This window comes from Chiloscyllium punctatum, chromosome 45, assembly GCF_047496795.1.
Source record: "Chiloscyllium punctatum isolate Juve2018m chromosome 45, sChiPun1.3, whole genome shotgun sequence".
Taxonomy (NCBI): Eukaryota; Metazoa; Chordata; class Chondrichthyes; order Orectolobiformes; family Hemiscylliidae; genus Chiloscyllium; species Chiloscyllium punctatum.
In genome coordinates, this window is record NC_092783.1 from 14,590,299 (window position 1) to 14,699,428 (window position 109,130).

At 40.4% G+C, this 109,130-nt stretch overlaps 2 protein-coding genes across 6 annotated transcripts; both read left to right on the forward strand.

The window, feature by feature from the left end:
• Positions 1-6,208: 6,208 nt before the first annotated feature.
• Positions 6,209-56,632, forward strand: LOC140467176 (bcl-2 homologous antagonist/killer-like). Of its 3 annotated transcripts, none has more exons than XM_072563339.1 (6): positions 6,209-6,475; positions 18,969-19,097; positions 38,316-38,448; positions 38,840-38,983; positions 47,506-47,686; positions 51,616-56,632. In XM_072563339.1, the coding sequence occupies exons 2-6, from the start codon at positions 19,004-19,006 to the stop codon at positions 51,718-51,720; spliced, it is 657 nt and encodes a 218-aa protein (XP_072419440.1). In that variant the 5' UTR covers positions 6,209-6,475; positions 18,969-19,003; the 3' UTR covers positions 51,721-56,632. The 3 variants fall into 3 exon arrangements, with proteins under 3 accessions (XP_072419440.1, XP_072419438.1, XP_072419439.1); XM_072563337.1 differs by having other exon boundaries at positions 6,209-6,456; XM_072563338.1 differs by having other exon boundaries at positions 6,209-6,437.
• LOC140467178 (translocator protein-like) lies at positions 19,033-104,708 on the forward strand. Of its 3 annotated transcripts, none has more exons than XM_072563342.1 (4): positions 19,033-19,097; positions 102,820-103,041; positions 103,528-103,666; positions 104,290-104,708. In XM_072563342.1, exons 2-4 carry the CDS (start codon positions 102,860-102,862, stop codon positions 104,464-104,466), a joined length of 498 nt encoding a protein of 165 aa, XP_072419443.1. In that variant the 5' UTR covers positions 19,033-19,097; positions 102,820-102,859; the 3' UTR covers positions 104,467-104,708. The 3 variants fall into 3 exon arrangements, with proteins under 3 accessions (XP_072419443.1, XP_072419442.1, XP_072419441.1); XM_072563341.1 differs by lacking the exon at positions 19,033-19,097 and adding an exon at positions 99,187-99,320; XM_072563340.1 differs by lacking the exon at positions 19,033-19,097 and adding an exon at positions 99,327-99,474.
• The last annotated feature ends 4,422 nt before the right edge of the window (positions 104,709-109,130 follow it).

The window sequence follows — 109,130 nt, forward strand, 5'->3', positions numbered from 1 at the left end:
AAGAGTGATAAAAAAGAAAATTTTAAAATTACTCAGTTGTATTAGTTAATTTTCAGACAGTAGTGGTTGGTAGTAAATAAAATGTGGAGACAGTAGGTCTGCAAATGCTGGAGACCAGAATTGAGAGTGTGGTGCTAGAAAAGCACAGCAGGTCAGGCAGCATCTGAGGAACAGGAAAATCAACTTTCCGGCCCTCTGGTCTTTTCCAGCAACACACACTCAACAAAAGTAAATAAAAGTACTGAAAAGAAATTCTGAAATGTCCATCGCATATTTGGGAGCGAAAACTTTAATACTGTTTTCAATCAAAAAAGTGGCAATTTCAATGTCAAATCTGGTACTTGAAAGAGAAATAAACAGAGCAAAAAAGTGGGGGAAAAATATTGTCAAGTCTGACAGCATCTTTAGAGAGTGAAAGAGTTAATATTACAAGTTTGTTGGTTTTCAGAGCAAAATAAAGATTGGCCTGAGAGAGGGACAAAATGGATTTTTAAACAAATCTCCAATGATAAATCCATAAGTAATGGGACTTCGCTTGTTAAAGTTTTTCAGTTTCTGGTCAAGAGTAGTTGCTCAGAAGTCATTAATAATGAACATGGTTTCACAAAGATATTTGTGTTAAAAATTGCTGAAATGAACTCTGGTGAATTTAGTGGAATGAAAATGATGGGGAGGTTAATTTAAGAGTGAGATGTCTTTTTCAGGAAGCCATTGGCAGAACAGCTGAAATCAAACAGTAGCTTGTGGCAATTCCTAATTAATGAGCTGTCACTTCCAGGCAACAAATTCCTGACCAATTCACATGTTAATAACAACACATGGAATTCTGAGCCAAAGTTATGATGTTTTCACTGTATGATCATTTTTTCTGAAATCTTAATTTCTGCTATAATTGTCTTTGTCAGTATTAGCACCCCTCTTTCCCTCTTTCTTTGTCATTTCTAAAAATTCTAGGGCCTGGAATATTTAGCTCATGGTCTTACCTGGTTTTATCCTAATTTCTTTCATTTGTAACCTGCAAGCTGAATAGGTCTAACTCTTGATTTTGTTTTATTTCTAATGTTGCATACATTTGACTCCAGAGCTCTTGTTTAGCCAGCTGTACTTTATGGTTGGGTTATACCTCAACAGGACAGAAACCAATGTCTTTATGGGAAAATTAACCAGAGCTATTGGCGGGTTTAAGCAAATTCAATGAGTGGAAGTGCATCCGAATGAATCATCGGAAAAAAGGATAATCAAAGACATAACATATATAAAGGTCTGGGAGAGATGAATAACATTAGAATGGAAAAAGTACTTCTAAGTTAATAGACAGCAAACATGGAAATAATATAAGACTTATTAAGATGAGTTTTGAAGTACATGTATGTAAAACTGGTGAGCTGTTGGTACAAGTTACCACATGGGCTTATGACTTGGATCTTTGATGGTCAAACACATAGTTTTACTTTGTACTGAGGTTCTACCTAACCCCAGGTACCAGGTAGTTGGACCATAGCGTATCACCTGTCCATTGTGGAAAAGTTTGAACAGGAAAGCAATTTCTACCACATCTGTTGTTGCAGTGGTACAAAATGTCATTGAAGCCCTGAAGGAATATGGGAAGATCAATCCTTTCTAAAAATCCCCAAGAGCTGTTGGGAGCAAGGGCACTAGCCAACAGACCTGTATGAATGCCTACACTATCTGCTCTATCATATATTGCCCTCTAAATGCCTAGGGTCATGAAGAGGCTGTCACACACCCATTTCTGGAATGTGCCTTTTACAGAGCAGATTTGGGAAGAGATGCATGGATTCTTGTTGAGATTGATTCTGGGACTATTCCTGAGACAGACATCAAGACAAATATCAACTACACATGGAGGACCATCAGCTTGGTGAAAGGTGGTATCTGATCTGCCCAGAACCTCTGGATCATCTCATGCAAAGAGTTGTCCTCAAATGAGTGCCGCAGATTGACACATTTCAAAGTCCAGGACTACATGCGATGGGACACAGTAAAGTTTGGGACACTTTGCACAGTGTGGAAAAGCAATTGTCTGAGCTCTTTCTGCTGTGATATCCTCAGAGTCTGTTAACTTAATAAACGCTTTGTAGCTTGTCACGTTTAGTCAATGTTCCAATTTTGCATTTCGATGGAGGCAGCTAAGAGTGTAATGCTTTCGAGTAACCTGATATTTTTATTGTATTTTCTGGAATGTCTCTTGAACTATTTTGTAATGCACTTATAGGTAACATCTGAATAAAGTATATTTTTGCAAAAGAAAAGCAAAACAGAGACTGCTAAAAGAAAGGGGAAAATGGAAACGGATAGTCCTGAATGCAATGCCAAGCCAGTGTAACAAAAAAAGGGATGCTGCCAATATCACTAAAAAAGGTAGTAGACAAATTAAATTTGAGAAAGAAGGAAGTACCTAAAAGGGTGACTAGTAGAAAATTCACTGTCTGGGTTGATGTAACCTAACTGGCACAATGGGCCAAATGGCCAGCTTTTGTGCTGTAAGATTCCGAGTTGCCCCATGCCGCCCATATGTACTAAGGATGATTTTGTTATCACTTTTTGAATACAACACTCTGTTAGTGAGTCTCTGTATTTTAATATATGGGGCTTTTTCTTTAAAATTGGTTTTACTGTCAGTACTTCCTGGAACCTTTTCTGGTCCTGGGTATTTGTCACAGTAAAATTGCAATGAGTCAAATAGCTGGGGCCCCGCCCAAAACTTTGCGGTAAGCAGATCTATGAGATAGATGAAGAAGCAGCTATATAACACAATTTGCCTACCTGCACTTTAAATTATGCCAGTCAATATTTTACGTATTCTTAAGTAAATAAACAATGCAAGGTTTGTAGCTCAGGTTGAGGTTTAGGGTGTAGGTTTGCTCGCTGAGCTGTAGTTTGATATCTAGATGTTTCATTACCTGGCTAGGTAACATCAGTGGCGACCTCCAAGTGAAGCGAAGCTGTTGTCTCCTGCTTTCTATTTATATGTTTGTCATGGATGGGGTTCCTGGGGTTTGTGGTGATGTCATTTCCTGCTCGTTTTTTGAGGGGGTTGATAGATCTAGGTGCCATCTATGTGTTTGAAAAGAAAGCCCTAGAAAATCTCAAAAAAGACAAAAACATCGTTATATTACCTGCAGACAAAGGTCGGCTCACAGTCATCCTGAAGAGAAGGGACTACATAGAGAAAGCCAATGCACTACTCGCAGACACCAACACCTACCAACAGGTGGCGCTAGATCCAACCCCACAACTAGGAAACAAAATTAAATATCTCCTAAGAAAATGACACAATTCCGGACAATTAAACAAGATGGAATTCCAGAAAATGAAACCCGACGGCCCCAACACCCCACGATTCTACAGACTACCAAAACTCCATAAACCAGGAGACCCCCCCCCCCCAGACCTATAGTCACTACCCGGAACACCAACTTACAGGCCAAAGAACTACACGCAAGACTGAAATACCTAGTAGAAGAGTCACAGCACTCCATCTACTTCACCCAGGAATTCCTAAAAATTATCAAAAACACCAAAATAGAGGAAGACGAAGCAATGATCTCATTCGACGTAACAGCACTGTTCACCTCCATCAACATCGACCTGGCAAAGGAAACACTTACCACACTTTTAGAGGAGACCATCACACACACACCAACCACCATCAATCACATTACCAATGAAAATATCATGAAGCTAGTGGACCTGTGCCTCACCACCCACTTCACTTTCAACAACATAGTCTACAAACAAAACAACGGCACACCCATGGGATCTCCGCTATCAGGATTCATAGCAGAAGCAGTAATGTGAAGACTAGAACAAACAGCCCTACCAACCATCAAACCAAAAATTTGGGTCCACTACCTAGATGACAGCTTTGTCATCACAAAATGAAACAAGATAGAAGAGACATTTAACATCATCAACAACACACTCACAGGCATAAAGTTCACCAAGGAGGAAGAAACCGACAACAGGCTAGCATTCCTGGACGTCACAGTCGAAAGAGAGGACAACGGAGAACTACAAACCTGCGTATATAGAAAACCGACAAACACTGACCAAATACTTAACTACACCAGCAACCATCCCAACACACACAAAGCTGTATCAGAACACTATTCCAATGAGCATCCACACACTGCAGCACAGATGAACTTCGGAAAACAGAGGAGAACCACCTATACAACGTATTCAAGAACGGATACTCAAAAAAAAATAGTGCGCAGATTCCTCAAGAACAAACCAGGACAAGCAGACCAAACACAGCCAGAAAGCCTAACCACCTTACCAAAAATCAAAGAAGTTTCAGAAATGACAGCCAGACTACTAACACCCCTCGGAATCCTAGTAGCACACAAACCCAACACTTTCAAACAGAAACTAACAAACTTAAAAGACCCAGTACAACCCATGGACAAAACCAATGTCATCTACGAAATTCCATGCAAGGACTGCCACAAACTCTACGTAGGACAAACAGGAAGAAAGTTAGTCACCAGGATACATGAACACCAGCTAGCCACAAAAAGACACTACCCTCTCTCCCTTGTAGCCATACACATTGATGAAAAAAAACACCATTTCGACTGGGACAACACATCTATCCTTGGACAGGCTAAGCAAAGACATGCCAGCGAATTCCTAGAGGCCTGGCACTCCAACCACAACGCCATAAACAAATACATAGATCTAGATGCCATCTATCAACCTCTTAAAAAACGAACAGGCAATGACATCACCACAAACCCAGGAACCCCATCCAGGAGAAAGATATAAATAAAAAGCAGGAGACAACTTCGTCCTTCACTTGGAGGTCGCCACTGATGATGTTACCTAGCCAAGTAATGAAATGTCTGGATATCAAACTTACAGCTCAGAGAGCAAATCTACACCCTAAATAAACGATTTAATCTCTGTGACAATGTAATAGTCCCTCTCTAATAGACGCAGGCGTCAATCTGTGTTGAGATAATAGCGCAATTTCTGTCAACATAACTATACAGACATTAGGTTCTGGGTTAGTGGTGCTGGAAGAGCATGGCTTTTGCCCGAAACGTCGATTTCGAAGCTACTTGGATGCTGCCTGAACTGCTGTACTCTTCCAGCACCACTAATCCAGAATCTGGTTTCCAGCATCTGCAGTCATTGTTTTTACCTATACAGACATTAGGCTCCATTCTAAAAAAAAACCTACGTCACAACTTGTGTTTCCATCCACTTTAGTGTCACAAGCCTTTTGGGGGAAATAATCGTAGATTTCTACGGTCCTTTGTGTGAAAGTGCTTCCTAGTTTCACTCCTGATTGTGCACTTTTCCTTTGATTGGAAAATTCAAAACAAATAGTTTTTTTTATCTACTTTGAAACATTTCAAACACCTCGATCACTGTTAACCTTTGAACTCCATAGAGCACAATCCATTTCTATTTAACCTGACTTCACAATTTAACTATTCAATCTTGATTACAATTAAGATACTTAATCATTAAAATTTGAATTGTTCGTATTTCTAGTCCAGAATAATTCTCAAGCCTAATTACGAGCAAAGGAAATGTTTACTATTTTCAAAAGCATTTTCTTTAAAGATTTTTGTGGCGCAGTAATGTCCCTAGCGCTGGGTTAGAAGATTCGTATTAAACTCACATCTGCCCGATGTCTGAACACCCAAATTCTTAAAAAAATACTTTATCTTATAATGTTCTAGATTTGGAGAGTCGATCAAATATTATAGCGGATAAATGCAGAAATATTTACAGGGACTTTAACGAGGTGCTGAACGGCCAGTCCGTTTAATGCATCTTTTAATTGCCAAATAGTTTTGCCGTATGAAATAAGATACTAAGGAAACGACTGCAGTGCAATTGTTGGTATCGAATGTGACCAGTGTGGTTTATATGTAATATATTCATGTCATATTTGTGTTCAAGGAACATTAAATAGATGAACATTTTGGGATTTTAATAATTTTACATTGTTTTCCGATGACTATTGGTTTGTTATTGTGATTTGTGTTGCATCATGAACTGCTTTATTCATTGCTGGCTTGAAGCAGGAAGAATCTTTCCTGGTACACCAGGCTCACCCAGCCCCTGGATTCTGTGTCTGTTCTGGCGGTAGCCAATGAGGACTCCCCTGTAGTCTGGTGACCAATCACAGGTGGTCAGCAGCTGCGTGCCTGGCCTCTGGCCAATCGGCACACTTGATAGTGTTAGGTTGCGGCGAGGAGACTAGAGCGTTGGAGGTGGGGGGAAGGCCCGGTGGTGGTGGTCGTCCCGTGTCTGCCTCGGTATTGCTGTCAACTCACCATCCCGCCTCTCCATTACACGTCATTGGGCGAAAGACTCGGCTCCGAGGCGGGTGAAACCGAGCGGCAGGGGAGTTGCTCGGTCTTGGCTGACCGGCCGGTTGGCCGGTAAACGAGGAGGTAAACCAGACTTGGACAGGTACAGTCGGGTTTTTCAGGTGAATGTTCCCCCCCCGTAATGTTTAGTGATTGAACCTTCATTTCCTGTATCGCGTTGCGCAAACCGCTTTGGTCGCACTATGGTGAGGAGCAGTCTCTGAATAGTCAGTCCCCGCACCATGCAAGCCGGTTTATCTTAAAAGAGTGGCTTTGTTATTTAGGAAATCTGATCAAGCTTTATATCTGAAGGAATTGGATTGTGTTTGCACTGGCAGTGGTCACATTTTTACTCTGTCGTTGGACTTTTAATCTGATTGGTATTAATTTTTAAATGAGTTTTCGGTACGATTGTAATCCATAGACAAATTGAATACAGTTTTTCAGGGCAATCCAAATTTTATACGTCTTACTAGGGTTTTGTGTGCAGCCCGAATCAAAGAGGGGTGATAAATTAATTTCCTCGAAAGAAAGTAGTACAATGGATTTATAATACAACTGAACAGCCTTTTTTAATAGATATTTTTATTAGAAATTTAACATTTTTACAAGTTTACAAAAATAAACAAAACTCTCAAGTACAAATATTGATATACAATTAAATCTTAAATATATAATAACCAAAATTTAACAAAAGAAAAATATCGAGAAAAATAAACAAAACTCAACTAACTACTAATCTAACCTACAACTAACCAGAGTGTATATTTAAGTCTTTTACATTATTCAAATAAGAGAAAGAAAACAAAACAGCGGATAACATAGAAATTGGGTTGTGAAATACATGCTTAGAATGTGTTAACATCAAATGTAACAAAACCCATATTCGTGCAGGATTCCTCTCCCAAGGGGCCCTGGACCAGCCAGGTTCATAATCTCAATTAAATAAAAGCCCTTGTTAGGATAGCTTAAATATCTGTATTCATATAATTCAAGAAGGGCTGCCATATTTTATAAAATAATTCGGTCTTTCGGTGCACCATATTTGTAAGGAAGTCAAGGGGAATACATTCCATAATTAATCTGTGCCAATTTGAAAGTCCAGGGGGGCCCTCAGCCACCCAGTTTACCAAAATATTTTTCCTTGCCCAGAAAGAGAGAATAGAAAATAGTCTCTTCCCGTACATGTCCAGGGAGGATAAGTTCGAAAAGCCCAAAAGGAGAGATACGGGGTCCACTTTAATTTCCGTTCCTAAAATATCTGTCAGGGCACTTCCTACTTTAGTTCAGTATCTACGGATCTAATGACAGGTCCATAGACAATGTACAAGAGTGCCACCTCTATTTTACATTTGGGACACATTGGAGATGCCCCTGCCTTAAATTTTGCCAATCGATCCGGTGCTATATGGGCCCTATGAAGTATCTTCAGCTGGATAGTCTGAATTCTGTTACAGATGGTGATTCTTCTGGCATTTTCCCAAACGTCATTCCAAGTTTCTAAAGAGATTTCTCGTCCCAATTCCTGATCCCATGCTTTAAGCAGATTGTCCATGTCTCCCGATACTTCATCATGTAGTAAATGATAAATGGTACTGATGGAGGATACCCCCTTTGGTCGTAGGACTCTACATTCTCTATCTGATTTATAAAGACTATCTAATAACGTAGTCTTCTTCTATATATAGTCTCGAATTTGGAAGTATCGATAGAGGTCTCCATTAGGTAATCCGAATTTCTGATGCAGCTGTTCAAAAGACATCAAGACCCCATCCTTAAATAGGTCCCCTAGACATGAGATACCCCTGGATCTCCAGAGTTTAAAAGTGGCGTCTGTAAACCCCGGTTGGAATCCCCATGCTCCCACTATCGGCGCATAGGGGGATGTTTTATGTGAGTTGCCCTCATTTTGCCGCATTATATTCCAAGCTTTAATTGTATTTAGTATTATAGGGTTTTTACAGTAATCCATAATGATTTTCCTCTTGTCTGAAAATAAAAGGTTAATAAGTGGGCATTTTACTTGAGAAGCCTCGATGCCCAGCCAGCTTGATTGTGGGTCAGACTAGACCCAACCTGCTATGTAACTTAATAGGGAACTTAACTGATATTTCCTAAAATCTGGGAAGTCCAATCCTCCCCTTGCCTGTGGAAGTTGTAGCTTCTTCAGCTTAATGAGGGGCCGTCTATGATTCCAGATAAAGGAACCCAACCAGCCATATAATTTATGTAGTGCCAGCCTTGGCAGCATCACCGGAAGCATTCTCATAGGGTATAGAAGACGGGGCAGGACATTCATTTTAATTAGTGCTATTCTACCCAGCCAGGAAATTGGAAGGTCTCCCCATTGCTGGAAGTCCTGCCTTATCCTTTCCAGTAAATGCACAAAGTTAGCCTTGTATAACTGACCAAATACTGGGGTAATAAAAATGCCTAAATATAAGAAACCCTCCAGGGACTGCCGAAAGGGAAAATGCGATCCATCCACTAAGTGGGGTATCATAGCAAGGCCACCCATTGGCATAGCCTCCGATTTTGAGAAATTAATTTTATAGCCTGAGAATGCGCTAAATGTAATAATAACTTGGATTAAGCGAGGTACGGACATCAGAGGATTACTGAGGAATAGAAGAACATCATCTGCATACAGGGTAAGAACAGCCTTTTTAAGCCATTTTGTAGTGCTGGGCCATAAACTACAAGGTATATTGAGATCCATTCTGTAATTTGTCAAGATGCAATTTAAATTTCATGATACTGCCATCATTTCATCACACTAACATCTTCCACTTTGTAGAATCCCTACATTGTGGAAACAGGCCCTTTGGTCCAACAAGTCCATGCAGACCCCCAAAGAGGTCCACGCAGACCATGATGGCTCACTGGTTAGTATTGCTGCTTCACAGTGTCAGGGACCAGGATTCGATTCCTGCCTCCGGCAACTGTCTGTGTGGAGTTTGCACATTCTCCCCACGTCTGTGTGAGTTTTCTCCAGGTGCTCCAGTTTCCTCCCATAATCCAAAAGTGTGCAGGTTATGTGAATTGGCTGTGCTAAATTGCACATTGTGTTCAGGGATGTGTAAGTTAGGTGCATTAGTCAGGAGTAAATATAGAGGGGGGGAGGGAGGGATGGGTCTGGGTGGGTTACTCTTTGGAGGGTCGGTGTGGACTTGTTGGGCCGAACGGCTTGTTTCCATATTGTAGGAATTCTATGATACCCTAATACTCCACATTTCCCCTGACTAATGCATCGAACTTACACATCCCTGAACACTATGGGGAATTTAGCTTGGCCAATTCACCTAACCAGCACATTTTTGGACTGTAGCAGGGAAGCACAGCATCTGGAGGAAACCCACTCAGACACAGGGAGAATGTTCAACCTCCACATACAGTCGCTGTCCTGAGGCTGGAATTGAATATGGGTCCCTGGTGCTGTGAGGCAGCAGTGCTAACCACTGAGCCCCCGTGATGCCCTCTTCTGTAAATTTCAGCTCCCCTGAATCCATAGCTCTTGTCTGTTGCCACAGTAACCAACGTGGATTCCAGTTACATGTTCAATTTTTGTCTTTAGTGTTATTCCCCTCTTCATCAGCAACATGCCTTTAAAATTTGCTTTTGTCTACAATACGAGCTCTTCCTTACTTGTCATAAATTATGGCTTTCAGTTGTCTCAACCACCCTCTCTAAGTCACTTTCTCTCTCTGATTTTTTTTATACATCTTAAAAGTCCTTTTTGAAATTTTTTTATTCTACCTAGACTTCTATGACTATTCCAACCTCTCTTACCATAGGCTAGTCCCTAAAAGTTGTTTATCTGGCCAAGGTAAGTGGGACAGTTTATGCCTTTAAAATTAATACACATTGGTGTACATATAGACTCAAATTAAATCCTTGCTTTCCACTTCCATGCAGACACTGCATTATCACAAACATACTGCTTCAGCAGGGTTAATGAGTGCTGATTGAAATGAGTATTTGTCGTTTCTTTTTGTTACTATGGCTGTGGAAGCATTTGCAGTGTGATGCACACTATCCATCCATGCAGTAGCTTCAGCTTATGCACTGGTTATGATGTCACCAGGAATATACCTCACCAGGCAAAAGGTTACTATGTTAGTAGTAGTCTGCAGATATTAAAGGTCTCAACTTGAGCTGTTTGTGGTGTTCCACTTAGGTGAGTGGTCACTTGTTCCTTGCTTGGCCTAGCCTCAAGTGGCTAAAGATTGAATCTGCACAATCTGAAGGTTGAATTGTGGATCTTAACCACTGTGGTCATTGTTGCAGTTGGTAGTTCCTGCAGTCAGCCAGGATGTGGTTCATTGCAAGATTAGTTTTGGTTTTCCAGGTGTGGAGTGTGCTCTGTTGGTAATTATAGGATATTTGACAGATACGTGGATTTTCTTTGAAATCCTTTACCAATAGTTCAGCTTTGCTAGTTATCATCTAGTGTTTTTGAGGAAGATACCTACAGGGAAGACATCAGAAGTTTTAATGTTTGCTCGTACTGTAAGCCAATTAAACTTTTGGTTTTGAAGTTTAAGACAATTATCTCGCTCTTCTTAGAGATGGATATCAACTTTTTTAATGGCACATCCTCAGTCAGGTTAAGTCAACTTGGGGCAGTGAAGCAGTGCATAGTGATGACTGTGCTGCTCAAGGTGGTACCTGCCAATTTCTGAGTTTAACCCTCAGTCATAGAGCATGGAAACAGACCCTTTGGTGCAACTCCTCCATGCCAACCTAATCTAGTCCCATTTGCCAGCACTTGGCCCATATCCCTCCAAACCTTTCTTATTCATCTACCCATCCAGATGCCTTTTAAATGTTGCAGTTGTACCAGCCTGTTGCATTTCCTCTGACAGGTCATTCCACACATGTACCACCCTCTGCGTGAAAAAGTTGGCCCTGAGGTCCCTTTTATATCTTTACCCCTCACCTAAATCTATGTCCTCTACTTTTAGACTCCCCACCCCAGGGAAAATACTTTGTTTATCCTATCAATGCCCTTCATGAATTTATAAACCTCTGAGGTCACTCCTCAGCCTTCGATGTACCAGGGCAAACAGCACCAATCTCTTCAGCCTCTCCCTGTAGCTCAAATCCTCCAACCCTGGCAGACTCCTTGTAAATCTTTTCTGAACTCTTTCAAGTTTTACAACATCTTTCCGATAGGAAGGAGAACGGCACACAGTATTCTAACAGTGGCCTAACCAATGTCCTGTACAGCTGCAACATGACCTCCCAACTCCTATACTCAGTAGTCTGACCAATAAAGGAAAACCTACCAAACGCCGCCTTCATTATCCTATCTACCTGCGACTCTACTTTCAAGGAAATATGAACCTGCACTCCAAGGTCTCTTTGTTCAGCAACACTCCTGAGGACCTTACCATTAAGTATATAAGTCCTGCTAAGATTTGCTTTCCTAAAATGCAGCGCCTCTCATTTATCTAAATTAAACTCCATCTGCCACTCCTCAGCCCATTGGCCCAACTGATCAAGATCCCATTGTAATCCGAGGTAACCCTCTTCGCTGTCCACTATACCTCCAGTTTTGGTGTCAACTGCAAACTTACTCTTATGTTCATATCCAAATCCTTTATATAAATGATGAAAAGTAGTGGACCCAGCACCAACCTTGACTCCAGTGTTGCGGAAGTAATGCATACAGGGCAATATACCATTGAGAATTTTAGAAATGGATCATGGAATAGTGGTTGGCCACAAAAGTAGAGTTGTTCAGGTGGAAGTTTGAAACAACAATCTGGGCAGAATTTGGTTGAAGGTTTCATATTCCTAAGCAGGCTTCCAGTGAATTTAGGTCTTCAGTGAATGTTTTCTCCATTATCCTGAAATTTCCTAGCTTGAAAGACGAGGACCAAGTCTGCACATGTGAAGAACTGTAACTTTGTGGGAGGAAAGATGGCCACTGGAAGGATTAATAATGTCACCTGTACTTTTATAACTGCTTTGATCCAGGTCTTCGGTCCTTACTGTCGTACTGATTTTGGTCCCTGTCATAATGATTGAAGGGCACCTGATCCATATTTACATATTTGAGACAGCACAGTAACTGGTACTGCTATCTCAGCACCAGGGATCTGAGTTCAATTCCAGCCTTGAGTGACTTATTGTATGCAGTTTGCATATTCTGTGTTTGCAGCTTACTCTGAGTGCTGCAGTTTTCTTCCACTGTACAAGTTAGATAAATTGGCCATTCTAAATTGTCAATCATGTCCAGGGATGTGCAGGCAGGTGTAGAGGCATAGGATAGGGATCTGGGTTTGGGCCAGATTCAGAGTATCGATGCAGAATTATTAGAGTCATAGTCATACAGCATGGAAACAGATCCTTTGGTCCTCTCAGTCCATGACAACCGGCTTCCCAAAATAAACAAGTCCCATTTGCTGGCATATTCCTCCAAACCTTTGCTACTCATGTACTTATCAAAATGTCTTTTAAATGTTGTATCTGTACCTACAACCACCACTATATCTGATAGTTCATTCCACACACGAATCAGTCTGTGCGTAAAAGAAAAAAGTTGCCTGCCATGTCTTCCTTAAAACATTCTCCTTTCACTTTAAAAATATGTCCCCTTATCTTGAAATCCCCTAACCTAGGGAAAAGATACTTGCCACCTTGCCTATGCCCCTCATGATTTATAAACCTCTATCAGGTGCCCCGTCAACCACCTATGCACTGGTGGAAAAAGATCCAGCTTATTTTTATATCTCCAACCTCTGTACCCGTCGACAACCTAGTGAATATTTTCTGAACCCTCTTCAGTTTAATAAAATCCTCCTGATAGGAGAGTGATCAGAACTCTACACAGTACTGCAAAAGAAACCTCGCCAACATCCTGTACAACTTCAGCATGACATCCCAACTCCGAGAATTAAGGTCTAAACAATGAGTGCAGGTGTGCTATACACCTTTTTAACCACCCTGTATACCTGTGATGCAAATTTCAAAGAATTATGTACCTGAGCCCCTCGATCTTTCTGTTCTACAATGATATGTTGGCCCTGCCATGAATCTGTTAAGTCCTGCCTTTATTTATTTTACCAATATGCAATACATGTACTTTACATTTATCCAAATTAAACTTCATTTGCCACTCCTGTCTACTGACTCAATTGATCAAGATCTCTCAGTAGACAGTAAAGAAGGTTATTACAATACCACTAATTTTGCTGTCATCTGGAAACTTACTAACTGTATAAAAGCGATTTGGATGAGAATATAGGAGATAAACTACAAACAAAAGCGGACCGATCCCCATGGAACACTGCTGGTCACGGGCCTCCGGTTTGAAAAACAACCTTCCTCCTCCACCCTGGTGGGCCAAGTAGCCTCTTTCTGCACAATCTGGATTCTGTGACTCTATATCAATCCTTATGTATGCAAGTAACAACTTCTCAAGATTCAAGGTTAACAGTTGATTTCATTTTCATTGCATTGTTGATAAAAGCTTGCATACTGTCGTTAAAGATTTATGGAAAAGGAGTGCAAGGAAGTAATAATTGATCCTCCAAATAACTTGTAACAAAAATGTTATTTTGAGGCAGTAAAGCAAGATATAGGGGCTAAGACAGAGATAAATTGCTGCATTTGTGAATGTAAAATGGGAATAGGAGCTGGATGCTGGCTGTTTATGCATTATATTACTGTAATAGTTGCTTTAAGCATTGCAAGGCTGCAGCATTGTCTTAATTGAATAAGATGACTTGTATGCCAATCTTGATGATCAGTGCTTGATTGTCTTCAAATTTCTTAATCTCTACAGTTTTTAATATACTATCATCTTTTTACTAGCTTACAAATGCCACAATATACTTTAATAAGAGTTGTCCTCAAGATGCTTGAATTTGTAAAATATAGAAGTTAAGAATTAATATAAAAATTCTTTTAAGTCTATGCTTCTCTTCATTTTGAGTATATACTGCATTTTTTAAAACCAATGTACAGTTTCATTCCAGTGGTTACAGGAGTGTATTGTTTATATGGCTGACTATTCTAAACACTTGGAGTTGGAAGAACTGAATATTCAGTTTTGCGTGTCAAACTGTTTAAAGAAGCAATGGAGCTAGTTGCATTTAAAAGTCTTTAAAAATACACTGACCTTGTGGCAGGTAGATTAAGATGTTGAGTTAATAGATGGCAGTTCATTGGTCTGATAGTGTTCTGGATGTTGAATTATTGAATATGTTTAAGTCTGGGACAAACAAATTTTTGTTGGATATGAAGTGATTTGACAAGTGGAGTTAAGCCCAGGAACATCCATGATTCTTTGTGAACTAAGAGCTCATGTGTAGGGAGGTAACATTGGCGTTGATAGAAAATTGGCTCGCTAGCAGGAAGCAGAGAGTAGGTATAAAGTTTTTTTTTCCTAGGCTGTCATAGTCTCATGTGTGCTGCGGGTTGGTACTAGGCATCAACTCTTTACAGTTCATAGAAAGGGTTTGGATGAAGAAATCAAAGGTATGGTAATTTGATGACAAAAAATGGGCAGCAAAGTGATTTGTGAAGATGGTATAAGCAGCATACAAAGGAATATAGATTGTTTTTGGGCAAAGATCTGGAAAATGGAGTGCAGTATGGGAAAGTGTAAAATTGTCCATTTTGACAGAGTAATAAATAAGCATATTATCTTAATGGTGAGACGTTGCAGACATCTGAGATGCCGAGAGATCTAGGCATTCTCACGTATGAATCACCAAAGTGTGCAAGAATAGCAGGTAATCAGGAAAGCTAATAAAATGTTTTCCATTTCAAGGAAAATTGAATGCCACAGTAGGGCGATTATGCTTCGGTTATACAGAACATTGGTGAGACTGCATCTGTGGTATTATGTACAGTACTGGTCACTCTACTTGGGGAAGGATGTTAATGCTTTGGAAACAGTTCAGACAAGGTTTCAAAACTAATAGCTGGAATGAGTGGATTGCTTTGAGAAAAGGTTAGAAAGGTCAGGTTTGTATCCTTTTGGAGTTTAGAACAGTCAGAAGTTATTTAATTGAGACTTAGGATCCTGAAGGGAGTTAACTAGCTGCATTTTGAAAAGATGTTTTCTTTTGTGGGAATGTCATGAACGAAGGCCACAGTTTTAAAATAAGCCCATTTGAAACAGATGAGGAAATATTTTTTTGATGGTTGTGCTTATTTGAAATTCCATCCTTCAAAAGTCATAATGTGGAGGGACTGGGGTGGACAAAGTTAAAATCACATGACACCAGGTTCTAGTCTAACAGGTTTATTTGGAAGCACTAGCCTTCAGAGCACTGCTCCTTTGTCAGGCACAACCACCTGATGAAGGAACAGTGCTCTGAAAGCTAGTGCTTCCAAATAAACCTGTTGGGCAATAGATAAAAACAAGGACTGCAGATGCTGGAAACCAGAGTCAAGATTAGAGTGATGCTGGAAAAGCACAGCAGGTCAGGCAGCATCCGAGGAGCAGGAAAATCAACATTTCGGGCAAAAGCCCTTTATCAGGAATAGAGCTTTTCAGGACATGGTTGAACAGCTTCAGGGCAGAGGAAATGACCTGGGGGTTGCAGTGAGAGAGAGACTCCCTGAGATACTTGTAGAGAGAGGAGGAAAACTTCTTCAAGGCAGGCATCCTTACAAGAGGATTCGCAGTAGGGTTAAAATCAACTAAGTAAAAACAATGACTGCAGATGCTGGAAACCAGAGTCTAGATTAGAATGGTGCTGGAAAAGCAGAGCAGGTCAGGCAGCATCGGAGGAGCAGGAAAATCGACGTTTCGGGCAAAAGCCCTTCATCAGGAATATTCCTCTATTCTTGATGAAGGGCTTTTGCCCGAAACGTCAATTTTTCATACTACTTGGATGCTGTCTGACCTGCTGTGCTTTTCCAGCACCACTCTCTAATCTAGACTGTTGGACAATAACCTCATTGTGATTTTTAACTTTCTCCTTCAAAGGGCAATGGATGCAGAGTCTTTAAATATTCTTAAGGGATAATTGATTACAAGGGGATAAAAGATTATTGGGGATCCAAAGGAATGTACAGCTGAGGTTAAATGAAGGTCATTTATGATTTCACTAAATGCTGGAGCAAACTTGATTGATTGGGTGGCATAATTTTCCTTTTCATGTATTTGTATTGACAGAGCAGGTTCAACTGGCCTATTTCTTGTGTTGAATTTTGTCAGTTACCACAGCCTGTTGTCATGTCCTGTTAGAGTGGAGTCACTGGTTGTTGGATTTGCTCATGGTGATCATTAAATTAGATGGAACACCAGCACAGTATAATTTAGAAGTACTACACGTTATAATAATGAAGTAACTTTGCATTAGTTCTGACCATTGTTTGGATGGAAGTGGAGGAAATTAAAAATGTAAGCAGAATTGGCAACTTTTAATTTTAAGGACATAATTAAAGCCTTGGTTTGCAAAGTTGGCTTATTTAAAGAAAATGTGTGAAAAATCTGCTCAAGTGCAGATGTAGAAATGGGAAGCTCATACAGTTCTTGACCTGACTCTACCAGTTATGCAGATTAGATGTGGCCCTGCATCTTTGCTCTGCTCTCCTTTCCCACCTGATTACCTGGGATCCAAAATGTGCTTTGAATTTGAGCTGAAAAACTGTGGGACTAATTATCCTCGCTTGCTTTTTACATTTTCGGTTTGGGCAGGGAACCATTCACCACTGTGCTAACTTTCTTCGAGGGCAAACTTTCTGTTGTTCTGGAACCACATATGTGGATGTGTGTAAATAGGGGAGGTGACTGGCATTCTGGACAGCAGCATCATCCATGTTTGGTCCAACCTTTGATATGACTGCAGTTGGAAATTATCATGTGGAAGAATAGCCAACCCGTGTTCTACCTTTATCAAGACTGGAACAGCACTATCTATTTTATTCATTAGTTCTAATGTGAACATGCATTCTCTCCACCACCTCCATTGCTACCAATTCTGTTACTTATCTCCAATAGGTGGTTGTGAAATACTTTAAACCAATAGTGCAGTCAGTGGCATTCTAGGCACCCAGGTATTGCTATGGCTCAAATCCCACCATTAGCTGGTGAAATTTGAATCAATGAAAATCTGGTATTGCAGATAAGGGGGAGAAAGTGAGGATTGCAGATTCTGGAGATCAGAGCTGAAAATGTGTTGCTGGAAAAGCGCAGCAGGTCAGGCAGCATTCAAGGAGCAGGAGAATCGATGTTTCGGGCATAAGCCCTTCTTCCCAAAACATCGATTCTCCTGTTCCTTGGATGCTGCCTGACCTGCTGCGCTTTTCCAGCAACACATTATTCAGCTTAGTGTAATGTCAGTCTTGTAACCATGGTTGATTATTGTAAAAACCCATTTGCTTTGCTACCCTTTAGGGAAGGAAATCTGTCATCCTTACCTGCTTTGGACTGCATGTGACTCCAGACACTTGACAATGTGATTGCCTCTTACTACCTCTGCGAAAAGGCCTTTGCAACCCAGTCAGTTTAAATGGCTGATAGGATTGATTAGTAAATGCTGGCCCAGCTAGTGACACACACATTCTATGAACAATTTTTTTTTTAAAGAAGTTCACACACAGTGGTTATTAGGGAAGGGTTTTGAGGTCTTGCAGTAATGACAATCAAAGTGATGTGTAACTTGGGATAATTTGCTGATCAAGGTGAATGATGTTACAGTTTTTATATACTGCAGTGCAATTCCAAGATGCTGCTGCCAACTAAACTATAAAAGAATCTTGCTGTGCATTTGCATCTAAATTTGGCTGTCGTTCTGATTCATTACGTATTCAACATTGGAGTGACTTCTTTGAGTCATTATACTGCGATGTTCAGTTTTGTGACAGGTTGGACAACCAGAACAACCCATCTTCGCCATAATCTTTTCTCCTATTCTTAACACAATTTTCTAAGGTTGAGTGATACATTTCAGTCAAGACACATTTTTCAAGATCTGTCAAGAGCCCAGTGATACAGAATAATTGTTGATGGGAGTCACTTCATTGATTCAAATTAACGTGTTCTGACGTGTTAAGGCACACCTCTCGTGCAAATGGAATTTGATCCAGACTTTGACTCAGTAGTAAGGGACACGACCACTGAGCCTCAAGAGTCATTATATCGTTGTATAGGATTCCAATGGATGAAAAAAAAGTTTACTGTTAAGATTAAAGAGATGAGATAATCTGCTGTTAAATATGTTTACCATACTAAATTAACTCTTCTTTTTAATGCCTTTGGTAGCAGCTAATGTTTGAAAGGTCAGGATATCATGCCTGCAAAGATGCTCAAAGCATTAGACAACAGTTTATATAGCTTGTGGGATATTTTTGAGTTGTAAATAGCTAGACTTTTTTTAAAAAGGGTCAATCTTTCTAAAATACTCTTGATTTGAAATAACCTATCATCCCTGATACTGCCTGTGTGTGTGTGTGTGTGTGTGTGTGTGTGTGTGTGTGTGTGTGTGTGTGTGTGTGTGAATTTTATATCTATAATATCTCATGTGAAGATGATTTTAACTTTGTATTTTTGCTCGTAAGACCTCTTCCTTAGAGAATGGGGTAAGGGTTTTGGTGGGAGATTAACTCTTGCTCATGTTGAATGTTGATTTATAATCTTTGTGCTTGTAGATTGACTGACTGATTGCAGTCATTTGGGTTGTACCATGGCTTCAGGTGGCGGTGATGAAAACCCTTTCAAAACAAACCCAGCTAACCTGCATAAGAACCGTTGTAGGCGCCCGTCAAGACCAGTAACAGGTGAGTGCTAGTCTTTTGGTAATTAAAACAATTGTGAATCCTAAAAAATACTTCTGTTGGAAGGAAAAAGTCTGAATACCTTAATTGAAGTAAAGGAGACATGAAAAATGACATGCTTCACAAAAGTCCATGTAGTAAGCAGTTAGAACCAAATGTTCTAAATTATACTACATCTATTCTGGTCTTATGATTTTAAATATGCATGAAAAATAATGTTTTATGATATATTCTGTGTTCTGTGGGGTTTGAGATCTAACTGTTGAAGTGGCAGGTTTGTGCACTGTTCATATGTCATCCCACAGACCATTTCTGATTTGCAGAAAGTATCTGAGCATTTAGTTCCCATGTGTTCACAACAGTTTGTCTGCCTTTCTTCACCTGATAATATGCTGTTTGTTGGCTAGACTGATGCATGAAAGGTGGTAACTGCAAAGTAACAGTCGCCATTATTATCCACCCAGACAGTAAAACAGACCGTTGCATTTATAAAGGGGAGAGAAGAAACTTGCATTCTCCTGCATACCTTGTTTTCTCTCTCCCTTCTGCTCATACAAGGTCCATCCCTATTTAGCAAACAATAGTTATGAATAGTTTGGATTTACTAATTGCTTGGCCTTCCTAAGTGTATATACTCTAATCTAGAGTTTCGAACTGAGATGATATTGTTTTAAGATTCCTAGTATGGATGCACATTCTAGACAAACTGTATTAAGTGTACTTATTAAAAAAAAGTTAGGTTCATTAAAACTCATACCTTTTCTCATAGCATAGCATTAAAATTCATAAACACAACCATCTGATGAAGGAGCAGTGCTCCAAAAGCTAGTGCTTCCAAATAAACCCCTCAGGTTATAACCTGGTATTGTGTGATTTTTTTTAACTTTGTATACCCCTGTCCAACACCAGCATCTCCAAATCATAACCTCAAAGGAAGTCAAAAGAAAACTTATGCACAGATGGCTGTGGTTTTTGTCACCATCTCGTCTTAAATGGACAAGGGGATGTACAATCCGTTCAATTATCCCTTCAATGCAGCTTTAACTTTAGCTAATCTAGTTAACATTGGCCTGCTGAACCTTTGAACGTCCTTTTGACATCCATAAACATCTCAATGCTGATTTGTTATTTCATTGACTATGTACTGTGGCAAACACCTTACAACATGCTTCTGCACATGGAGATCCTTTTGGAAGACTTTATAAAAATGTCTCCAAGGGACATGTGTTACGACACAGGGTAAACCTCTCTGCAAAATTTTAAATCAGTTACACAGAAAAGATTTATCCCATGCAGTAATCTGTAAAGATTTGAGTGGCCAAGAACTAGTTAAAGTATAACAGAGAATAATTAACTAACCACTATTTACAATTTCTTGCTCTAACTATCTTTTACCTTCCCTTGTATAATACTCGTCTGATAAAATTCCCAATTAAGATTTACAAAAGAACACTTCTTATCTCAAAATCAGGCAGCTTTCGTTCTTCTATTCGGATCTTCCAGTGTTGTCTTTTCTTCTTAGGAATTTATGTGTCACAGGTTACTGATCGAAAAGTTACTTTTAGGACAGCTATTTTCAGGCAGTCTGCTTACATGCTGGGCTTGTCAGTTCTCCTGTCAACTGTTCAATTTTTCCTAGTCTTACACCATCAAGCACAGGATTGGCTTTTACGATTGTTAATATACTAAATTCAAACTAGATTGGAGTTTGATGTTTTTTTGGGGTATAATTTAAACTGGCTGAAATCAAATTTGTTTCCAGACAATGAGCTAATCGAGTTGTTTGAGCAAGTGTTACATTGTTGCCTCAGTGGGAACACTTGGTGCTGTGTCCGGTAATTCTGCTGCCTTTAACTTCTTATAGTACACCCACATCTTCATAATACATGTTAAAAGTGTCCCCTAATTTGTGTTTTGTCACGCTTCTGTAATATTTGTAGAACACCAATAACGTGTCTGCTACAATTTCTGTTGCCTTTAAGCGCACAAGATATTTAGGATATCCATGGTGACATATGCCAATAGTTTTCCTTGTTCATTCAATATGATCTATTTCTGCCTTTTTCTGGTTTGGCAAAATAGAAAGTTTGAATGTGTTTAGAAACTGTTTGTCCTTTAGCAAATGGTGTAGTGTAAGGAAAAAGCCATTTTCTTCACACTTGTTTCTATTTATGCTCATTTGGCAAATGAGTCAAAAAAAAATACCAGTACCAAGTCATTAAAGTCCCTGTGTAGTGACAAGCCTGCAGCGTCATGTACATATAATATACTATGCAGGATTAATTTCGCAACCTTTGGTCCAGTGCAATGTATGTTGCTCACCTTTTCTTGTTCTGGTTTGTGTCTCGTATTCATGAGTGGGCTTCAGCATTGAACACTCGTGAGCTTTCAACTTCAGTTTTTAAAACCAATGAGCCTAAGCCTATTTTTCACCTAATATCAGAATGACCAGGATAAACCAGGAAATTAAATGTTTTTATATCGGTGCATTTGTAGTTGGAAAGGTATTGGCTAATCTGAGATATTCTGCATTTTGAGTTATAAAAGGTAGATTCTGCCTGACTTATTAACTTGAACATTTTTTTCAAAATGTTAGTGTGCAAATAAAAAGTTTTGTGGATTGTTTGTGAATTTTCAGAAGGTGTTTGATAAGTTGCAGCATATTGAAAGTTAAGACATTGATATTAGAAACAATGTAATTCAATAAGTAGCTGGAGAACAGAAAGCCAAAATGATGTTTTGGATTGGCTTTATACGGCTGCCTTCTGAGATCTGTTTTGAGCTTTTTAGATTTATGTGCTGGCACTCGGAGGAAGCTTGGTAACAATTTGAGAGTTAACTAAAATGGGAAAGTGCTGAAAAATCCAGAAATATAGTTCTCAAAATGAACATTGAGAAAGAAATATGAAATAGTAAATTTGGAAAAGAGAATAGTGAAAAGAATTTGGTGTGGAATGATAAGAACCTTTAGATATTTTGGTATGCACTTGCAAATTCCTGGAAAGTTGGAAATTTTTTTGTGACTATATGCAATGGAAGTGATCCACTTGTACAAATTCATCATTAGTATTTTCTAAGATACTGGGAACCTCCTGTGCTGAAAACTCACTTACTTTGAGTGTCTAGCAGTTTACATAAAATAATTGAATGACATTCAAGCACTGGTGAGCAGAGGACGAAACAATTTCTTTTCTGACTTGAGGGTTGCTTGAGATTTTCTAATGGATTGCTTTATGGTTTACAGAGACTATAGTTCAATCTCAGTGACTCATTCAGACATTTGTCCTTCATGGAAGGAAATCTGCCATCCTTCTTCAGTCTGGTCGACGTATGACTCCAGGCCCACAGCAGTGTGCTTCTTGAATCTTAACTGCTCTCTGACATGGTTTAGCAAGCTTGTCTGTTAAAGCACAGTTAGGATGGGTAGCATATGCTGACCTTGGCAGCAATACTCAGATCCCATGAAAATAAATAAAAAGCTAATTTATTTAGGTGATGCAGTCAGATAATGGCAATGTCTTCTGTATTAGTATTGACTGGGAAAAGTTAGACACTCTCAGGCACAGGGTTAGAAGGTTTCATCAAAAAAGTCAGTACTATACAACTCATCATTAAATGTAACTCCACAGCACTAATTTCTTCGTCATGTAGTTTTTATTTCTAGAAAAATCTACATAAAATGCATGGAAATTAGTCCATGCTTTTCCAAAATGTTTACTAATTAGAAATTTAGTGTTAGGTTATTAAGGGTAGGTCCTGTATGACTAATTGAATTAAATTATTTTCAGGAAATTATTGTGTAGGGAATGTTTAGAACCGGAGAAGTATGTAATTTAGTCAATCACAGAATTAGGGTGTCGCTGGCTAGCTAGCATTTGTTGCCCATCCTTAATTGTCCTGAGGGCAGTTCAGAGCCAACCACATTGTTGTCAGTCTGGAGTCACATGTAGGCCAGACCAGAAGGATGGCAGTTTCCTTCTCTAAAGGGCATTTGTGACCCAGATGGGCTTTTTCCAACAATTGGCAATGGGCTCATGGTCATCATCAGATTGTTAGTATTGAAATCAAATTCCACCATCTGCCATGGTGGGATTTGAAGCTGGGTCCCCAGAACATTATCTGGGTCTCTGGATTAAGAGTCCAGCGATACTGCCACTAGGCCATTGCCTCCCTCTTAAATTGGTGAAAGACAACCGGGATAAGTCGTGACAAAACTTTTTTCAAAATAACTAACATACAAATCTTCTTAAAACTCGGTAACTAACATAAAGTCTCCTGAACTACCTTAAACACCATTACAGATTGGAGAGGCCATAACTAATAGGTTTCCACGCATATTAAGAAATCTGGAACACCTTAACCAGACAGTTGTTACCTTGTCATCTGGACTTAACGTTACCTTGCTCTCTCTCCATGGATGCTGTCTTACTGGCTATGGTCTCCAGTATTTGTTGTTTTCAGTACAGGTTCCAGCATCTGCTGTAAATTTTTTGTTTTGGATTTTAAATCTCAGATTTAAAATTTGCATTGCTCATTATGTAGGATCCACAAAATAATTTTGGCAAGTACAACAGCTCCTCAATATATGCTGTCTTAATCTAGATAATACACATTGCTTTGCATGAATTTCATTACCTTATTACCTCTCCAATCCCAGTTAGCCCATTTGTTAACCAGATTAAAGCCATTCTCTTTCTCCCTTGCCATCTCCCTGTACACCCACAGCTATCTTTCAGTCGCTGGTTAGCACCCTACTGTCACATACTTTCTTAACAGCTGCTCTATTCATGTTTATTGCTGCTGGGCTCACGTCAGCAGCAAGCACATGCTGAATAGCTCTGCACCAATTCTTTTCCATTTTATCGGGGAAATGTTTCTTGGGTTTTTCCTAGTTTTGTCATTTGGGGATGGTTTTGCTACCACCCTTCTGTTTTCTATTTTGATTTGTTTTGTGTTTCTCCTCCTTTACTACATCTTGAGTCTGACTGAAGCATGCCACCCACCCAAATGCAGCCACCAGCAAAACAAAAGCTAAGTCTACACAAACTTGATACATAAACAAATATAACCTCTTACTAATGTTAATGGATTGGTTATTCTGTGAGCAATCAAGTGAACCCAGTGGGGGAGTTGACTCCATTACATTTTTAGATTGCAATATTTTTCTATACCTTTTATGCTAGATGGACACAAAATATTTAGGTACTTTGAATCAGCATTCTTCATGTTGGAATTGAATCCCCTTTGAATGATTTAGTTTCAGACATTGCCACGCTACGTATCAAATGTTGAGGAAATCCAAATATCCACTTAAATCAGTATGAACTTGGGTACAACTGCAAAACTGAGCATTCTAGTCAAAATAGCTGATATTTACTGATCCATTTTTAATAATTGTGGCTTAATAGTGGTTTGTGCAAATGTGTCATTTTTACTATTTGCAATGAATTGTATTTGAGGATGTGCTGCATTGTGTTCAAATGGTCTATTTAGTTTTTTCTCCTCTCCATTCATTTCAACCTTGATGAAATATAATTTCCTTGGTGCTTACTAATTTCCTTTTGACAGAAATATCTGTAATTTTGAATCATCATTCATGTTGCCTAAAGGTTGTGCATGCACACAACCTCAAACATAATTGAGATTCTGCTTTTCCAAGCATATCTTGGTTGTTTGAGTGAAGTGGCAGTTTAGCTAACCATCTGCTGACCTTTGGCTCTTTAGAAAATGTGAAGGGTAGATGATATGAAAGACTTCCTTATGCAGTATTCTGTGAAAGCCCTAAGTGAAATGATACTGTTCAATTGTATTCCTTATTGATTGATGTTTTGTGGCCGAGTTGTTAGACTTCAGTGTAGGTAATGAAAAAGATTGCACTGATGTAAAGTAGAATAGTATTGGTGTGGATTTGGTGTGTTTTCTGTTTTGAAACCAAGTAGAGCTGTTCTATACCACATCTAATCATCTTGCAGTTGCCACCAAGTTTAGAAAGTAGATACTCATCAGCGTGGACTTCCTTTAGTATTATTGTGGTGGTAAGATGATTGTCAGTGAAATTCCTTTTGTGCTAATCTCTCGTGCCTTCTGATTAAGACTTGAATTGTCCATTGCATCTTAATACTGTGTACTTGACAATAACTAACCAAAGAATTGATGTTTACAGTATGTAAATGCTGTATTAGACTTTGACTTTTATGCTATTTTTTGCTATACCATCATACTTGGAGCAAATGACCGTTTTGAGAACGTCTAAACCAGAGTGGATAAGAGGGGAGCCAGTAGATGTTGTGTTTGCACTTCCAGAAAGGTTTTGACAAGGTACTTTACAAAAAGTTGTCATAGATAAGAGCCTTCGGTATTAGAGTTAGTACATTGGCATGGAAAGAGAATTGGCTAATGGGCAGGAAACAGTGAGGCTCTTTTTCACGTTGGTGACCTGAGACCATTGGGGTTCCGCGGAGATCACTGGGAACTGTTTACAATATATATCTTATGCATCTTTCCTGCAAGTCATATGTACTCTTGTCAGATTTTCAGGCAGCGCAAAAATAAGTGGAAAGGCAGGTTGCAAGAGGGGTGCAAACAGAGGTACTGATAGGTTAAATAAGTGGGCAGAATGTTAGCAAATGGAGTCTAATGTGGGGGAATAAGAAGTTAATTTTGGAAGAGAGAACAAAAGAGCAGTATCATTTAAATGGAGAAAAGCTGCAGGGACTTTGATACTTGTGCATGAAACACAAAGCTAGCACACAAGTTCAGCTAATCAGGAAGGTTAATGGAATGTTAGCTCTTATTTCAAGGAGGTCAGATTATAAAAGTAGGGAAGTCTAACTGCAACTTCACAAGGTGCTGGTGACACCACATCTGGAGTGCAGTGAGCAATAATGCTCCTGTTCTTTAAAATATAATTGAAAGCAGTTCAGACAATGTTCACTAACATGATAATTGATATGGAGGATTTGTCTTAGGAGCAAAGATTAAACAGATTGAGACTCTACTCATCAGAATTCCAGGATATAGATGCTAAAAAAATGGGGGGGGGGGGGGGCGGTGTCGTGGGAAGAGAGAGAAGTGAAGTGGCCTTTTTGATTAGGGATAACATTGCAGTTGTACTTGGATGTATTCCGAGGAATATCCTCTAATGAAATTGTTTGGATGGAACTGAGAAATCAGAAAGGGATGGTCACCATTATTGGGATTGTATTATAGGCTCCCCAGTAGTCAGTGGGAAATTGAGAAGCAAATTTCTAAGGAGATCTCAGATATCCATAAGTAAATTGGGTTGCAATGGTTGAGGACTTTAACTGTCCAAACATAGACTGGAACTGCTAAATTGTTAAAGGCTTGGATGGAGAGGAATTTAAGTGTGTATAAGAAAATTTTCTTCAGTATGTGGATGAACCTACTAGAGAAGGAGCAAAATTTGACCTTTTCTTGAAAAATAAGGAAGTGCAAGTTATTGAGGTGTCAGTGGGCGAGCACTTTGGGGCCAGTGATCATGATTCTATTAGTTTTAAAGTAGTGATGGAAAAAGATAGACTGGATCTAAAAGTTGAAGTTCTGAATTGGAGGAAAGCCAATCTTGACAGTGTTAGGCAAGAAAAGCTAATTGGGAGAGACTATGGAGGCCAAGTGGCTCAGAGATTAGCACTGCTGCCCCACTGCGCCAGAGACCCGGGTTCAATTCCAGCCTTGGGTGACTGTCTGTCTATGTGGAGTTTGCACGTTCTTTGTGTCTGTGTGGGCTTCCTCCAGATGCTCCGGTTTCTTCCCATAGTCGAAAGATGTGCAGGTTAGGCGAGTTGGCCATGCTAAATTGCCCATTATGTTCAAGGATGTGTAGTTCAAGGATGTGTAGGTTAGGTGCATTAGTCAGGGGAAATATAGAGTAATAAGGTGAGGGAATGGGTCTGGATGGGTTACTCTTTGGAGGGTTGGTGTGGACCTGATGGGTCAAATGGCCTGTTTCCACACTGTAGGGCTTCTAGATGGTTTATGATTTATGGATAAATGGGTGTTTGGAAAGCGGGAGGTCTCCAAAAATGAGATAACAAGAGTCCAGATGCAGTATGTTCCTCTTAGTGTGAAGGGCAAAGCTGGTACATGTGGGAAAGGCTGGATGATTAAAGAAATTGAAGCTCTGGTCAAGACAGGAGGAGGCATATGGCAAGTATAGACAGCTGGATTCGAGTGAATCTCTTGGAGTATATAGGCAAAATCAGGAGAGGAAAAAGGGGATGTGAGATAATTTAGTAAAATAGGGATAAGGAGAATCTAAAGAGATTCAGGGCAAAAGAGTAACTGAAATGTTTGGAACTGCAGGAGATGGGTCATATACTAAGCGAGTATTTTATGTCTGTCTTTACTATGGAAGAGGATACGGAAACTAGAGAACTTGGAGAAATAAATAGTGATAGCTTAGTGTCCATACTACAGAGGAGGTGATGCTGGATGCCTTAAAAGCATAAGGTGGTTAGTACCCCAGGACCTGATCAAGTGTATCCCAGAGCTTTGTGGGAATCTGGATTAAGATTTCTGAGATAGTTGTATCATTGATAGCCACGGATGAAGTGCTAGAAGACTGGGGAGTGATTAATGTGCCATTATTTAAGAAAGGTTGTATGGAAAAGCTAGGGAACAATAGACCGATCAGCCTGACATCAGTGGTGAGTACGTTGTTGGAGGGGATTCTGAGGTACAGAATCTACGTGTGTTTTGAAAGGCAAGGACTAATTAGGGATAGTCAACATGGCTTTGTACATGGCAATTTATGCTTCACTTGATCTTTTTGAAGTAAGGAAGAGGATTGATGAAGACAGAGTGGTGGATGTTGTCCATATGGACTTAAAGGTGTTGGACAAGGTTCCACATGGTTGACTAATTAGCAAGGTGAGATCCCATGGAATATAGGGAGAACTAACCATTTGGATACAAAATTGGTTTCAAAGGAGATGTTGGAGGGTTGTTTTCTGGACTGGAGCTCTGTGACTAGCAATGTGCTGCGAGGCTTGCTGCTGGGTCCATTGTTTTTTGTCATTTATACAAATGATTTGGATGTGAATATAGGAGGAATGGCTAGTAGGTTTGCAGATGACACCAAAGTTGGAGCTGTAGGAGGAAGTTAAGAAGGTTACTTCAGAGTATATCTCCCTTGATCAGATTGGCCAAAGGGGCAAGGATTTTTGTTGGAGTTAAATCCAGATAAATGTGTGAGGTGTTGCATTTTGGTAAGGCAAATCAGGGCAGGCTTCTACACTCATTGGTAGGGTCTGGGAAGTGTTGCTGAACAGAGACTTTGGGGTGCTAGTTCATGGTTCCTTGAAGGTGAAGTCGTGGGTAGATAGGGTAGTGAAGAATGCATTTGGAACGTTTTGCCTTTATTGATCAGTGCATTGAGTGTAGGAGTTGGGATATCATGTTGTGGCTGTACAGAGCATTGGTTAGGCCACGTTTGGAACACTGCATTCAATTCTGGTCTCCCTGCTGTGGGAAAGAGGTTATTAAACTTTGAAAGGGTTCAGCAAAGTTTAACTCTGATGTTGCAGGTACTGGAGGGTTTAAGCTTTAAGGAGAGGCTGAATAGACTGGAGTGTCAGAGATTCAGGAGTGACCTTTACAGAGATTTTATAAAATCATGAGGGTATGGGTAGGGTGCATAGCAAAGCTCTTTTCCCCAGGGTAGCGGAGTCCAAAACTAGAGGGGCATAGGTTTAAGGTAAGGGGAAAGATATAAAAGGGAACTAAGGGTCACATTTTTCATGCAGAGGGTGGTGCGTGTATAGAATGAGCTGCCACAAGAAGTGATGGAGGCTGGTACAATTACAACATTTAAAAAGCATCTGAATGGCTAGATGAATAGGAAGAGTTTAGAGGGATATGGACCAAATGCTGGCAAATGGGACTAGATTAATTTAGGATATCTCATTGGCATGAATGAGAGGTGACCTTACTGAAACATAGGATTCTTGAGGGGCTTGGCAGGGTAAATGCTGACAGGATGTTTCCCCACCTGAGAGTTTAGGACGAGAGAGATTGTCTCCGAATGAAGGGGTGCCAATTTAAGACTGAGATGAAGAACTTCTTCTGAGGGTTGTGTCTCCTTGGAACGTCTTGCCACACAAATGTGGGGGCAGAGTTCTTGCATTTAATGCTGAGAGATTTTTGATTATTGTTATGGTTATGGTTAAAGGTTATGGGCAAGGGCAGAAAGTGGACATGAGAAATGTCAGATCAGCTGTGATTGAATTGAATGGCGGAGGTTTTCAGGGTGGGTTAGGGTGTTTGGCGAATGGCCTACTCCTGTTCCCCTATTTCTTAGTCGTAAGTATTCTGATTTGCCGGCATCTTGAGAGAAAAATGTAGAGTTGATATTTCATGGATTAAGGTTCTGATTGTTAGTGCATTAAACATAATGACCTTTCACCTCCTGTGAGACTTCCAACACTTATAAATTTTATATGCCAAATCTGCATACCATGGATTATGGGATTCTCCTATTCTTTGGCCTAAGCAGTTTTTTGGTACCACATTTCCCTTAGAATTTTCTTCATATGGTGTGTTCAGGTATAATGTGCATTTGTCAACACAAATTGGCTATAACGTGATTGCCAAATTGTGGACAGTTTCTACTGAACGGGTATCGCGATTTTCTATAGAACAGGGTTACAGAAAAATGTTACTGCCACATTATAGCAGAACAACCTATAGTCCAAAATCTTGTTGCTGTTCACATTAAGTGGTTGGCGATAAACTTGGGTATTTTAGGAAGTGGTTATGGTTTAGTTGACAGTATGCTATTTGATTTACGCCCTTGGGGAAATTATGACCCAGATTTTGCTGAAAAAAAGGTTTTTTGTGAAAGGCAAATCTTGCTCTTTGTTATTTCTAAAATCTTTTTGATTTTTGATTTTTGATGTGATTTACTTGATCCCAAAAGCCCTGTTGCTCTTGCTGTGCACCAGCTTGATCGTCTAGTGACTTTGTAGCCAAATATTTTTAAATTCTGAGCTCTCAAAAAATCCAATTAAGATCTGGCTCCATGTCATTTATCTAAATATTGTCTAACAATTTGAGAGTCAACTGTTAGCTCACCCGCAAATTATCAGTCAATACTTTACCATCTGCTTATGCTGCTTATAGAAGAAGATTATGAAATAGTCAAGTCTATGCCACATCTCTCTGTAGAAAAATCCAATCAGTTTCATCCCTGTAGCGTAACAATTTATTTTGTTTGTGACTATTCAGTTTCCCTTTGAACTGTTGCTTCCACTTCCAACAACTACTTCGGCAGCAGGTTCCAGGTCAATATCACCCTGCATAATAAATATAAAAGCTGTTTCTTAATTCCTATTGCATCTCTTATATCCATGTCACTTAGTCCTTGTAATCATCAACGAATGAGATTAGCTTTTGTGAGTACCTTTATTCAAATATGTCATAATCTTATACCTCCGTTTTAAATGCTCCAAAGATGATAACCCAGTCTTCTCCAATCTAATCATCATGCTAAATTCCCTGAAACCATTCTAAAATATTCTAGATCCCACTCCATGTATTTTCTCTCTTCACTGTACTGATATTACCATGTTTTGCTTTTTTGGGCGTTGCAAGAGTTCGAGCTATCTAATATCACTGCAGAAGAAAATGTATATTATAACATCTTGAATTGGTCCTTCACTGTCCAGAATGTCTACTCTCTTGAGCACAATCATCAAATGCTATGAAAGTAAAGCGGGTCAATGTGTTCAAGATTGTGTAGAGAGATAAAAGCAATGGATCTCTCGATACCTTTTTCTTTACAATTTGAAATCTGATTTATTTGCTTGGTCATTAAGTTCGCAACAGAAACAGCTTGTAAGTTGCTCATTTATTTTTGTATGTACTACCCTTTCAATTATTAAATTTATGATAAATCCTCTTGTTTGATGAATATACTGAATTGCATATGCAACTTGACTAGCCAGAATACTATTCTCCTGTTGCAGATATACTTAATTTCTGAATTAATTTGTCTCAGCAGTGAAAGAATGCTAATTGCTACTTGTGCTGGACTTGAAGCATAGTGACCACAGTTTGCTGCAGAAAAGCTTGGAGGTTTTTTAGTTTTGTACAGTAATATTTTTCAGTAAATTAAACTTTTGGTTCACTACAATTTGGAAGTGGATTTTAAATGTTGGCTATGTCTTTGGCCATTCATCAAACAAGCGAAGTTTAAAAAAAAATACAGCTTGCTTTGAATAACTTTTTTTTGAAGTATAGTTGTATTGGCCCTTCAGGTATGGATGAATATATTTACACAATGCTTTCAGTTTCTCTCGGGTGTCTGCTGAACATCATGATTTGATATGCATATCTTCTTATTTGCATCGATAAGGTATCTCAAAATTGATAACTTCTAGTTAATTAAATAACTTATTCCCTTAACAAATCAGTACTGGCTTTTGTTAGTATGTCCCAAGTGGTTATTGATACCTCCTTTCTAATATGGTTACTCAAAAATTGGCATTTAAAACCTCTACTTTTTTTAAAACAAGTTCTGTTTTTACATGGGTTGATGTAGAAAATTTGGGGGAAAAATGAATGAGTTAGTAAATACAGTGCATGAGAAGTAATAATTTCAGTGACATGACCATTAACCTGAATTGCTTTGCAATCATTTGACTTTATTTTCCTACATCCCTATTCAGATTAGTACAATCTACATTGAGTTAATACGGTTTGATTTTATCTGAAAAATGGCACATTCCAAAATCCAGCACAGCCTTCGGCTCAAGGCGGCCAGATTTGAGAATGAGCTGTATTAATTTTGTCCTGAATATAATTTTTAGTGGTTTTTCTGCCTCCAGTATTAAAATGACTGGTCTGTCATTGCTGGGCTTTTCATTTTGTTGAATGAAGGTGTAACATTTGCAATTCCCAATCCTCTGGCATAACTTCAGTCTGAGGAAGCTCCTTTGCAATTTGAGCACTTAAGATCTCTCCAAATTCTTGGATGTATCTTATCAGGTCTTGGTGTCTTATCAATTTTGAATTGACAACTTATCCAGTGCCACAACTACTTCATTGTTAAATCGTGCAAGTGTATTGATCACCTCCTTTTACTATGATTTGTGTAGCATCATCTTTGATAAAGAATGGTGAAATGTATCATTCATATTCCTGCTACACCCTCTGCTTCCATGCATAAATTCTTTTTTATTGGTAACAAAACAGAACTTGCTGAGCGTGGTCCAGAGGGTGACATTGAGAGTCCAGAGAGAAAAGCAGTTGGGCAAACCAAAGATAAGGTAAAGGTGAGCCTGGGAATATCAATAGCTGCTAATGGGAGCTGTTAGTGGCTGGCAAAGGCTGCTACCAGGAACAACCCAATATGATGGCAGGGCCTTGTTTTGAGGTAAGGACATGGAGGAGATGCTCATGCCCTAAAAAGACCAAACTTGATATTGAATCCTGAAGGCTGTGGTGTCCCCCAAGTGCAAAAGAGGTGCTTGAACGCTGCAGCAAGCCTGAGATGGAGATCTTGGTCAGAGATCACTGTGTTGAAGTGGCAAGCAACAGGAAGCTCAGTCACTTTCATGGGCGGAACGTAGATGTTCACAAAGTGGTGCTCAATCTCCATTTTGTCTCACCAATGTAGAGTGGTCTACGTTGTAGGTACTGAATGCAGGAGACTAGATTGAATGAAATACAAGTAAATTAATGCTTCGCCTAGAAGGTGTGTTTGGGACCTTGGAGAGAGAGGAGGGAGGAAGTAAATGGGTTAGGTGTTGCATGTTCTGTGATTGCATGGGAAGGTGCTGTGGGGAGGTGTTGGGTGAAGAGGAGGGGGGGAAACCAAAGTATCCTGAAGGGAGCAGTCTCTGTGGAAGGCTGACCAAGGAAGGGAGATGAATGTATCTGGTGATTGCATCCTGCTGGAGGCAGCAGAAATGGCAGCTAAATGGTCCTTTCGATGTGGTAGCAAGCATGGTGGTAAATGAGGACCCAGAGGAACCCTATCACGGCTGTGGGAGGGAAGAGAGGCCAAAGTGTAGAAGGTAGGTCAGACATGACTGAGGGCTCTGTGACTATAATGGTCGGGAATCCTCAATTTGAGAAAGGAGTTGGACTTATTGGAGGCTTCCTTTGTTGAATTTGGCATCATCAGAACATGCGATGTAGACTGAGGAAATGGGAGAATGGAATAGAGTCTTTACATGAATCAGGGTGTGAGGGTGTGAAGTCAAAGCAGCTGTAGTTGTTGGTGAGTTTATACTAGATATAATAGACCAGCCTATCTCCAGAAATGTCAAGGAAGGCGAGAGAGAGATGGGTCAGGTAAAGGTGAGGGCAAGGCGGAAATTGGAAGCAAAATGGATAAAATTTTCCAATTCCGGAGAGAAGTGTCACTGATGATCTCATTGTGCCAGAGACAGAGTTTTTTTTCTTGATCTTTATTCATTTGTGGGATGTGGGCATCGCAAGCTGACCATTTATTACCTGTCCCTAGTTGCCCTTGAGAAGGTGTTAGTGAGCTGATGCCTTGAACCACTGCATTCCAACTGCTGAGAGTTGACCCATCACACCATTAGGGAGGGAATTCCAGGCTTTTTGCCCAGCAATTGTGAAGTAGCAACAATATATTTCCAAGTCAGGGTGGTGAGTGATTTGGAGAGGAACCTGCAGGTGGTGATGGTGTTCCTTTGTATCTGCTGCCCTTGACCTTCTGGCTGGAAGTGGTCATGGGTTTAGAAGGTGCTGTCTGAAGATCATTGGTGCATTTCTGCAGTGCACCTTGTAGATGAGACACACAACTGTTACTGAGTGTCAGTGGTGGAGGAAGTGGATGCTTGAGGAAGTAGTGCTAGTCAAGCATGTTGCTTTGTTCTGGGTAGCGTTTAGCTGCTGGTGGTGTTGGAGCTGTACCCATCCAGACAGGCCATCTTATTGTTGACTGTGCCTTATAAATGGTGGGCAGGCTTTGGAGAACCAGGAGGTAGGTTACTTGCTACAGATTCTATGCTTCTGATTTGCGCTTGTAGCCATTCTGTTGATGTTTCAAGTCCACTTGAGTTTCTGGGCAATGGTCTACCCCTCCACTACCCCCGGATGTTGATAGTGGGAGATTCTGTGATGGTAACACCATTGAATGTCAAGGGGCGGTGGTTAGATTGTCTCTTATTGGTGATGATCATAGCCTGGCATTTGTGTGACATGAATGTTACTTGCCACTTGTCAGCCCAAGCCTGAATATTGTCTAGATTTTGTTGCATTTGAACATGGATTGCAATAGTATCTGAGTCGTCGTGAATGGTACTGAATATTGTGCAGTAATCAGTGAACATCCCCACTTCTGGCCTTATGGAGGGAAAGTCATTGATAAAGCAGCTGAAGATAGTTGGGCCTAGGACACTACCCTGAGAAATTGTTGCAGAGATGTCTTGGAGCTGAGATGACTGACCTTCAACAACCATGACAATCTTTCCTGTATGTCAAGTATGACTCCAGCCAGCAGAGAGTTTGCTCCCTGGTTCCCATTGTTTCCAGTTTTGCTGGGGCTCCTTGATGCCACATCCATTTGAATGCAGGCTTGATGTCCACGGTTATCACACTCACCTCACCTTTGGAATTCAGCTGTTTTATCCATGTTTGAGCCAAGGCTGTAATGAGGTCAGGTGTTGAGTGATCCTGGCAGAACTCAAACTGGGCAACACTGAGTAAGTTATTGCTGAGCAGGTGCTGCTTGATAGCAGTGATGACATCTTCCATCACTTTACTAATGTTCAAGAGTAGAGTGAAGGGTTGGAAATTGGTTGAGTTGGATTTGTCCAGCTGTATTTGTACAGGAAATAGCTTGGCAATTTTCCATATTGTCAGGTATTTGCTAGTGCAGTAACGGTGTACTAGAACTGCTTGATTGGAGGAGTAACAAATTGTAGAGCACAAGTCTTCTGTACTATTGCCAGAATGTTGTCGGGGCCCATAGCCTTTGCAATATCCAGCACTTCCAGTTATTTTGTGATGTCGTGTGGAGTGAATCAATGTGGCTGAAGACTGATATCTGTGATGCTGAGGACTACAGGAGAAGCTCAGATGGATCATCCACTCAGCTCTTCTGCTGAAGATTGCTGCAAATGTTGACCTCTTCCATCATTGAGGGTGGGGCTCTATGTGGAGCATCCTCTTCCGGTGAGTTGCTTAATTGTCCCCCACCAGTCATGATTGGATGTGGCAGGACTGCAGAGGTTAGATCTGATCCATTGGTTGGGGGAAATCGCTTAGCTCTGTCAATCACTTGCTGCTTATGCTGTTGACATGTAGGTAGCCCTGTTCAGTAGCTTCACCAGGTTGACACCTCACATTTTAGTTATGCCCGGTGCATACGTCCTCCTGTACTTTCTATTGAACCAGGATTGATCCCCTGGCTTGATGGTAATGGTTGAGTGGGGGTGTATGCTGGGCCTTGTGTTTGCAGTTTGTGCTGGAGTACAGTTCTGCTGTTGATAGTCCACAGTGCCTCAATGATGTCCAGTCTTGTTGCTCGATCTGTTTAAGGCTTGACCCATATGGCAAGGTGATAATACTCTCCAACATAATGAAGGTTACTCATGATGTAAGGCGAGAGTTCATCTCCACAAATACTCTGCGATTGTCGCTTTTATCGATACTATCATGGACAGATCCATCGACAGTAGCCAGATTGAAAAGGATGAGATGAAGTATATTTTTCCCTCCAGTTGGTTCTCTCACCACCTGCAGACCCAGTATTCAGCTATGTTTTTTTGGACCGGACCAGTTCGATTTAGTAGTACTGTTGCTGCGGCAGTCTTGGTGCAGCCATTTAAATCTCCCACCTAGGGTATGTTTTGTGCCCTTGCATTCCTCAGTGCTTCCTCCAAGTGCTGTTCAACATGAAGGAGGATTGACTGATCAGCAAAGGAAGGGCGATATATGATAATTAGGAGGTTTCCTTGTCCATGTTTATCCTGAAACCATGAAATTTCAAGTGGTCCGGAATCAATTTTGAGGACTTCCAGGGCAACTCCCTCCTGACTGTATACCCCTATGTCGCCACTTCTGGGCCTGCCCTGCTAGTGGGACAGGACATGTCCAGGGATAGTAATGATGTCTGGGATGTTGTCTGTAAGTTTTTTGATTCCATGAGTCTGACTGCTGGCTGTTGTTGACCAGTCTATGAACTAGCTTTTCCAGTTTTGGCACTAATTCCTAGATGTTAGTAAGGAGGACTTTGCAGAGTCAGTAGGGTAGCTTCTGCTGTTGTCTTTCTGGTGCCTAGGTCTCTGCCAGGTGATATGTCTGGTTTCATTTATTTGATAAAACTGAAGCGATTGATAGAGCTGAATGGCTTGTTAGGACATTGAGGGTAATTGAGAGTCAACCACATTCCTGTGGGTCTGGAGACACACATAGGCCAGACCAAGTAAGGATGACAGATTTCCTTCCCTGAAGGACATTAGTGACCCAGATGTGTTTTTCCGTCAATCAACAATGTGTAATGATCATCTGTTGATTCTTAATTCCAGATTTTTAAAAATTAATTCAAATTCCACCATTTACTGTGGCTGGATTCAAACCTGGATCCCCAAAGCATTAGCTGGGATCCTAGATTAATAGAAGAGAGTGAGGACTGCAGATGCTGGAGATCAGAGCTGAAAATGTGTTGCTGGAAAAGCGCAGCAGACCAGGCAGCATCCAAGGAGCAGGAGAATCGACGTTTCGGGCATGAGCCCTTCTTCAGGAAGGCTTATGCCCGAAACGTCGATTCTCCTGCTCCTTGGATGCTGCCTGGTCTGCTGCGCTTTTCCAGCAACACATTTTCAGCTCATCCTAGATTAATAATCTAGCAATAATACCACTAGGCCATCGCCTCCCTGTGTGGGTGGGGGGGCCTGAGTAGGACTGAAACAAGCAATGTTCCACATATCCCACAAAGAGACTGGTGTAACTGAGGCCACACCTTTCCCCTGAAAGAAGCGGGAGGAGTTAAGAGAAGTTGTTTAAAGTGAGGATGTGCTCTGCCAGGCAGAGGAGGATGGGAATGGTTAAAATCTTCTTTTCCAGGAAGAAATGGAGAGCCCTGAGACCATCCTAATGTGGCATAGACATGTAAAGGAATTGCATGTCGATGGTAAGAAGAAGGCAGCTAGAGCCCATGAGTTGAAAATTCTGAAACTGACATAAAGTGTTAGGTTACAGGACCCTTAGTAGCTTCTCCTGTACTTCAGCCCTCACTCTGTCTCTTCCCTAACACAGCAATAGGGTTTCCCTGGGTCCTCACTTATCACCACACCAGTATCCACATCCAAAGGATCATTAGCTGCCATTTCCACTACCTCCCTCCAGTGAGATGCTGTCATTAGACACACATTCCTCTCCCCTTTCTTGTTAGTCTTCTGCAAAGACTGTTTTCCTCCCCCAAGCCGTTTTAGTCCACTCCTCCTCCACTCCCAACACCTCCCCGCACCCCCATGGGCACCTTTCCATACAATCAAAGAAGATACAACATCTGCCTGTTCACTTCCTCCTTGCTCTCTCACGCCGCAGACCCCTCTTCCAGGCGAATCAGTGATTTTCTTGCACTTTGTTTAATCTAGTCTACTTATTTGCTACTCAGAATAAGGTCTGCTCTATATTAGGGAGATGAAAAGTAGACTCAGCGACCACTTCGCAGCACACCTATGTTCTGTTCACAAAAATGACTGAGCTTCCTATTGCCTGCCACTTCAACGCACTACCCTATTTCCTGGCCAGTATCACTGTTTCAGGCCTGCTGCCATGCTCCAGTAAACCTCAGTGCAAGCTGGAAGAACAGCATCTCATTTTCTGGTTGGGGACTCTGCAGCTTTCAGGATTTAATATTGAGTTCAATAATTTTAAGGCTAGAGCACCTTCTCCCATATCCTGACCCAACAAACATGGGCAGCTACCACGCGCATCCCATTGTCAGCCACTAATGGTCCTCATTAGCAGTGTTGATTCTCCCAGGCTGATCTTTACCCGTTCATTTGTATCCCCAACTGTTTTTCTTTCTCTCTGAACTCCACCTCCCTTTATTGTTTCCACATGCCACCCTTACCACCACCACTTGAAGAGCCTACAGATGTAGAAAAAGAGAGAATGGTTACAGTAAACTAGTCCCACCAGTTTAGCTGAGTATCAATTTTTTAAAAAAAATTACATGTTCTTTTAAATGCTGAAGACAAATTTTCCTTTGCATCGTAGAGGAAGGTGTTGTGCAGGAAACTGAGGACGTTTTCAGGAGTTATGTCTTCTTCCGGTACCAATCGGAGAGAGAAGAAGGAGCAAATGTCCCAGAGGATCCGGAGATAATTGAGATGCAGCAGCCTCCTGAAAAGTAGGATATTTGTCTCCTATAATATCAATTTAAAAGTAGTGTTTAAGCAGGCACATGACTAAAATTTGTTCTAAGTTTTTTAGGTGAGGGCTTTTTGTGAGAAGAGAGTAAAAGTCATTATAGATGAATATCTTGTTCTGTCTTCACTCATACAGTCTTTTGTGTACAAATGCTTCTGGGGATCTTTGCATGAAATATCCTAAAAGCTTCAGAATAGCTTACTTAAAAAAAAATGAGAAGAAGTATGGAGTTTTGCATCACCAAGCATGTCACTTTCCCCATTCATTAAATTTATTTCCATCTTGGCTATTTTACCTCAGTATCTCTGTTTTGTGACTTTCTAAGTAGTTGTGATCTTCCTTTTTTTTGTTTCTGTCTTCCTTCCCTCAAGTACTCCAACTCTTGTGGGCCGGCAGCTTGCTCTTATCGGAGATGACATCAATCGTAGATATGATTTAGAGTTCCACAATCTGCTATCAACCTTGCCGCTCAATGCAGGAAATGCTTATGACTACTTCCGGAAAATAGCTGATGGGTAAGGAGCAAGTTGATAAACTGAATTGTGAAAACAAACTATTTCTAAAGATTCCTGGGTTGTACAGAAGACAGTTTTCAAGAGTGTTTCATGTGGAGGCAGTTGGTTTTAAATAAAACTTAATGCTTTTAATTTGATTAATCTAGAAGGATGTTATTGAGCTAATTGGGTTTCAACTAGCCAGTTAAGATGGGTAACTGAAATATGATGAAACCATTTGGGCTGGGGGCAAGAAGGGAAAAGAGAATGTTGGAAAGAATGACACAAAAAACTTCAGGAATTGTAATTGAGTTGTGGCAAAATATAACAGTACCATCAAGATTTGTAAATACTCTTGTACTAAAGTCACTTCACTAATGCTGTAGTGCTTGAGTAGATAGTGGAATTTAGATGTTTAATGATGACCCATGAAATCATTGTCATTTGTCAGAAACACACATCAGGTTCAATAATGTCCTGTAGGAAGGGTAACTGCCATCCTTGATCTAGCCTCCATCTCACTCCAGACTGTTAGAAAATGGTTGAGTCTCAACTGCCCTTGGGCACTTAGGGATGGGCAATAAGCATTGGTCTAACCAGTGACACTAACATCATTTGAATTAATATTTTCAAAACAAAAACAAGTGGTCTATTTAATATGTACTAGATGTCACTGTCTCAATGCGTATGCATGGATCTTTCAGTTTATAATTTAACATTCTTTTTCAGTTTTGGCAAATTCATTCCCAAACTGTGTTTTTATCCCCAACATTGTTTTGGCTTCCGTTTATGAGTAGGGCATGAAACGCTATAAGTACCGAAATGTTCGAGAAGCAATTGTCTAAGATGAACTAAATTTTAAGCTCCTCTGTTCAAAAATGTACAAGTGTTAATGTTGTGTTGAAGTCTCTTATTTCTACATTGCCAACTGACTTGCATTTTGCATACTCTGCTTAGCTCCATAAATTATTGCTACTGTAGCTTCTGCTTCCTAGTCTACAATATATATTTTGTTTTGTTTTCATGCATTTTCATGCAAAGGGTGGTATATATTTATATGGAACAAGCTGCCAAAGGAAGTGGTGGAGGCTGGTACAATTACATTTAAAAGGCCTCTGGATGGGTGTATGAATAGGAAGGATTTAGAGGTATGTGGGCCAAATGCTGGCAAATGCGATTAGGTCACACTGGGATGTCTGGTCAACTCTGATTTTGAACAAAGGATCTATTCCCAGGCTGTGAGACACTAACTGTCTTCCTGTAGATTAATTTTTATTTGGTTGGTCTTTGTAATGTACCTTGAATATTAGCATAAAATGTTAGATGCACCTGCTTTTTCTTGTTAATTTCTCATTTGGGCATGGTGTAGATATTTAAACAAATTCAGTAGTTTGAAAAAGTCACAAATTGAGAATTACCAAAAGATGCCCACTGCAGTTAACTATTCCAGTTAAAATAATTGCTAAACGATTTGTATTGGTCATTGACATTTAATCAATTTTTGGAGTAGTATACATTGATTTCTATAATCTCTGCTATAGCCAACGAGCACTGCCTGCTTATGATTTCCAAATTAGACCTGCTGAAAGGACACTAGAAGTTGAAACTTTGTCATGCACTCTTTAGAGTAAGATGTAATAAACAAACTTGAAAGTAGAGAAACCCAAATAGATGGTGTCGTTCTGGGAACCCATTTAGGTCCAGTTTTTGCTGGCATCCTTGCTGCTTATCATTTAGAAGTGTATCTCTAGAGATATTATTAACCTTCCACCCCTGGATCACACCTGATTGTGCTGATGACCTGTTTGTTTGGATTAGGTTAGGGATTCCCTACAGTGTGGAAACAAGCCATTTTACCCAACAAGTCCACACCGACCCTCCGAAGAGTAACCCACCCAGACCCAATTATCTTTTGCCCCTGACGAATGCACCTAACACTGGGCAACTTAGCAGGCCGATCCACCTGACCTGCATGTCTTTGGATTGTGGGAGGAAACTGGAGCATCCAGAGGAAACCCATGCAGACACTGGAAGAATGTATGGATCTTTCCGTTTATAGTTTAACATTCTTTTTCATTCCCAAATTGTACTTTTATTGCCGACATTGTTTTGGCTTCCGTTTATGAGTAGGGTATGAAATGCTATAAGTACTGACCTGTTCGAGAAGCAATTGTCTAACTCCACACAGGCAGGAATCAAACCCAGGTCTCTGCCGCTGTGAGGCAGCAATGCCAACCACCGAGCCACCTTGCCACGATCTTGTGCAAACCCGTATTATAAAAAAACATGCTTTAGAACAGTACTTAGTGTTGGCAATATAATTGCATTACAGCCAAAATGTTTAAAAAGTTTGTGCTTTAGAAACAGTGTCCCCAGTTTATCAGTTACGTTGTAGCGAATTTGCACTAACCAAGCATGTTACAGCAGAACGATTTGTACATAAAATAGGGTGTCAATTACTTAAGTAGGCAAAAGAAAATATTGTAGTTTTTTCAAAAAATGGCTAGAGGCAACAAAACTCTGCATTCCCATGGAAATGCTTTGACGACTCCTCATCTACCTATCTGTTCTGAGGATGCAAATTGACAGTGAAATGTTTGTGCTGCATTTCCAAGCAGTTATGACCCAATCAGGATCCTCTTCTCATGCAGTATAAAATTGTCTCTTTCTCCAAGAATCTCTCTTGCAGCCTTGTTCTGTTGGGTACAAGATTATAACTTTCAACTACTTGTCTCCTTTTAACCATGTTTAAGTTCTGTACTACCATGTGCTTATTTCAAATTATCTACTTAATGACATTGATTTTCTTTCATGTTAAAGTCATACTTGAATTTCAAACCAGTTTAAAATGTGTCAGTGAAATGAAATACTTTCTCTATAATTGTCAAAAAATGGTTGTAAACATTTTAGAGGCTCACCCCAGGTGTGAACCAGTTTTCTAAAAATCATTAAAGCCATATGTTTTGAATTGTTTCTTGGGTTAGCTAATATCAATGAGAATGGTAGAGGTGTTGCAAATTGACTGCTTGCACAACAATAACCTGGAGTGAGGTGGGGTATTGAAGATGTTTGTTAACCATTACCCATGTTTGTATTCGGGGAAATGAAGCAAAGGTTGTATGCACCAGAGTTCAGTGATCCATCTGAATGGTAGGACAGTGACGAAATGGGCTACTGCTAAACTTGGTTTCTAAACACTAAGAAAAGCAGTTAATTTTCTTCAAAAATTGTTGATACTGATGCTTACTGTTCATATCTTGTCTGATTGACTTTCCTGTCCTTTATTTCTGCTTTCCTTTGGATGCTGGACTATAGAGTCTTAACTATAGCTTGATTATTACTGCTTTTCAACAGCAAAAGGGCAGGTAAACACATTTTCATTTTGCTTAGTAATCATTTTCCAAACTTTCTTTTATCATTTAAGATTACTTAAAACAAATAAACCTCTATCATAGTTAAATTAAGTTGTCAACGTGCAACGTTTTTAAAAAAATCCTGGAAAGAATTCAGACAAATCTATTCACTAAAATGATGTCATGGCAAGTGATTCAGAAATGCACACTGTATCGCACTTCCTTCCAAGCTGATAAGTGGTTTCTGTTTGGTTGTATTTGATATTAGCCTGACTAACTGCAGTAGATGATTGCCATTGCTTTGTCTAAAATGCTAGTAACAAATGTGACTGTAAAATATGTTTAACCTTTAGTACTTGAAGTTCAAGAGCATTTGAGAGTTCTTCTTAAATGGTAGTAATTCTCTTTGCGTCGGAATTGTTGTGGCAGTATACACTTTTAGATATTGTAATTTGGAGGTATGGATAGTGATAGTAGTGGCTCCAACTTTCAGATCAGCCAGTGATGGAAAAGAACTCCTGCATTTATTGCCTACCATTGGCATGTGTTTGTATGCAACATGTTTTCCTGTACTATGAATGCACCTTCTTTGTTCATCAAGTCCTGTAATGGGACTAGAGTCAAGAGCTCTGCCACAAGAGGTAAAGGAACTGAAAAAAAAATTGGCAACTCTATCTTGTGTTAAGTTTGGAAGTGAATTTCACTCAAAATATCGGGAATGTTTATTTTAAATCAACATCTCAAAGATTAGATGTTAACTGCTGCAATTTCTCAAATTACTGGATTTGCCTTCATGCTATAATATTGTTAAACTTAAAGAAAGTGCTTATTCAAGCACGACTTTAAAACAGGGAAGATATTGAGTGATGATTGATTGACTTGAAACACTGAAATTTGTTGCAAAACAGATTTTACAGATGGCTTGGGACATATTAACCCATCTGATGTCTTCTAACCAAAGGACTGTCTAATCCTACAGTCCAAACTTGAACAAAAGTCTTATCGATGACTACATTTCAAGTGCATATCCAATACTTTTAAGATTGTTTCTGCCCACTGTCCACGGGATAAAAATTTCTTTGCATCTTCCCATGTAATTCTTTCTATCACTTTAATTTGATGTTCCATGGTTACTGACCTCTTTGCTCAGGGAAATTGGTTCTTCATATTCAGTTTACAATTTATTCAAAATTTTCCATACCTCCAAGTAAATCTCTGTTCTTCTTCCAGAGAAAACTACCTAATCTATACCATTGTATATTTCATCATTGCTAAAATTCTACATTCCTGGCAAGATCCTCCTGAATCTCCTCTATGCCATGCCTAATGTGAACACATCGTTTCTGTAGTGCAATGAGCAGAACCATACATTGTATTATAGCTTAACTAGTGTTTCATGCAATTCTTGTAAAATCTCCTTGCTCTTGTACTAGATATTTGAACAAATTTCTGAAGTGATAATTTATATTTTACCTCCATTTTTTTCCAATCATTTACCCACAACAGCAGTTAGGCTGACTAGCTTACAACTATTATCATTTCCTCCTTTTTTGAACAGTAATACATTAGCAGTCCTCCACTATACGCACATACCTAGTGAGCACTAAATTTAAGTGATGGTCAGAGACTGTTATTCGCTGGTTTCATATAGCAATCTGGGATAGGTTTTTGTCTCTGAATAGTGTTGTATCCACTAGCGAAGATGTCAAACCCTTCTAATATTTCCTTTTCCCCCTCTCTTTATCCCATCCAGTGTTTCAAATCATTAACTCCAGTGTTGTCTTTGCCCTTTTTATGAAGACAAACACATTATTCATGGAGAACAATGCTTATGTTTTCTATGTTAACATGTTAATTTTTTATCTCTAATTGACCTTTCTCTTGTTCCTTAGTTATTCTCCTGCCCTTTTAGGTATCTGTAAAATCTGTGTTTCCAATCATTGTACCTGTCCCTATTTCTTCATGCCTTCTCTTTGTTTGCCTAATTTCAGTTTTAATTTTGCTCCACGCTTTCTATTTTCAAAACATTTTGCTTCATTGAGCTCTAGTATCTGAAATTAATGTTCCTTTTATTTGCTTTATCTTATTCTGTTTGACATCGAAGAAGTTTGGATCATTTTTATTTAAGTGGAGCCCTCCCCTCCTCCAGGAATGTCACTGGCCAATAAGCCAGAAACTCCGGATGATGTTCTGAGGTCATGGTTTGGGCCCTGCCATAGAAGTTGGTTAAATTTGAATTTGATTTAAAAACCTGGAATTGAAAACGCTATTCCAATGATTACCATGTAACCATTGTTCATTATTGAACCAGATAAGTTTTTAAACAAAATGTCTTTTTAGTGAAGGAAATCAGCCATCCTTACCTTGTCTGGCCTACATGTAACTCCTTACCCACAGAAATGTGGACAAACGCTCCAGGGGAAATAGCCCTCACTTATTCAACCTCTCCCAATAGCTCAAATCCTCCAACCCTGGCAACATCTTCATAAATCTTTTCTGAACCCTTTCAAATTTCACAAATCCTTCCAATACGAAGGAGACCAGAATTGCACGTGATATTCCAAAAGTTGCCTAATCAATGTCCTGTACAGCCGCCACATGACCTCCCAACTCCTGTACCCAATACTCTGACCAATGAAGGAAAGCATACCAAACACCGCCTTCACTATCCTATCTACCTGCGACTTCACTTTCAAGGAGTTATGTACCTGCACTCCAAGGTTTCTTTGTTCAGCAACAGTCTGTAGGACCTTACCATTAAGTGTAGAAGTCCTAAGATTTGCTTTCCCAAAACGCAGCACCTTGCGTTTATCTAAATTAAACTCCATGTGCTTCTCAGTCCATTGGCTCTTCTGATCAAGATCCCGTTGTAATCTGAGATAACCTTCTTCACTGTCCACTACACCTCCAATTTTGGTGCCATTTGCAAACTTACTAATGATACCTCTTCTGCTCACATCCAAATCATTCACGTAAATGACAAAAAGTAGTGGACTCAGCACCGATCCTTGAGGCACTCCACTGGTCACAGGCCTCCAATCTGAAAAATAACCCTCCAACACCATCACCCTCTGTCTTCTACCTTTTGAGCCAGTTCTGTATCCAAATGGCTAGTTCTCCCTGTATTCCATGCGATCTAACCTTGCTAATCAGTGTCGCATTGGGAACCTTGTTGAACACCTTAGTGAAGTCCATACAGATCACGTATACTGCTCTGCTCACAACAATCCTCTTTGTTACTTCAAACAAAACTCAATTAAGTTTGTGAGACATGATTTCCCATGGACAAAGAAATGTTGACTATCCCTAATCAATCCTAGTCTTTCAAAATAGATTAGATTTTTTTTAGATTAGATTATATTACTTAGTGTGGAAACAGGCCCTTCGGCCCAACAAGTCCATACCGACCCGCCGAAGCGCAACCCACCCATTCCCCTACATTTACCCTTTTACCTAATACTACGGGCAATTTAGCATGGCCAATTCACCTGACCTGCACATCTTCGGACTGTGGGAGGAAACCGGAGCACCCGGAGGAAACCCACGCAGACACGGGGAGAATGTGCAAACTCCACACAGGCAGTCGCCTGAGGTGGGAATTGAACCCGGGTCTCTGGCGCTGTGAGGCAGCAGTGCTAACCACTGTGCCACCATGCCGCCCTATACATGTGCATCCTGTCCCTCAGGATTCCACCGACGGCAGGCTCACTGGTCGATAGTCTCTGGCTTGTCCTTACCACCTTTCTGAAATAGTGGCACCACATTAGCCAGCATCCAGTCTTCTGGCACCTTACCTGTGACTATCGATGATACAAATATATCAGCAGGAGGCCCAGCAATCATTCCCTCGCTTCCCACAAGAGTTCTAGGGTACACCTGATCAGGTCCTGGGGATTTATCCACTTTTATGCGTTTCAAGACATCCAGCACTTCCTCCTCTATTTTGGGCATTTTTCAAGGTGTCAATATCTATTTCCTTACATTCTAATCTTCCATGTCCTTTTCCATAGTAAACACTGATGCAAAATACTCATTTAGTATCTGCCTCATCTGCTGCTTCACACAAAGGCCACCTTGCTGATCTTTGAGGGACCCTCTTCTCTCCCTAGTTACCCTTTTGTCATTAATATATTTGTAAAAACCCTTTGGATTCTCCTTAATTCTACTTGCCAAAGCTATCTCATGTCTCCTTTTTGCCCTCTTGGTTTCCCTCTTAAGTATACTCCTACTGCCTTTATACTCTTCTAAGGATTCACTTGATGTATCCTGTCTATACCTGACATATGCTTCCTTCTTTTTCTTAACCAAACACTCAATTTCTTTAATCCTCCGGCATTCTCTATAGCTACCAGCCTTCCCTTTCACCCTAACAGGAATATACTTTCCCTGGACTCTCGTTATCTCATTTCTGAAGACTTCCCATTTGTCAGCCTCCATTTACTTGTGAACATCTGCCCATTATCAGCTTTTGAAAGCTCTTGCCTAATACCATCAAAATTGGCCTTTCTCCAATTTGGTTTTTCCATCACTACTTTAAAACTAATAGAGTTATGGTCACTGGCCCCACTGACACCTCAGTCACCTGCCCTGCCTTATTTCCCAAGAGTAGGTCAAGTTTTGCACCTTCTCTAATAAGTATGTCCACATACTGAATCAGATAATTTTCTTCTACGTGCTTAACAAATTCTTCTCCATCTAAACCCTTAACACTGTGGCAGTCCCAGTCTATGTTTGGAAAGTTAAAATCCCCTACCATAAGTGGAAAGTTTGTGATTTTGATAAAGGATAGCATTACAGTTGTACTGAGGGAGGATATTCCCAGAAAAACATCCAGGCAAGTTATCTGGATGGAACTGAGAAATAAGAAAGGGATGATCACCGTATTGGGATTGTATTATAGACCCCCTAATAGTCATAGGGAAACTGAGAAACAAACTTGTATGGAGATTTCAGCTACCTGTAAGAATAATAGGGTGGTTATGGGAGGCGATTTTAACTTTCCAAACATAGACTGGGACTGCCATATGCAATCTGTTGACATAAGTAATAACAGATGCTATAAAAGTGTAAATATTAGACCACTATCATGTTTTCAAATAAGGTCAACATGAATTTCCATTGTATATTAAAAATGTTTTCTTATTAATCCATATTTGAAAATATTTCTAAAATTGTTCTTTCTCTTTATAGGCTTTTTGAAAGTGGCATAAATTGGGGCCGTGTGATAGCTCTTTTAGGATTTGGCTATCGAATGGCCATTTATGTCTTCCAGAAGGGTATGAAGGGATTCCTCAGTCAAATCGCAAAATTCATTGCAGAGTTTGTTTTAAAAAATAGAATTGCACGATGGATTGCAGCACAAGGAGGCTGGGTAAGTGCACAGCAGTAGGTTGCTGGTTTTCTGATTTCAGTTTTTAGTTAGATGAGGCATTAAGTGCACTGAGCTTTTTTTTTTGTCTGTAGTGTGGTTCTTTTCATGTTCTTGATGCACTTCAGTCAGTGCCTTTTCCCAAATAATCATTCTTCATGCATGACCCTTGACAGTTGTGTCAAAAGGTACTTCATATCCTAGTTTACTCCAGTTTTCCTAATAGCGACGCAAACAGCCCTTCCCCACCCTTTGACCCACAAATTCTGAGGCCTATTTTAAGAATCTTTGTTAGTTAAGCAATATTGATCTTAAGAACTTGGGTATCTGTACATATCAATTACTCATTTAAAAAGCTGTCAGCTCTTGAGAAAATAAATTTTTCTGTTTTTAAAGAGGAAATTTTTTTTTTTGGACACCTAAAACTTTTCAATTTGGTTAGAAACTGACTGCTTAAGATTAAAGGGTAAAGAATTTTCCAGATTCATTCCTTTTTTAAGTCTGCGTGGATGTCTATTTATGCACTTCTAAGTTTTTAAAGAAAACTGAGAACTCTAGACATATCATGTTAAATGCATGATATAAATGCAAATTGTAATTTGTGGGTTTGACTGTTATACCTGAAATATAAAGGTGATAGTGTTTTGAGAGACCAATTCTCCTTCTTTTTCTTGAAGTCTCCTTAGTGAAATTGAAACTGAAAAGCTAGGTTTCTGGGTGGAATTTCTTAATTGGAGTTGCCAAGTGTGTCATACACCTTCTGAAGTGCATCTCTCATAGGATTCAGGGAAATTAGAAATTGTGGTCAAGACAGGAATATAATGTGGCTGTAATACCAGCTTCATAGACTGAAGCCTAATAAAATTTGAGCCATCCTGACATGCAGAAGAGCTGGCTGTGGTTTCTTTTAAACAGCAGTCAACTTCGGCCTGTACCACGTTATCACTGAGTAGTTAACTGAACTGAACTCTGGGAAAGCAATGCCATTTGGACAGTTGTACAATGAGTATGGAGAGTTCTACTGAAGTATGCCTTGTTAGTTCTGTCATTTAGAACTCTGGAGTAAAGCTGCTGTCAAAGGCTGCTAATGATTAAATTACATGAGGGAAGGACTAATTAAACTTTTAGGAGAGAACAGAGAAGGACTTTGACTGTATGTGGTACCACTTGTATGTTAAGAGGGCTGGCTGAAAAACCCAAGATTTACCTTTGTGTTGGGTATTAAAGTTTGGTTTTGGTTTATTTTGCTAAATACAATTGCCCTAATAATTTAGCCACAAGTTGCAATGGTTTTGAACGAACAAAATTTACTATACAGAGGTAGAATAGCAAAACAATTACATCTTTTCAACTTGTACCCTGACCTCCAGAATTAACAAAAGGTAAAAATGGGTAACAGAAACTATTGTTAAATACCCTACGAAGTACGTTATATAGCAAATGTAGTCAACATAGATCCCTTGGATTTCTCAGCACACTGGGCCATCGTCTCATTAACAGATTACGTGGGATTACAGTCCTGCACTTTTTTGATTTGGAATTCCCTCGAGCTGCTCTGTCGTGGACCGCTTCATCATTTGGTGGTTCTTGTCTTTTCCTGTGATGTCACTCCCTGCTCTGGAAACTGCTGTCCAGTGCCTACTCACTGGCACAATTACAGGTTGTCAGCAGACGGCTAACTTCACTAAGCTAGTACTGTCCTCTAGGTTTCCCCTCGCTTTCATTATTATTTGCCATGCCAACTAAATACCACTTGTGACTTTCCTCCTCTGTCACCTCTACTAAGCTATTCATGGCAAGGTGACCGATTCAGTTGGCTTCACAGACATGCTGCTGTTCCGACCACAGATATCTTCCAAGTTCCCATGGCTTTTTCTAACCTCCATGTTCACCTGCACCTTTTAGCTCGAGGGACTTCTGATTCCAGCTGCTCAAAGCCTGCAACAGCTGCACATTTTTCAGAATGGAACCCCTTCTCGCTTCAGTTGACCATCAAACTCTGCTCTTTCTCCTATGTCATTACTACAGGGAAGGTATCAAAAGGCTTCTTGGAGTTCTTCCTGAATTCCAACCATTCAGAGCTACTGTCCTTCAGCCTCTATCTCAGCAGCATTTCTTCTGAGTCATTAACCTATCAGGGGACTCCTCTTTTATGGTTGTCCCATGTCCATGACTAGCCTTTTGCATTTTTTCCAGTCCTGTGGTCGGGTTTTTGCATGCTCCACAACCCTGTAAGAAAACACTCGATGACCTAGATGGATAAGTCCTTTCATTGGTTAAAAGAAACACTGAGCAGAATACAGATGGATTTTCCTGCTTTGCATAAGCATGCCCAGGGTCTGAAATCCGGTGAATTCATGACATGTCTTTTGGTGATTTTCGTTTGTTGCAATGAAAGTTGTTTCTTGTTCATTTCTTCCATTGGGATCATTTGGGAAGTTTGTTTTTTTTGTTATTGGTCTCCATGACTTTCTAGAATAAGTCAAAACTTAAATATTAGTTAAGTTGTTCATCTGTTAGTTGTCCTGCACATTCCATTAATGCTATGTTCCTATGCATGTTTCAAGTGCTGTGCTTACATAGAGAATGGGTGAATGGAATAAGCTATCAAACATCCTTTGGATGAGAAGTTAACATGTTTAATTTTTTGTCAGGTTCTGATGGCCTTTTTGCAATAGTATATTTTTGTTCAGTGCAGTTCACTTTTCTTAAGTTTTATTGACCCATGTTTTCTGATAACATAATTTTTGAAGTGTTGGTGGAAGTTGTGCGTCGTCACCCTACAGAATCCACACTGTAACTGACTTGGAAATTGGCTGGAAAATTAAATATGGCAATGGGTAATCCCTCTGAGCTTTGAGCCAACCAAACTTATTCATTTAAATCTGAGAATTTGAAAGGCTCCACTGCTGTTAAAGAAACAATTACTCTGGAAAAGTTAAACTACTTAAATATCTAGTCTAAATCCTGAGTAATTATTCAATGTCTCCAGCACTGTCTCCACTACCCTGGGAACTAACTCCTTCTCCGTTCTCTATACCTGGCAACCTTTTCCATTATTCTGCTGTTCAATCTGGTGTCCCCCAAACTACTCCCCGACTGGACCTGATATTTCCTACCAGCTCTGATTTGTTCTATACACTCCATTGTTTACCTGGCACCCGGGCTGCCATGTGCCTTGCCTTGTGTACTTAAACAATTAGGAGAAAGTGAGGACTGCAGATGCTGGAGATCAGAGTCAAAGGGTGTGTTGCTCGAAAAACACAGCTGGTCAGGCAGCATCTGAGGAGCAGGTGCATCGACATTTCGAGCATGAGCACTTCATCAGGAATGAGCCCTCGTTCCTGATGAAGAGCTTATGCTCAAAACGTTGATTCTCCTGCTCCTCGGATGCTGCCTGATTGGCTGTGCGTTTCCAGCACTTCACTCTTTGATTTGTACTTAGACAATTGGCAGCTTCTGACAATGGGTGTTTGTGATGCTGGGATATTAAATTTCAGAATCTGGCAACTGACTGGTGTGCAAAAAATGCACATGTTTCCCTTCCCCCAGCTATTTTACACGATAGTGGCCTGTCAGACTGTAAGCATGGCTCTGTATTTTTGAACGAGCCCTGATTAGAACCTCCTGCTAGAAATTTAAAAATCTCTTTGGTTTGTAAAGGTGAGGGAGTGAAATGGCAATCTGCATGACTTTGGGCCCGATTTTCCAAGAGACGTTGTTTGTTTTCATTGTGAGCAAAATGTGTCCCATGTGCCCTGCCCAGTTTAGTTCAGAATTTATCCAGCTAGAGTTCTTGATCTCTAAGTTGTCTTTTGTGGTGTTATGGAAACTTATTCTATACTATCTCGTCTCCTGCCTCTATTTAAAAATAATCAGTACAAATTCTGTAAAAGGCTATCTATTTAATGTATCTTCTTTTCTTTCAATAGGTTGCAGCTTTGGAATTGGATAATATCTATATCAAATGGATGCTTGGGATTCTGGCTATAGTTTTGGTTGGTGTATTTGTGGTCCACAAGTTTTACAAATCGTAGTAGGAGGATATTCGCTGGAGCAGGCCTCTAGCCCTGGACTGTTAAAAAAAAATAGAGATTCTTTTAGCAGCAGTTTACGTCAACGTAATTGTGAAGACTTTGCTACTGATAATGAATGGGAGATACTTAACCAGAAATTTCAACTGCTATCAAATTGCCAAATTCATTACGAAAGGATATTGATTCTCAGACTGATTTTGTGCAGGACAGTTTTAAGTTCAGCCACACTCCTCCACGTTGTAAATTTGTAACTCGCTTTAAGGCCATGCTGGCAAACTACCCTGGTTTTCATCTCCTCTTCTGAATCTTGTTCCTGTAGGAACAGCATTGGATGCTGAGACACAAAGTATGACCAATAAATGGTGTATTACAATTGTTTAAAGATTGAAAAATGTGATGAATGGAAATTTTAGCCGTTATTTAGAAATTCAAAGGCAAATTACTCCATTCATTTTTTTTTGTATGCGTGAAGAGTTTGTTTTTTAGCAGAACGGATTGTTCCTTGCTTAACACTTGAAGATGATCTTTGGGGCTCTCACTAAGAGCACTTGCATACTATCCTTTCCAAAATACTTCTCACTGATGCACTTTTTGTATGACTCCTGTACTGTACATGAATTGTTGCACTTGAGGTGACAACCCCCCATAGTGTACACAGCAGAAATCAAATTCAGCTTTCAAAAATGACTAAGAATGCAGCTGTTGCTAAACTTAGTCTTTGTCTTTCATAGAATTGTATGTACAGGTGTCTCTGGCATCAGAATTGTGTGCCTCCAGCAATGTCTGTTATGAATTAGGTATGTGTAATATGGTTTGAAATTGCATAGTATTTCAGGAGTAATAACAGTCTGAATGTCTGAAGACTGATGAATGGTGCTGCTGAGATTAAAGTTTGTGACCTTAAAGGCTGTGCGTATGAAATCTGGGGGCCGGGGGTTGCGAAGATAAATTCTACATTTTTTTTTAATAAGTACCTCTGCATGATATGTTTTTATGCAGATTTGAGACTTTGATTTCAGATATTATAATGTAAAGGGAGAACTATAACCTGTGGGCTTTGAACAGTTGATATTGCAACAATTCTCATTACTAACATTTGAATAGTCCTTGTGGTCTTACACTTTATCATTAGGAGCTTATCAAATAAAAAGCACAGTTGCAAAGGGAAGGCAGCTTTCATTTTGGGCTGACAGGAGGGGAGAAAAGCTGCATAGCAGAATGCAGCTTGAAATATTCATAGTTTGTGGTGTGGATGAAGCTGTACTAAGGAACAAAAACTATATTATAATTAGATATAGGACTGAGAAAACAAAATTTGGAACAGAGAACTCCAAGGGATAAAAATGATCTGGGGCTGAAGTGCTCAGAAATTCAAAGTTAAAATGAGGTAAGTGATATGAATAAAGTTTAGATTAACTTCAATAATAATCAGCATTGGAAATTAATTTTTAAAATCTACTTGACAGTATCTGTTGGAAACTCAGCAACCTGTTCAATAATAGTTCCAAAATGTTTCTGTTCCTGGAAGTTACTTACTAAGTTTAGAATTTGGTTAGATTTTGCATTAGTTTATATGCAGCTTCGGTCTGAGCTGTGTTATAGAGTCTTTTTTTTTACATTCTCAATGTTGTGAGAAATCCTGCATTTTCAAAATGCAGGTTTATTCTGACAAATTTGTTTCACTTGAAGGATGATCTTGATGGGTAATCGAAGAAAGAGCAACCTATAGCTTAATCTTGGAACTAGTATTTGATCTCACCAAATTTTCCTGTTGTGGAATAGTAACATGTAATGGCATGTTGCACTCCTTTAGTTCCTAGAGTGTTTTTTATTAAAATAAATCATTTGAAACCTCATACCAGCAGCTGTGTATTCTAGTGTAGTTGTCTCTGTTTGAATACTGTGTACATGGCAAGGGTTTATGGCTGCTTTGATCAAAACACTATATATAATCCAAGCCTATAGATGTGGAGTACTGTTTGAACAACCAAGACGACAAAGAAATGGAATTTACCTGATATAAGGCACTTGCTGTTATCTATCAAGAAATCATTTCAATTGATTGAAAATCTATTTCTCCAAAGCTATTTGATTCTTATATTTAATCTAATTTTTCATCATGCTCCATGTAGCAACTGTGACCTCTGACATAGCTCCAGTTATATCTGTGGCATCTTTGAAAGCTGTGACATTAGCTGCTGACACCAGAAATTTTGCTGTTCTCTTGGGGTACTTTTTTTAAAAATCTGTTTACTAATGATTAAGCAGTGATGCCTCTGTTTTAATAGCCATGCTGTCTATTGTCATAAAACCAGTCGGTAACGTTTGTTTTCTCAATTTATACTTAAAGTAGTAGCCTCCAGATTTGCCCTATTGGGAGGAAGTGAGGTCTTTTTAGCTCCTTGAATTACCTTAGTAATTAAGTGTCTTCTGATGTGCCACAAAACTGTGGAGACTAGAGGTCCAGAGTTCCATGTGTAGTCTATTGGTCTGTGCTAGATTAATTTGGTGTAATGTTTAACCCTTACCCATCATGTAAATATTCTCTCTGCCTCTCATCTTGCACATAAGTGTTTATGGACTCATTTTTGTAACAACTGAATAAATAGTTCTCATAATCTTGTAGAGAAAAATTGGAAAATACATTTTTACCAATTATGAGGCATCTTTTGAAACAGAATGTCAAACTTAGCTTTTCAGGAATACTAGTTCTTTACCTGGACAAAGTTCTGGTTATTTTTGTTTGGTCATGGAGTGTTTCCTTGGCTATAAATTTCAGTACTTTAGAGTTTTAAATTCCATTCAAAATCTAATGTTTCCAGAGTGAAAAAGAAAGACATTACACAGGCAATCTTATGGTGTTAAATGATCAGGTAAACTGTGACTTGTCTGATTTCCTAATAAATTAGTGTAGCTGAATATTTCAGTTTACTGAATTTTGTTGTTAAACAAAACATACGTTAGGCATTTATTGCAGTGTGATTCCAACAGATGTAGTCAATATAATAGCTGAGCACTCTGTTTTACTGGCCTGCTCAGTGGATTTCAACATTGGCTGGACTACACTAGAAAGCCTTGGGTCCCATTAATTTGTGCTGAACTAACTGATCTCTGGCAAGCCAGTAACAAAGATATTGCCATCCGATACTCTGTCTTTTGGTTTGAAAATTGATCAGCTGCATCCATATGCCTGGGCAGATCCAGCTTGAACATAGGCAGACTGTAGATCCACTTCTAGTTCCACCCATTTCCCATAACTGTCAAATAGCTTGCTAATGCCTGTAAAGCATAATATTCCAAAATTGCTTAATGTCTGTCTCAGATCCCATTCTGTTGTATGTGATGTGAATGACTTTGAGCAGACTTCAAAAGATTTTAATCAAAACTCATCAGGTGATGTGTAAAGTTTTATAGTGGGCCCATCTAGCTAAAGGTAACAGCTTGAAATGTTACCTCTAATAGTAAAATTTCAGATTATTGGCTCTTTAAAAATGTGATACATATTTCTGTTGTTTTCATGAATGATCTAGGCTTGAATGTTTTTTGCCTAAAACATAAGCACCAATTGCAGTGCCACGTTCTTCTCTCAAAGACTTTGTGACTTGCAATAAATAACAACTGTAATTGACTTTGACGTACAGACAGGCTTGCTTTATGTAGGGTGATCCCGATCAAAAACCTAGGTTTTAACAAGAATTATGAAATGTGGTTTTCCATTAAATTATAATATCAGTTTTTCAGGGGACTTGTTTTTAAAAAAATACTCATTAGGTTCACTGGATTAAAATTAGATCCCTTTGTAGGCTGACAAAGGGAATGGCATCAGCTTTTCTGAGACCTTGTTCTTTTCTGGAGGGCTTGGAACTAACTGGAAATCTTTGATTTACCAGTTTAGTTGTGCTAAGTATAGGTTTTCCTTTTAGGACTGCATAAACACTGATCCCTAGCAGTAAAATATGCTGGAAACTTGCTCCAAGCTTCTGTCTGGTGTACAAAGGCATCATTTAAAAATGTGATGATAACGGCCATCTAAATTTATTTTTATCTTGTTTCTTTTTGGTTCTCTTCATGAAATGTTTCCATTAATGTAGTACAATTTAAATCTGATTATTTTCAATATTCCTCAACTTGCATTGCACAGTGGCTGTTTGGACAATCTTCCCCTTCCTCAGCTGGAAAAAAAAGTGCAAATTAATTTACACACAATATTTCTGCTGTGACGGTTTTTGGGCAGGACCAACAGATTCAAATAGAAATAATCATTTAGGAAAAACATGAAGCTATTGCATTTGGCTTAATGTTTTTTGGATAAGATGTTTCTCCCCCTATATATTCGTTAGAAGGTTAAAGAAGCAGATTTACTTCAATCCTTATTTTGCTTCTGTAAGTACTGATTATATTGATGGCCCAGTAGAAATATTGACCAAAGTGACAATCGTGAGCGGCTCTTGTAATGAACCAGAAAGGTGTATTATTTCAGTTTTTCTGAAAACACCTGCCTTTATTTTGCACAGCTACAGTTAGTATCATGGTATGCCACAATATAATGCATTATTTGTATGTAGCACTATTATTATGTTGTATTGTTGTGAAAAACTCTAGCTTTTTTATACTTTACGTTCTGCTGGTCTATGAGTATGAGTAAAAGTGAACAAACCGATGTATTTTTCTTACTAAAGGTTACTTGCAACCTTTGAGTAGCTAGCAACTTTTGAAATTTCCTTAAAATGTCCCTTTTAAACTTAAGGATGCATGTGATGTTGCATGAGGATGTTCTCTTAATCTAATGTGAATTAAAACTGATCAACTGTGATGCTTTTTTTACTCATTCCTTGTTGCTTTGTGTTGGAGAAGAAAGAAGCAAGCGGCAGTTGTATATTTGTGCAGGAAATAAAGCCATGCATCTGCAACAGTACTGTGTTTTTTTTTTGAACTTGAAAAATTTCCATATAGTCATAAGACAATTGGTGATAACATGTAATTTCTGTGAAGACCTGCCTTCAGAATGTCATCTTGCACCCCAAACTCTATCCATACCAGGGCTAAGCAATAGATGAAGCAGAGTTGCATGAAAATCTACAACAATCAAAAATGACAAAATAGGAACAAAAAATTGGAAAGTGCATTGTTGTGTAATCCTTCCCTGAAGAGACTGTTTAGTCTGGTTGATGCACGGACGCACTGCTGAATTCTCCTCTTTCTCCCACCCCAACGCGCGCTCCCCCCCCACTCCCACTTCTTTATTTCTTTTGTGACTTTTGCGGTTATTCTGTCAAATCGAAAACAATACAGGCTGTTCGAGTTTTCTACCGTTGTCTTGGACCACTTGTAATTTCTACTGTTTCTAACAGCACTTAATGAAGTATTTACACTGAGAAATACATTTATGGTTAATTGACTTCAAAATGAATGCATCATACAATGTAACATCTTGAATGACTAATAAGAAGCCTCCTTACAGAATTGTTTTTTGGTGAACCACATAATCTGAAGTTTGTATTAAGATACAATAAAGGTTATGTATTTTAAAAAATTAGGTTGTTTTCTGTGTGTGACATTGAGCATAAAATTAGAAAGATGCACCAGTCCATTAAGGTATAATCATAAATGCCATTGGTTTCATTCCTTTTTTTTCCTTTCTTGTTTTGTTTCTTCATTTCTGTGTTGTATCAAAGTTCACCTTTTCTACAGTGATGGAAGGCTGTTGCGAGGGCAGCAGCATGGTGGATGAGGATGGCCATAGCAGCCCATGCCTTTATCAAAGGCGTTATTGTCAGTGAGTCTGGTTAGTTTCTCCTGGCTGCGGTTTCAGGAGTGGCAGTGTTGTGGTTTCAGTTGGTTCCTTGTGGCTATGGCAGCTTCAGCATTGATGCCTTCGTGGGTCCAGGCTGTGCAGTGATGCAGTGGCTTCAGCCGTGGCTGCATGGTGGGTTCGGTCCTGAAATCCTTGCTTTAGTGGTGGCATCCTGTAGATACTATAAACCTAGGAGCCATGAAGGGAACAAAAGATGAATTTTGTCCGAACTTTATTTCAATTATTTCAATTATTTTATAGTTTTTGCAATTAAAATGGCACTGAATTGTGATAACTTGTACACATCTTACTGTATTTTCATAAGTACATGTGACAGTAAATTGTGATTTTATTCCTTAGTCTCCTTAGTCTCATGGTTTAGAAGTTTTGTGATGAAAGTTATCTGGTCACTTTGCCATCTCATGCTAATTTATTAATCCCAGTTTCATGGCATTTTTCATAAATGGGATTATGGGCGGCTGAAGCAATAAACATTAGATTAGATTACATCACATTACAGTGTGGAAACAGGCCCTTCGGCCCAACAAGTCCACACCAACCTGCAGCCCACCCATACCCCTACATTTACCCCTTACCTCACACTACGGGCAATTTAGCATGGCCAATTCACCTGACCCGCACATCTTTGGACTGTGGGAGGAAACCGGAGCACCCGGAGGTAACCCACGCAGACACGGGGAGAATGTGCAAACTCCACACAGTCAGTCGCCTGAGGCGGGAATTGAACCTGGGTCTCTGGCGCTGTGAGGCAGCAGTGCTAACCACTGTGCCACCATGCCGCCCACTAAAATTAGATTCTACATATAGTGGCACATTTATTATTCTTGCACTTGTCAGTGTTTAACATTGGAGTAAATTTGCAGACCACTTTTTCTTTTCTGGAACGTTAGACAGTTAAGCATGTCAGGTATCTGCCGGGAGGATATTTTGGTATTGCCCACAATTTTTAAATTGACTATGCAGAGCTTGATCCTGACCTTTACCAGGAACTAATGTTAATTTCTGATTCCTGTGGAGAGACATTTCCATTTGGTTGACCTGTTCAGTTCTGATTTAATGGATTTCACTTAATCTGTCCACAGATGTTGAACTTGTCTAATTTTCTTTATTGTTTCAGATTTCCAGCATCTGTAGTATGTGGTTTTTGTACAGAGATAATGAGTTTGGGTTTCCAAAATAATTTGGGGCATTTTTGATTTCACAATAAAATCTCCATTGATTTTTAAAAAAAAATTCTTGTTTTCGCACACGTCCCTTGAAGCTTTGCATCTTATTGATCAGTTTTCTGAAGTTATGATTAACTGGCTAGACTTCTCTAATGTTTTAAGCTTTGAATTTTCTGGTCCTGCCAAAGTAATACCAGTGTGCAATGCAGCTCAAAAAGGCATTATAAGTAAGAGTTTTAAGGGTTTTTTTTTTAGTCTATGTATAATCGTGAAGAGTGATAAATATCCCAGCTTTCAGGCCTTGTTCTATTTATGAAATGCAAGTGTTTGGGTGGATGACCATTATAACTTCAGGAAGCTGTAGTGGATATCAAGTGTAATGTGTGTATTGCAGTACTTACAAATGAGGAACAAGAATAGATCAATAACCACATGAGTGATCCAGATTATAGGGTCTGAAAATAGTGGGTACAATAAACCACTGCTCCTGTAAGAAAGTAATAGTGTTAAAGGTTTAGATGGAGAAGAATTTGTTAAGTGTGTACAAGACAATTTTCTGATTCAGTATGTGGATGTACCTACTAGAGAAGGTGCAAACATTGACTGACTTTTGGGAAATAAGGCAGGGCAGGTGACTGAGTAGGGAGTACTTTGGGGCCAGTGACCATAATCCAATCGATTTAAAGTAATGATGGAAAAGGATAGACCAGATCTAACAGTTTAAGTTCTAAATTGGAGACAGGCCGATTTTGACGGTATTAGGCAAGAACTTTTGAAAGCTGATTGTGGGCAGATGTTCACAGGTAAAGGGACGGCTGGAAAATGGGAAGCCTTCAGAAATGAGATAACAAGAATCCAGAGAAAGTATATTCCTGTCAGGGTGAAAGGAAAGGCTGGTAGGTATAGGGAATAGAATGCTGGATGACTAAAGAAATTGAGGGTTTGGTTAAGAAATAGAAAGAAGCATATGTAAGGTATAGACAAGATGGAGTGAGTGAATCCTTAGAATGTAAAGGCAGTAGTAGTATACTTAAGAGGGAAATCAGGAGGGCAAAAAGACATGAGATAACTTTGGCAAATAGAATTAAGGACCTGAGAAGTGACAGATGAAGTTTAATTCAGATAAATGTGAGGTGCTGCATTTTGGGAAAGCAAATCTTAGCAGGACTTCTACACTTAATGGTAAGGTCCTAGAGAATGTTGCTGAACAAAGAGACCTTGGAGTGCAGGTTCATAGCTCCTTGAAAGTGGATTCACAGCTAGATAGGATAGTGAAGATGATGTTTGGTATGCTTTACTGGTCAGAGTATTGAGTACAGGAGTTGGGAGGTCATGTTGCGGCTGTACAGGACATTGGTTAGGTGACTGTTGGAATATTGCGTGCAATTCTGTTCTCCTTTCTATTGGAAAGATGTTGTGAAACCTGAAAAGGTTCAGAAAATTTACAAGGATGTTGCCAGGGTTGGAGGATTTGAGGTATAGGGAGAGGCTGTACAGGCTGGGGCTGTTTCCCCTGGAGTGTCGGAGGCTGAGGGGTGACCTTATAGAGGTTTACAAAATTATGAGGGGCATGGATAGGGTAAATAGGCAAAGTCTTTTCTCTGGGTTGGGGGAGTCCAAAACTAAAGGGCACAGGTTTATGGTGAGAGGGAAAAGATATGAAAGAGACCTAACGTACAACTTGTTCACACAGAGGGTGGTGCGTGTATGGAATGAGCTGCCAGAGGAAGTGGTGGAGGATGGTACAATTGCAACATTTAACAGGCATTTGGATAGGTATATAAATAGGAAGGGTTTGGAGGGATATGGGCCGGGTGCTGGCAGTGGGACTAGGTTGGGTTGGGATATCTGGTCGGCATGGACGGGTTGGACCGAAGGGTCTGTTTCCATGCTGTACATCTCTGATTCCAATAGTCAATTTGCAATTTGGCATATCCTGGGCATCGAAAAGAACTATTCCTACAAACCTATATCCTATAAACCAAAAACTTGTGTGTATGGACCTAACAGTATTCAGCATGTTTAGAGGAATGGGCAACGTCAGTTGTACTCACTGATGATTCCTTTTTGCCTCGACAATCCACTTTTGTTCATGCAAGGGGAACTTCTTGGAGTGGATTCAAAGCTAATCATTTCTGTTCTGGGTTCACAACTGTTTACAGTGTATATTAATAACTTGAAAGAAGGAAGCAAAGTTACTTTAGCCAAATCTGCAGATTAGATGACAATAAGTGTCAAGGTAGGTTACAAGAGGGATATAAACATTTTAAAGAGACCTATTGATAAGTGGGCACAAATATTAGCAAATGGTGCATAATGTGGGAAAAATGTGAAGTCTGTTTTGGAAGGGAGAACAAAAGAATAGTATTTAAATGTAGAAAGCTGCAACACAAAGGGACTTGATGGTACTTGTGCAAGAAACACAAAGCTAACACCCAGGTGCAGCAGGTAATCAGGAAGGCTAATGGAATATTACCCCTTATTTTAATAGCATTGCATTGTAAGAGTGGGGAAGTCACTGAAATTGTATAAGATGCTGGTGAGACTACATCTGGAAAGTTACTGGGAGCAAGTTTGAACCACTTATTTAAGAAAAAAATATTTTATTGGATGTAGTTCAGAGAAGATTCACTAGGGTGATCTGATATGGAGAGATTGTCTTATGAGCAAAGGTTAAACGGGTTGGATCTCCACTCATTGGAGATTGAGGGGTCATCTTATTAAAGGATACAGGATTTTTAAGAGTTGTTAGGATAAATGTTGAGAGCTGTGGAGGCAAAATCCTTGTGTATATTTAAGGATGAGATAAGATTCTTGATTAATCAAGTTGGATCACATGGGATTTAGGGAGACCTTGCCAACTGAATATAAAATTGGCTTTATGATAGGAGACAGGATGTGGTGGTGGACGGTTGTTTTTCAGACTGGAGACCTGTGACCGGTGGTGTTTCACAGGGATCAATACTTAAGCCCATTTTCATTTTTCATTTATATAAACTATTTGGGTGAGAATTTAGGAGATTTGGTTAGTAAGTTTGCAGATAACACCAAAGTTGATGGTACAGTGGAGAGTGAAGAAGGTTCTCTAAAATTGCAAAGAGATCTTGATTAATTTAGTCAATGGGCTGAGGAGTGGCAGATGGAGTTTAATTTGGATTAATGTGAGCTATTGCATTTTGGTAAAACAAACAAGGGCACGGCTTATACAATTAATGATTGTTATAGAAGATTGGCCCATGGCTTAAGGTACACGATTCTTTGAATTTGTATCACTGGTAGACAGGGTGGTTAGGAAGGCATGCCTTCATTGCTCAGACCTTTGAGTATAGGAGTTGAGATGTCATGTTGAGATTGCATAGGACAATCTTCTGAAGTTCTGTGCACAGTTGTTAAATATTGTTAAATTGGAGAAAATATTTACTAGGAAAGTTTTGGGAATGGAGGGTTTGAGTTATAAAAGTAGGCTGGGGCTTTTTCCACTGGAGCATAGGAGGTTGAGGGGTGCCCTTATAGAAGCTTATAAAATCATGAAGGATGGAGGGTGAATAGCAAGGGTTTTATTTTCTCCTTAGGGTGCGGGAGTTCACAACCAGAGGGCATATTTTTAAGGTGAGGAGAAAGTTTTTAAACATGGCGTGAGGGGCAACCTTTTTAGTGGTTTGTGTGTGGAATATCTTGCCATAGGAAGTAATGGATGCAGTTAAAACATTTAAAAGACATTTGGATAAGTACGTGAATAGGGGAGGTTTGGAGGGATATGGGCCAAACGCAGGCAGTTGGGACTAGTTTGTTTAGACAACATGATTGGCATGGACTAGTTGGAGTGAAGGGCCGGTTTCTGTGCTGTATGACTCTATGACTGGGGAATCAAGGGTTACAGGGAAAACTCAGGAAAGTGGATGTGAGGAGAGTTGGGTCAGCCATGATCCTATTGAACAGTAGGGCATGCTTAAATGGCCATATGGCCTACTCCTGATTCTGTGTTTGTGGTTTTGTAGAGTATTAACTGTTCAGAATTATAGTTACAACAATCTTGAAGTAACCTGTTGCAAACCAAGAATCTGCATTGAAAAGCTGAAAATAGTTTGCATCAAAATCCAGACTGAATCATCTCCAGAACTTCCTCTTGTCCTGATAAGTTCATCCAATGGTTTTAATTCAATCATCATTAGCTGAGCTAAGCTGGGGCAGAGGTAGGGATACTTCACTTAGTTTGAGAGAATGAGTAAAGGAGTGATGAGTTTAAACTCCTGACTGCTGTTAACTGGTTCTTGCTTGAATCTCAGACATGCAGGATCCTACAATCCTAACTGATGTTACTACTGTACAAGTCAGATTTCAGACTGAGATTTGGCTTGATAGATTTTTAAATATCGAGTTTTGAGAAGATTTGTAGCTCAGGTTGAGGTCCTGGATGTAGGTTTGCTTGCTGAGCTGGAAGGTTCACTTTCAGACGTTTTGTCACCATACTAGGTAACATCTTCAGTGAGTCTCCGAAGCTTCGTCTGGAAGCTCACTGAAGATGTTACTAGTATGTGGACGAAACATCTGAAAATGAACCTTCCAGCTCAGCGAGCAAACCTGCATCCATTTTAAATATATTTAATCATGAAACCCACTCTTTTTAACAATAAAACAAATTTATTATGGAAAAGAAATGATGAAATAGAATAAGCTATTAGAATATATTACAATTTGAAAGAAACAGTTTTTTTAAAACCCGTTAATTCCAGCACTATTACTTTGCAGCACTCAAAAATAGTTCCCTCATCAATCACATCTCTAGGTAAATCTTGTGTTCCTTTCGATTCCTGGTCTTAACAATTTTGATAGCCTAACAATTTGATAGACTAGTCACATAACTGAGTTTAGATTTTCTTAATTCAAATAATCTATTCAGGGTTCTATTCAAATACTTCACTGGAGCTTGTAAGTTAAAACCCTTTCGCTGAAGTATTCTGTTCCTTAACTGTTCTGAAATATCTCCTCTCTTCGGAAGAAACTGTGTTCTTATATGTAACTCCACCCAGAACTTCTGCAAACTGAAACCAAAAGATTTCCAAACTAGGATCAGTTCTGCTATAATGTGGTAGTTCCATTCTTGTGCAATCCCATATTATAAGAACATTGCATAATAACAGCGCTATTTAAACTACTGGGGCCAGAATAGTGTTGTAACCAATATACACTTTTAAAAGTTCATGCTTTAGAAAGTGTTCCCAGTTCATCAATTGCATTACAGCAAATTTGCATTTAAAAAAACATAGCAAAACTACCTGTATGGGTTTTTCCAGGCACAAAATCTCCTCTTGATCTCTCTCTCTGTCTCTCTTTTGTTGACTTTTTCTTAATTTGAGGATGACACGACTCGATGTTGTGAGTTTCTGCCTTGACTTTTCATGTGACTGAACAGACCTGCAAATCTTTGAGTATATGGTACAGTACATCTTGTGAAGTAGTGGAATCCAGAATGCAGAATTTGCTCCTTTTTCTTGCCTTCTCTGTCACCCCTCTGTCTCATCATTAAGGTGTTCTGACTCAAAATATGGCGCAGTTTGATGGTCAAGTCACCATTTCGGACAATCAGTGATAAACTCTTTGCCATTAATTTCAATGGTGCTGTGCTTCAGAGAATGTTCCCCAGTGTCTTTATAGTGTTTACTTTGTTCTCTCCTGAAGCACTGGCCTCCGGGGAGTAGATGAAATGGGAATTTGTGGAAACACTTTTAGCCATCTGGTCACTTAACAATTCATCGTAGGTGATATTACAAGAGTTTGGCCAAACCGCTCGTGATGCTGTCTTCAAGAAAGACACAAACTTTTGTTCAATGATACTCCCATTGTACCTGGACAATGTATTAATGACAATAGGAGTGCTGGAATAATTCCACCAGGAATGCCTTTACCACATTTACTGAATCCGATGGGAAAATCAAAGGCATTCCTGGTGGAAATACTGCAGCACTCTTTATTACCATTGCTACATTATCCAACTATCATTGCAGGGCTGGAGTGTGGTGACAGCAACTCTGTACATTAGAACTTTTGGTGGAGGTCTCTGCTGTCAAATACTCGCTGTATTTTTATGGAAAGTTGAACAGGCACAACTAATCTGGCATTGGATCTCTTTGTCAATAGTGTCCTTTTGAGAGAGTTGGTGGTTGGGTTCAGTGGCCTGCGTGTTTAGGCAATGCATTGTGTAGTGCTGCTTCCAGATTTTTTGATGCTAGTAGGGCCACCTCATGGTACCAAAAATTGGTGATGGGTACCACACAAAATAAAGAGGAAGGAAGAACTATCAGGTTGTAAGATAATTTATGCAACTACTTATTTGGACAAATCTCAATCCATCATAATTTTTTCCAGAAATTTTTATCTCCACTATTCTTTGAGTCTATTCTACCTGAGAAGAAATTTCTGATATCCTTTGAGTGTTCCTTAACTGGCGCTCTGCCCCTTTGACCTGCACTTATTGGAAGCATTTCCACATGATTTTCCTATTCTCTACCTCATTTGCTTCTAGAATATCACATCTTAACGAGGTCAATAAGCTTTGTTCGGTCAGGAGGGAGAGATCCCATTCAGAGTCAGTATAATGTACAAGGTTTTTTAACAGGATAATTGAAGCCCAGGATCTGGGGCCCAGCACAAGAGTGACATAATAGGAAAACCATAAATTCATTGGCTGGTGAGAGCTAATAATTTGAATATCTGTTATTGGTTACTTTAAGATTGAAGGAAATATTTACAGGTTACAAACTAAAAGACCAGAACATTTTTTTAAAGAATCAAATTAAGAACTAAGTCATTAAAATAGAGGTGCCAGGCCAAAGAATGTGTTGTTCCTGCATGATGTGGGAGCTGGTGAATCCCATTGTGGTTCATAGTGACCACACCTGTAGGAGGTGTTGGTTGCCTGAGGAACTCCAGCTCAGAACTGATGTGACTTATTCCAAGTAATGCAAGATGGCAGTGGAGTAGGATTCCTCAACTGGAATTCATCTGCTCTGTCATTTTTTTTTCCTCTTTTCGTATTTCTATTTTTGCTTTCATTTCACCTCCTGTCCTTGAAACTTCAGTGAGGTCATTGCTGATTCCTGGCCTTAGCGTGGATTCCCAGCCTTGAGATCTTCGAGGTTAAGCCCTGTGTGGACTCCCAGCCTCGAGAGCACAGTCTGAAGCCAAGATCCCGGCACAGTCTGGAGACTAGGTGTCGACGCAGACTGGAGGTGAGGCCCAATGTGGCATGGAGGCAAGGTGTTGGAAGGGCTGTTTTTCTGAACTTCATCTTCCTGCTTCTTTCTACTTTATTTTTGTATCTACGATGGTGTGAAGGTCTGTAATGTTGGACTTTCTAATTTATTTATTTTTCTAATTTATTTTCTTGAGAGAATTTATACTTCAGAGCCTGTACCTAGATATCTTTTGTACCTAAGATGGCACTGTAACTGGCACCTTGTAAACTTTTCATTGTGCTTATGCGAGTGCATTTGACAATAAACCTAATTCTAATTCTAAATCACATCAGGGAGAGGCAGGGTTACCTGTGCACAGGGTTTCAGGATGCAGTTACACCCATGAGATTAACTACCACTAATTCGGTCAGTGGTCAGGGACAGGATGCTGTGACTGCAAGTGAGGCACGTAGAGAGATTCAGGAGGTAGTGCTGAAGGAGCCTCAGCTCTTGAGGTTTTAGGTTCTTGCTCCTAATGTAGATGAGAGTGGGTGCTGTATGGAGGATGATCAAATTGACCATTACACCATGGTACAGAGAGCCATTCAAGACGATGTCAAAAGGTGAAATGTAGTTGTAATAGGGGACAGTATAGTCAGGGGAATAGGAACGGTTCCACGTGGCCAGGATTGAGTGTCCAGAAGGCTTTGTTGATAGCCTGATTACTAGGTGCAGGATGTCTCACCTGGGCTGCAGAAGACCTTGGAGTGGAAGGGAAAACATCTTATTGTCATAACCAACAATATGGTTGAAACAAGTTCTGCTTAATGAATATGAGCAGCCAGGAGCTTTTTTTAAAAAAAAAAAACCAAAAAGATGATAATCTCTGGATTACTACCTGATCCACAAGCAAATTGCCACGGGGTCAACAAGATTAAAGAAGTGAATGTGTGGCTCAAAGATTGGTGTGGGAGAAATGGGTTCAAATTCATGGGCTACTGACAGAAGGAGGGAGCTGTTCTGATGGGACAGGCTCCACCTGAATTATGTTGGGGCCAGAGTCCTGGTGAATCTCAAAGTAGGGCTGCAAATAGGGTATTAAACTAAATAGTCAAGTGCGGGATCAGTTAAATGGAAAATTATGGAAAATGTTAACAAAGGGGGAGAGCTCAGCAGAGGTTATTAAAGTTTCCAGAAAAAGTAATAGGACAGAGAGTATGGAAAAGGTGGGAATCTAACTTCAGGCACAGCAAATAAAGAGATAACAATGACGAGGGGGATGCAGTGAATGCAGGACTGAGGCTGTTGTACTTAAATGCGTGCAGTATACAAAACAATGTAAATGAGCATGTAGAGCAGATTTGATATTGGCAGGTATGATGTGTTGCGTAATTTGCAAAGATAACTACAAAGAGGAGCTGGACAGAGTTGATTGGAAAGGAGGCTTGCCAGGAAAAATGATGGAGTAGTAATGGCAGGAGAGACAGGTAGTGTTGAGGAAGTGGGGTGACTGCAGAAGGACTTAGACTGGCTAAGAGAGTGGACGAAGAAGTGGCAGATGGAATACAATGTGGGAAAGTGACAGGTTATACATTTCAACAGTAGGAATAGAGGGGTAGACTATTTTTTTAAATGGGGGGAAAAGCTTCAGAGATGTGAAGCACAAAGGAACTTGGGAGTCCTTGTTCTGGATTCTCTTAATGTTAAATGCAGGTTTGGTTGGCGTTGAGGAAGGCAAATGCAATGTTAGCATTAATTTCAAGACGGCTAGAATACAAGAGCAGAAATATACTGAGGCTATGTAAAATTCTGGTCAGACCACATTTTGAATATAGCGATCAGTTTTGCACCCTGTATCTAAGGAAAAATGTGCTAGAATTGGAGGGGGTTCAAAGGAGGTTTACAAAAATGATCCCGGGGATGAAGGTTTGTCATATGGTCCTCGGAGTGTTGCTGAACAAAAAGACCTTGGAGTGCAGGTTCATAATTCTTTGAAAGTAGAGTTGTAGGTAGGATAGTGAAGAAGGCATTTGGTATGCTTCCCTTTATTGGTCAGAGCATTGAGTGTAGGAATCGGGAGGTCATGTTGCAGCTGTACAGGACATTGGTTAGGCCACTTTTTTGGAATATGGGTCAAAATTAGTAGTGCTGGAAAAGCACAGCCGGTCAGACAGCATCAGAGGAATGAAGGGCTTTGGCCCAAAACGTCGATTTTCCTGCTCAGATGCTGCCTGACCTGTGCTTTTCCAGCACTACTCTAATCTTGACTCTAATCTCCAGCATCTGCAGTACCCACTTATGCCACTGTTGGAATATTGCATGCAGTTCTGGTCTCCTTCCTATCGAAACCTGTTGTTAAACTTGAAAGGGTTCGGAAGAAACTTACAAAGATGTTGCCAGGGTTGGAGGATTTGAGCTAAAGGAAGAAGCTGACTAGGCTGGGGCTATTTTCCATGGAGCATTGGAGCCTGCGGGATGACCTCAGAGGTTTATAAAATCATGAGGGGCATGGATAGGATAAATTGACAAGGTCTTTTCCCTGGGGTGTGGGAATCCAGAACTAGAGGGCATAGGTTTAGGGTGAGAAGGGCAATGTATAAAAGGGACCTGCGAGGCAACATTTTCTCAGAGGGTGATGCGTGTATGGAATGAGCTGCCAGAAGAAGTGGTGGAGGCTGGTACAATTAGGATTTAAAATGCATCTGAATGGGTATATAAATAGGAAAGGTTTAGATGGATATGGGCCAAGTGCTAGCAAATGGGTCTAGATTAGGTTAGGACATCTAGTCAACATGGACGGGTTGGACCAAAGGGTCTGTTTTCGTGCTCTCTGAGGGGCAGTAGAGATTCTGGGTTTATACTTAATGGAGTTTAGAAGGATGAGGGGGGATCTGATTGAAACTTATAGAATTTTGAAACGCCTAAATAGAGTGGATGTGGAGAAGATGTGTCCACTAATTGGAGAGACTAGGACCTGAGGGCACAGCTTTTGAGTGAAGGAACTGAGATGAGGATTTTCTAGAGCCAGAAGGTGGTTAATCTGTGGAATTCATTGCTGCAGAGGGCTACGGAACCCAAATCATTGAGTGTATTTAATATATAGGTTCTTTTTAATAAGGGGGGACGTCAAGGGTTATGGGGAGAAGGCAAGGGAATGGGGTTGAGAAATATATCAGCCATGATCGAATGGTGGGACAAACTGGGTGCGTGAATGACCAAATTCTTCCACTATATCTTATGGTCTTATGATCTCAGAACTTTTTTTGACTTAAAGTTTAGAACCTCTGTTTTTCCTTATTGATTGGGCACGTTAAATGTTGAATCTACTAAGATAGAGGTTGCTTTCAATCTAAGAGTCATTTTGCCCTCCAATGTGCTGAACCTATTGATGCCTGTCCACTTTCTTGCTTCAAGTTTGTCAGGCAACAGTGATGCAATTCAGATCCCAAAAACAAGTTCCAAAAGAATAAATATTGACGCGCTGTTACATGACTGTGGTTAGAACAACAAATACTGGAGTAGTTTGAAGGCTTTCAATTGAAGTGTAATTTTGAGATATTTTATGAATTCTTCACCCATTCTCCCCTTCTTGTAGTTCCCAGTAGATCATGCTGGTTCCTGCTGGTTCTGACTTCCTGCCAATTGCACACTGTAATTCAATGCTTTAAGAATGCTATGTTGTGACTTGTCTATTTCTCTCTCTTCAAACCAAAGCAGAAGTCTTATTAACTTAATCTCACACCTTCCACTAGAATCTCATTTCTTTTTGTTTTTGCAACGTGGTCCTTACAGCTATTAAATTGCAAAGCAATATGATAATATCAGTTTCACTTTATATTTGGAGCATTATTTATGTGGTTTTCTTATTTTTGAAGTTAAGCTAAAAATAAATGCTGTGGCAAGAATGATTCATCATGTTATCGCATCAGTGCTGGTGTTAGTACACAAACCTGCTACATTCCTGATAATGTATCCAGGAAGGCAACAACAGGCCCAGCAAAGCTCCTTTCGGAAGAATCACTGTGGTTATTTATTCATACGTGTCTGCAACATTAGAGGACAGGGTTCCTTCCCTTTTATAGCCGATGTGATGCGGACCTAATGTTACTTGGGGCTGGCACTTAACATCTCTATGACTATGACTACCACATTCAAACGGGGGAGGGAGTCACATGCCAAGCATTGATTAAACAGTTGTGTTTGGGCGAAGATGATTTTACTCCTGAATAAATATGGAAAGCTGAAAAATGATTAGGATTGTTGAGGAATACAGTTGGTAAGAAATACAAGCAAATTGACAAAAGTAGACTGATATAATCAAGAAGTGGAGAGAACCACTGTAGGCTAGATGGATTAGCCATGGGAAATGCAAGCTTACAGTAGGGGAATGGGTCTGGCTGGGATGTTCTTTGTAGGGGCAGTGTAGATCCAATGGTCAGAATGGCCTGCTTCCACACTGTAGGGATTCTATAACTACTTGAGATGTTGTGGTTGAGGGCATGGCCATGCATATGGCTGGCGATTTATAGGTAGGAAGACACTTAAGAAGAAGCAGCATCTGGACTTAAAAGACTGGTAAATTGTTGAAAGTGATTATAAAAGATAGGTTTTATGGATATTTAGACAGGCAAAAATTATTAGGGATAGTCAGCATGGTTTTGTGCAAGGAAAATCATATCTCAAACTTGATTGAGTGTTTTGAGAAAGTTACTAAAAAATTGATGATGGCAGAGCAGTAGATATTGTCTACACAGACTTTAGTAAAGCCTTTTACAAGGTTCTACATGACACACTAATTAGTAACATTAGGCCACATGGGATTCAGGGTGAGCTTGCTAATTGGATACATAATAGGCTTATTGGCAGGAGACAGAGTAATGGTAGAGGGTTGCTTTTTGGAATGGAGGTCTTTCACCAGCAGTGTTTCACAGGGATCAGTTCTAGGTCCTCTTTTGTTGTTTATATAAATGGTTTGGATGAGAAGATGGAAGGCATGGTTATTAAGTTTGTGGATGACACCAAAATTGGTGGCATAGAAGACAGTGAAGAAGGTTTTCTCAGATCACAAAAGGATCTTGATCAAGTGGATAAATGGACTGAAATGGCAGATGGAGTTCAATCTGGTTAAGTGCAAGATATTGCATTTTGGTACCACAAACAAGGGTAGGGCTTATACAATTAATGGTAGTGTTGTAGAACTAAGGGATGCAGGAACATAATTCTTTAAAGTTTGCATCACATAAACAGGATGATTACCTTCATTGCTTAGTCCTTTGAATATATGAATTGGGACGTTATGTTGAGGTTGTACGGGACATTGGTGAGACCTCTTCTAGAATACTGTGTCCAGTTCTGGTCATCCAGTTACGGGAAGGATATTAAGCTGGAAAGGGTTCAGAAGAGATTTACTAGGATGTTGCCTGGTATGGAAGGTTTGAGTTATAAAGAAAGGCTGGGACTTTTTTCACTGGAGCGTAGGAGGTTGAGAGGTGATTTGATAGAAGTTTATAAAATAATGAGAGTTATAGATAGAGTTGGTGGTAGTTGTCTTTTCCCTAAGATGGGGGATTTCAAGACTAGGGAGCACATTTTTAAGGTGAGAGGAGAGAAATTTGAAAAAGAAATGCGGCAGATGTTTTGCAGAGTGGTTAATGTGTGGAATGAACTTCCTGAGGAAGTGATGGACGCAGGCACAATTACAACATTTAAAAGACATTTGGACAATGAATAGGAAAGATTTGGAGGGATATGGGCCAGGAGCAGGCAGATGGGCTGAGTTTAGTTTTGGATTATGTTTGGCATGGACTGGTTGGAACCAAAGGGTCTGTTTCGGTGCTGTGTGACTGTATGACAAGGGGAGTGAAGTAGAAGGCAACAAGGTGCTCAAAGGAGGGGAATGTACCAGATGAGTATTGTGGCAGGGAGGAAATGTTAAGCTGTGTTCTGTACTGTTTATTCTTTCATGGTATTTTGGTGTTGCTAACAAGATCAGTATTTATTGCCCATGAGAAGTGTCCTTTGTGAAGCGCTGCAGTCCATGTAGGAGGACCAACAGTGCTGTCAGGATTTTGACCAAGTAGCATTGAAGGAATGGTGATATACTTCCACATCAGCATGGGGTGTAACTTACAGCTATGCTTGTCCTTCTATATGTTAGATGTTGCAGGTTTAAATGGTGCTGTCGGAAGAGGGTTGATGTGAGTCTTGATGATGCCTTGCAGTTTGAATGTGGTATATTGTTGCAATTGTAGTTCTGAAATACTATTCTGTTGGCATCAGAGAATAAAGAAGTCATGCTTGAGAGAATAGAAACTGTTAAGAAATAGAAAAACAAATTTTTCAAATTACCTTAATGCTAATCGTGATTCTGCATTCAAAACTGAAAGCAAGTTTGCATCAACATCAGACAAGGCTGAATCATGTCTCCTGCTCCTTCATGGCATAACAAGTGCAATCATATAGAACAAAACAAAGAACCATGGCGATCAGAAACAAAATTAGGAAGTTTTGGAGAAAGGTAGCAGGTCTGGCAGCAATAACAGAGAAAAAGAAAGCAGAATCAATATTCCGTGTCCAGTGTCAGAAGGTTTATTTCAGTGTTAAACAAAGTTTAAGTTCAGTTAGTGAGTGATGCATCACACAGAGCACAAAGGTGCCAATTCAATCAACTACCACTTTTGTTAGCTGAGCTAAGCTACAGGAAATGTGTAGATATTTCCATCAGTCCAACAGTTTCTGGATTAAAAAGGGAATTTCAACACTAACTGCCATTCTATGAGCCTGCTTGAAGTGTACATAACCGTGTTGCCAATTGTTAAATCATTTGGCTAACTCCAGTATCACATTAGTCCTCTTGTAGTGGATTAGAACTGAAATGAAAACAGTCAGTAACTCCTACTTTGCATTTTCTATCACTTTGGTTTGGTTATGTCCTCAGGCACAGCACATTGTAGGACCTGCAAGAGTAGGGAGTGAGTTGCTGACACAGGGATTTTTTTCAGAGCCCACAAGAATGGGAAACATGGTGTATAGAGAGACTGAATTAGGTGGAAGGCAAACTTTTGCTTTCTGATGCTGGCTTGAGATACAGAGATGAGACATTGTTTGTCAAGCTTCACATCAGCTTGTGCTGTGTTCATATTTGTACATAGAACATTTCAGCGCAGAACATTTTCACCAATCTGAAGCCTATCTATCCTACACTATTCCTTTTCCATTTGTAATATATTTGCTTGCAATGCATACTCATAAACTTAATTTTTAAAACATTTTCTTCCAATTTCAATAAAAACTCCTTGGCACACAAGAATCTCCCAGTTGACAGTCATTAAAAGATGTGCACCGGTTGCCTTGGTTCAGTGCGGTCAGAGGTCAATTTTTTTTTGTTTAACCTTACAGAACAAGGCAGGGGACAGGAAAGCGTCAGCTTATTTACATGTGAAATTTAAATGCAAAAAATACTTAGACTGTGACTGTCTGTGTCCTTAGTTGGTCTTGCGTTAATGCACTGGAGTTCATAGAGTCCCTGCAGTGTGGAAGCAAGCCATTTGGTTCACATTAACCCTCCAAAGACCATCCCACTCAGATCCACCTCCCCACCCTATCCCTGTAACCCTGCATTGCCTATAGCTAACCCATCTAGCCTGCACCTGATGAAGAGCTTATGCCCAAAACACCAATTCTGTTCCTCAGATGTTGCCTGACCTGCTGTGCTTTCCCAGCACCACACTCTCCACTCTGATCTCCAGAATCTGCAGTCCTCACTTTTTCTCCCACCTAGCCTGCACAGCCCTGTATGCTACGGGCAATTTAGAATGGCCAATCCACCTAACCTGCATACCTTTTGGATTGTTGGAGGAATCCAGAGCACCTGGGAAAAAAACACACAGACACTGGGAGAATGTACAAACTCCACACTGACAGTCACCCAAGCCTGGATTGAACCCAAGGCCACTATGCCACCCCAAGCCTAATGCACCTGGTATTCCCAGATGGTCCTCCATCCAAGTGCTAACTAGGCCTGAGTCTGCTTAGCTTTCAAGATCAGACAAGATCATGGTTTTCAGATTAGTATGGCCATCGCCAGTTGAAAAGGGAACATTTGGTCATGATGCTGATCCTCTTGCCAGACTGTATGAGGCACATCTCTCCACCCTGGAGGCTCCCTGCCTTCAGTCCTGATGAAGGGCTTTTGCCTGAAACATTGATGTTCCTGTTCCTCGGATGCTGCCGGACCGGCTGTGCTTTTCCAACACCACTCGAATGCAGACTCTGATTTTCAGCATCTGCAGTCTTTACTTGTGCCTACTTTAATAACTTTGTCAACTAATGGAGGTTTCACCATGTGATTGCGTGTGTCTCTCATGTACACTGCTGGCACTTTACATTTTATCTGTAACTGTTGTGACTAAGCTTCAAATTAGGATGGGGCAACATTAAAATCATTTTCGTATGAGTCACTGATTGCTTGAAGACCCAATAGCACTGGAGATCTAGCATGCCCTGAGTGGCAATGTTTATGCTAAATCTCTTGACTTTGAAGACTTTGTCCCCTGATTTACAGAACCTTGAGTTTGGCATTATTTCAGTCTTTGCACAGCAAAGTTTTAAAATTACTGTTTTAAAACTAGTGGTCTCCCTGTTAGGACAGAGATGAGACTTTTCTTTCCCATGAGAGTTTTGTGACATTGGAACTTTCTGCCCTAGATGGCTTTGGAGAGAGGACTTTGATGTTTTTTAAGCCAGAGGTAAATAAATTTTCATTAGTTAAGGGAACAAAATGTGCACTGAGGGTGGATGATGTGGAATTTGAAAGCAGCAGGTCAACCGTGATTTCAATGAATGGTAGAGAAGGTTTGAGGGGCTGAATGGCCTGGCTTTGCTCTTATTTTCTACATCCATATATTTTTTGCAGTCAGTATTTTGAAAACCTGGAATACATTTTTCCTTTATCCATTTTTCCAGTAAAATATGATTTCAATTTGGGCTTTCTTTGAAACTTTGTGTGCCAAATTCTGTAATCAAACCTCCTGTAGTACTCTGATCCTAAATACTGTGTTGCCTGGAGATTATAGTTAGGCCTCCAGTATAAAGCTCCAGTGGTTCAGCTTAACTGACCAAATAGTACTAAGGATATTTGCTCTCTTCTTTTCAATACTTTTCCTCTAAGTGGTAGCAAACACACAGGAATGATTCTTTTATTCATTCATGGGGTGAGGCATCATTGTCCAAGCCAGCATTTATTGTCCACCCCAGAGATCACTTAAGAGTCAACCATATTGCTGTGGGGCTGGGGTCATATGTAGGCCAAACCAGGTAAGGATGGCTGTTTCCTTCCCTAAAGGCTATTAGTGAACCAGATGGGTTTTTCATAACACTTGACAATGGTCATCATCACACTCTTAATTCTAGATTTTTATTGAATTTAAATTCCGCCATGTCATGGTGGGATTTGAACCCGGGTTCCCAGAACATCACCGGCTGTCTGGATTAACAATCCATTGATAACAACACTAGACCATCACCCCCACCCCCCACCCCCCACCCCCCACCCCCCCCATTATTGGAAAAATCTCACAATTATATCACAGTTTTAATGTAGTAAATCTCAGGAGGATTATTAAAAATAAAAATAATACCACACAAGTGGAGCTTGACTGACTGATCAAAGCAATAGGCTTTAAATATTGCATTAAAGGGGAAAGGATTGGAGAGGCTTAGAGAAAAGACTATAAAGATTAGAGCCTAAACAGTTGTTTTATGTGATGGAGCAAATAAAATCAGGGAAATGAGAAAATGATTAATGTAGAGAGCGCAAAGGATCACAGGACTAAAGCAGAAATGAAATCATGACAGGAGAGGTTTCGATTGAACATTGTCACCGCATAAAAAGGAACGTGTTAATAATTCATAAATATCAGACAGTATCATCTGACTCACTATGACTAAGACCTCACCTGATCCACTGGAGGATGTAATATTCTAGCCTGTCACATTCTAACCACTACATACCACATTGCAGATGTCACACTTTATTTCAGATGAAAAACAATATTAAATTAGAAAAACAAAAATAAGTCAATCATTGCCTGGAGCTTGTATTTTATAAACACATTCTATTCTAAACAGTTCCTTGGCCATCTATTAAATCAGCTCGAGTTTTCTGAGTTGTTATTTACTTCACGTCAATTAAGACCTAGTGGCTATTCAGAGCTAGAGCTCTACCTTAGTGGGGAAATATGTGGGTATATCGAGTTGTTTCCTGAATCATCAACTGTATTTAGTAACGATTGTAAAGGAGGAGACATAGTAGATAGGTAGCATAGCACCTAATCACTGGAAATACCTCCCCTCTGTATCAGCTACTGGCCAACAGCAAACCTTGCTGGATTACACCAGAGGGCAGAAGGGGCAAATGCAGGATCTGTGGTGGGATTACAATTCTGCTCATTAATGAAACATTGATTACCATTATCCCTGAGGCTCAAACAATATAATGATGGTTATTGCCAGGGAAGTAAGAGAAAGGAATTAGGGTGAAATGGAATATTCTTGAAGAGGAATTCTCCAAGTCTTAGAAAACATAAAGGTGGATAAATTTGTAGGACCTGATCAAGTGTACCCGAGATGTGTGGGAAGTAAGGGAGGAAATTGAGGAACCCCTAGCAGAAATATTTGTATCATCTATGAAATACCAGATTAATGGACGGTGGTTAATATTGTATCTTTGTTTAAGAACGGCTGAAGAGAGAAGCCTAGAAACCATAAACCTGTGAATCTAACATCAGTGGTAGATAAATTTTTGGAGGTGATTCTGAAAGATAGGATTTATATACATTTGGAGAGACAAGGATTGATTCAGGGTAGTCAGCATGGTTTTATGCAAGGAAAGCTTGATTGAGTTTTTTAATGAAGTAACCAAAATGATTGATGAGGGCACAGCGGTAGACATTGTTTACTTAGACTTTAGTAAAGCCTTTGACAAGATTCTGTATGGTAGACTAATTAGTAAAATTAAATCACATGGGATTCAAGGTGAGCTTGAATTGGATACAAAGTTGGCTTTATGGTAGGAGACAGAGGGTAGGGTTGTTTTTTAGACTAGAGGCCTGTGACCAACATTGTTCCATTGGGATCATTATTGGGTCCAATTTTGTTAGTCATTTATGTAAATGATTTGGATGAGAATTTAGGAGGCATGGTTAGTAAGTTAGTGGTATAGTGGACAGTGAGTAAGGTCATCTAAGATTACAAAGTAGGGTGACACGGTGGCTCAGTGGTTAGCACTGCTGCCTCACAACATCAAGGACTCTGGTTCAACTCCCGCCTCAGGCGACTGACTGTGTGGAGTTTGCACATTCTCCCCGTGCCTGCGTGGGTTTCCTCCAGGTGCTCCGGTTTCCTCCCACAGTCCGAAGATGTGCAGGTTAGGTGAATTGGCCATGCTAAATTTCCTGTAGTATTAGGTGCAGGGGTAAATATAGGGGCATGGGTCTGGGTGGGTTGCTCTTTGGAGGGTCGGTGTGGAATAGTTAGGCTGAAGGGCCTGTTTCCACACTGCAGTGAATCTAATCTAATCTAAAGGAGCCTTGATCAATTGGGTCAATGGGCTGAGGAGTGGCAGATGAAGTTTAATTTGAATAAAATGAACAAGGGCAGGACTTATACAATTAACGGTAGGGTCCGAGGTGAAACCTGCTTTCACTGCTTAGATATTTGAGGTTCGGAGTTGGGACATCATGTTGAGATGGTACAGGAAGTTGGTGAGGTCTCTGCTGGAATACTGTGTGTCATTCTTGTCACCCTGCTATTGGCAGGATATTATTAAATTAGAAAGGGTTCAGAAAAGATTTACCAGGATGTTATCGATAATGGAGGACTTGAGTTAGGCTTGATAGGCTAGGACTTTTTTCACTGGAGCGTAGGAGGTTGAGATTTATAAAATCATGAGCGGCATAGATAAGGTGAATGACAAGGGACTTTTCTCTTGGATGGGAGTGTTTAAAACTAGGGGGCATATTTTTAAGGTGAGCGAAGAAAGATTTAATAAGAACATGAGGGACAACTTTTTTTACACAGTGGTTCATGTGTGGAATGAACTGCCAGAGAAAGAGAGAGATGCTGGTACATCTACAACATTTAAAAGCCATTTGGATGAGTACATGAAGAAAAAAGGTTTGGAGGGAGATGAGCCAAGTGCAGGCAGGTGGGACTAGTTTAGTTTGGGAACATGGTCAGCGTGGATTGGTTGGACCAAAGGGGGTATTTCCATGCTGTGTGATTTTATGCTGTAAGTGGAATGTGGATCAAATCTGTATAGTGACCTCCACTTATAAACAGAAAGCACTCCAGGCTAGTGTAGCAATAACTGAAATGGCCAATGGAAAGTTAGCCTTCGGTTTAAGTGGACTGGAACGCAAAAGGCTGAACCATATGGTTTTATTTTGTCTTATTTCAAAACATGTCAGCTTTTGTGGAGTGATTCATGTTGTGAGGATGAGTGAGTTACCTCATTGTATTTTATCAACTTGCCTCATTAATTATCTCCCCGCTCGAATGGCAGTTATCACATCTGATTTCCGCTCCATCTTTCCACACTCCTTTCTTAGAACATCTCACCACTTATTGCACATCTGCCCTAAGACTAGGACCTACAGACTCTGGGAAATGGGATAGTACAGAGAGGTGTCATCCTGTTCTTCAAAGGACTGGCAGAGGAGGCTGTGACACCTCACCATGCCAGGCAGAATGGAGATCATCACCCACATCAGTGCCATCTTGAAGGTGTTGAGGACTGGGTTGCACTGCTGCAAGGAAGTGCATGACCCTCTCTTCCCCACCAGGGTGAGAACCATATTGTGCTACCCCACCCTCACTCTATCCGTTCCATTGTACCCACCTCCTACCAAGGCTCATCCTTTGATATCCTCTTCATTGCATGCCACCCCTTCCCTCACTTATTCTTGTTATACCCAGCCACACTGTGTCCTCACTCTCTCGGAACCTCTCAATCCCATTTTCCCACCTGCGTCAGCAAAAACAGACATGCCATCCACTTGTGTCTTACTCATCCGTCTCCTTTCCAATGCTGTACAGCTGGGTGGATATGCCAGTCTTTCATGTCCTCACTCTTATAAGGATAGAATCCTTTCCCTTGCCAGAGGGGACTGGGATTGCCTAGTGCGAATCCAAAGACTTCCATGTCCAAAAAACTGAGTAAGTACCACTTGTCGCTGCACTAAAACACTGACAATAACCAGGTGCTCAGTGTCATGCTTTAGGCACCACAGGTAATCAATGGCCATGACACCTTCTGCAACTGATGTGTTATTGGAGCAGCCAACATCCCAAATTCATCAGCAGAGAGCAGTTTGTCTCCTCTAGGGGGCAGTGTCCAGGAAACATCAACAGGGCATCCTGAACTTACCCCCTCCATGAGCTCAGATACTTTTGTTTTCTTTATTCATTCATGGGATGAGGGCATTGCTAGTCAGGCAGCATTTATTGTCCATTCCTAATTTCCCAGAGGGCAGTTAAGAATCAACCACATTGTTTTGGGTGTGGAGTCACATGGAGACCCAGGTAAAGATGGCAGTTTCCTTCCCTCAAGGACATTAATGTCCCAGATGGGTTTTTTCCCCTGACAATTGACAACAATTTCATGGTCATCACTAAACTCTTATTTCCAGATCATTATTGCATTTAAATTCTACTTCCTGCCATGGCAGGGTTCAAACCCAGACCTCCAGAATATTACCATGATCGCTGGGTTAATAGTCTCTGGGTTAATAGTCCTAGCGGAAATATTGAAAGGTCATCACCACTTCCTGAGGTGATACTCAATGAACACCTTGTAGCCATCTTCCTAACACCTCAATTCACTTCCCCCAATCATTGTCAATATACCTGCAGCTGTTTTCTTGAATGTTGCCACTTCCCATATGCTTCAAAGCTACTGCACATGGCACTGCCACTTGCTTTTAGTATCAGCATTAACATATTGCTGAGACATTACCCTCACCTCCTGTTGTGCCTATCCATGAAACCCACAGGTCTCACTCTTCCCTGGGTCATCACCCAAACCTTATGTATGGGCTTACACCTACCTACCTGTTCATCCCTCCCTCATTTATTTCAGTCAATGGAGTTGACAGAGCTTGCATGCCTCACACACTCAGCCACCTGACCTTCCAGTGCCAGGCTGAACCTGCCCAGCTCCCGACTGGCAGTCACCTATGTCCCTGATGATGACAGACCTACCCTCCAACCTGGCTCCTAGGGAGGCAAAGAGCAGATCGTGACCCACTCCCTGGATCACAGAAGTGAGCCCTGCCCTGTGCACAACCACCCTAACCAGATGTCTCACCATGGCTGAAGCCTGGGTGGGTGTTGGTGGTACCGAAGGCTGCCCTTGACCAACCGTGCTGCTTGCCTGCTACCTCAGCTGACTGGTGCCCCCATGGATTTCACAGTGGGCTACTTCCCTAATATCATTTGGACATATCCCACTGCTTGGCATGAATACTGCTGCCACATGGGGCAGGTGGTGGATTGGTGTGGCACACTGATATGCAACATTGACATGTGCCCTGAACTAAGGACTGATGCACAGCATGGCCACCCGCCTGGTTCTCTGACTGCACCAATTGTCACTGCAAGTCCAAGGTCTCATGCCATGGACATAAAGTAGGCACCAGGGGAATATACACTGAGAGAGCAAGGGAGTGTGCTGTGGACTGGTCACTGTGTGGTAATTGTACCCAATGTTACTGTACACTGCTGCTTGCTGGTGTGCAATGCTCAATAAGGCTGGTCTTGTGGTGGGCACTGTCAATGCATTGGAGTGATACAGGGATAGTGACAACAGCTCCCTGAAATTCAGGTACAAGTGCCTGTGGTACATTTGGCAAGGGTGCTCATTGATCTTGTCCTGCCCTGCTGTTTGCTGTGACCAAGATGGGGATGTTGTTTGGAGGAGGGGTGTGACATGAAGCCACTGAGCACCCATTCTCATTTTCATGTCGGGTAGTCCCGATGACCAGTTTGACAACTTTGGTATGATCACACCTGGAATATAAATGTAGAGAATTAGGTCGCCAGCAAGGAATATAACAAGCGTCAATCCCTGTCAAGTTACAGCTTGCTGCTCCCTAATGAAACTCTCTGCACACTGCTCATGAAAAGCATTATATGTAGGGTAAGATTAACTTGATGCCAAGATCAACCTTATTGCACTCATCATAGGATTCTGCCACATACTTCACCATAGTCCATGCCATTCAGATCCTTGTAAAATTCTACCGGAAGAGGAGGAAGTTGTTTCATTTGGTCACGTCCCATATGGGCAATTGTTTTGGGCACCCAACCTCCAGAAAAGTTAATTGATCTGGAAGGGGATTCTATTCTATTCTCTCACGTGTCTATTCTATCGACTAGTGAAACTTATCACTTTTATCCTTATAATATCCCATATTTCCAAGTTGTATGCAATGTGACAATTGAAATTACACCCTTTGCACTCAAGTCTAAGTCTTTCATAAATATCAAGCAAAGCAGTAGTCCTAGAACCAACTTCTTGGAAACAACAATATGTTTCGATAAAACAACATTCGCCACTGCTCTCCATTTCTTGACACTCTGCCAACTTTGAGTCCATGCTGCCACTGTCCCCATGGGCTTCAACTTTACTAGCAATCTATCAATCACCTTTTGGAAGTCCATTTGCAAACACATCAATCCCATTTCTCTCAGCAATCCTATCTATTGTTAACTAAACAAAAGGTTGTCTTAAATTGCCTAAGCACAATATTCCTTTTACAAATCCTTGACTGTTTTCCTAATTAATCTACACTTATCCAAAATTCTAGTTTTGCCCAGGATTATCGTTTCTAATATTTTCTTTTTATGGAGGCTAAATTACCCTTTTGTTGCTGTGTTTGTCCTTACACCCTTTTTTAAATAAGCATTCACATTTCTCTGAACCTCTGGCATCTGAGGAGGATTAAGGATTGCGGCTTTGTAATTCCCACCCTTTTCTCAGCACCTTTAGATGCATCCATCTGGTCCCATTAACTATCAGTACAAACAGTCTTTATAGTGCTGCCTGCGTATCAATTTTTCACCCTCTTAACGATCTCAATTTTCATTATGACTTGAGTAACTTCTTGCTTGGTATAGGCAGAAGGAAAGTAGTTACGTAGATGTATTCTTACTCCTTTAAAAAAAACACCAAAGAACTGCGGATGCTGTAAATCAGAAATAAAAACAGAAATTGCTGGAAACGCTCAGCAGGTCAGGCAGCATTTGTGGAGAGAAATCAGAGTTAATGTTTCAGGTGAAGTGCATTCTTGACCCTTCCTTTCTGATCCACTATTGGCCCAGTAACAACCAAAGGATACAGTTTATCTTGTCCAGGATCCAGTTGTGCTTGGGTTACTGATTAGATATTTACAGCCAGCCCTCCCACAATGTGTGAGACAGAGAATTAAGTCTAGAAGCTCATTGCAGACTACATCTCTGGAACTGGGGAGTAATGTGGCGCACTTTCACGATGTGACTTCTCAAAGCATTCTCTTTGTGGGGAGGTAAAATAAAGCAAATTTACGTACTGAGAAATAATAGGTCAGTAGAAAAAGAAAGAGTTCATGTACCTGGTCTGTTCTTCACCCACCTTCCAGGCACTTTGCTGCCTCCTGTGAAGGATCTGATTATTTGTTTAAAAACTGAAAGAACTGCAGATGCTGGAAAACAGAAACAAAAACTGAAATTGCTGGAACAGCTCGGCAAGTCTGGCAACATCTGTGGAGCGACATCAGAGTTAACGTTTCAGATCCACTGCGTGCTGCAGTGCTCCAGAGATGCTCAATGCAAGCTGGAAGAACAGCACCTCGTTTTCCACTTGGGAACTCTTCTGGACTAAATATCAAGTTCAACAAGTTTAGGGCTTGAAGCACCTCCTCCCATATCCTTACCCCCATCCCCACACCACCAGATCTTGTGGTCTGCTATTACACACTGTATTACACACATATTAATGAATTGAAACCTGCAACCCATTCTAAAAGATGAAAGACTTAACAGCAATCTAAATTTGTTCAATATATTGTGTCAGTCATATGACACTATGAACTTGTGCTATAAGTTCTTTGTCTTATGATCCTGCCCCACTAGGTACCTGACAAAGGAGCAGCGCTCTGAAAGCTTGTACTTCCAAATAAACCTGTTGGACTATAACCTGGTGTTGTGTGATTTTTTTAACTGTTATTATGGACTAGGCCAGACCACTCAAAAACAGGCAGCCTAAACCATAACTTTGCAATTTGTTTTGGTAAGTGTGCAGTGAAAATTACCAGGAGTGAGTTGTGAGGTTGACTACCAGATTTTAAAACAGACAAAAATTTATTCACAAAATTACAGAATGAAACATAAAGAACAGCATAAAGAATACCTACAGAATAAATAATACCTACAGAACTCAGCCGATCCAAGCTAGACTTAACTATGCTGTTCTGAATATGCACAACAGTCCCAATAAACAATGCCCTTAACCCGCAGTAAAAATAACAAAGGCTTACAAATCGAAGTTATCAGGGTAGAAGGAGAGAGAGTCTAACGGCCTGCTTCCACACAGCCCACGGCTGAACCGACTCTAACTTAACTTCAGTTTTCAGGACTGACCACTCCCCTTTCATTATACAGGTCACTTCTAAAACATAAGCTTTGGCCTAAGGTCTCATTGATTTTATATAAACAAAAAGGCCCCTTTTATCTCTGTACCAAACCAGTTGTTTCAGAGCCCGGAGTGCTTTGCCACCCCTCTGAAAAAAATCAAGGATGTAGTATCCTTGAGAAAAGGAACAGCTTTGAGAAAAAGGACCAGCTTTGTGACACTTAGTCCAGCCCAGTTCAATACCATGTCCTCCACATCATGGCTACCATTGACACCACTTAGTGGCCGGCTCAAAGTGGAGAGGACCTCCAAGAAGATCATGCTTATCAACGCAGACATCAAGTTTCTGCAGAAATGCAAGAAAGCAGGAAAGATCCCAAAAGGATCACGAACTCAAGTCAACCTACAACACAAACTATGCTGAGAGACTTTGCCGTCACTTCTCTCACAAGCTCCTCAATCATCTTGTGCACCAACTCTACAGCAGGTGCCATAACCTTGAAATCAAGATAGCGTCCACACTCTCAGCTTGAGCTCAACATACAGCAGTACAGTTACGAGAAACTGCCAAGCAGACAAGGTGACGGACTTACATCACGTACATGCACACCAAGATCAAGAAACTGGAGAAATTTGTCATCACCACCAGCAGTAGCCAAGCCTCCTGGCCACAGTTGAAAACGTAATCACCACAGGGAAATTGATCATCAACTTATTGGACCACACCCTTCAACCATAAGTTCTCAGCTGAGGGCTCAATTTCTGCTGCACCACGAAAATGTACCCATTGGTCTTGCAGCAGCCAAGAAGGAATTCATCAGATGAATGAGATTCAGGGAATTCTTCCAAGATGTCAGCATTGATGCCAATGAGCCAACTGACAAACCAGAAAAGTCTTCAGAGAGATCCGTAGAGGAGCGACCAAAGAAGGGGTCAATTTGAACCCCACTGGAGGGCCGCTGCCCTGGGCTTCACATGTATGCTCAAACCGTCAGGAAATGTGTGAATGTCAGATTTTTCAGCTGCACCCACAAGTACGGCAAAATATCCCCCAAACACAATGCATGCTACCCATGCTCTCAAAACCAATCGCAACATCGTCATCAGACCAGCAGATAAAGGAGGAGCCATTGTCATTCAGAAAAGAGAGATTACTGCAAAGAAGTGTACCAACTAGGAACAGGCAACTACCAGCCGATCCAACCAAACAGCACACCCGTGAACTAAACACATTGATCAAGACTTTTGATCTAGCCCTTCAGAGTACCCTACGCACTCTCATCCCACGTACTTCTCACATAGGGGACTTCTACTACCTTTCAAAGATATACAAGACCAACACACCAGGACGTCCCATCATATCAGGCAAGGGGATCCTATGTGAGAACCTCTCTGGCTATGTTGAAGGCATCTTGAAACCCATCGCATAGGGGACACCCAGCTTCTGTCGGGACACTACAGATTTCTTACAGAAATTCAGCATCCTCAGACCAGTCGAACCAGGAACATTCCTCGTTACAACGGACGTTTCGGCACTCTACACCAGCATCCCCCACGATGGACAGCATCACTGCAGCAGCCTCCGTCTTCAATATCAACAATTGCCAATCTCCAAACACCATCCTGCAACTCATCTGCTTCATCCTTGACCACACCATCTTCACCTTTGACAACCAGTTCTTCATCCAGACACACGGAACAGCCATGGAGATGAAATTTGCACCCCAATATACCAACATTTTCATGCACAAGTTCGAACAAGACTTCTTTGCTGCACAGGACCTCCAACCAACGATATTTTCTTTCTTTGGACCCATGGCGAGGAGTCACTGAAACAACTACACAGTGATATCAACAAGTTTCATCCCACCATCAGACTTAACATGGACTATTCTTTAGTATCTGTCTCATTCTTAGACACATACATCTCCATTAAGGGTGAGCACCTCAGTACCTCACTTTACTGTAAACCCACAGATAAACTCACAATGCTACACTTCCAGCTTCCACCCTAAACATATTAAAACAGCCATCCTGTATGGACAAGCCCAACACATACAGAAGATCTGTTCAGATGTGGAGGAACATGACAGGCACCTGGAAATACTCAGGGATGTCCTCATAAGAACAGGGTACAATGCTCAACTCATCGACCGCCAGTTCAGATGCACCACAGCGCGAAACTGTAATGACCCCCTCAGGAGACAGACACGGGTTGCGACGATCGGGTACCCTTTGTTGTCCAGTATTTCCCGGGAGCGGAGAAACTACAACATGTTCTTCGCAGCCTCCAACACATTGAGGATGAGCACCTCACCAAACCCCTTCCCTACCCTTCCACTTCTCATCTTTAAACAACCGCCAAACCTTAAACAGATCATTGTTCACAGCAAACCGCCCAGCCTTCAGGACAACGTTGACCATAAACACATTAATGAATTGAAACCTGCAACCCATTCTAAAAGATGAAAGATTTAACAGCAATCTAAGTTTGTTCAACATATTGTATCAGTTGCATGACACTATGATGTTATGCTATAAATTCTGTGTCTTATGATCCTGCCCCACTAGCTACTTGACGAAGGAGCAGCGCTATGAAATCTAGTGCTTCCAAATAAACCTGTTGGACTATAACCTGGTGTTGTGTGAATTTTAACACACCCCATTTTTAGCCACCCGAAGTCCCCATTAGCAACTATTCATTCTTCCAGGCTGACCCTTTATCCAATCCTTTGTTCAACTGTTCTGTTTCATTGGGGCTCAATCCCCAACCATTGTTTACTCCTTACCCCTCCCCCCACCATATCTTCTGCATAAAACACAACCTTTTCCTAGCGACCATCAGCTTTGAGGAAGGGTTTCTGGACCTGAAACATCGACTATGATTTTTTATTCACAGTTGCTGCCAGACTAGCTGAGCTTTTCCAGCAATTTCTGTTTTTGTTTCTGATCCTTTGTTTACTCATTTGAGGTTGGGTTTATTGTGCTTTGCTTAACATTTGAGTGAAGTTCGGGATAACTTTAGTAGTTATTTTAAGGCTGACATTCTGACGCATCCTGAGGTAATGCAAGTTTATTATGTGCTGTAAGTATAGTAATGAACACATTCTCTGAAACTGGAGGTAGAGGACCTCAGAAGCAATAAGGTTGAGAACAATGTGCTATAAGATTCTTCACAGTCTATATGCCTGTAGTTTACAAAAGAACAGTTTGATGGCTTTTCTTATCGGGCTAATTTCTCAGGTACTGTCAGTGGCAGAGTTATTATAATCCAATACTGTGCTACAAGGTGATACATCAAATATTATCTCATTATTGAATTTTCACAGCTTTTTTCACCTGATAATGAGTCAAACTGTTGGTTGATCTTTCTTTATAAGACCATAAGACATAGGAGTGGAAGTAAGGCCATTCAGCCCATCGGGTCCACTCCGCCATTCAATCATGACTGATGGGCATTTCAATGCCACTTACCCACACTCTCCCCGTGGCCCTTAATTTCTTGCAAGATCAAGAATTTATCAATATCTGCCTTGAAGATATTTAACATCCCGGCCTCCACTACGCTCGGTGGCAATGAGTTCCACGGGCCCACCACTTTCTGGCTGAAGAAATGTCTCCTCATTTCCATTCTAAATTGACCCCCTCTAATTCTAAGGCTATGCCCATAGGTCCTAGTATCCCCGTCTGACGGAAACAAATTCCCAGCGGTCCACCCTTTCTAAGCCATGAATTACCTTGTAAGTTTATATTAATCTCCCCTCAATCTTCTAAACTCAAATGAATACAATCCCAGGGTCCTCAGCTGTTCATCATATGTTAGGCCTACCATTCCAGGGATCATCCATGTGAATCTCCACTGGACACGCTCCAGTGCCAGTATGTGCTTCCTGAGGTGTGGGGCCCAAAACTGGACACAGTACTCCAAATGGGGCCTAACTAGAGCTTTATCAAGTCTCAGTAGCACATCACCGCTTTTACATTCCAACCCTCTTGAGATAAATGACAACATTACATTTGCTTTCTTAACCATGGACTCAACCTGTAAGTCAACCGTCAGAGATTCCTGGACTAGCATTCCCAGATCCCTTTGTACTTTGGCTTTAGGAATTTTCTCACCATTTAGAAAATAGTCCATGCCTGTATTCTTTTTTCCAAAGTGCAAGACCTCGCATTTGCTCACATTGAATTTCATCAGCCATTTCTTGAACCACTCTCTTAAACTGTCTAGATATTTCTGCAGCCTCCTCAGAACTACCTGCCTGTCCACCTAACTTTGTATCATTGATGAACTTTGCCAGAATGCCCCCAGTCCCTTCATCCAGGTCATTAATATATAAAGTGGACAGCTGCAGCCCCAACACTACAGGACACCACTTGTCACTAGCTACTATTCCAAAAAAAACCTTTTATCCCAACTCCCTGCCTTCTGTCAGACAGCCAATGCTCAATCCATGCCAGTAGCCCACCTCAAACACCATGGCCCCTCACCCAACTCAGCAGCCTGCCATGAGGCAGCTTATCAAAGGCCTTTTGGAAGTCTAGGTAGATAACATCCATCAGGTTTCCCTGGTCTAACTTACTTTTTACCTCTTCAAAGAATTCTAACAGGTTTGTCAGGCATGACCTCCCCTTACTAAGTCCATGCTGACTTGTACTAATCTGACCTTGCACTTCCAAGAATATAGAAATCTCAACCTTAACAATGGATTCTAGAATTTTACCTACAACCAAGGCTATGCTAATCGACCTATAATTTTCCATCTTTTTTCTTGATCCTTTCTTGAACATGGGGGTTACAGCAGCGATTTATATAAAAAAACTCTCCCAGTGCTTCAGATCAATTCAATCTCTGTCTTCCTTTCTGTTACATATCTCTATTATCAGCAAAGATTAGTTGTTTGACTGGGTGTGGATAAATCACCAGGAAACAACATAATCTGAAAGCTGTTACTTTGTCAGATGATGAAAGCCTTCTCAATGAAATACCAGACTGAATGTATCTATCACACATACGCTGACACAAAGGACAAGTCATTAACAAATCAAAAATCCATTGTATTAATGACCAGGACCTACAGGGTCTAGCACATAGGGTTTAAAGGGAAAATGAACCTGTTTGAAATTTCTGCGTAGATTATGTAGCTTCATATTCCAGATGCTCAGTGTCACACTGCTCCCTTACAGTGCCAGGGACCTGGTTTTGATTCCAGCCTCGAGTGACTGTCTGTGTGGAGTTTGCACCTTCTCCCTGTGTCTGCGTGGGTTTCCTCTGGGTGCTCCGGTTTCCTCACAAAAATGTGCAGGTCAGATGAATTGGCCATGCTAGAGTGTTGCAGAGAATAATCTTTCTATGTTGAATGATGAATATCCAATGCAAATATTAGTACTGTTTCCATTTCAGATATAATCAATCTTACAATCCCAGGTCTGACATTGATTATTACCTTCATATCTGTTCACTAAATTAAGATAGAGCTGATAGTTCAATCCATAATCTGTACAACCTGCTAAAAGAGTCACCAAGTCAAATTGCATAATTCATTTTCTCATGCAAATAGAACCTTTGCATTGTCAATGTCTAAATAGATATTTCATATCAAAAGCCCATAAAAGATATTAAACATACTTTCTTGATATGTTTAGATTCCATGCACAGCCAGGTTTCCCTCTATGTCCTAAACTGCGTCAGATAACTCTAATACAGTTAATATACTGTCATAGCCCTAGTTTCCAAGCCTCCATCCTTACCAGTTTTACTACTAAAGTACATACTCATGGGTAAATGGAAAGCTCACCAAGTTTCCATAATGAATAGTTGAGTCACGACAGCTGGGAAGACCCAAACAAATTAACTTATTTCTTTTCTGTAGCATCTTTCACAAGTCAGCATGTCCCAAAATGATGTACTACCAGTGAAGTACTTTTGAAGGATCATCACCATTACAATGCAGAAAACATTACACAGCAAGGTTCAATCTCTGTCAACCTAAAGTCAATCTTGTTTCAGCCTACAGTCTAGAGCCTACAGCCTAGAGTAATTGTGCTCATTCAGGTTGGACAGCACAACCTGTTAATGACCACAAAAATCGAAAGAACTGTGAATGCTGTAAATCAAAAACAAAAACAGAAGAAAAATCAGAGTTCACATTTCGAATCCAGTGACCCTTCCTCAGAACTGGACCTGAAACGTTAACTGTGATTTCTCTTCACAGATGCTGCCAGACCCGCTGAGCTTTTCCAGCAACTTCTATTTTTGTTTCTGTTCATGACCACAATTAGCCTCAGAGACTCAGGGTTAGGAAGGCAAAAACCATCTGAGCTTTTCACTCAGATTGACTCATCCAGTGGCCCTTGCTTCAACCATATGTGTGTGTGAACTGAGATGGGGGAAAGGAGCAGATTTAATACACCAACAGTTACTGCAGATTTTAATGTTCCCAAACAAGTTTATGTACAAATAATGGTCACTGGGTACAAAAGGCAACTGGAATTGAACCTCAGCAAAATGTCTCAGTGCTTGAGAGAGGAAAGGGAATGAAATGAGGATATATAGAAAGTGATTGACTGAGCGAAACCTAGAACAGGTGCTCTGTCTCAGAGTATTACAGGTGAACTGTCTTGGAATACTGCAGTTGTACTCTCTCAGAGGAATTTGGATAATCTGTCTCAGACCCTCAATGTGTGATTCTGGCAACTGAAGTATTTTTGTATGACAGGTACTGAAGAACCCATTACTGATGCATAGTGTTTGTGTTGAGAACCTTTAACCCCAACTAGAGGAGATTTTATTGCACAGATGAGTACAAAGTCACAAAGCATAAGGATAGTGTTTGCTCGTGTGGAACCAAGTGGCAATAATTGTAAATGTCTCAACATGATAAAAATGCAGTTGATAAACTGAAATGATGGATTAAAAAAATCTTATTTAGCACGTAGCAATAAGAACATTTAGCATAATCAATTTATTTTAGTTACTGACATTAACTTGAAGAGTTCTTTTGGAATTGCTTCGATAGCTTACAATTTATTTAACAGACATTAGTCAATCCCAGTTCTGATCAAAAAATAAATATTTATCTTCAGATTAGATAGCAGTAATTGGATGGGGAGGGGAGAAATTAATGGGTCAGTATTGCTTTATGTTTCATTGTGACATAGATTGTACATGATTAACATGGTATATTAGATCATGAGAATATTTAATATCCAAATTAGTTCAGGTTGATAATTCCCTCAACAACAGAACTAAGTAAATAGTGTGAATGGAGTTGAGGTTATGCATGAAAGCCTTGAAAATAAAATTATTAATTACTTTTATAGAACAGCATAACTGGAGTGGTTCATCTCACGTCCTACCTGGATGGTTAGATCTGTTTCCTGAATCAGTCCATTCAAGTTGTCTTTTTACACCTACAGAGTTTTCACCCAGATAGTGTGAACCCTCTACTAAAGCAGCCAGCTTATGACAGGTAATGAGTGTTGTGTTGAAGTTTTGAACTTCTCATGTGCCAAAGTCTCATGGAGATTTAAAGGATTTGAAGCGGGGCTTTCAAATGAAACAGCAATTGTGAGGTGAAAATGATTCGTGGTCTTCAAGCTTAGAATGTGCAAAAGCAGCTAAGCAATTTTATTGCAAACGTATGAGTCACATGGCTTGTTCCAGTAAACAATATCATAAACAGATGCCCTGAGGACAGCCTGGTGAATGTTTAGTGCTTAGCAACCACTTTTGATCCAAGTCTGTCTGGACAGGTACTCAGTGTTGACGTTTTTTCTATAACTAAAAACAATACATTCCATCAAGGCAAGGTATCTTTAGATCGCAAGTTGATGTTTATGTAAAAGATTTTAGTTCCTTCTGTAACAGGAATGAATTGTGTTTGATTGTGATGGTGGCCTCCATCCCTTCTTAATTAGATTACATGATGGTGTTTATCCTGTGTCACTGTTGTGATGTCATTAATTTTGGTCCCTTTTTAATCATCCTTTTAAACAGAGATAGAGGAAAGTCCGTTGAAAATTTCAGAATAGATATTTGTAGATTTTTATGAGGGAAGGTTAATTAGGAATACAGAACCAAAGTGGATTTTTGGAATTAAAGTAGAGATCAACCATTGTCTATTTGAATAATGGAGGGAATGTAGTGAAAGTGTTGTTTTTCAGTAGTTTGCATTCATGCATCGATGTTATAGATGAACAACAATATTTGTAGATGAGCAGGGAAACTTTTTCCAGTACTCTAACAATGTTAATTTCTCAGTAAACATCACCAGGACAGTTATCTGCTCATTTATTTTGTCACTGTTTGTGGGATATTGCTGTGCACAAATTGGTTACTGCAAATTTCTCAAAATTCTAACACTGATAACAGTTCAAAAGAGTGCCTTTGGCTTTAAAATGCTTAAGGGTGTCCTGAGATTTTTTTAAGTTGCTATACATAAGAACACAAAAACCTAAGAACTTGGAGCAGGAGGAGGCAATTCGGCCCATTAAGCCTGCTCCACCTTGGCTGATCTCATAGAGTCATAGAGATGTACAGCATGGAAACAGACCCTTCGGTCCAACCTGTCCATGCCAACCAGATATCCCAACCCAATCTAGTCCCACCTGCCAGCACCCGGCCCATATCCTTCCAAACCCTTCCTATTCAAATACCCATCCAAATGCCTCTTAAATGTTGCAATTGTATCAACCTCTACCACTTCCTCTGGCAGTTCATTCCATACCCATACCACCCTCTGTGTGAAAAGGTTGCCCCTTAGGTCTTTTTTATATCTTTCCCTCCCACCCTAAACCTATGCCCTCTAGTTCTGGACTCCCCGACCCCAGGGAAAAGACTTTGCCTATTTATCTTATCCATGCCCCTCATAATTTTGTAAACCTCTATAAGGTCACCCCTCAGCCTCCGACGCTCCAGGGAAAACAGCCCCAGCCTGTTCAGCCTCACCCTATAGCTCAAATTCTCCAAATCTGGCAACGTCCTAGTAAATCTTTTCTGAACCCTTTCAAGTTTCACAACATCTTTCTGATAGGAAGGAGAACAGAATTGCATGCAATATTCCAATAGTAGCCTAACCAATGTCCTGTACAGCCGCAACATGACCTCCCAACTCCTGTACTCAGTACTCTGACCAATAAAAGAATGCATACTACTTTCCTCACTATCCTTTCTATCTGCGACTTCACTCTCAAGGAGCTATGAACCTGCACTCCAAGGTCTCTTTGTTCAGCGACACTCATCTTCGCCTCAACTCCACTTTCCTGGCTGCTTTAATAGCCTTTCAACCCATTGTTCATAAAAACTTGTCTATTTCCTCCTTAAATTTACTCAATGTTGCAGTGTGGGGCAGTGAATTCCACAAATTCATGACTGATACTCTCCCTTTAAACTGTTTTTCTATGACCTTCTTTCTTGTTCTGGCTTGAAAAGGCTGTAGTACATGTCACACCTATGTTACTTCTTCCGGTGAGATTTCTTGAGTCCATCCTCAGGTAAAAAGTCTCCATTTCTCATGTGCAGTCTGATCTAACTTTAAGGAGCCTTGAGGCTGAAACTGAGAGGCCTAATTAGCACAAACAAATGGCATCAGTTCATTTTTATTTAATCAATTTCAAATTTCAACTCAAAATTCATATCATTTTATGTACCTTGTGCTATAAGTAGAAACAGGAACTGTAACAGAAATAGTTTTAAGTCAGAAGGAGAAAGGTTTTAAAAAGACATAGGGCAATTCTTTTACACAGAGAGTGGTTTGTGTGTGGGATGAACTTCCGGAGGAATTGGTGGATGGGTACAGTTACAATGTTAAAAAGACATTTGGATAAGTACATGAATAAGAAATGTTTGGAGGGATATGGGCCAAGCACAGGTAGGTCGGACTGGGTTAATTTGGGATTATGGTCGGCATGGACTGGTTGGACCAAAAGGGTCTGTTTCCATGTTGTATGACTCTATGTTAGGATTAGACAGCTCAAAGCACAGTAACTAATGGTGCAAATCATAGATGTGCAAGATGTCAGACTGACAGGAGTGCAGAGGTGATTAAACAGAAATGGAGGGGCCAGGTTATGGATGGATTTAGAAACAAAGATGAGAATTTCAAAGTTAGTGATAAAATGCAATACAGTTGTAATATTAACAGGAAACAAATCAGTAATAAATAGACCATTTTTAAAAACACTTTTACAAGAATGTGCAGGAGGAAGAAATTATGGTTAAATGAAACATGATAGAAGCATAAGATAGAAAAGCAAACCACAACTGATGCCAGATACCTTGAAGTAAAGTAGAAGGTGCTGGAAATATTCAACAGATCAGGCAGCATCTGTGAAGAGAACTAACACTTCAGGTTGTGATGGTTCTTCATCAGAAACATCATAGATGCTGCCTAACCAGCTGAGTACTACCAGCATTTTCTGTTAATATTTCACATATTGTGGGAGTTCTGCAAATTGGTTGGTACTGCCACCCAATGTCCAAAAGCAGAAGGGGCTGTTAATATCAATGGGGAACAAATTCTGGGAGTGTTTCAGGCAATGCTTAGTGAAGATTGTAATATCGCAATAACAAAAATCGAATAATGATTTCCAGGGGTCTCATGAGTAGATGTACGATGGTATGACACTGAGGCACAAACCTATGTTCAGTTCTTGATTTATATTGAGATGAATGCTTTCAGATGAAGAACAAGTTAGAACATAGTTTGAAGCATAATCAGGACCCCTTGAGTTGCTGGAGCCTTATATCAAGAGTTCCTGATTCTGATTACCATCTGGATGACATCGACTGAATACAGATGACAAGAGGAACAGGATCAGGCAGAACAGTGATGTTGAACAGTCATAGAGCCATACAGCATGGAAACAGACCCTTTGGTCCAACCAGTCCATGCTGAACATAATCCCAAACTAAATTAGTCCCACCTCCCTGCTCCTGGCCCATATCCTTTCCTATTCATGTATCCATCCAAGTGTCTTTTACACACTGTAATTGTACCTGCGCTGGAAGTTCATTCAACACCCAAACCAACCTCTGTGTTAAAAAATTGCCTCTTACGTGTTTTTTAAATCTCTCTCCTCTTACCTTAAAAAAATGTGCCCCAAAGTCTTGAAATTCCCTATCTTAGGGAAAAGACAACTACCTATACCTCTCATTATTTTATTGACTTCTACAAGGTCACCTCTCAACTTCCTATGCTCCAGTGAAAAAAGTCCCAGCCTATCCAGCCTTTCTTTATAATTCAAACCTTCTATACCTGGCAACTTCCTGGTCAATATTTTCTAAACCCTCTCTAATTTAGTAATACCCATCCTATAACTGGACAGCCACAAAAAGAGGCCTCACCAATGTCCTGTATAATCTTAACATAACGTCCCAACTCCTATACTCAAAAGGACTGAGCAATGAAGGCAAGTGTGTCATATGCCTTTTAACCAGCCTGTCTATATGTGAAGCCAACTTTAAAGAATTGTGTACCTGCTACTCTAGGTCCCTCTGTTCTAGAACATTACCCAAGGCCCTAACATTAATTGTATAAGCCCTACCCTTGTTTGTTATACCAAAATGCAATACCTTGCATTTATCCAGATTGAACTCCATCTGTCATTTCTCAGTCCATTGACCCATTTGATCAAGATCCTGTTGTGATCTTAGAAAGCCTCCTTCACTGTCTCCTATGCCACCAAATTTGGTGTCATCTGCAAACTTACAAACCAAGCCTTCTATATTCTCATCCAAACCAGTTACATAAACGACAGACAAAAAAGCACCCAGAACAATCTCTGTGGAACACTGCTGGTCACAGGCCTCTGTTTGGAAGAGCAACCCTCCACCATTACTCTCTGTCTTTTGGTGTTAAAAGCCAATTATGTATCCAATTGGCAAACTCATCTGAATCTGCTGTGACCTAACTTTATTAATTAGATGAATAGTTTGTTTGTAGTTTTAGGCCAAGGTTCATTACTGAGGAATTTTCGACTTGAACAAAGGAAGACCAACACACAGGGAGACCAATCTCAAGCCTAGTTTCAGCACAGTTAAGAGAAACAAAAAGTGATGAAAACATCTTGTACAAACCATAGTATAACAAGATCCAGTTAAATTAAACACTGATAGAATAAGAATTCTGATGCTTAAATATTCCCTTTATTTGTAATAGAAAATATATTATTCCATTTATCAGATAAGGCAGTTTGTTCACAGCCCCATGGACTGTATTATGGAGAAAGATAACCCAAGTTTATTCTCAATACCCTCCTCAGAATGATGCCATTAAGTTCTTAAAGTAGATTGCACACTCTTTCAATCCAAGGAAATTTTTTTTATGATCCTAAAACAAGAATTAGATGAGTATCAAATCTATCCACCAAGGTTACCCATCCAAGAAAATAGAAAATTGAAATGTCACATTTCTATTACTTAACATTGTTCAAAGCAGAAATTTATACAATAAGAACTCATGACAAATTATCAGTATATTTTGGAGACATCATCATTTTTAAAACATTATCCATGTGACCATGTGTAACCAGACAATAGAGAATATCTTTGCTCTACTATAATTTCCTGAAGCTTAATATTAGAGTCATAGTCATAGATCCTTCGGTCTGATTCGACCATGCTGACCAGATATCCTAAATAAATCTAGTCCTGTTTGGCAGCATTTGGCTCATATCTCTCTAAATCCTTCCTATTCAAGTACCTATCCAGATGCCTTTTAAATGTTATAATCATACCAGCCTCCACCACTTCCTCTGGCAGCTCATTCCATACTCACACCACCCTCTGCATGAAAAAGTTGCCCCTTAGGTCCCTTTTAAATTTTTTCCCCTCTTACCTTAAACCTGTGCCCTCTTGTTCTGGACTCCCCCACCCCAGGGAAAAGACTTTGTCTATTTATCATTTCCATGCCCACCCCCCCCCCCCCCCCCCCCCCCCCCCCCATGATTTTATTAATCTTTAAAAGGTTATCCCCTCAGCCTCCGACACTCCAGGGAAAATAGCCCCAGTCTATTCAGTATCTCCCTATAGCTCAGATCCTCCAGCCCTGGCAACATCCCTTGCAAATCTTTTCTGAGCCTTTCAAGTTTCACAACATCCTTACTATAGCAGGGAAACCAGAATTGCACACAATATTCCAATAGTGGCCTAACTAGTGTCCTCTACATCCGCAACATAATCTTCCAACTCCTATGCAGTGACCAAACGCCGCCTTCATTGTTAAAATAATTCTGTCTAATAGAAATTGATAATTATACTTTATTTTTTAAAAATCTGATAAAATGTAACTTTTTTTACACATACTGCAATCATGTTATATATTTTCAAATGTGATTATACCGTAGTGTCTGTAATTACATAAATATGCAATCCTCTGTCATTTCTAACCTTGCAATGTAGGATATCTTAATAGTTTTTCTAATCTTGTTAGGTCAGATTTGATCCCCATGTAATTGTATGTTTTTTTAAAATGACCGTGAAGAACATTTGTGTTCACATCTTAAACTGTATTCTCCTGCCATTTCTATTCTGCATTGCTAGATTTAATTCATAATGTGGGACTATGAAAATTATTTTATTCTCATTGGCTCTTGCAAAGATAGCTTTACTAACTGGGGATCTGTTACCTATCTCAACAACACCATGAATTTACTTTTGTAGTAACTTTAACCATCTTAAAATATTTACCTGAAACTTCATCAAATAAAATTTGATGCAGCCAACGCTTGTTTTTACCAAAAGCTAAAAATCATTTTCAAGGAGGGAGAGAAAAGTAGAGACATAGAGATATTTTAGGGAGGGATTCCAAACCTAGGGGGCTTGCAATGATTAAGTGACAAAAGCCAGGCATGTGCAAGGGGCAGAATTGAAGGTATCTAGAGGTCTTGGAGGATTGAAAGGATAGAATAAGTTATAGAGGTAGGGCCGGATTTGGAAATGAGGATGTCAATGTTAAAATCCAGGCATTGCTTTAGATATAAATAATGAATGGGACTTGATACAATTGAGAATGTGATTAATGAGTATTCCAGTTATTAAAAATACAGATGTGAGTGAGGTAAAGCATCTTACCACTTTAACAAACCTTTCTTGGGGAGATTTTACAGAAAATGCTTTTTTGTTTCAATTGACTGTTGCCATCTGTTTCCTTGTGTATTCCCCATATCATGTTTCTGACAAAAAGCGATGACCTTTTGAATTTAAACAAAAGCTTTGGGGGTCACCATTCCTTTGTGCATTCCCCACAACACCTCAACCAATTACAGTCCACTTGCCTGTTTCTCAAACAGTATAAGTTGATGTTCCCTTTGAAATTTGGAATTCTTTAGTCTGTCCTGATAAGTGCAAGAGAAAACTATGACATCATGCCTCCTCTATTAGCAATACTCAAGTTTGGTACAGCCAAGCAGTATTTGAATTCTAAATCAGTTCATGCATAATGAATTACTTCTGATTGAGAAAGTTAGTGTTACATAGTAAATTTGGTGCCCATTTGATAAGACTACATTTAGACTAGATTCCCTACAGTGTGGAGACAGGCCCAGTCCACACCGACCCTCCGAAGAGTAACCCACCCAGACCCATTTCCCTCTGACTAATGCACCTAACACTATGGGTAATTTCCCATGGCCAATTCACCTGACCTGCACATCTTTGGACCGTGGGAGGAAACCGAGCACCCAGAGGAAACCCACACAGACACGAGGAGAATGTGCAAACTCCACACAGACCTGTGATCTCAAAACATTAACAGAATGAAACCTGATTAATGTGTTTTTGATAACTGGTTAACAGCTACAACACTAGGTGAACACACTTTTATTTTGAGTAGCGTCATTCAGACTTTTATATTCATTTGAACACCTAGATGAACCTTAATTTAATGTCTTAATTGAAGGATGCTTCCTGCAATAATGTAGCACAGTCCTGATAGCGGAACTGCCAAGTTTGGATTTTTTTTTACCCAAGTCCAATTGTGGTTACGGACTCAAAACCTTATGACTCCTAGGTGAGCATGTTTCCACTAAGACAATCTGAAGGAAATAGATTTATGTAGCGCCTATCACCAACACTGAACTTCTCAAAGTGCTTCACCGCCAATAAAATGGTGTAATTACGTTGCCACTGCCAATTTGCTCCCATATACAACATGACCAAAACTGTTTTTTTGAAGTTGTTTAAGTGATAAATAGTGGCCAGGACACCTTCAGACGAGTTTTGGGGGAAATCTCATATCGTTTTGTTTTTGTTTCAGGAAATGACCGGGCACTGTCTGCCACTCGTCACTTTTAGACGATAACAGATAATGGCCCACTCCTAAGAGACAGTGATCTTGAAACCTCATATTTCACTGACCTCCTCTTTCAGCTGACATTTACACACTTCTTGAGAAACGTACGGAAGGAAGCAGCTGACCAAATTTGACATTACGCTGACAAATATCTTGGTGTGAGATTTTATTATTTTCTAATTCATTCTACATGTCGGCATCAACATCTTGGTCAATGGCTCCCTCTTATGTTTGAAGGAGCAGGGTGTAGAAGTGTGGCAATTTACAGGGCCGAGCTGCTAACTGGATGTCACATAAAGAACTTCCAATTGCGCTGCGCTTTGTACTTGCAAAAAAACTCCATAGCCAATGAGCGCCTCACAGAACAGCAGTCACAAATATTGGGGCAGACATTGCAACATAGCAAGATCCCAGCAAAGGTTCTGAGTAAACTTGGCGATGTGGCGAAGAGGGGAGTGGTCTGGTTCATGGGTGTAGCAAAAGGTAAACTATTTTCACAATATATCATCGAGCAGATCCCAACTCCGCCCGGGAGAAGCAAGCCAGCAGCTCTCATCATTTACCAGCAATCCTCTTGGTCCTGGTTTCCTGTTTCCCACTGGAGACTACACGCACTAACTCTCCAACTTCCTTGGAGGTAGGGAAGTCCGGAATGTGTCGGGCATAATAATTAGTTGAAACTGGTGTAATAATTAGTTGAAACTGAGGAGTTAGCAGCAGTTAGTGAACTGATGGGTTTGGAGCCTACTGCTGACTGACAGACAATGTGTGTCACTGAGTGGAGGCTGGCATTGAACTTTGAGAAGCTTGTCCAGTCTGCATTAAGCATAAAGGATCCCTTAAATGGCCAGTATATAGGGCCTGAGTCCTTCAGAGAAATCTCTTTTTTTCTGTTAAAATTGAATCTTTGCCATAAAATCCATGTTTCTAGATTTATGTAGAGCAGAATTCCTAGCTCTCCACACCACAGTACGTCGCAATTAAACTATTGCGACCTAAGATACGGTGGTTTAGTGGTTAGTACTGCTGCCTCACAGCACTCGGAACTCGGGTTCGACTTCAGCCTTGGGTGACTGTGTGGAGTTTGTACATTTTCCACTGTGTCTGCGTGGGTTTCCTCCGGGTGCAACGGTTTCCTCCCACAGGGTAAAAACAATGACTGCAGATGCTGGAAACCAGATTCTGGATTAGTGGTGCTGGAAGAGCACAGCAGTTCAGGCAGCATCCAAGGAGCAGCGAAATCGACGTTTCGGGCAAAAGCCCTTCATCTGGTTTCCTCCCACAGTCCAAAGATGTGCAGGTCGGGTGAACTGGCCATATTCAGGGATGTGTAGGTTAGGTACATTAGTCAGGGTGGGTTACTCTTCCGAGATTTGGGGCAGACTTGTTGGGTCGAAGGGCCTGTTTCCACACTGTAAGGATTCTATGATATTGTAAAACAGTATTTTCCCAAATATATACATCATTCATAACATTTGTATAAGTACTTTACAGAAGATTTTTGACTTGGAAGTGATGGTGCAATAACTTGCCAGGTATATTGTTCAGTATTATTTTGCAGATTTGGAGGTTGAGAATGGGAGAGATTGTGTCCTACTTCACACCAATTGATAATCCTGGCGTTTCAGTGTTGAACATGCAATGTTTCTCAGCTTGTTGTGTAATGGGCCCTCCATTATGGTCACTACATGATACCAATTGCCGATAATTTCACCAATTGCATTGCGGAATTTATGATTCCCATGGAAACTGCCCATGGCATCTCCTCCTTTGTGGAGTGCCATACTTGGGCGGCACAGTGGCACAGTGGTTAGCACTGCTGCCTCACAGCGCCAGAGACCCGGGTTCAATTCCCGCCTCAGGTAACTGTCTGTGTGGAGTTTGCACATTCTCCCTGTGTCTGCGTGGGTTTCCTCCGGGTGCTCCGGTTTCCTCCCACAGTCCAGAAATGTGCAGGTCAGGTGAATTGGCCATGCTAAATTGCCTGCAGTGTTAGGTGAAGGGGTAAATGTAGGGGAATGGGTCTGGGTGGGTTGCTCTTCGGTGGGGCGGTGTGGACTTGTTTGGCTGAAGGGCCTGTTTCCACACTGTAAGTAATCTAATCTAATCTAATCATACAGCAGTTTGTGGGAGCATGTATACTGGGTACTTGATGTAGGAAAGAGTGCATTCTATAAATGTTTGCTTCCGTCGTGGCTGTCTGACCTGTTAATTCTTGCTGTTTTTGTTCCAACAACAGTTCATTTTCTGGTTACATTGATCCTTGTCCAGGTGGAAGTCGGTTAGGCCGAATGGCCTGTCTCAGTTTAATTATATCTTCTGGAAATGATTGATCAGACTGGAGCTGCCCGCTCTCTTAAAAGAATAATGACTGAGAGGTGATCTGGAGTGAGTCTTTAGACATCATGGTGGGTTTTGATAGGGTGGTGTTAGAGTGACTTACATACTCTGGCAAAATGGCATTCTACTTTGGGGTTTCCCAACCAGTTCAGGGCAATGAGGAGGGAGTCTCCCTGAGTGAGCCAGAGCTAGAATTTCTAATGAAAGGCAACCCACGTCAGAGGGGCTGAAGTGGACATGGATTCCTGAAGCTGTAGGAATCTCAGGAATGGAGAGAAGACCTGGGAAGTTTCAGGGTGGCAACTGGTGATGTACCACAAGGCTCGCTGTTGGGACCGCACCTTTTCACTTCATACATTAACGATCTAAGTGAAGGAACTGAGGGCATTCTGACTAAGTTTGCAGATGATACAAAGATAGGTAGAGGGACAGATAGCATTGAGGAGGCAGGGAGGCTGCAGAAGGATTTGGACAGGTTAGGAGAGAGGGCAAAGAAGGAGCAGATGAAATACAACATGGGGAAGTGTGAGGTCATGCACTTTGGGAGGAAGAATAGAGACATGGACTCTTTTCTAAATGGGGAGAAATTCAGAAATCTGAAGTTCAGAGAGACTTGGGAATTCCAGTCCAGGATTTCCTCAAGGTAAACTTGCAGGTTGAGTCTGTAGTTAGGAAGGCAAATGAAATGTTGGCATTTATTTTTAGAGGGCTTGAATACAAAAGCAGGGATTTACTTCTGAGGTTCTATAAGTCTCTGATCAAACAACATTTGGAATATTGTGTGCAGTTTTGCCCCTTATCTCAAAAAAAGATGTACTGGCCTGGAGCATGTTCAGAGGAGGTTCGTGAAAATGGTGCCAGGAATGAAAAGCTTAACATATGAGGAATGTTTGAGGGTCTTGCATCTATACACGATGGAGTTTAGAAGGATGGGGCGTGGATGTAATTGAAACACATAGAATATTGAATGGACTGGACAGAGTAGATGTTGGGAAAACATTTCCATTGATGGGAACCCCGAAGAACATCCCATCCAGACCCATCCCATCGGAATCCTATCTCTGTAACCTTGCATTTTCCATGGCTATCTGACCAGCCTGCATATCCCTGGACATTGTGGGCCAATCCACCCAACCGGCGCATCTTTGGACTTGATCATTCTCTCATACTCTATGTGGGAACTTGCTGTGTGCAAATTAGCTGCTACAGCAACAATTAAAAACTTCTTCACAGTTGGTGAAGTGCTTGTAGAAGTTCTGAGGATGTGAAAGGCACTACATATTTACAAGATCTTCCTTAGTTTTGATTTATTTCCAGAGTAAAATGTAATAAGATTATGTATGGTATCCTATTAATTGCACAGTTAAGTCTAGGTTCTACAACAGTACAACTGGTCGGCTATCACTTTGTGTTGTTTAAAGGAAACTGAATGTAAAGTATTGTTTTAAATATGTTCTTCGTTCAAATCTGCAGCAGGATGTATAGCTGTGGACAAATATGCAAATGTTCAATGTATTCACATCAACCATATCCATTTGCTTGTGTTGATGTGAATTAGTGTATTTGTAGAATTCAGTAAGTGTATTGAGAAGTACAGTGAAATACTGTTCTAAAGTGAATTTAAGATTTATTCTTTTCTCAGGAAACTGTGAATATTAGTGCCTTTAGTGACTGTGAAAAGTATGGCACCAGTGTGGGCTCAGATTGTTGGATTTGCCACGTTGCCCCATGTCGGAGGTTTACTTGGCTGGTATCTAGGACGGTCACAAGTGCCGACCTGGTTTGCGCAATTGAAGAAACCATGGTGGCAGCCACCCAATAAGATTATCCCTGTAGTGTGGACTGCTTTATACACAGGAATGGGGTAAGTGCAGTTCTGCTGAAGTCCATTATAATGACAGAGAATGATAGGAAGTATTCTACACAACATTGGTGTAAGGATTGATTGGTACTCTGCTACATGCTTTCAGTGACATGGATTCTTAATACAATAGCAGGGGCCTGTAGGACATTGTTGGTAAACTGGCACTGCCCAGTATGGCATAACAGTACAGTGGACATTTTTAAAAAAATACTTAACATGTAATTTAGTCAATATGACATAGTGAAAGCAAACATCGATACAGAGGGTAGAGTTATCACTCAAGCTTTGAACAAGAAATCACATTAGTAAAACAGGATGGCTTAATTTATAAACACAAGTAATTTTAAGAAATGCTAGTTGCTGGGACAAGTCCTTTGATGGAATGATTAATTAGTACATTGCTACCTGAAACAAACGTCTTTCTCAACAAAGTATCGCTGCTTGTAATACTCAGTCACTGCAGAATTGTTGCTGGTGTTTTCACAGGTATGCCTCGTATCTGATATGGAGAGATCTAGGAGGTTTCACAAATGCAGCACTCATTCCACTTGGTCTATATGGAACTCAGTTGACTTTGAATTGGGCATTTTCTGTCATATTTTTTGGGACGCACAAGTTAAATCTGGTAAATATGATACTTTCCTTGGATTATTACCATTATTTAAAATCTTTAGAATTATCTTCTATTCTTCCCTTACTTTAGCTCTGCTATAAATAAACGTGGTAAGTGGCTGACCTGGATCTGAACTCCATCTGCCAACCTTGGTTCTATAAGCCACAATGGCCTCACCCAGCAAGATTCGACCACTCTCCCATGAAGGAATTAATTTTTATCAAGGATTTTAATACTTCACTTTTACAAATGTCCTCTTTCTGTCATGGATTTGATTTCTTTTCTGACCCAGATTTGCTCAGTCATGGAGGTGGTCAGATCAATGACCCACTGACATCAGTGTTGGTATTCAGGATCATTGGCCAAGGGTGTGAAAAGTATTTTAATTGACCCTAAAGTATATTGGTGGAATGGATGCAATGTCATCCGATACTATGATGGATATTGGACTGGAAGATATTGGGATATATCTAATTTGGATATTGGGGAGTATTAGTTCAAGTTTTTTCTGGTCTGAGTGGACTTGCCCGGTCCAGTTCATTGTGATCATGCTCACAGAATTTTCATGCAACCAAACGTTTGATTGTAATTGCCTCATCAATGCTCCATCTTATTGTTTCTCATTTGTTTCTTAGGCCTTAATTGAAGCTTTTTGTCTATATGGCAGTGTGGTGGGAACAATGGTATCCTGGTACCCTATCAACAAAACAGCCACACTACTTATGGTGCCATATCTAGCTTGGCTCACTCTTGCCACGGCTCTTACCTACTGTATCTGGAGGGACAACCCTGACAAGAAGAAGCGGAGTTAAGAAAAGACCTTCAATGATAGGATTACTCGTCATTCCTGATGAAGGGCTTTTGCCCGAAATGTCGATTTTCCTGCTCCTTAGGATGCTGCCTGACCAGCTGTGCTTTTCCAGCACCACTCTAATCCTTACTCATTGTCAGTCATTCTTTCATCCCAGCCTGATATTGCCACAGGAAGACAAGCTGAGTTGTTGTATTTGTTTTACTTTACTAGTTACGCTTATTAAAAAATGCAAATTTAAAATATTGGATTGTTTGTGTGTTTGAAGAAGGCACTTTGTCTATGTAATACTCAGTCACTGCAGAATCCAGCCTCACACTGAGCATCACAAAACTTTTGCCCTCCCCCTGCCTGTATGATGTTTTATTCCTTTTACTGTTATCCTGCATCAAATCAGACCAGAAACTCCCTCACAACTTCAACAAGAATACAATCATTATTTGAACAAGCAACACTAACAGAAGGTCAGAGAGAGACATGAATGGTATTGATGCCTGGAACATAATGTTGTAAGATTGCAAATGCAGACACAAAATTCCTATAGTGCAGAAAGTGGTCATTTAGCCCACTGAGTCTGAACCGACCCTCAGATGAGCATCCCACCCAGACCCACTCCAACACTATAACCCTGCATTTATGTGGCGAATCCATCTAACCTGCACGACTTTGGACTGTGGGAGGAAACAAGAGCACTCAGTGAAACCCATGCAGACATAGGAAGAATGTGCAAACTCCACAGACAGTTGTTTGAGGTTGGAATCAAGCCCAGGTCTCTGGCACTGTGAGGGAGCAAATGCTACTCTCTGTGACACCCACTCGATACAATTATCGTGGGGAAAAATGTTTATATATATTAGTTGTATTTTAACTATTCATTTCATATGTTTAATGCAGTATAGTTTTCAATTCACTTCAAAGTTACCACTTCCCTTTTTCCTGTGAATCTCACTATGAAGTCCATGTGTTCAGAGAGTGTGCCTGGTTAGTTCTCAAGAACATTCGGTTGAGTGCATTAGAATATACTTGAATAATGTGTTTTGCTAGCTATTGGCTTTATTTCAAATTAACAGATGTCCAAACTTCCCAACACGTGAGAGCCAATGTGTGGCATAATCACTCACAAGTGTAACCAGAACACATCATTAATCTCACTGTAATCTCATTTTAAATCACCCTTTTGCTTCATTGACTAGTGGCATCTTACAATTTCACAGACAGTTGGTTAGGAAAATGCAAAGGGCATTGATCAATATCGCTACATACAGAGAGAAAAGATGTTGACCTTTACACACCAATCAAAATAAGCTTTCTTGTGCTGAGGATAAATTAATTTCTTTCCAAATAAAAGAAGCAAAGATACACGCAAAAAAGGTTTACCAGAAGAGACATGGGAGCTGAATTTAGGTTAAACTGACTGTAAGAAATTACTTGCCTTTGTATTGCATCTTTCACAATCCCGAGGTACCTTATAGCCTATGATGTACATACAGTGTAGTCATTGTGATGATTTTGGATGTATGACAGGCAATTTTCAGCCAGCAAGCTTGCACAAGTAGTAATAACTGGATAATAGTACTTAGTATTGTTGGTTGAGGGTAAGTGTTAGCCAGAACATTGGGAGAGCTTCCCAAATCTAATGTGCTGTGGGATTTTTTTACACCCACCCGAGAAGTCAATTGCCATTGTTGGTTTAACAGTGCCACAGCTGACCAGACCCAGAGGTTGAGAATTTTTTTCTCTTGGTGTGAAGAAGGGCACTCATGTAAAGGTTGTGAATTTGTGCTTTCTGATGGCTCATAACTGATGTCGGCTGTGATGCAAGAATACGAAATTGGGATCACAAAGTATTTGTGTGTTACTTTGTAAAAATCAAGCATTTGAATTGCAAATGGACCTGCATTCTTTAAAGCCAGATTGTCAAATTGCCTGCAAGAACTTCTGGTTTTGCAAACTGCATGGAAGAGTTTGAAAGTGTTTTGTGCAATGTTGCGGTGAGTTAATGGATTTGACGAAGGATTTCTGCATCAGCACAGGCAGCATAAGAGGAAGAGGTGCCCTGTCCACATAATGGTTACAGTGGGTATGTGGGTAGGAGTGGCAGGGTCTCTAAATCTACAAGACAGGGAGAAGGAGCAGAAGTTACCAAGACTAAGTTCTGGACTCTATCCTTTTGATCTTTGACAGTGACAGGAGGTTGTTTGGCACTGCACCCAGTCTCTTGGTATACAGAACATAGCACAGAACAGGCCCTTTGACCCATGATGTTGTGCCGAGATTTAATCCTAATGTAAAATATAGTAACTTAACCTCCGCACCCCTCAACTCACTGCTATCCATGTGCATGTCCAGCAGTTGCTTAAATGTGCCCAGTGACTCTGCTTCCACCACCACAGCTGGCAACGCATTCCACGCATTCACAACTCTCTGCATAAAGTACCTACCTCTGACGCCTCCTTTATACCTTCCTCCTAATATCTTCAAACTCTGACTTCTCGTACCAGTCAATCCTGCCCTGGGGAAAAGTCTCTGGCTATTGACTCTATCTATTCCTCTCATTATTTTGTACCCCTTGATCAGAGGGGGCTGTTTTGTTTAATGTCTCATCTAAACCTTCACCTGTGTCTCATATAGCAGAATTTGTCTGCAATCTCAACTTCCGTGAGTTGACAGCAGAATCTTCTTTACGGTAACCCTGGCTGCAGCTCACCCATGCCCAGGTGACAAGTCACATGCTGATGCCAACTATACACTTAGAGCCATATATCATGGAAACAGACCCTCCAGCCTAACTCATCCGTGCCAACCAAGTTTCCTGAAGTGAACTAGTCCCATTTGCTTGCTTTTGGCCCACATCCTACTCAACCCTTCCTATCCATGTACCTGTCCAAATGTCGTTTAAGTGTTGCATTTGGACTTGCCTCTACCACTTCCTCTGGCAACTTGTTTCATATATGCACTACCCTCTGTATAAAAAACGTGGCCCCTTAGGAACCTTTTAAATCTTTCCCCTCTCACATTAAATCTGGGCCTCTAATTCTGAATTCCTCTTCCCCTGAAAAAAGATTTTGGCAATTCACCTTATTTATACCCCTCGTGATTTTGTAAACCTCTATTAGGTCACCCCTCCATCTCCTCCACTTCAAATACTTGCCTCTAAGGTTCACACATTGTCTGAGCAAAAGGACCCTGAGAATACTCTGTGGACTTCTCTTGACGGGGTTCCTACAGTTGGGAAAGTGGCACCTTTCAGTGTCTGGAAGCAGGGGAAGGGGAAGGTGAATGTGAGGAGATGAAACCGTCAGAAACAAGAAACGCTCCATCAGCTGCTAAGTCGTCAAACCAGACAGTGAGGATGAGGGTGAGCAGAAAGCTGAGAATGATCATTCTCACACTTCTCAGCAACGGCAGGTGCCACAGCCTCCATTACATCTCCTTCCTGATGATGAGAACCGCCTTCTCTTTAGGCCTCAGGGGATACAGAGATCCTTGTCCAGTGCCAACTCTGCTCTGCTCCTTCCCATTGCAGGCCAGCTGTTCCTGCAAGTGAGAGGGAGAACGTCAAGTGGTTATGTGGTCTGTGTTTGGGTGATGTGCCTGACAAAGCTCAACAGCTAGAGAGATGTAGGAGAAGCAAGAAGCTGGTGTGAGGCTCATGTTATTTGTAGGTGTGTGAGACACCTTTGGGTCTAGGCATGAATCGTGAGAGTCAGTAGGTGCTGATGAGGTTGAGGTGTATTAAGTCAGGAGAGAGAGAGAGACTGATGCTGTGATGGGTAGCAGATGTCAAATGAAGATTTGTTTCATGACTTAACCAACAATGGGAGGTGACTGAACTTCTTCCGAAACTGCTGCTAGATGTTTGGGCCCAGACTTTGAGAAATGACCTCTCTGGCTATCTACTCCCATTCCCTTCTGAGGGTGGTTCTGGAGGGCCCTGATCACATTGCCCCTGCTGTAGAACCATGGCAGCATCACTATTTCGATCAGGCCTCTGTTGAGGGAATAGACAATGGGAAGAGGGCAGCAGGTGTGAGGAACCTGTTTGGCCCCTTGTTACACTGAGGTTCTGTTATGGTGGAGGCAGCACCAAGTTTGTGTTGACCACCTGCAATGGAACCAGTACAAATTGCAAACTTTGTGTTCCAAGAAAAGAAAAGGACTGCTGAATCTTTAGCGCAAAGCATCAGGTCAGAGCTACAATCTGTTATACTCTGACTGATGTATTAGTTTCATTATTCACTTTGCTCAAATAGCATACCAGGTCATTGCTGCATTTTTAGCAAAGCACTTGTGTAACCAAACAGAAATGAGCTAATCAAGCTCTCAAATGCACACTCAAGCTGGCCAAAGGCTCCACTGACAAACCACATCTGCAGAGTTAGAACATAAATTCACTTCCTTTGCTATTTCCAAATGGTGTCAATTACACAAGTGTTGAGATTGGGCTGTTAAAACCAGTTAACATATTCACATGAGGGAACATCCTTCTTATCTCAAAACAGCAGCTGCAACTACCTTTTGCAGAAGGAAATAAATGTTGTCAGTCAAGTAGCCAAGGATAATTGAACATTTGTCACAGAGAGGGAAGTGCCCTGCACTGATATCCATCTTAGTAACTTTGAATGCATATGTTACCAGGATATTTCAGCACAATTTTCATTATCT

Bases quoted from the DNA above. Each gene is read 5' to 3' on its own strand.
- LOC140467178 (XM_072563342.1), top strand. From the start codon at position 102,860: ATGGCACCAGTGTGGGCTCAGATTGTTGGATTTGCCACGTTGCCCCAT. The intron at 103,042-103,527 runs GTAAGTGCAGTT...GTGTTTTCACAG, and splicing joins GCTTTATACACAGGAATGGG to GTATGCCTCGTATCTGATAT. The intron at 103,667-104,289 runs GTAAATATGATA...TTTGTTTCTTAG, and splicing joins GGACGCACAAGTTAAATCTG to GCCTTAATTGAAGCTTTTTG.
- LOC140467176 (XM_072563339.1), top strand. From the start codon at position 19,004: ATGGCTTCAGGTGGCGGTGATGAAAACCCTTTCAAAACAAACCCAGCT. The intron at 38,984-47,505 runs GTAAGGAGCAAG...TTCTCTTTATAG, and splicing joins TTCCGGAAAATAGCTGATGG to GCTTTTTGAAAGTGGCATAA. The intron at 47,687-51,615 runs GTAAGTGCACAG...TTCTTTCAATAG, and splicing joins TTGCAGCACAAGGAGGCTGG to GTTGCAGCTTTGGAATTGGA.